The sequence below is a fragment of the Hippoglossus hippoglossus genome, chromosome 8, assembly GCF_009819705.1.
Source record: "Hippoglossus hippoglossus isolate fHipHip1 chromosome 8, fHipHip1.pri, whole genome shotgun sequence".
Lineage (NCBI taxonomy): Eukaryota > Metazoa > Chordata > Actinopteri > Pleuronectiformes > Pleuronectidae > Hippoglossus > Hippoglossus hippoglossus.
In genome coordinates this window covers 6,250,931-6,367,519 of record NC_047158.1, presented here as the reverse complement: position 1 = coordinate 6,367,519, position 116,589 = coordinate 6,250,931, and the positions used below count along the sequence as shown (strand labels likewise).

General features: G+C 42.7%; 8 protein-coding genes across 17 annotated transcripts; 5 read left to right on the top strand and 3 right to left on the bottom strand.

The window, feature by feature from the left end:
* Positions 1-2,490: 2,490 nt before the first annotated feature.
* On the top strand, positions 2,491-20,054 carry s1pr2 (sphingosine-1-phosphate receptor 2). 2 transcript variants are annotated; one of them, XR_004614712.1, is made up of 3 exons: positions 2,491-3,287; positions 16,826-18,150; positions 18,181-20,054. XR_004614712.1 is itself a non-coding variant. In XM_034593486.1 (2 exons), the coding sequence occupies exon 2, from the start codon at positions 16,953-16,955 to the stop codon at positions 18,066-18,068; it is 1,116 nt and encodes a 371-aa protein (XP_034449377.1). In that variant the 5' UTR covers positions 2,491-3,287; positions 16,826-16,952; the 3' UTR covers positions 18,069-20,054. The 2 variants fall into 2 exon arrangements, 1 of the variants encoding a protein (XP_034449377.1); XM_034593486.1 differs by having other exon boundaries at positions 16,826-20,054.
* Positions 20,055-22,938: 2,884 nt separating this feature from the next.
* On the top strand, positions 22,939-34,463 carry dnmt1 (DNA (cytosine-5-)-methyltransferase 1). 2 transcript variants are annotated; one of them, XM_034592291.1, is made up of 35 exons: positions 22,939-23,148; positions 23,620-23,656; positions 24,556-24,663; positions 24,762-25,002; positions 25,099-25,171; positions 25,288-25,369; positions 25,477-25,517; positions 25,601-25,655; positions 25,748-25,831; positions 25,922-26,031; positions 26,145-26,263; positions 26,360-26,452; positions 26,545-26,696; positions 27,132-27,319; positions 27,616-27,630; positions 28,436-28,616; positions 28,754-28,851; positions 29,041-29,188; positions 29,279-29,394; positions 29,475-29,676; positions 29,754-29,884; positions 29,967-30,146; positions 30,238-30,462; positions 30,545-30,737; positions 31,031-31,121; positions 31,206-31,346; positions 31,445-31,727; positions 31,838-31,979; positions 32,357-32,523; positions 32,631-32,808; positions 32,943-33,138; positions 33,243-33,406; positions 33,679-33,795; positions 33,979-34,072; positions 34,173-34,463. In XM_034592291.1, the coding sequence occupies exons 1-35, from the start codon at positions 23,102-23,104 to the stop codon at positions 34,208-34,210; spliced, it is 4,530 nt and encodes a 1,509-aa protein (XP_034448182.1). In that variant the 5' UTR covers positions 22,939-23,101; the 3' UTR covers positions 34,211-34,463. The 2 variants fall into 2 exon arrangements, with proteins under 2 accessions (XP_034448182.1, XP_034448183.1); XM_034592292.1 differs by lacking the exon at positions 27,616-27,630.
* A 641-nt stretch (positions 34,464-35,104) lies between these two features.
* Positions 35,105-38,092, bottom strand: eif3g (eukaryotic translation initiation factor 3, subunit G). Of its 2 annotated transcripts, none has more exons than XM_034592300.1 (10): positions 37,984-38,092; positions 37,844-37,890; positions 37,156-37,247; positions 36,584-36,643; positions 36,374-36,478; positions 36,046-36,241; positions 35,823-35,939; positions 35,585-35,721; positions 35,297-35,403; positions 35,105-35,216 (listed from the first exon to the last, which is right to left on the bottom strand). In XM_034592300.1, exons 1-10 carry the CDS (start codon positions 38,004-38,006, stop codon positions 35,201-35,203), a joined length of 900 nt encoding a protein of 299 aa, XP_034448191.1. In that variant the 5' UTR covers positions 38,007-38,092; the 3' UTR covers positions 35,105-35,200. The 2 variants fall into 2 exon arrangements, with proteins under 2 accessions (XP_034448191.1, XP_034448192.1); XM_034592301.1 differs by having other exon boundaries at positions 35,829-35,939.
* Positions 38,093-38,782: 690 nt separating this feature from the next.
* On the bottom strand, positions 38,783-42,436 carry p2ry11 (purinergic receptor P2Y11). Of its 2 annotated transcripts, none has more exons than XM_034592299.1 (2): positions 42,289-42,436; positions 38,783-39,945 (listed from the first exon to the last, which is right to left on the bottom strand). In XM_034592299.1, exon 2 carries the CDS (start codon positions 39,905-39,907, stop codon positions 38,966-38,968), a length of 942 nt encoding a protein of 313 aa, XP_034448190.1. In that variant the 5' UTR covers positions 39,908-39,945; positions 42,289-42,436; the 3' UTR covers positions 38,783-38,965. The 2 variants fall into 2 exon arrangements, with proteins under 2 accessions (XP_034448190.1, XP_034448189.1); XM_034592298.1 differs by lacking the exon at positions 42,289-42,436 and adding an exon at positions 40,121-40,270.
* On the bottom strand, positions 40,985-47,844 carry ppan (peter pan homolog). Its single transcript, XM_034592769.1, has 13 exons — positions 47,635-47,844; positions 47,161-47,331; positions 46,698-46,799; positions 46,556-46,606; positions 46,198-46,368; positions 45,914-45,990; positions 45,471-45,578; positions 45,209-45,332; positions 45,046-45,124; positions 44,722-44,851; positions 44,475-44,632; positions 43,953-44,383; positions 40,985-42,102 (listed from the first exon to the last, which is right to left on the bottom strand). The coding sequence occupies exons 1-13, from the start codon at positions 47,647-47,649 to the stop codon at positions 41,131-41,133; spliced, it is 2,589 nt and encodes an 862-aa protein (XP_034448660.1). The 5' UTR covers positions 47,650-47,844; the 3' UTR covers positions 40,985-41,130.
* Positions 47,845-49,206: 1,362 nt separating this feature from the next.
* angptl6 (angiopoietin-like 6) lies at positions 49,207-54,105 on the top strand. Its single transcript, XM_034592297.1, has 7 exons — positions 49,207-49,604; positions 50,173-50,668; positions 50,772-50,912; positions 51,011-51,212; positions 52,093-52,286; positions 53,182-53,452; positions 53,539-54,105. The coding sequence occupies exons 2-7, from the start codon at positions 50,198-50,200 to the stop codon at positions 53,721-53,723; spliced, it is 1,464 nt and encodes a 487-aa protein (XP_034448188.1). The 5' UTR covers positions 49,207-49,604; positions 50,173-50,197; the 3' UTR covers positions 53,724-54,105.
* A 76-nt stretch (positions 54,106-54,181) lies between these two features.
* On the top strand, positions 54,182-58,775 carry LOC117765796 (vascular cell adhesion protein 1-like). 3 transcript variants are annotated; one of them, XM_034592293.1, is made up of 10 exons: positions 54,184-54,396; positions 54,954-55,229; positions 55,335-55,649; positions 55,732-56,034; positions 56,151-56,405; positions 56,708-57,034; positions 57,117-57,353; positions 57,761-57,988; positions 58,080-58,347; positions 58,473-58,773. In XM_034592293.1, the coding sequence occupies exons 1-10, from the start codon at positions 54,345-54,347 to the stop codon at positions 58,654-58,656; spliced, it is 2,445 nt and encodes an 814-aa protein (XP_034448184.1). In that variant the 5' UTR covers positions 54,184-54,344; the 3' UTR covers positions 58,657-58,773. The 3 variants fall into 3 exon arrangements, with proteins under 3 accessions (XP_034448187.1, XP_034448186.1, XP_034448184.1); XM_034592295.1 differs by lacking the exon at positions 57,761-57,988 and having other exon boundaries at positions 54,183-54,396; positions 58,473-58,775; XM_034592296.1 differs by lacking the exons at positions 57,117-57,353; positions 57,761-57,988 and having other exon boundaries at positions 54,182-54,396; positions 58,473-58,775.
* Positions 58,776-59,824: 1,049 nt separating this feature from the next.
* On the top strand, positions 59,825-78,546 carry trip10a (thyroid hormone receptor interactor 10a). Of its 4 annotated transcripts, XM_034593467.1 has the most exons (16): positions 59,825-60,253; positions 65,673-65,788; positions 66,426-66,482; positions 67,965-68,112; positions 68,939-69,001; positions 69,807-69,911; positions 70,170-70,298; positions 70,808-70,954; positions 71,053-71,241; positions 73,944-74,108; positions 74,384-74,407; positions 75,015-75,124; positions 75,372-75,504; positions 76,339-76,427; positions 76,534-76,667; positions 76,989-78,546. In XM_034593467.1, the coding sequence occupies exons 1-16, from the start codon at positions 60,230-60,232 to the stop codon at positions 77,138-77,140; spliced, it is 1,785 nt and encodes a 594-aa protein (XP_034449358.1). In that variant the 5' UTR covers positions 59,825-60,229; the 3' UTR covers positions 77,141-78,546. The 4 variants fall into 4 exon arrangements, with proteins under 4 accessions (XP_034449358.1, XP_034449359.1, XP_034449360.1 ...); XM_034593468.1 differs by lacking the exon at positions 74,384-74,407 and having other exon boundaries at positions 59,828-60,253; XM_034593469.1 differs by lacking the exon at positions 73,944-74,108 and having other exon boundaries at positions 59,829-60,253.
* The last annotated feature ends 38,043 nt before the right edge of the window (positions 78,547-116,589 follow it).

The window sequence follows — 116,589 nt, the reverse complement described above, 5'->3', positions numbered from 1 at the left end:
GGTCTGTGGGGCCCACACCATCTGCTGAAGGACTGATTGTTCCTCTTGTCTCTAAAGATAGTTCCTCGTGACTCTGGCTGTATGTTTGGAGTGGCTGTCATGCTGCAACATGAATCAGGGTTGATCAGACACCTCGCTGATGGAATAGAAGAATCTCAACATCTTATCTTGAGTGTCTCAGTGTCAAATTCTTGCTTTACCGTTGCTTCTCAAGCTTTCTCTGAAATGGAGGCCAAATGTAGGGGCCTGTCCAGATAGAAAGACTTAAAAAACGGATTAAACTCAGTAATGCAAGAATAATTCACTCTCTATGCAAGTTGTGGCTTGTGAAAAAGTACCATCCCAGAGAGTTTATTTTGAGGTGCGTTCACATCCACCAGCACATGATGTCGTGGTGGTAGCGGCGGGGAGGTTTGTGCAGGAGGTTGCTAATAACAGCTGCCAGATGTGCAGAGTCCCCCGAGTCCATGCACATTCTCACAGACAATGGAATGCTTGTGAGGAGCCCCAACAGGAAGTGAGGTCAGGGCTCTTGACCGCTCCCCTTAAGGCTTAGTGCGGGACACAGCAGTGGGGCAGCTTTACTGGAGCAGCTCCTGAAAGTGTCCCATCATAAAGCTGCTGACAGTGAGGAGCGAGTCCATAAAGCCTGTCTGCCACACAGCCATTACACGCTGCTCCGTCAACCTGCCAGCATTTCAGCCGAGAGCACACAGTGTGAAAAACAAACGTTTCTGAAGCTGAACCGTTCAAAATTGTCTCCTTCTCCTGAGGTTGCAGGTTGACAGTTGACAGAAACCCACACAAACGTGTTGCAAACTTTTTGATTTTGCTCGTTTACCACAAGTTTGTTCTTCTTTTTATCCAAGCGGTGAGTAATTTCCACACAGCAGCGAGGATGAGTGTAGTGAGAGTGTGTTGCACAACCCCACCTCTCAGCCCCCACCCCACAGAAAACTATCAGCAGACGTGACATGAGTCAAAAGTCATTAAATGTGTTTGGTGGAGACCAGACACAGCAGGAGTCATTTCCCTCACCTCCATTAGGTCTATGATCAGCGAGGTGCCCCCCCCCCTCTGATGTCATTCATGTTCAGAACAACCTGTGTGTGTGTGTGTGTGTGTGTGTGTGTGTGTGTGTGTGTGTGTGTGTGTGTGTGTGTGTGTGTGTGTGTGCTGACAGACTGGTGGCATTTTAAGAGGAAAAAGTTAATCTCAGACTCAGCACACTGGAAAGTGTCCAGCCCCCTCAAGCAACGTCTTTAAATTTTCTGCCATTTTCCTCTGATTGACACATTTCAGAATTTTTTTTTTTTTACACTGTAGGAGTGCCAGAGTTTGCCAAATTTTACATTTGTGTATAATGTTTATCATATTTACGGCAGTCTTACAATATGTATGTATTTTATCGTGAATAAAAAAAAGGAAAAATGCTTAAAAAACTGACAATGAAAGGAAAGAAAAGATAAGAATAAAAGAAAAAGAATGAAGTCAGTATCTATCTATCTATCTATTTATCTATCTATCTATCTATCTATCTATCTATCTATCTATCTATCTATCTATCTATCTATCTATCTATCTATCTATCTATTTATCTATCTATCTATCTATTATACATTAACATGTTCTTCTGCCACAAAAGAAAACAAAAGCTAAACAAAACAACAAACTAACAAACAGACATAAATCTTCAGGGTTGAATTCTGACTTATTATTCAACCATAAAGAATACATATAATATATGGATACATATGTATGAACACTAAATAAATTGAAAATACAAAAGCAATCATACATAATTGAGAATTGAAACATTGCACAATAACAGATGAAATCAATGTCTCAAACTCAACTTGACTGGAATTTATTAAGCGTATTAACTGAAATCAGTTGTTCTAAATCAGCATACAGGGAATAACAATTTAATTGTGATCCCTATATTTGATCCATTTATTCCATTGTTTCAAATGTGCTGGATCCTTCTGGTTCTGTAGTATTCCTTCCATATGACCTCAAGCTGTTAAATGAAGGTGAGATACGGTGATCTAATCGTCCTCATTCAGCTCCAAATGTGTGTGTTAAGAAAACTAAAAGATACTCTCACAACATTTACGCAGCTCCCTCTTATTCATATCACAGACACATGACATCATGGCCTCTCGGGATGACTTTGGCTTTCAGCGTAATGACTGTGAGGAGATTATTATTACCTCCTCTGGGGTTGCACAGAGGCCCTTTTTCTACTGGGTCCAGCACCTGCCCTGCTGTATGTCTAGGCACAGCCCAGAGTGACTAACAAGCCCTGACTTACCTTCACCTCATTCTAATTACACATAGAGCCAGACTTGGGGGGGATGGCACATGGAAATTAGACCGATGACTCATCAGGCACAACAAATATAAAAGAATTTGTTTTGGGAAATAACCTAGAAAATGTTCCAGATCAGGGCTGAAACTACTGTCTTATAGAGATATATGCATGTGCTCTCAAGGGAAAACTGAGGCAGGATGAGTTGAGAAGTGTGGACTCTGGTTCATGCTGGGATCTGTTTGGAAAGAGGAAGTGAGGAGGTGGAACATCTGGACTTCATTTGTGCGCTGCAGAGTCGAAGAGCAGAGAAGGTCCAGAAATAGTCTTTTTTTTTTAAATATACTGTTTTCCATATTAATTGCTCGCCACAAATCCGCATCATGGTTATATGTCGACACTGAGACTCGATCGCGTCTCTTTATGGGCAAGTGACGTTTCCATACTCTTGTGTGTGTGTCTCCCTCCTCTGTGTTGGTGGGTGTGTGTTCGCGAGTGTGTGAGTGTGTGTGTGTGGGTGTGTGTGTGCGCCTCCCCGACGCTCCACAGCCCCGTGGAGCTGTTGTTTCCCAGAGAGCAGTCAGGACAATCGGACGAACTGCTGGATTAGCGCGACAAAAGAGAAAGCGCGATCTCTGCCTCCCACTCATCCCGGCGCTCCTCGTTGCTATCGGAACCCGTGTATACGCTGCGTCTTTCTGGGGCGAAGATCCTTTTTTTTGGGACCGGTTTTCGCGGTGGCGCACGCACGGACCGATATGGATTTACCGCTGTCTAGACGAGACTCGCCGCCTTGCCCTGCGCGAAAGTTTTGAGTGTCAGCGCTGCTCGCGGAGCCCCCGGAGCGCAGAGCAGAAAGAGACAAAGTGGGAGAAAGCGCACAAGTTTTTACGCACGCAGCCTTTGTGGGAACCGGTGGTCACATGTGAGGACGTTTGGAGACGTTTCGCCGCTCTGAATCTGAATCTCCCATGGGGTGAGCAATTGTCTGTAGTGTCACACAAAGAATCTAACGTATATCTCCCACTGTACTGTAAAAGGTTCCTCTCGGTTGAATAGCAAACCTCATTTACTCAGGTTAACTCAGGCTCATTAATCTTTTCTGTGACGTTCCTCCCATGACATCCACGGTCGGTTAATAATGAACTGAAAGTTGACTCACACACATCACTTGACAGCCGCGTGCACGGCCCCACAGCGCGCAACACCACAAAAGACGAGACTGTACTTGACTATACTGCACTTTTACTTCCAAGGAAGTAAAGCCCGCAGCCACAGCCAGTGTTTGGACTGCGTGTGACAGCTGCGTTTGTTGAACCGTGCGGGTTTGTGTGCGTGTGTGCGTGCGTGTGTGCGTGTTTAAATGAATAACATTGCGTGGTGTTACATATTAACACGAGGGCCTGCAGCTGTCGATCATGGGGATCAGTGCAGTCAGCGGCATCAAATGTAGGGTAACTGTTGGTGTGGGTTGACACACACGCACACACACACACGCATGCACGCACGCAAACACACACACATAGGGCTTTGAATTGACTTCCATTCATTTCTGGAGAACCTACAACCAAAACATTAATCCTAACCTCAACCTAAGTTTTGCCACAGTAGGACCTGGGCTCAAGTCCCCGCGAGGTCCACTGGTCAGTGTTTGTGCTGGAAAAGGTCCTGAAGAGGCAACAAAAACGATCACACAAAAACACACGCACACACACGCACACACACACACACACGCACTGTTTCTTGGAGCCGTTGCGCAGCCTGCTGTGCCCCCTCCCTCCACCCCCCACTCTGACCCCTCCGAGTGTTGTTGAGGCTTGTTCATCCGTCACCCTAAAGAAGGCATTGTATTGAGAGGATGTATTAATAAGACAAAAGCCCCCATTATCCCGCATGTACCGGAGTTAATCTCATGGGGGCTGGAGATGTGCTCAACCACGGGGTGACAAGCGCAGAGCTTCAATTTGCAATGTAACTGAGATTTTGCAGAATACACTGGTTTATATTGTTTTCAGAGATGTCAGATGAGTTAAAGATTTCACTAAAGTGGGACAAAAAACATTTTTTTTTTGGATAAGGGATGAGTTCCTTTTAGTTGCACATCAGAATGGAATTTAAAGCTGCCATCTTTAGAAAGCCTAGTAGCTAGATTTCCTTATCACCGCTCTGAGGCCACACTCACTTCACAGTCCACGGATTGTGTCCAAAAACAGTAAAGCCTCCAGAGAGAAGGATACATAGGTGTCAGCACTCCAGTGTTGGGGCATCCTGTTGTGGGAGAAACCTGAAATCTCAGTGAGATAAGATGATAAGGTGGAGGAACTAATGTTTATTGCCCAGATAAAAGGCCCCATCCATCACTCTTTATCCTGGGGTTGGTCTGGTTCAGCTGCACAGTGTGGTGCTCATTAGCAGGCCTGCCTGAAACTGCGAAAGCCTTGTGCTGACACTATCTCGAGCCCCAGTCGAGGTAATGGGGCGGGAAACCAAACTCTGAAATGCATGCGGATGCTACAAAGCCTGTTGAATTAAGACGAGCAAACATCTTACTGTGATAACATCAGGAGTGGAGGGTGAAGAGGAAGCACGGTCAGCAGTGTTAGGAGAAGACTATCAAGTGTCGAACGTCCTGTCAGCAGCTTCGTTGATGCTGGTTTTGTCTGCTTTGTTTGGGGGATGCATGCATGGTCACTTATACTCAGGTGCTTCACCCAGCATGCCTTGGAATGGCAGGAGATGAGGCATGATGCAGCCTGCCGGCCGTCTGTGTTTTAGCACATGTGACCACATGGCTCATTACACCAGAACAACACCCACAACTCCACCAGGCCTGACCACTGCAGGCTTCTTCACATAATCGTTCCCAACCATCCTTGGCCTTGGCGAAAGTAACCTCAGGGTTCTGTGAACTGCGTCAACTCATTGGTCAGATGCTCTGCTGCTCCAGGCTTAACGCAGCCTCTCCCAGACAGGGAGCAGACGTGGTATTACTCTAACCAGGCTATATAGAGGAACTTAAAGATGTTAGAGTGAGGGTGGACTGGTTCAGTCCAGCAGCACATGACATCATGCGTTGAGGATGTGTGTGTTGCTGACCCAGCTCACTGTGCACAGTGGCCCTGTTTTACTCCACAAGATGACTGCTGAAACCGGACCCCTCTCAATGGGGAGTGCCGAGGGTACCGTGAGAAATGAAGACAAATAGATGACTTCAATAAATAAATAGATGTATAAGTGCATGGATGGATAAATAAATGAATGTTAATGCAGCAGTGGGAAATGGATTTGTGGGCTTTTTATTTTTTTTATTTTTTTTTAATGGAACGGGTCACTAGGGGGTTGAGGGCGGAGATGGGTGGTGGGTGGGTGGTGTTCATCCCTGAAGGATGCTCGGGTTTCAGTTCAGGCCTGGGAGCGATCTGCTAATAGGAAGCAGCAAGATGGATTTTCTTTGGGCAGACTGACTTCTCTTTTGTTGTCTCTACTCACCACTTTATTCAGTCACACTGGAAGGGTAACAACACAACAAGATCAGAGAGAGCGATCTGCCAGAGGCACCTTGGCTTTTCTTCTTTTCTTCACCTGGTTAAATGAAACCCGTCCTGCAAGTGTAAATGTGCATGACTTTCATAACTTTTGGGCTTTTCTCTGTGATATTAATAGTGTTCTGTGGAAGGCCATCTGGGTTCTGCAGGCTCAGAGTTCGAGCTGGTACTCCCCCCTCTTTTCGACTGAAAAACACTTTCCTTGGGTGTGGCAGCTGGAGAAAAATAAACGCCTTCTGTTCGCAGGCTGCAGAAGCGCAAGTCACAACACACAGCTGACAGCATGTAGCTTTCTGATTCATAGCCAAGAGCTGGGAGTGTCTCAGATCGGAGAAATTAATATGGCGTCCACTGTCTTTTTAACCATTTTGTACACACGTTTGAAAATAGGATGTGGCCAAAGACGGTGTTTGGTAAAGACGTGCACACTTATTTCTTGCCCTGTTCGTTTCTCCTTTTCAAAACAACCCTCCTGAGAATAATATGCTGTCAGTGCTGTTCTGATTATATAAACATTTACATAAGCTGAAAAAGTGGATCTGACTATTTTAGGAAAGCGAAAGAATCCATTAGCTTTAGAGTCTCCTGTTACATTCCTTTTCCACTTGAGGGACAAGATGTAAGACCCCCCATGATCAGGCGCTGATGCTTGTAGCAGCATGCCAGGATTTCCTGACGATTTCAAGGGAGGGGATGAGGCTGCTCGTCTGTCACGTTTCAGGCTTTGACCAGTCCTTGTTCCAAAATGCTGTCAGTTGGAAGTAATGCAGAAAACGTTTTTTTCATTTCTCTGACTGGCATTTTGCTTTGTGCAAGGCCGCTCCACAGACAGGGACATTGTGCATCATGCGAAGACAATGACAAGTAGATTGAATGCAAGGTTTCTTGTTACTGCCGTGGCTTTGGTTGGAATCTGCACCACTTGCAACCTCTCTTTAGGCCATACCGTGTGATTTATGTTCCTGTGGCAGCCTTAATCAGTGTGGTCATGTCGTGGTTTCCCGATTTCTGGTCATTCTCAGCACTCTCTCCGCAGCGATCCTCGAGCAGGTACACATGAAGATGCTGTGGTTTGTGGAGTCCACCTCCTCCGCCTCTGTCTTCTTCCATCTTGGAAGCCTTTGTTATACAGTCCGCTTTGTTTGTGCAGCTGGAAAACTCAGCAGGAGGATTTACTTCAGCGCACGAGCTCCCTAGATCCAGAAGTAAGCCAGAGACCGTTTTCTTGGATTTCAAATCACCCCATGCAGCCAGTGAGGTCCCGTTGAAGCCATTCATTTAGTTTAGCCTCTCAGATTTTCTAATGCCTAACAGACTGTAAAACCTGCAATGGCCTGTTTTGTTTAGAAAGAGCTGTTTATACTGAAAAGGCCCGAGCTTCAGTCTTTCCAGCCTTGAAGACACGATGGAATTAACCTCCAGCCATACACAAGCCGGGTCATGATAGAGGCCAGACTGCTCCACTGCAATAGACAGATTGAGTGGAAGTGGATGCTGTTTACTTAATATGACGACAGTTCCAACATGTCCGTTTCAGAAGGCAAAGTCAAGTAGCTGTCATCTCGTACCCTCCGAAAGTTACACCAGAGCAACACTCACTTTCTGAACCTGTTCGGTATTTTTGCAAATGATTCCTTGGCAATCCACTCGACCCAGACCTTGCATCAGTCCCAGTAAAGCTGCATAAAAAAGCCAAGTTATTTACTGTGGTGCCTTTTCTTTAAAAAAAAAATGTACTTGTGCAATGTTGCCAGGAAATAAAACAGACATGGTGTCCCTCCAAGATTGTGTAACTTAAAATACCCTCAAGACTCTTTCCACGCACACATTCGCTGGCCTTTAAATGCAGGTTGTAACTTTGGCTTATATATAGTTTTTGAGATAGAGTGATGTCAGAGAGCGTAACTGATGCAGACATCACGAGAGTTTTTTTCTCAAGAAATAAATGTTCTCTTCTGTGAAATTGAAAGTAGTGAGGAACAACTGTGGACTGTGTGAGCACAACAATGTTCCCTCTCCAGGCAACCGTGTTTTTCTGTGACAACAGAGCCGCGTTTAATGGATCTGTGTTTGCCAGAGGAGTCTGAAGTTGTTTTCCTATGCTGGACCACAAGGAGAGATGGAGGGCCTCCATCAATTTATCATCTTATCAGTGGGCACTAGGCAGAAGCAATCAGGGTGGCTTTGTGGCCTGTGTGTTAGCCTGTGTAGATGCTATCGTTTCTCCCTTGTGCTGTGCTTTGCTTTGTCACCAGCAAATTCTCCTTCCCCGTGTCTGTGGTGTGGGGATGTTCACTGTGCTGGAAATCCCTGCGAACGTCAGTGGAACAAACATGACCGTCACAGCCTAAGCAACCCTCCTCCACACGTAGAATGGGTATAGTGGGTGTTGTCATGTCTCGTGTTCATTGGCACGCCAAGCAACAGGTAATCGCAAACCCTGTCAAGGCAACCACACTGTTTCCCAACGAGGAAGGGGGAACATGAGAAGGGGTGGAGTTCAAGGTCTAGCAGCAGAGTAGAATAGAAGCAGGGATCCAGGACAAAGGAGATCTAACAGAGGGTTCAAAGCCATTCATTAGGGGAGACCTCATTGTAAAGACAAGAACACTGGAAGGTGTGAGAGGGGCTTGAGTGGCTGAAACTCGAATCAAGCGCAACCCACCCCTCAGATCTGAGGTTTCTGCTGTTGATCAGCCAGACCTGACCTATCTGCTTTGTGGTGTTGACACTCCAGCCAGCGTGCACATGTCAAACATGTGAGCTAAAGGTGCTGTGTGGTTAACACTTACTTTTGCACTTACTTTTGCAAATCAGACAAATCCATCCCTGAGCATTTGTGTGCTTTACCACTGCTGCATTGCAAGCTTTAACTCATTACACATCCGGCACGCTGTAGTGTGCCGGATGTGTAATGAGCTAAAGCAAAAGAAATGTGTCTTCAAGAGTTAATGATGCGGATAATATCCTGAAAACTGTTATGAATAAATTCATGAATAATCACATGTATGTTCTGAAAAGAGGATTTGGGACACATACAGCTCTCAGAAACTATGTCCTTAGTGCCGAGCGTCAGTTTCTTGAATTGAGATTGCACAGTGTGTGCTGTAATGAAGTCTTTAATAGGGGGCTATAAGAACATGTCTGCTCCAGATGTGTGCTAAATAAATCCCTCTTGATGTGCATTTAATCACTTCTTTGTGCTCTCGTCTTTTGATCTCTGCGGTGAAGTTTGAAATATACGAGGAGGGGAGGGGGTGTTAGAGTGAGGACCACGTGGCTACACAAATCAGGAAGTGGTATTAAAAAGTAAATATGCAAAACAGAGCAATATTCAAAAAACATGAATAATTTTCGAAGCCGTTGGCCTAAGTTGACAGGAGCGGTACAAGGGTGAAGGTATTACACTAATTGCCTCTCAGGCGCCACCCTTGGAGATCCCCCACCCCCCCAGTGGGGCAGACGTGGGGGGGGGAGTGGGGGTCTCTCCATGCCGGTCATGCGGGTTATGGCTCCTGAGGCTGTATGATGTCCTTCTTTAGGCAGCTCTTTGTCTCCAGCTCAACTCGCTGCCACTCTGAGAGCCCCGCAGCACATGAACAGCTGCCATAAATAAAGCATTGAAAAGTTGTAGAGATGAACTGACTGAGAGGAGGGATGAAAAACAACACAAGCCCCTATGAAACATACAGTAAAAATAGATTTATACAAATATATATATATATATATGTATTCACTCTTGATTGAACCATGTTGACAGTCTGAACCCCTCACAAGAGGCTGCACCCAAACTGTCAAACTGTTTGACGAGCGAAAGGGTAATCCCTAATTATAAGATGTATTGGGGACACCCACATCCCTAATATCTTGCAGCTTATACATGTTTTTAATGAAGCATGACTGTGTATAGCAAAATAAAAGACAAAGAGACACCAACGTTTTCTCTCAGAGCTAAAATTAACCCTCGAACTCAGTGAAAAGACGGAAGCGATTCATCTCTCAGCAAAGAGGAAGAGTTTTGTTCTTCTTCTGTTTTTGTTCTCATCTGATGCCATGATGAACGTTATCATGACACTGACGCAAACTTGGAATAAACACATCTATATTTTTTGGGGATGTGATCTGTGTTTGTCTGCAGCATAGTTTGACAAGCTACAGATGTTCCTTTGCCAAGATTATTTTTGACGGTTTAGTTGAGTTCCTCTCCAAGCTAGAAACTGTGAGATACTGCAGGCCCCTTGTCTCGTATCTCTCATCAGTCTGCTCTGCCTCTCGACTGTGCAAGTTATGCTGCGACACCAAAATAGGCTCTTTTCTCTCTCTCTCTCTCTCTCTCTCTCTCTCTCTCTCTCTCTCTCTCGTTTGCATTTCCTATATAAAAACACTCTATTTTTCATTTGTCTGGTGATTTAATGAGCTGCTGCAGTTTCAAAACAACACACGGTCGACAAATTTGCCTCGGCCCACACTTCTCTTTAGTGGCCTACAGTGTGTGAAATAACTACCACAAAGAGCGTCTGTCTCTTGGGATTTTACTACTTTGATTTCTGGTGTTTAGGAAATATCAGTAAACTACTGCAGATATCTGTGGCCACGAGTTTAGCTTCAATATTGGCTGTTTAAGGGAATTGATTTTCTTTTTGGCCAACAGAACTATCCCTTTGTACAACGGTCAAAAGTTGTTGATGCTTCACTGCTCAGTTTGATGTTAAACACGTATGTTTGTGGACATTGTCTTCGTTTCAGCTGTGCTTCTTTGTCACTGTTTTTGGCATCGGTTTTATCAGCGAGCTTGTCTGCAGCGTGGCATGGGACAGAGATATGAGCGGCTTACGATAAGCACAGACAGTCATAACCAAAGAGAATTGTTCTTGTTTTCATTTTCACCTTGTAGAAAGCGACGCTGCTGAGAAAGAGCGTAAACTGTGCATGACTGTTTAGTCTGTGCCGTGACCAAGGTCGTCTGAAGGAGCGGGACATGGATTTTAGTCGCCTCGCAGCAGCAACATAAGTCCCTCCCATCCCGGTTGCAGTGATACTGGAAACATGGATGCTTTTTTCCCCGGAAAATGAGGGCGGACAATCAATAGTGTTGCTGTGCGAGTGTGAAAAGATTGCACTCACAGGGCCCTGGGGCTCATTGATAGATAGCTAGAGCTGCATGAGGGGCACTGCAACCACCTGCCAGCAGACACAGTCCATCCCTGTGTTTTCTGTGGTTACACAGGGAGCAGCTCCATGCCGGAAAAAAGGGGCCTGCCTTAATGGGCCCATGTGTGCAGCAGCCCCCAGCAGCTTAGAGGAGGCCTGAGCTATCAGTGTGGAGACGAGAACGTTCAGTATGTCATTGCTCATAATGTTTAAGAAACGGAAGCAAGTCGAGAAAGAGTGTGGGTGTTGAGCCGTCTCACATCTTTTGCTTTAGTCATTTCCTTAAAGCTGAATCTCCTGTGGTAGCAGTGGTGAAACCTTGTGGTGGTAAAAGCTGGGTTTTCTCCAGTGCGTGTCAACACTTGACTGGGGGAACTTTCTGACAACATCGCTACACTTTTTACATGGAATTTTCCTCCTCGGCTACTATTTCTCTGAAATGCTCATGTTTCTTTCTTAAAACAAGTACTGACAGGGATAACAATGATACTTTTTATTAATCACACACCCAAGGACATTTTACAAATCCCATAATTCGGTCAATAAAACAACATAAAACAATTGATAAAATGATACATAAAATATAGATACTGGTCATAATGGCACACAGGAGAGCGCATACCTCACAGAACAGCCTCCTTAAATTCAATCAAGTCGCACCAAATGTGACACACACATAGTTATCAGTCATCTACATGTGGCTGATTTGTATTTTCAGGATACACATGATGTACATCCATTTTTGAGAAGTCAACGAAATGTTGAAAAACACAATGTTAAAGAAAGTGAAAAACAAAATCTAGGATCCACCCCCTGATCCGGGTCCGTAACAAAATTGTATTAGTTCTTCCTTGTCAATCCCCACCCCTCCGCAAAATGTATTTGAATTCCTTCAAGTAGTTTTTTTGCGAACAAACAAAAAACGAAACAACAAAAATAGGCAAAAACATAACGTTGGCGGAGGTAGAGAGAAGTTCCTCACCGACACCAGCCGTTAATGGCTGTGAAACCGGAAAGAGCAAATCACAGCAGCAGATGCTCTTTGTGTGTCTGTGATGGATGACTTGTGACTGTTCTTAAATCTGGGGAGAGATAAGGTCTTTATTAAGAGAGAAAGGCCCACTGTGTTTTAGAGGGGGTGCAGGAAGTCATTAAACTTCCCTAAAATGGAAAATGTACATGATTAATGTTTTCATATTTCAGTCTGAACAAGTTATAGTTATAGTCTGTTATAGTCTGCTGCATTTGTGGAGAAGGTTCTGTGAATACATACAAGATGCTGAATTCGGTGCTGTGTTGCCATCACAGCGACTGGGGTGCAGGTAGTGTGAAGGGCAGATTGAAGGAGATGTGTTAGCGGATGTTTCAGACCACAAACAGCTCAGCTCAAAAGTGAACATTTTTCAGTGCAAACAATCGCTGCTCTGACCTCAACTGAAATGTTTGTGCAATGATACATTGTACGTGTGAGTGAAAATGCTCCTGTGCAGTTGTGCTTTGTCGAGGCTTAGGTTGCTTTTAAGTGCTTTTTGCTCAAGAGAAGCGGGGGGCGACAGGTAGAAGGTGGCGTCATGGGCCGGCGGTGCCTTTTTTTTTCCGGTGAGCAGACGGACGGTCGGCTAATTGGGGCTTATCAGGTGTTTCTTGGAAAAACACCTGAGGCTTTTGTGCAGCTGTCAGCCCCATGATGGAGAGGGAAACTCGGGCTTGTTAGGATTAGGAGAAAACCAGAGTCACCTTTCAACAGGGACCATCAGTCCATTTTGAATCAGCTATTGGATGTTAGAAAATAACTATGCTTCAAATGCAGCCATTTGCAGCAGTGGTCCAATGGTTGATTAAAGCAAATTCTCAAGTGAACGCTCCAAAAAATATTTAAGAGTGAAATAGTAGAATAAACCCAATGTGTTTATAAAGAATTTTAAATATGTTAATTTAAATCATCCTTATGATAGAACTGTGTAATCCAAATGGAGGCAAATCTTACAATACATAATTCTTCTAAAATGTTTTAGTGTATGTGCGGTTGCAAAAAATCCTGAACACAATTTGTTCGCATGCCTGTAGAATGTGTGAACGCCACAAGAGCATCGTTTCACAAATGAAGAGAAACGTGCTATATTTGTGGGCATAATAAGGATCAAAAAAACTTAAAGGATTTCCTGTCTGTTGTTTGTCTTCCTTTGTCTCGTTTTTTATTCCTCTGCCCGTTCTTTCTTCACCTTGTCTAACCGTGTCTGTGAAATACAGACAGGATATTGTGTTGAGCTTTCTGTCAGGTTTCTTCACTTTCACCTACAACGTAATGTTGGTTTATGAAACTCCTTGCCGTCTGTTCTCAAGAAGTTTAGTTTACAATTGAAAAATGTATGAATTCCTTGAGTATCGAACATCTACGTCCCACTCAATAAAACTTAAGTGTATTTATATAATTATTAAGTCACAGAGGAAGAACTTGAGAGCGAATTTTTTTTTTTTACCATGAATCCGTTTAAGTAGCCTTTGCTTGTGAATGAATACATTGGGAGTATACTGCTCGGTCTATTTTTACAATTTAGCAATGCAACCTAAATATCGATAAATTATAGTTGAGTTATATGGAAACATATCTTCTATGCAAACATGCATCGAATGCAAAATACACATTGATTGTAAGTGTAGACATGCAATTCAAAGACACAACAATCTCCAATTGTGTTAGTTAAGAAAGATGTTGGATACTGTTGCAACATTTTTGAACAATGTCTGATGTCCATTGTGAATATGTGACAGTTACGTCTCAGTCAAACATAGGTCACCACTCTGACGATTGGTCAGGAGGGCGGCGCTGCATAGCAGGGAGTCTCACTGGGACGTCTCCACTCCAGCCAATCACGGTGGAAACATCCGAGTGGCGCACGACAGGTGGAGGGGCAGGGCTGCTTTGCCTACAGAGATGGTGCTGTAGGCAAACCAGCCTGTCAGGTTTCCCACACACAGCGAAATCCCCTGATGACAGACGCCGAGGACTCCGCGTTGTCAGGAGGACCTCGAGTTGTCTACACAGCAGAGGGAGAGAGAAGTGTCTTGAGAAAACCTGGCAGAGCTGAGTGAAAGAAACCAGACGGGACTAGAGATCGTTGCTTGATGGGATCAGGAGCCTTGACGCCCGTCTACACGTGGCTGTTCCGGCCCATGAGCACTCACTCCTCATTACTACATCAATGCTTACCTACTCTGTATGCACGGGTTGAACCACACCCATCTTTGAACTCATTTTGATCTCAAACACTCACCTATAATGTTTTGTGTGTGTATCTTGCACAGTTGTGACACTGGTGCTGGAAAAATCTTTGCACAGACACTTGCTGAAGTACTGAAAACCACCTCTGTGACGGTTCCCGCTGCAGTCGGTGTCTCCAGGGCCACATTTTGCCGCAGTGGTTCCTAACAAAGGAAAACCAGCGCTTTTTCCTCTTAGTGGGCTTGAGGCGGTGGCGATACAGAGCTGGTCTATCTCAGCTGACTTTTCCATTAAACAAAATAGGCTGCTATAATGTGACCTAACGTAATTACAGCTGGCACACGTGCTCTGCCTCAGGTTTCTTATTCGTGTGTATTAATCGTGCTATAAAGGATTGGGGGGAGGAGGGGGAGGAGGGGGGGGGGCAAGCTGTTCTGCTGTAGAGGTTCTGACAAGGGGGTGCTCAACTGTAAATAAATTCCTGCTATGATACAGTTGCAGCAGCCAAATGGAAGTGTGCTGTCTCATTATTAAGGCTGAAGGGCAACGCTCTTCACATTGAAGGAGACTATTGTTCTTTGTTCCAGCTTGGGGAAACAGTGTGCTGGTTATTACTGGAAACCAATAGCAGCTGTGTGCAGAAAATGTCTGTTTTCGGGCGAAAAGCTTTGCAGCACCATAACGTGTTTTCTGTGCAAAGTTCTGTGGTGCAACACTTCCCACCGGCGACTTTGTGTGTCCATGTGCTCATCACAGTGACGTCTCGGATTCCTGCCTTTGTGTCCAGATGCCGTTCCACATGCATGCTCGCTGTCCGGCTTTGTCTCCATCCCCTCTCCATCTTTTCGCTCTCCCAGGTTTTGAGTTGAAGCCCAAAGCAGGACAGAGGAGAAAGAGCTCCAGCCCCACTTTCCACTCAAGGTTTCCAGTTATGAGCTTGCTGCAGCCACCCAGGCCGGTTGTGAAGTCAAGCATCGGTGTAGAATTACCTCTGGAGCTGGCCCTGCAAAAGGGATCCTGTTACTTTTGACAGGTTTAAGACACCAGCTCCACCTGTAATTAGATTTCCAGAGCCTTTAAGTTTTCTTCTCATCCCTATTACTGCAGCCTGTTTTATTTAAGTTTGGTTTATCGATAGGTTTTTCCTCATAGGAGCATTTTAAGTCACATTCGTGATTCCCTGTTTTTTGGGGTATAATTCATTATTGTAAATTTTTCTAAAATTTGACACGTGATTAGGTCAAGGTTTTCCTCATTGATTAAGCTTGTTTGTGCATTCTGATGTTGGATGCATGACAAAACAGCAACATAGTCCCATAAAGTACTGTACAACATAATGTCATTGTGTGTGTAGCGTAATTATTCAGACCAGGCATCGGGATATCACTCACACAACCATGCAACATCCACATTAAGTGTATAGAATAATAAACGGCAGCATGTCAGTCACTACTCAGGAAGCTTTAGAGTCGAGGAGGCTCCCTCCTCCACTTCTCGGGTATCTGTTTGATTTGCTGGCGGATTTTCTGAACTGGTTGGAAGGGGCCGGACAGGATGAAGAGGTCTGGCTGATGCACGAGCTATGCTGAAGTTTCAAGAGGTAGCTCACTGGAGTGGAATGGTTCGCTCCCCACAACAATGCCCTGTGTTGACAGCCGAGTGCTCGGACAGGGTTGGTGGAATGTCCCCTTCTGACTGCGAGCGTGGCCCTTTTGTCTCAGCGCCAGTGCTCGCAGAGCCTCACAGAGTAGTGTATTCCTCTACCTGAAGATGGTCTCTGCCCGCTCAGGTTCAACATCCCAAAAAAGAGAAGATCTTTGAGTGTTGTAATTTTTCAGAGCAAGTTGATATTCCCCTATCAGAGTCATTTTTGTAAAGCACATTTATAATCCCTGCCCGTTTGTATGTTACATACATGTTAAGATTACACATCTGAACGGATTTTTAGGAAACTTGGCATTTCTTGGTATTTTGTGAGCGTTTTTCAACATGTTCACTCATGACCCAGGGAATAAATAATGGATCTTGAGAGAAAAAACTTGGTGCAGCTTGAGTGAATTTAAGGGAGTGTTGGAGCTTGGTGGAGGTAATCGCTCTACTGAGTGTCATTCTGGTTTTAGACTGCAACAAGCTGCAACTGCGCCTTCATGGGCTTTCAGTGCAGGATGTAACAGATGGATACAGTGAGTGCAGTGTATTCGCTGAGCGGCCATTCATTTGTGTCATTTGATTGTAGGTATTTACACTAAATCAAAAATGCTCTCTCTTCATGTTGAATGTTTACGCCTGAAGGACATGACAATATATATATTTATTATTTCAAAGCTCTGCCCTTTTGCTGCTTCTTCTTACTTTGATGTTGAGTTACTACAATGACGTCTACTTAAAGTAAATTGAAGAAAATGTTTCCACTCTGGAGACTGAGGCACAGGTTGTTGCTTAGAGACTTTGTTTTGCTCAAAGAGTTTGACTTTGGCGAGTGCGTGACTTTTCCAAAAAATGTATGTTTGCTTTGCCACAGTTTATTTCATTAGTGCAACAAAAATGTCCCCTGTGAGTAACCCAGGCCTTCTCTCTCTTCCTGTGTCTGTGCAGGTGACCCACATCAAGCTTCTAAGACGCAACTGTGGGACAGGCAGTCTCCCTCGCGGCCTAGGCCTGCTTCCTGTCCTGAGAGGCGATGATAATCTGCGTAGACACTCTTCACGACTCCGCTGTGTGAATGAATCTTTGCCGTAAAGCCACCGTGCTCTGCCAGCCCGTCACCATGAGGAGCAAGTATTCCCAGTATTACAATGAGAGTCTCATCCGCGCCTACTATGCGTTCGCAAAGAACAAGACCACGCATGAGCTGAATGAGTACTATCGGAATAAAAAGCAGCTCAACACCCTCAACATCGTCATCGTGGTCCTCTGCACCATCATCATCCTGGAGAATCTGCTGGTCCTCCTCGCCGTCTGCCGCAACAAGAAGTTCCACTCCGCCATGTTTTTCTTCATCGGCAACCTGGCGTTCTCTGACCTGCTGGCAGGCTCGGCCTACATAGCCAACATTTTTCTATCAGGGTCGGCGACCTTTGACCTGGTGCCTGTGCAGTGGTTCATCCGGGAGGGCACCGCGTTCATCGCTCTGGCGGCTTCTGTTTTCAGCTTGCTGGCGATAGCTATAGAGCGCTACACAGCTATTACCAAGGTGAAGGTGTATGGCTCCACCAAAACGTGCCGCATGTTCCTCCTGATAGGAGCATGTTGGGTCACCTCCATCCTGCTCGGAGGACTACCCATCATCGGCTGGAACTGCATCAACAACCAGCCTGAATGCTCGGCCGTGTTGCCCCTCTACTCCAAGAAATACATTGTCTTTGTCGTGACCATTTTCAGCCTCATATTGCTCTCTATTGTCATCCTTTATGTGAAGATCTACTTGATTGTACGCTCCAGCCACCAGGAAGCAACCAACTCACCGGCCTATGCCCTTTTGAAAACAGTCACAATAGTGCTGGGTGTCTTCATCATGTGCTGGCTGCCAGCTTTTATCATCCTCCTCCTAGACTCATCCTGTGGCATACAGTTCTGCAATATCCTCTCCAAAGCAGACATCTTTTTTGGCTTTGCCACTCTGAACTCAGCTCTTAACCCAGTCATCTACACGCTGCGCAGCAAGGACATGAGGAAGGAGTTCCTGCGCGTGCTGTGCTGCTGGGGGGTGCTGCAGAGCGGGCGGCCCAATGACCGCTGTCTGGTCCCTCTAAAGAGCTCCAGCTCCCTGGAACACTGCACGAACAAACACGAACACCAGAGCATACCCATCATGCAAGATTGTACCACCTGTGTCTAATTTGGTGCAAACACATCAGTGTGCTTGTGTGTGCTTGTGTGTGTGTGTGTGTGTGCGTGTGTGTGCATGCGTGTGTGCGTGTGTGTGTGTGTGTGTGTGTGCGTGTGTGAGAGTGAGAGTGAATGTGTGTGTGTGAGTTAAAGCAGAGAGGCTGTGATGAGATATTATAGAGAGCAAGCCGTGGACTGACATGCGTGGCGAGGCCGGAGTGCGGCAGTGTGTAGTGACACATTCTCCAATGCAGACTTTCATTACATAAAACCTGTGTGAATTCACAATCATCATTCAAACAATTCACCCATTCACTGGGTGTAAAAACACAATGTTTCAAGAGGAAACTAATGTAAAAGGAGAGAACTTTCTGAAATGTGAAAATAGCTTTTTTTAAATATAGGTACTCCCATTAGTTAATATGGAGTGGCATACCATTTTAATGTATAAGCCTGTCATCTTGTTTTTCTTTCTACACATGTAAACCCCTATTAAAAGCCAAAAATGGAACCATAGCATGCATTATATCGTAGATATGGTGAGTTGTTATGGGCCTTTCAGGAACTGCATCAATGCAAAGCTTGCAAAATTGCACTTTGTAGATTACTTTCGTGATTGTTGTCCTTTGTGAGGTTTAACCACATTACTCTTCCTCTGTAATATGTGTTAACATTAGGCCTTTAGATTCATCGCTCGTTCTTGACTGAAGCGAAGGCATGATCAGCTCCGCTCAACACGGCGCTCCACAGAAGCCATACTAGCACGAGTCTCCCCCCACCAAACCAGGGCTATATATCCCCTATATAACCTTGCATCTGATAAATCTGCTTACATTTAATGCATGGAATCCTAACTCTTTTGTAAGCACTAATGTGTATGATATATTCCAGCTCCAGCCTCCATCATTAACACCCCCTTCCCTCGTTTGTCCTCATAATCTGCCCCTCTCGCTTTTACTGTTGTCTTTTGTATCTGAACAGTTTCCGTGGAGGAAGGCCTAATCAGAAAGCACGTTTCCTGAAGTGAGTTGGCACTGATGAATTTTACTCATTGACAGCTGTCCAGCAGCTTTGACTCATGGGACCGATGTCCTGACAGTGTTGTAGCAACGTAGCCGCGATGTGCTGTCTCTGTTTGCGCCTTCCTCTCTGGGATTGAGGCTGAATGTATGTATGAAGTGTTCGGGGCCGGCGCTCCGTTGTTGACAGTATTATTGATCATCATTTTTAAATAACCAAGTCACTGACGATCGGAGAGTGGGATGAATAGAGTAGATCACTCTCACTGTGAATTCTTAAATAGCACCATGAACAAAAATATTGTTGTGAACTTCCTGGTTTAATTTGCTAGCCATGTGTCGCGTGTAACTTTACGCGTCTCGTCTTTCCGAAGATCCCTCGCCTCCCCTACAAAATAAGAGAAGTTCTTGTTCCAAACGCACAGGGGAGTGTGTGTGTGGGGGGGTCGTCTTTAATTTCTGACATCCTACAACTCGTAACTTCCTTCAGCCATAGGAAGTCCGGTTTTTCATTGTCCGGTTCCTGTTGTTCAGGGTTACACTAACCTTCTTCCTGTAGACACACGTTTAAAATCCTCCTCACCCTCAGTTTTTGTTCATATTGACATTTAGATGGCCAAGTAGAAATGGTGAAAAGCACTTTGGCAGCTTCAGTGATGTTTGCGTTCCCCCAGGGTTTTGTTTTTCGATGGAGATTTGTTTTAATCTATGTACCTATCTCTTCATTGTGTTGCCTGATTCTATGATTTTTTTTGATAAATATATAAAAAAACTATGTATGTCTGTAAGTATGTATGTATTTTTGTACAGTATGTATGATTTGTGTTGTATGAAATGTCTCGTGTGCAATAGCCTTGTGTGTCCAGTAGCACGCTGCCTGTGTTAAACCGGTACAATCTGAAACACTAATGTTGGTACATAAACAATTTTTGTAATTGCATTCCCTTTTTATAAAATAAATGAAATACTGAAATAAACCAATTTTTGTTTCTTTCTTTCTTTGTTGTGTTGTCACGTTTAATACTCAGCTGAAAGAGGTGCAGCTGTAGCTTTTCTGCAGGTCCTGAGATGTTTCTCCCTTTCGTGCCCACAAAACAGCAGCATTTAATCCAAACATGCTCTGACAAGGTCAGGAAAACCCTAGCATCATCATGAAAGTACAACATTGCACACGCAAATGCTGCTTAGCCATTAATCACTGCTCTCTTACCTAATAACATTTTTTTCAATTGGTTAAAGGCGGAGGCAAGACAGGGCTATGATGGGAAGCTGGGCAGAGGGCAGGGAGGGTGAATACAGGGTTTGATATGGAAGAATGTCTATTTGTAAGATTGTTTGTCTGAGGGAAGCATAAAGAATGGCCCTGGGAGAGGTTTTCGGGTAAGGGGGAGACTTGGGGTGAGGGGAGAGGCTGACTTATAGTGGCCTTGAGAGAGTTGGGCCTGTTTCCTGTCAGACATCCAGGATTCCTGGGTGGGAACACTGGCTGAATCAGCCCCAGGAGGGTGCGCTGCTGGGAAGTCGGCCAAGTCTTTCCAGTGCCCTGCAGGATATAACATCAGCCTCAGAAGCCTAAAGGTGAAGTTGTGTAGACAAAAACATTGAAGTTGGCGCACAAGACTCATATGCGTTAAAAAGAAAGCCCTACTATTTCACAGATCATCTCTGTAGATTATGTAAATAAACATTTACATTGTCCCAAGTCACTTTGGGGAACATTACACTTTGGGGACTTGAACTAATTTCCTGGAAGCGAACCTTAACGTTACCCATACCCAACATTTGCTTGATAGTAACTTCACCCTAACTTTAACCACTGTCCAAAACATCAGCTTTTGTTCCCACTCTGAGAGCCGTCTATAGTAGGAAATTTGTCATGAAGATTCTCAGCCAAATTGAAAAGTCTCAGATGCCTATTTTCAAATTATCTAAGACATAGTGCCACCTTGTGGTGAAATAGGAACAAAGCCAAATATGAAGGCCGTTCCTCCATATCTTTTACTTATAAGTAAGTTGGACAGAGATTTATAGCCGTATCTACTTAACGACTGAAACTAATGATTATTATCATTATTGATTATCTTCTCAATCAGTGAATTTAGTGTGTTTTCGCTAAAATCACAGAAATTACAATGAAAAACCTAGTTTTATTCTCATATTCTTTGGTATCTTCTACAAATGTTTTGTTTTGTGCGACAGGCAGTCCAAGTCAAATAATATTTGTTCACTTTAAATTAAGTTAGAAAATCTTGACCATGTTCGACACCTTCCTTGGGAGACCATCCATATAAATCAAATTTTGAGAAGAATTAAACGATAGATTATCCGTCCCACTTTTTTATATACAGTCTATGGTCCCACTGTTAAGCTGGCTGTGTTAAACTGGTACAACCTGTAACACTAATGTTGGTACATAAACAATTTTTGTAATTGCATTCCCTTTTTATAAAATAAATGAAATACTGAAATAAACCAATTTTTGTTTCTTTCTTTCTTTGTTGTGTTGTCACTTTTAATACTCAGCTGAAAGAGATTTTTTAGGTGCAGCTGTAGCTTTTCTGCAGGTCCTGAGATGTTTATCCCTTTGGTGCCCACAAAACAGCAGCATTTAATCCAAACATGCTCTGACAAGGTCAGGAAAACACTAGCATCATCATGAAAGTACAACATTGCACATGCAAATGCTGCTCAGCCATTGAAATAAACCAATTTTTAGGTTTGTTTAGTCAGCTGTAATAGTCTTTGTCTTCTTCTCTAGATTTACTGGCTGATCGCAAACAGCTTAAGGTGCATACCACCACCTACTGTACAAGAGTGTGTACTCACCTCACCCTCCCCTTCCAAACATGAAAGAGAACCTGTGGAAACCTTCAGTTGTCATAAAAACTCAAAAGGTGTTTAGTTTGTCCAGTCTGGGCTACTGTAAAAAACATGGCGGCCTCTGTAGAGAGGGCCCACTCTCAATGTAAATATAAAGTATGTAAATATAAAGGGCTCATTCTAGGGTAAAGAAAACAACAATTCGTACAATTCAGATGAATCACACTAGTGAAAACATCAATCTGATTGTTTTATATTCAATTTCTGCAAATAGATCCCTTTCACCTAAATCTTACACACTGGATCTTTCACAAATTTCCTCAGATTCCACCCGTCAGCCTTGTGTCTTTTAAATAAGTAACGAGTGCCTTCCTGATGCATCTTATTCCCTCTCCTTCTGTCTCCCAAACTCCCATTAGATCACACTCCCGTCCAACTTTCTGGACTTTATCCTGGAAGCTTTGTCTTTCTGCCTCATACAGGAACTTACAATGGAAAATGAAATGTTCAGTCTTCAACCCCAAAATTACTAAATCTGGCACTGTCCCTCTTCCCCATTGTAAACAATGTAAGTCAATCAGACATGTATGATCTAATCTGTCTTAAATAAGGACTTCCTCCATTCTGTTCCTTCCTGTGAACTCCTTTGTTTTGACGGAGTTATGTATTTTATAGCTAAATAGGTCCAGAACTGCACAGTAATAAGCGGGCAAGACAAAACATATGTAATTGTTGCTCATTAGTAAACAATACTCGTATCGCTTCCGGTTGCTCAGTTGTCTACAACATCTGGCGAACAGCAGGGGTGAAGGGGGTAATGATAATCGGCCATTTCAAGGAAATCCTACATTTTAAATAACACAACCACGTGGCAATCGTGTCTGTGTTTGACATATGAGAAATGCGTGTTCACAACGCAAGTAACACACTGTCGAGGGAGTTATCACGTCCCACAGTGGAAGTGTCTACCCCCACGGACGAGTGCAGTGGTACCGTCCACGACACCCGGGTTTCCGCGCGAAAAACGGGCCCGCGCGCCCGAACTGTATATAGCATCCATTGCGGGAGCCAGCACGAGACTGACTGTCACGGTGGAGCTGCGCTGCCGTAACAACACTTGCGGATCCTAACGCAATTTTAACGCCGTTTTTAACGCCGTTTTTAACCCTCTCTCGTTTTAAAGTTTTTAAGCCCGCTGCGAACCATGCCAGCCAGGACCTCCCTGTCTCTGCCAGAGGATGTCAGGAAAAGGTAACGTCAGAAAAAGCCTGAATGCTAACAACACTCGCTGTCTCGGTGATGTAGCACGGATGCAAGCCCGTCGTCGTCTCGGTTCAGAGGCGGCGACGCTAATGACAGCTGCAGTGGCTGGTGAGCATCGCTGCTCCCTGCCTCTTGTCATGTTACCTTTTGTCCGTGCTAGCCGCTGCGGCTAGCGTTAGCTCGCCGTTGGCCGATGCAGCAAACACAGTTAGCCCCCCCCCCCCCTCCCTCTATCTGTAACGTTAGCCAGCTAGCATCTTGTAGCCTGTCAATGGATGGAGCAGCGTGAGAGATTTGGCGCCACTCAGGAAGTTTCGCTCCCTGTGTTCCATGCTAGCCCGCTGTCACACTGAGATTAACGGCACTCACGGATGGGGGGGGGGGGGGGGTTCTCTCCATGGTGATTCTTCCTCTGCTGCATATTCGCTAACGTTGTTTTGACGTGTTCTTTGTTCGCAGGCTGCAGGTGCTGGATGAGGATGGGGCTTCAGACGAGGTGGGTTGAGCACCTGAGAGCCTCCAAGCCTTTTTTCCCCCACTAGTGTTGCTCCAGCTGCCCACTCTCTGTTAATACGGTTACTTAAAGTCCATTGAACGTGGCGGCAGATTCACAGCACGGTGTCCCACTAAAGGGAAGCTCATCACGCCAATGGATTTCACTTATCTCAAATCTATAATGTTGTCATGTTCAATGACAACAATGGGAAGTCGAAAGTCTTTATAGCAAAGAGATGAACTGTGCGACGCCATGTGCTGCTCCATGGATTACATGCATGACATAAAGCCAATTTGAGTTTAATATCACAAATGCTTTTACTTCCCAAAGTGTGTGGAATAAATCAGTTTTTATATCGTCAACCTAAGGACAATTATGAACATAACACTCAAAAATCAAGTCATATATTCTCAATAACTTTATTTATATAGCACCTTTTGATATAAACTTACAATGTGCAATAAAACAATAAATTATATAACAATAAAACAGATGGCGCAAGTATAGTTTCAGCCATATCTATACTTAAGAGTATGCTTTACAATTCATTTGACTCCTAAGAGATTTTAAAGAAAATATGGAGTTTGCCTGCTTGAGATCTCCTGACAGGGAGTTTCACAGCTGAGGGGCTTGAACAGCAAATGCTCTTTGCCTTTACTCTCACAATTTTGCAACAATTGGAATAGGGCCCTGCTGGTGGGTCTTGGGCAGAGATCAGAATCATATGGGGTTAGCAGATTGCAGTTAAAGGCAGGAGCCGGACCATTCAAGGCTTTAAAAACGAGGTCTAAAATCTTAATTATGAGTTTACAGTACTTGACTATTATCTAAAATACACTATCCAAGAAAGTGTTTTTTGGTAGTTTATTTTTTGGCTTTTTCTTAAAATGCCGTTTCAGGAACATGTCAAAGAGAAGCTCAAGTTGGTGCAGGACTTCCTCCATGTTGATGCTCAGGACCAGCTGAGCAGCCTGGAGGAGAAAATGAAAAGTTCAGAGATCACAATGGTTGGTAACGTTTTCAGATATCTCAATCATTACCAATCCCAGAACCTTTCCCACTCATTATTTCACCTATGATGTGATTTATATTGTACTTTCCTCAGGATGTTTACATCTCTAAAGTAAAGGCCTTGCTGGGAAAAGAGCTCAATCTTGGAAATGGGTCACATGTTGATGGCGTGGAGCAGAAGGGGAAGACAAATGGTTTCACTAACGGTTCCCACAAAGATGAGGATGGTGAAGATGTTACCATGGATGTTCAGGAGGAAGAGGAGGCTGTCAAGTCACCAACTGCTTCTAAGGGGAAGGGTGGACGCAGGAGCAAGGCAAACTCTGACGCCAAAAGTGATTTTCAAATTTGTTATTTTTTAACTTGCATCTGCATTTTAAAAGGAAAATGGTTTAAAACAATGGTATATGATTTTTTTCTTTTCTTTGTAGAATCTCCTGCCAGCGCAAGGGTTACAAGAAATGGTGGAAAACAGCCAAGCATCTTGTCAATGTTCTCTAAAGTGTGCGTATAAGCTGGGTTTTGTGCTTTATACATTGTCATTCACATTTTTTGTAATTAAAGAAACTCTTTAAAACAGAAGTGTTTGCATTATGTTTCAAAGTAAATCTGTCTTGCAGTCAAAAGCGCAAGTCTGATGATTTGAATGGAGAATCTACTAATGGGCAAAATGAACTGAAGCAGGAAGATGATGTTGAGGAGGTAAAAGCACTTTTATGTTTCTGTGTTTTATTTTTTTTTTTTAAACATGAAGAGTTGGTGCAAGTCATGTCTTTTTAATTTAACACTGCACATTCTTTCAACTTCAGACTCGGGAGGAGAAACGTCTCAAAGTGGACACTAATGAAAAGTAAGTCTTTTCTCCTCTGAACATTACTGATGTTAATGGAGCCTCCTACAGATGAATTTTCTAACACTTCATACTTTTTGCAGAACTGCTCCAGAAGAATCAAAGAGCGAGATTGTCAAGACAGTAACTGCTGCAAAGGTAAATTTGCTCCTTCAGCTGTCATAGCTGCAAACATTTCGGTAAGCAGGAAATGAGCTGTGTAATGTTAACCTTATTTATTATTATTTTAGACACCACCACCAAAATGTCCAGACTGCAGACAATACTTGGATGATTCAGATCTTAAGTTTTTTCAAGGAGATCCTGATACTGCGGTGAGAAATATCAACTTTAAAGTCATTCAAGAAGATTTTTTTTAAATATTACTTGTACTGAGAACTAAAACAATTGTTCTGTTTCCTCAGCTGGATGAACCAGAAATGTTAACAGATGAGCGGCTCTCCTTGTTTGATTCAAATGAGGATGGATTTGAGAGTTATGAGGATCTGCCACAGCACAAGATTACAAACTTCAGGTAATTGATTGTTGACCTAGTTTAGTGCAGCAAATATGACTTTCTTCAATTTCATTAGATTGTAAAGTCTGTGTTTTTTGTCAGTTAAAGTAATACTTTGGTTTGTGTTGCAGTGTGTATGATAAGCGTGGCCACCTTTGTCCATTTGATGCTGGACTGATTGAGAAGAATGTAGAGCTCTACTTTAGCTGTGTTGTTAAACCAATCTATGATGACAACCCTTGCTTGGATGGTATGAAAATGCATATTTCAAGAATCCAAACGTTTTGTTAGTTTCTTTTTTTATTTTAGTACCTATAACAGTGAATACGTTTTTCTTCCTTCACAGGTGGTGTTCCTGCGAAGAAGCTTGGACCCGTCAATGCCTGGTGGATCACTGGTTTTGATGGAGGAGAAAAGGCTTTAATTGGATTCACTACAGGTAGCCAACTTTTTAGATTTCTGCTCTAAATTTAGCTTTCTCTCTTCATTCATGATGTACTAATGGTAGATGTTCGTATCTTTGTTTTCCAGCTTTTGCTGATTACATCCTAATGCATCCAAGTGAGGAGTACGCGCCAATCTTTGCACTGATGCAAGAGAAGATCTACATGAGCAAGATAGTTGTGGAATTCCTCCAGAAGAATCCTGACACTAGTTATGAAGACCTTCTCAACAAGATTGAGGTGAGGTCCTGTGCGACTGGAATAAACCCAACATCATAAATCTGGGCCATTCAAATGTGCTTATTGAGGAATTTTCTTTTTTCTTTTTAAAAGATTTTAGTCAACTTCAGGCCTTTCGCATTAAGGGTGAACATACTGAAACATACTAATTTTCAAGTAACAGTGTCGACAAGTTATGTCAGCAATTATTCAATTCAGTGACAAATCATAAATCAAATCTATTTTTGGTCAATATCCGAAGTACAAATGACAAACATCAACAATGACACATTTTTACACAATTAGCAATTGAGAACAAAGGCTGGTATTTTATGATTGGTATTTCCTTGCCTAAGTATTTACAGACAAAATCAGAAACTTTGCAAGAGAACGTAGCTCATGTTACTGCATCACAGAACCAGGACACTGATCATCTTCTCCTCCTGCGGCCCTCAGACAACCGTGCCTCCCGCAGGGCTGAACTTCAACTGCTTCACTGAGGACACTCTGCTGCGGCACGCTCAGTTTGTGGTGGAGCAGGTGGAGAGCTACGATGAGGCTGGCGACTCTGATGAGCAGCCAATCATTGTCACACCGTGTATGAGGGACCTGATCAAGCTTGCTGGAGTCACTCTCGGAAAGAGGTATGGCAAAAAGATAATTTTTAGCTTATGGTTTAATTTTATTTTATCATTCAGCAGACTCAGCTGAGATCCAGTTTATTGCAACCATCACAATATAATTGATGAAAACAAACTTAAGCATTGTCCGTGCTGTATATTTAATTTCAGTGAAAACTCTTCACCATTGCAGATTTGTAGCTGCAGCTAATTTCCCTAGCAAAAGTTTTCCAATTTTATTTTTGCTTCTATTCCTGTGTTTCTGCTCCTTTCTTTGTTCTCCCCGATATCTAACAATCCTTTGGCATTTCCTAATGCAGCATGCTGCTGTACTGGTAGGTAGGCCTTGTTATGAATGCATCCTTAGCTTGTATGGTGGTGTGTTAGTGTGAAGCATTTAGACGCTTTTACGAACAGAGCATTATACCAGAGTTCACGCTAGAACTGTATTTCCCGTTTAATTTTTTGGGAAATGTGTTGTAGGTTTTAATGGTAAATTGGTAAAGTGTCCCTGATTATTTTGACTGGTAGGATTAAAATAAAAAAAAAATCTTGATGTATACTGTCATGGAGTAAAATGGACTAATCCTAAGAAAATTAAACTACTTTTTTTTTCCTTTTTGAAAAATTTGCTGTGAAGATGTTGGTGCTAACTGATCCTCTGATGTGTATGCTCTTGAGCTTAATGCATTAAGTCATGTGTTAATTACACTAAATACAGTATATAATGGTATATAGAAGCTCTTCAGTGTAATTCAGTGAGGAACACAACAGTATTTAGAATAGAGGTTAGAGTTCAGCAGTTGGTGAAATAACTGAGAATCATCTTAAAGGAGCTATAACATCAAAGCTTATTCTTGGATGAAGAAGGAAAACTAATAGTTCGCTCATAGATTTATTTTATTTTTTTCCCCACTCGTTTTCTCTGCAGGACAGATTGTTTAGAAAACGTTTGTTGGCCAGTTGCATCTAACGGGAACTCTGCCTTGTACATCTTGTCTGTTTGGTTTTTGTTTGCTTGTTTCATATGTTGCATGGCCTGATGCTGTGTTGTGTTGAAGGCCAGGGGCTTCATAAGGCCATCGCTCGACATATACTCCAAGTGTTCTTCTCCTCTGAACACAAACTTTATCCTGACAGGAGAGCTGCCAGAAGACAGGCCATTCGTCACCCAACAAAAATAGAGAAGGACAGCAAGGGGCCGACGAAAGCGACTACCACTGAGCTGGTCTACCAGATCTTTGATACCTTCTTCTCTGACCAGATAGAGCAGAATGATAAAGAAAATGGAGCCAAAAGACAGCGCTGTGGTGTCTGTGAGGTAATTGGCCCAAAGGGAAACCCCGCTGTTTTATAATGGAGCTCGATTTCAACATTTAGTTAGTGTGATGTACAATTTCTTTCATTTCTCTTTGGTAAGGAGACGAAATCAATACATGTCTTCTTTTCTACCTGCAGGTTTGCCAGTCTCCTGATTGTGGCAAGTGTTTAGCTTGCAAGGACATGATCAAATTTGGAGGAAGTGGCAAAAGCAAGCAGGCTTGCAAGCAGAGGAGGTGAGCAAAAATATGTATTGCACTTAAAATGCATTTATACACTATACATATAGTTATTTCCTCTTTTGCTGCAGGAGTTACAAAAGAATAGAAAGTTTTTATTCTAATTTAAAAGCCACATGTGCAAGAACTTGCCCTGGCCTCTTTAAGTTCCTCCTGTTAATTCCTCTTTTGCATGCCTCTGTTTAGGTGCCCAAACCTTGCAGTGAAGGAGGCTGAAGACGATGAGACCATTGAAGAGGAAGATGTTCCAGTGGAGAAGGCCAAAAAGGTTTCTCAGGCTAAGAGAAAGAAGCAGAGTCAGTGCAAACTGACCTGGATTGGAGAGTCTGTTCAGGTATTTCTTTTTTTCCCCTCTTGGTTGTTGAAATGTAATTTTCCTATCCAGCAGTGAATGTATATGAAGTATTTCTCCAACCCTCTTCAGACCGAGGGAAAGAAGAAGTACTACAAGAAGGTCTCTGTGAATGATGAAGTGCTGGAGGTGGGAGACTGTGTCTCTGTTTCATCTGAGGATCCATCCACCCCTCTGTATCTGGCAAGGTGTGACATTTTTAAGACTCATTCCCTGATGACATTTTGTTAGTGGTTTGGTATGATCTTAATGAGGATTTCATTCTCAGGATCACATCCCTGTGGGAGGACGGCAGTGGAAAAATGTTCCACGCCCACTGGTTCCTTCGTGGGACTCAGACAGTGCTGGGAGAGTCTTCTGATCCATTGGAGCTTGTCCTTGTGGATGAGTGTGAAGACATGCAGCTCAATTATGTCCAAGGCAAAGTGAACATCATGTATAAGCCCCCATCTGACAATTGGTTTATGGAGGTAAGTTATCTTGACGGCAGGTTAATTTCCTTTTAAGTGATAATGTTTCTTTATCCCATTGTTGTGTTTGTTTTTAGGGTGGCATGGATGTTGACATTAAGGTGATTGACGATGACGGGAAGAGTTTTTTCTATCAGTTCTGGTACGACACAGATTTTGCACGTTTTGAGACCCCTCCCACTACCACTCCATCAGACTGCAAGTTCAGGTAAGCACCATGCATTTGTATTTTTATTGCAATGATCTGTTGTGTTATTCTGACCCTGTGGGTATGCTCTTGTTTCTTAAAGATTCTGTAGCAGCTGTGAAAGGACTAAAGAGAGAGCCGAACGGGAATGTCCTCGCGCTTTTGAGCCCCTAGGGAATGAAGCAAGCGACTCTAAGGCTCTGTTTGCGCTGGCCTCCTTTAAGGGGGAGCAGTTTAGGGTGGGAGACGGTGTCTATTTGCCTTCTGAGACTTTTCATTTCAGGTGACTAGAGTGATTTACAAAAAATGTATGTACTAAAACCTTTATGATAAAAATGTTTATGGGACTAACTGCCTCTGTTCCTGGCCCTCAGTGTTAAACCAGCTAGTCCAGTGAAGCGCTCCCACAGAAAAGAGGATGTGGATGAGGAGTTGTATCCAGAGTATTACAGAAAGTCCTCTGACTACATCAAGGGCTCAAACCAGGATGCTCCAGAGCCCTTCCGCATCGGGCGCATCAAGGAGATCTTCTGTCACAGGCGTAGCAACGGAAAATCTGACATGTCTGAGGTCAAACTGCGACTTCACAAGTTCTACAGGTATGAGGAGTGGTAGTCTTTCAAGGTTTAGTCTTTAACTCATGGCTGTTTGTTATTAACTGGCTTTTATCTCATCTCCCAGGCCTGAGAACACTCACAAAGGCGTCAAATCCAGTTACCACACAGATATCAATCAGCTATACTGGAGTGATGAAGAAGTTACCGTCAGCATGGCCGAGGTGCTCGGCCACTGTCATGTAGAATATTCAGAAGACCTGAATGAGTCTGTCCAGGACTATTCCAGTGGTGGACCTGACCGCTTCTACTTCCTGGAGGTACAGTGTGTTAGGGTGAAATCTGCTGATCAAATCAATAATGGACAATTCAACAAAGTAGCATATCTTTGCACACTGCTAAAATGTTGGTATTGTTTGAAATATCTGCACAAAGTTCATAACACTGCATGGGGGGATGTGCCACTTTTATGCTGAATAGAATTTGTAAGTCTCAATTTTGGCACGATAATTAATTATTATGGAAATTTTAAAATCTCTATGATCAAAAACATTGATCATGTGCTTAATGGAGTGTGTGTGCATTTGATCTTATACGTATTCCCCTCTCACAGGCCTATAATGCAAAATCTAAAAGTTTTGAAGACCCTCCAAATCATGCTCGCTCAGCTGTGCAAAAAGGCAAAGGAAAGGGCAAAGGGAAAGGTAAAAAGATTCTGAGATGAATACACAAATGTATTCTTTATTTTGCTCATTAGAATTTTAAACAATGTTCCTATTCTCTACAAGGTAAAGGCAAAGGAAAATCATCAGCTGCTCAGGAACAGCAGGACTCTCAGAATGAACCACAGGCACCTAAATTGTCTAAATATCGCACACTGGATGTGTTCTCTGGTTGTGGTGGACTCTCTGAAGGCTTCCACCAGGCTGGTAAATGCTTGTTCTTTGTTACTAATGAAATTCATATAAGTAGCTGCAGATTTTCTTTTCAGTGTGGTGGTGAAAATGTGATTGTGGATTATCTTCAGGTATCTCTGAGACGCTGTGGGCCATTGAGATGTGGGAGCCTGCAGCACAGGCCTTCAGGCTCAACAACCCCGGCACCACAGTGTTCACTGAGGACTGCAACGTCTTGCTGAAGCTGGTCATGTCTGGAGAGAAGACTAATTCTCTGGGCCAGAAGCTGCCTCAGAAGGGTGATGTGGAGATGCTGTGTGGAGGACCTCCCTGCCAAGGGTTCAGTGGGATGAACCGCTTCAACTCTCGCACTTATTCCAAATTCAAGAACTCTCTTGTAGTCTCCTATCTCAGGTCAGTGTCTCAGAGCAGATTCTCATTTTTGCTCAGACTATATATTATGGTTGTATTGTCCATATGATCCCTTGGTGCACATTCAAAACCTTTTTTCCTTTTTGTTGCAGTTACTGTGATTACTACAGACCCAAGTTTTTCCTGCTTGAGAATGTGAGGAACTTTGTGTCGTTCAAAAAATCCATGATCCTAAAGCTGACCCTGCGCTGTCTTGTTCGCATGGGTTACCAGTGCACCTTTGGTGTCCTTCAGGTGAGTCTAACAAAACTGACTTTTGTATTTCTAGTTGGGAGGAAATAATGATTCAAAATTTAGCCCTTTGAGGAGACGCGTGGCTACAAAGGGTGTCCAGATTCACCTGTAGCTCATGGCAGTAAGAGGGATCCCAACATCAAATTGAACCAGATATTTTTAACTTAGGAGAAAAAGGGGGAAAAGCAAAAACTTGGCCTAATAGTTATTAAATTGCACGTCTTCCTGGATAATAAAAAATGTGAGGAAGTCTGATGAAAATAAGGTTGTCTCATTTCTTTACCACATGAGCCAAATAGTAATGCATGCCGGTGTTTTTATGACTGAGCATGTTGGTTGTGTAGTAGATTTGACCTCAGCGCTTCCTTCCTCAACAGGCTGGTCAGTATGGTGTCGCTCAGACCCGTCGCAGGGCCATCATCATTGCTGCGGCTCCTGGAGAGAAGCTGCCTCGCTATCCCGAGCCTCTGCATGTGTTTGCTCCCAGAGCTTGCTCTCTGAGCGTAGTGGTGGATGAAAAGAAATACGTCAGTAATGTCACACGGTAATGTAAAACGCGTTCTATTGATTTGTAATTGTACATCTTAAATGGATCATAACAATGCCGTGGTGTGACATGTCATTAGACTAAATTTCTCTGTCTGACCACAGAGGTAATGGAGGAATCTACAGAACCATCACTGTCCGTGACACCATGTCTGACCTGCCAGAGATTCGCAATGGTGCAGCTTCACTGGAGATTTCCTACAATGGAGAACCTCAGTCTTGGTTCCAGAGGCAGATCAGAGGAACACAGTATCAGCCTATCCTCAAAGATCATATCTGCAAGGTGAGCTGTCTCACACTTGTGTACTTTGACACTTGTGTACTTTGACATTAACATAATGTATTTGTCCTGTAGTATCTCTTCCCCTCTGTTAAACAGATGTAGCTTGATAACAAAAGTTGCATCTTTGTTCTCAGGACATGAGTGCTCTGGTTGAGGCTCGGATGCGTCACATCCCCTTGGCTCCAGGCTCTGACTGGAGGGATCTGCCCAACATTGAAGTTAGGCTGAAAGACGGAACCATGACCAAGAAACTGCGCTACTCGCACCCTGATAAAAAGAATGGCCGCAGCAGCACTGGCGCACTCAGAGGTGTCTGTACTTGTTCAGGAGGTACGCCGGTTTTGTTTGTTTTTTTTTACTTGACTTAAGGGCTTTACAAAGCTTACAATTCCCTGAGTGGAGGCATTTCTAATTTACGTTTCTGCATTGTGTAGGGACGCCATGTGACCCTGCAGACAGGCAGTTTAACACTCTGATCCCCTGGTGTCTGCCCCACACTGGTAACCGTCACAATCACTGGGCTGGACTCTACGGGAGACTGGAGTGGGATGGCTTCTTCAGCACAACTGTTACCAACCCTGAACCTATGGGCAAGCAGGTACAACAGCTTTTTGAAAATGAGTGTGAATAAAACCAACAAATGTGTTTAGAGCCCATTCCTTGTACCATACTGTGAAACGGCCCTCATCTCATTTACATCGAAGACTTAACTGAACGAATCAAGAGGATTATCTCACATGCGGACTTGATTTTGTTAGAAAGATCCACTGGCTAAAATTCTGCTAACCCCCAAAATAAAATCATCCTAAAAATTAATAGCTGCCTTTTTTTTTTTTAAGGCCTGTAACCGTTTTCCTATCATAATTCCAGGGCCGTGTTCTGCATGCTGAGCAGCACAGAGTGGTTAGTGTGAGGGAATGTGCTCGCTCTCAGGGATTCCCCGACACCTACCGCTTCTTTGGAAACATCCTGGACAAACACAGACAGGTAAAACCATGACTTCTTCCAGAACTTAATTGAAACTTAAGTGTCATACAGCCCAAGATGTATAATCGCTGTCAGTTTTGTTGGTAAAAAATATGTACCACTGGGAATGCTATGGAATCTATTTGTGTCAAAGTCTGAACAATATTTGTAAGACTAATATGAAGCTTTGTTGCTGCCTCCTAGGTTGGAAATGCTGTGCCCCCTCCACTCTCCAGGGCCATAGGCATGGAGCTTAAGAAGTGTGTGTTGGAGAGAATGAAGGAAGAACACGCAACGGGTAACTAATCTCTCTCAATTCTGTTTGTTTTTCCTGATGGCGTCACCATTTTAAATATGCTGAAATCCCTGTACAAATGTATATTTATTTCCCTCCCCAGAGAATATTAAACAGGAGAAGATGGAGGTCACTGATTAGTCCCTTGTCAACTCCCAGCAAGAATCGGTTCCACAAATCCTGATGCTGTTGTGTCGGGCAATGATTTCTTTTAAATAAGCTGGCTTTTATCTGTCACTAAGTGGCCACCGTTGGCATTCTGTTCAGTGCCCTTTCAATGTTGTTTTAAAATGTGCTTTTGATCATGTTGTTGGGGAAATGATCACCTAACATGGATTAAATTGTATGTAGTTTTTATATGTAATATTTCAAATAAAGCTCTTATGAAATCAAATGCTTGTGATTTTTAATTGAGTAAAATAGGAAGTGATAACTTGTTTCTTCTCAGCCATGTTCAGTCCTACAGGGGCAGGAAAAAAATACCATGAACCCTGTGAAATTCTCCGTTAATGTAGAACCTATGGTCTGATCTTTGCTTACTGAATTTGGATTGACCCTTATTCTAGCCCATGTGATTTCTTCAAGTTCCCTAGCAAGTGTCTGGTGCTGTTGTCATGTTGGCCCTGATTGATGTTAATAGGACCCCTGACTTGTCAAAAATACCATGTACCCTGTCAAATGTCTGATTTGAATCAGTCATAAAATGCAATCTTTTAAATATTTAGACAAACTAATCTACAATTCTTTTCTTGGCTCAAACATGTTTGTGTAAAGACCCTAATAACTACACTGTAATGTGAGACCAGAAAGACTTGTCAAACAAAACCTTATAGAAAAAAGATGCTACAAATCGTAAGAGTGGATCAAATCGATAAATGACAGCATGTGAAAACTAGCACATAAGTGGTTTGATTGGAATTTGAACGCTCATCTTCCACTTACATCTCTACATGAAATGCTGTGTTTCGGATTCAAGGTCATAACTTCAATTAAATGTAAGAACTGAGTTTTAGTCTGAGCAAAATAACGAAGAAATTGTGATCACAATTACTCTTTATTCTCTTTTGGTAACAGCCATATTTTACCACAACAATCAAATCTGGCATCTCGGAATATATCCCGCCAGATTCCTTAGTTGTTTGACGGCCTGCAAAGAGAAGCTAAAGGTTAGCAGCAAGAATAAATAACAGACTTACAGTTACTTGACAAAACTGAAAATGAACTTACTTGGCCCATTCAACATTGAGAATAAGATGATCATATCCAAATCCTGACACTCCTGCAATAGCTCTGGCTGCATCCTCCCGACGATGGAAACTGATGAAGGCAAAGCCCTGCGAGAAGCAAAGCAGTTGATGGATCAGAGAGCCGGACCATGTTTATTTTCATTGCCAATTACAATGGGGAAAAACCCCTCACTAAAGTTGATGTATTTAAAACTCTTGTTCTTGGTGGCCTTCTACTCGTTTTAACATTAAATGTGCACGTCTTTGCATTCTTAACATGGACACTGACCTTCGACTGTCCAGTATTCTTGTCCTTGGCCAGATAAATCCTGGAGATGGAGCCAAACGGCCTGAAAAGCTCCTGCAAGTCAGTCTCGCGGGTGTCCTCAGACAGATTGGTCACACGGATGGTGGCGTTGTCATCAGCTGTCAGGCAATACACAGTTATTAGCTTTGAGCAATAACTTGCTGCTGTATAATGATTAAGTATGGAGTTGGTTCATGGATAAAACGGGAGCAGTAATTACCCCCACCTCTGCGATTAGGCTGCATAGACTCCCCTCTTCGCGTGCCTCCATCCCTCAGGCTCGGGGGGACATACTTCCCAGTCTTACTCCCCAGCGCCGGCTGTGCAGGCTCTGGTTCTGTTGGTTCCACAGAGGGAAACAGAACGCATTCATAAAAAACTGAGTCTTAACCGCAGAACACAAAAAACAAATACAATTTTTCGAAAAGTAAAGGTTATGGTACCAGATCCAGCAGGCTTGGTCGGGTCTCCGGTGGAAAGCCCAAGCTGTTCAGCCAACTCCTTCTGCATGGGGCCCAGGGTGTCCTTGTACGGACAGCGGGTGGTCCAATGGTCACCTTTACAGATTCGGCAAGACACAATCTTCTGTCCCTTCAGTTTGTTCATGGGATCCTCCTCTTGGTCTTGGGAGTTCAAGTCCTGCAAGTTTCAAGACACTGTACTCAGTCACAGTAAATTACAGAGGAAACTGCACGTTTGTTGGCATTGTGTGGACGGTGGCACGTCAGTAAGCAGCAGGACGAAACCCGAGAGCCCACATTGCATCCTCACCTCCTTGCTGGAGATGAACGTCATATAGACATCGTCACTGACTGTGGTGGTGGCCACATTAGGACCAGGTGAATCAAACTCGGAGGTACCGAATTTCTTCCAGTTCTGAAATGAGAGAACAACCAAAATATATCAACAGCGGACTTCAGTCAGAGTCGTGTTTATTTCCAAGTAAATTCAGTTTCAACTACGTTCAGTTCGGAAACCAACCTTTCTCCGGGCCACAGCTTTTGAGGCTTTTCTATTCTCGATCTTGAAGGTCCGCACAATCTAAAAGATAAAGACAGCAAATACATATTTGTTTTATTTCTTTTACTGTGGTCAAAATGGCCAAATACTTATCACCCTTACAAACCAACTGTGAGGCCAACTAACACAAATGTGATGATGCATACAGTTTATCCAAACTCTAGTGAGAGAAATTGTTAGGACCATTAAAAATGTATTTTAAAGCTAGAAAATAAACTCTACTTCAAGAGTGGCGGAAAACCTGTTGCATAATAACCAATGAACGATTAAATCTGCTGCTTTTCCAAGTCAAATCACACAGGATATTAGAATGTAAATCAACAATAAAACCTGCATTATGTAACAGTTACAACTAGAATATTGAAATGTGAAAGATACGCTAATAAATACCTCTGTACCACAATCTCATAGCGAAAGTGTATGTACCATAAAACTATTTTGTTGACGCTGCAACCATGAAACGTAGTCCTATAGAAACAAACCCTGATTAACATTGACAGATGTAACATATAAAACAAATGAGTCCCATTTACCTTGAACTTCTTTCCCTCATCCTCGTCTATTTTATAGTCGGTGGTGGTTTTAATGTTTCCTTTTATGGTTTCCTTAGGAGGTGGTAGTGTGCCTGTGAAAGGAGCATCAAGTTCAGCCAGATGTTAGACAAGCGAGACGATGTCTCTCACCTCTTCCCTTTGGGTTGAGCTGATTCACAATGAACATACACAGATGTTGTTGCACCAGATATGACAGTGGGGACAACAGGGGACATGAGATCTGACAACTAGAGTTTAAAGTTACTTTATGGAGTCATCACTCCCCGACTTGTACATACTTCTGAAATGGATCAGTGTCAAGATATATTTCAATTTCCAACTGCCAGCTCAAATCACATTAACTTTAAAATCTAACAAAAGCCAGGAATATAGATAGCATGCTAGCGCTAGGCTCGCTAACTCCTAGCAGCCTGTTACTGGGTGACAGCCTGCGCCACTGTCCACAGGACGATCACCCGGTAGGTCGAAGAATCGTCGGTTAATGTCAGTCACTCTAAAGTCTTTTTTAAGTTGATAATGAAAACATCCGATGATGAGTATATTTAAGATGGAGTTTAATGCCGGGCAGCCACGTGGAAGTCGAAGCCGCCTCGCCGGCCTCCTCCTTTGGGCTCCGGACTGTAACAGATAAGCTAACAGCGGCTAACAAAGCTAACCAGCACGTTACCTTCATCTCCTTCCTCCTCGACCTGGTCCGCCCAGCTGGGCTTGGAGCTGAGGGAGAGAGGGTGATATGGACATTTAGATCTGTGGATACAAACACCCGGTGGCAGCAGATATTATTAAAACGTTTCTGATAACACTCACTCGTCGTATTCCATCGACGGCATCCTCTTCGCTAGCTTAGCTTCAGGACCGGAAGGAGCGCAGGAAGCGAGCGGAGGCGCCACCACACGCTTCCGGTACTTTAACTTCGCAATAAAAGTAGAAATTTCTGTTTAACTTCCAGCTTCACAATAAGAGTCGTACATTATGTCGCTCTTGTTTTGTGTTTCAAACAGCATTTTATTATATTAGTTTTATGTGGTGATGAAACAATCATTCCCCTCTATCCTCTGCCTCATGACTCCTGTCTTGAAGAGGGCATCTGTCTGAAAATATAGTGTTTATTATTGTAGTTTACATTACAAACAAAAAAAATCTCATTATCAATACATCTGACAATTTTTGATTGATTAATTATCGGTCCGACCAGCAAATGAAATATGTTGAGTTCACCATCATAAAAAACAAGCGGGAAATAGTTAGTGAGTTTTATTTATAGGGAGGAATTTTCCTTTATTTCCCTTTTCAACCTCTGAAAAACCAAACTGAGAATGATTAAGTTGGTTTATTGCCACACTTCACTGTTCAGGGAGAAAAAGAAAAAGGATTGAAATTGAAAATAATTGATTGCACAAGACTTTTCACATTTTAGTTTTTTTGTTGTTGTTCATGGCCAAATACTTGCCCCAACTTTTGGCCTCTTAAATATATTAAAATCAACTTATCTTACATCCCCTTTTTTTTCATTTTCTAAGAATATAATTATATATACTGGGTAAGACAGGAAGTGCATGAGGAAGATGATAATAACAGATTTATCAAACTGAAATGAGCACATTACAGCAACGAAGATGTTTTATTACAGATTGTTATGTGTCAAAGTTGATAATACAGACAAAATAATATGGCAAAGATCCATGTCTTCAAAGTGAGATATCCTGTGGAAATAATTCCTGTGTAAACATTATTATATTTAAAAATAGAAGAAGGCCGTGCATCACAGAAAAGCCGTCAGGCAGCAGCTTTACTTTCTGGCCACTGCTCTGAAGTTGCCCTCTGAGCTCTTCCCACAACACGCTACTCTCATACTGTCAAACAAAGCCATGTAAAGGACTGGGTGCAGACACATGTTCAGGCTTGCCAGGCCCTTGGACACTTGGTACATCTCGTAACCCCAGCACACAGTGTTGTTGGGATACTTAATTCTCATATACAGGTGGTAGGTCTGAAAGAAGTGGTACGGCACAAAGGAAACAGCATACAGCACAACCACCGATCCGACCAACAGAGCGACCTTGCGTTTCTCCAGTGTTGTTATATTGACATTTTTCCACACCACAGAAATCACCACACAGTAAGAAGTGAAAGTCACCATAAAGGGAACGAGGCACCCAAACACAGCCAGAAATACTTTGTAAGTGAAGTGAGGGATTTTATCTGCATGATTCTGATTACCAAAGGACACACACAGAGTCGTACTGTTGTTGTGCTCATTTGTGCTAACGGTGGCAAATTTCCACACAGGGGAGGAAATGGCTCCCACGACAACCCAGATGACCACACTGACGGCTTTGGCGTGGGCAGGCAGCACGTAGGAACGGGTGAAGAAGGGAAACACGAGGGCAACGCAGCGGTTCACACTTATTGCCATGATGAAGAAGATGCTCACATAGAGGTTGCAGGTGAAGAGGAACCTCTCGATCTTACATGCGGCTTCACCAAAAATCCAGTGTTTCCCCAGTGAGTAGTAAACAATCAGCAGAGGCAGGGTGAGGATGTAGAGCAGGTCACTGATGGCCAGGTTACAAGACAAGACAACGCCGGTGTGCCAGTTCCTTCTCTCTCTGACCACCAGCAGCCACAGGGCAAAGAGGTTTCCTGTCAGGGCCACGATGAACTCAACCCCGTACATCCAGGGCAGCAGGTTTGTTTGAAACTTCTCACAATCGGAGAAACTGTGCGCCATCTTGCTCTCGTGCTGAAGTTTATTAAGTTGTCATATATCTAGAAATGGAAGTATTTGACACACGTTTAATAATAGCTCATATCTGATTTGTATGTTTCCTTATAGGAAGTTAGAACACTTTTTAAAACAGGATCTGGAATGAAATTAACTGTTTATTGAATGTTACATTCAGAAAGAAGATTTAACAATTATAAAATGTCAATTTCTACTTACTGAAAGGCAGATTTTGCAGTACACTGTGGCGTGATGGAGAAAGTGTTCATCTCCGAAGTAAGAAAACGTGTCAAAAACACAGCAGCAGAGAAATGTGAGTGAGCTGCGGTGAGCTGCTGCATATGAACATGAAAGATCCTCTTACGCTCTGCAAGAGTTTCGCAATTTGAAGAAGCAAAACTGTAAGGTCAGCTGTGCATTTGAAAACACACTGGTGATAAAGAGCAGGCAGTTGTGACAGGATGCATGAGACAGATGACACGATTGAGTGCCGCACAGTGTTGCAACAGCATCTCAATCAGACGTCTGAATCACAAGGTGTGAAAAGGCTGCTAACGTCATGGCTGCTTGTTCTACTCCGTATTTGCACGAACATCCCAAACCTACACTTCTTCATAATTTCCTACGCCAAGGAGTAGTTTGAATGATGTGTTACGGGTCAGGGAGGAGCTCAATAAATTGTGGTGTGAATGCAGATCAGGGAGTGGACCCAGGAATTGTTTATCACTTTTTTTTAACATTGCGAAATATGGCGTTCTCAAATATTTTCACTGATTTTCCAGGAAATAATGAATGAACCTTGATGAAAAACAATCAGACATATTTAGGGAACTAATATCTCCAAGTGTGTGTAAGTAGTTACAGCTTGATTGAAGGTAAAGGGATGGTTTGGTCTTGGCCTCCTATGCACTGTACTGAGTGCCATTCTACCTAATGTATATATTATGAACTATCAAAATACAAACGCGTACAGGGGTTTACCCCATTTCTGTGTAATCACTCAGATTTTATGCAGTTTTGTTGGAAATCTTTTTTCACAGATTTTAAGTCAAGCAATAGAAAAACAAATGATTGCTATGTGTCAAAGTTGATAATACAGACAAAATAATATGGCAAAGATCCATGTCTTCAAAGTGAGATATCCTGTGGAAATAATTCCTGTGTAAACGTTATTATATTTAAAAATAGAAGAAGGCCGTGCGTCGCAGAAAAGCCGTCAGGCAGCAGCTTTACTCTCTGGCCACTGCGCGGAAGTTGTCCTCTGAGCTCTTCCCACAACACGCTACTCTCATACTGTCAAACAAAGCCATGTAAAGGACTGGGTGCAGACACATGTTCAGGCTTGCCAGGCCCTTGGACACTTGGTACATCTCGTAAACCCAGCACACAGTGTTGGTGTGATCCTTCTTTCTCATATACAGGTTGTAGGTCTGAAAGAAGTGGTACGGCACAAAGGAAACAGCATACAGCACAACCACCGATCCGACCAACAGAGCGACCTTGCGTTTCTCCAGTGTTGTTATACTGACATTTTTCCACACCACTGAAATCACCACACAGTAAGAAGTGAAAGTCACTATAAATGGAACGAGGCACCCAAACACAGCCAGAAATACTTTGTACGTGAAGTGAGAGATTTCATCTGCACGATTCTGACGAGCATAGGACACACACAGAGACTTATTGTGGTTGTTGTGCTCATTTCGGCTAACGGTGGCAAATTTCCACACAGGGGAGGAAATGGCTCCCACGACAACCCAGATGACCACACTGACGGCTTTGGCGTGGGCAGGCAGCACGTAGGAATGGGTGAAGAAGGGAAACACGAGGGCAACGCACCGGTTCACACTTATTGCCATGATGAAGAAGATGGTCCCATAGAGGTTGCAGGTGAAGAGGAACCTCTCGATCTTACATGCGGCTTCACCAAAAATCCAGTGTTTCTCCAGTGAGTAGTAGACAATCAGCAGAGGCAGGGTGAGGATGTAGAGCAGGTCACTGATGGCCAGGTTACAAGACAAGACAACGCCGGTGTGCCAGTTCCTTCTCTCTCTGACCACCAGCAGCCACAGGGCAAAGAGGTTTCCTGTCAGGGCCACGATGAACTCAACCCCGTACATCCAGGGCAGCAGGTCTATTTGAAACCTCTCACAGACGGCGAAACTGTGCGCCATCTTGCTCTCATGCTGAAGTTTATTAAGTTGTCATATATCTAGAAATGGAAGTATTTGACACACGTTTAATAATAGCTCATATCTGATTCATATGTTTCCTTATAGGAAGTTAGAAAACTTTTAAAAACATGATCTGGAATGAAATTAACTGTTAATTGAATGTTACATTCAGAAAGAAGATTTAACAATTATAAAATGTCAATTTCTACTTACTGAAAGGCAGATTTTGCAGTGCACTGTGGCGTGATGGAGAAAGTGTTCATCTCTGAAGTAAGAAAACGTGTCACAAAACACAGCAGCAGAGAAATGTGAGTGAGCTGCGGTGAGCTGCTGCATATGAACATGAAAGATCCTCTTACGCTCTGCAAGAGTTTCGCAATTTGAAGAAGCAAAACTGTAAGGTCAGCTGTGCATTTGAAAACACACTGGTGATAAAGAGCAGGCAGTTGTGGCAGGATGCATGAGACAGATGACACGATTGAGTGCCGCACAGTGTTGCAACAGCATCTCAATCAGACGTCTGAATCACAAGGTGTGAAAAGGCTGCTAACGTCATGGCTGCTTGTTCTACTCCGTATTTGCACAAACATCCCAAACCTACACTTCTTCATAATTTCCTACGCCAAGGAGTAGTTTGAATGATGTGTTACGGGTCAGGGAGGAGCTCAATAAATTGTGGTGTGAATGCAGATCAGGGAGTGGACCCAGGAATTGTTTATCACTTTTTTTTAACTTTGCGAAATATGGCGCTCTCAAATATATTCCGGAAATAATTAACCTTGATGAAAAACAATCCGACATATTTAGGGAACTAATATCTGAGTGTGTGTAACTAGGTGCAGCTTGATTGGTCTTGGCCTCCTATGCACTGTACTGAGTGCCATTCTACCTAATGTATATATTATGAACTATCAAAATACAAACACGTACAGGGGTTTACCCCATTTCTGTGTAATCACTCAGATTTTATTGGAAATCTTTTTTCACTGATTTTAAGTCAAGCAATCAAAAAACTAATTGTATATTCTGTACAGTTATATTTATAACAGTTCAGACCTGCTATTCTGAATGTCCGTCAACCGCTGCATAGTCAAAATCAGAGAGAAGTGCTAGAGTAATTCATTACCTGTCATTTAACATTATTTGCCTCTGAATATCTGCACTTTATCAAAGCATTCTAGTTTTAATTTCATTCTTTAATACAGAAACCCAATTACTGATTTGAACCTTTTCCCCCCTTCATCTCTACTTCCATCACTTCTAGACAGAAAACGTTTTTGGATTAATTTTGTGTTAGGGGCTGGCTCAGGTTTGTCTTTGACCATCCCCAGGTTATGGTGCTCTTGGGCCAACACTGAAGATGTTCCTCTCCTTTTCATATCCCATTGCTGCATGTTACTAACTCAGCACAGTCTCTGTCCCATCATGCTTTGTGCTTTACCATCTCGCTGCAGTCTGAATGTGATGCTGATCCACTACTGCCCCCATGGTCCTGCTCAGCACACACAATCACTTACTGTTAATAGTTTCATCATCAGTCCCATCACTAGTCTTATTATTGGATGTCTAATTATGATACAACTTGATGTGCAACCTGCATTTTGCCGTGTTCTTTTTCCTCAACCGCTCCCATGCACCAAGTCAGAAAGATATATTTTAAACAATTTATTGAACAAGTACATTTTCAATATTATTTCGTACAGTGTGAAAATATACAACTTTCATCTTCACTTCTGTCCCCCTGCTGACGCTCAGCAACAAACAAACAGTCTGTCAAAACAACCTTTCACTGATGGCAAAATGGATACGTGCTGCCACCTGGTGCTTCAAAATAATTACACATTCAATGTCCCGAGTCTGGGAAGTAGGTTGGTTCAACCTTTTCCCTTCCTCTGTTTGAATCCTTGCTTCGCTCCCATACCTTTCTTCTTGAAGCCATCTCTGCTTTTCTGACCTTTAGATTTAAACGAGCTGTCCTTGTTTTTCTTTCCAAACGTTTTTTTCCCTTCAAATTTCTTCTTTCCACCAAATTTACTTTCTCTGTCACCAAATTTGCTTTCTCTGTCACCAAATTTCTTAGCTCCGAATGCCTTTCCTCCAGGCTTCATTTTGTTTCCAAACGGTTTCTCCCTGTCCCCGAATTTCTTAAAACCTTTTCCCGTTTTGTCTCTTTGCGAGCCTTCTGGACCCCCTCTCTTTGGTGATTTAGATTGTCCGTCATGTCTCCCGGATTTACCAGCGAACGGCGTCCTCCGCCTGTCAGGTCCATGTTCTGAGCTCCGCCTCTTTTTTTTGACTGGGAACATGTCTGCAAACAGAGAAAAAAAAAATCTTGCTCAATAACTAAATATTATCAAAACAAGATTTAAGCTCTAACATTTTAGTACATCATTACACACCTTCATCTGGCTCCTGTCCGACAGCCTGTCTGTAGTACTCCTCCTCGTCGTCTGACACATGAGGAGCCGTGTGACCGTCCTGCCTCCCAGGATCCTCCACCTCACTGTCGTCTTCTTCCTCATCGCGTTTCCGCTTAATGCCCTCCAGACTCTTCTTTCTGTTAATGATAAAAAAAAAATTACACTCAGGCCAAATGTAAAATAAATTACAGACAGAAGATTTAAATAATCTTCAGGGTCAACTTACTTGTTCTCTTCTCGCATCTCTTTTTTCTGAGCAACGTTCTGCGCCTGCTTCTTCCTCCGAGCCGCCTTCTCCTTTAACTGGGCCTCCTTCCTGTTCAGGATCTCCTGTATTTCCTCCTCTGTTTTGGAGACTGTAAAAAACATAGTTCCAAACAAAATATCTGGTGAGGAACAGTTTGTGCTGGGTGTAGATCACATGAAGTAAGCAGTAGATGTATCAGTAAGCGTTTACTTTTAGAGAGAGATCATGGAATTCATACTGTTTTTTTTCATCATGTACACCTGAACAGCGAGCAGAGAGATGACTGAATGCAAAATGACTCACTCATGGTATGATAGAGGACATTTCCTTCTCCCATGCCTTCTTGGATCTTCGTCAGCTGCAGAGTCATGCGAGGACCAATCTGTGGCAAAACAAAACACAAAATTTAGCTTCCATCCCAGCAGCATCTTAACGTTTTCTAAACAAACTCCCTCTGCGTACTCGCCTCGGTCAAACGGACAGCACTCTGTTGGGATGGCATGTTGCCTCTTCCAGAGTAGACCTGCGGCAGCTCGGTGATGTTGTGATCCCCGTCTTGTTCCGCTTCACTTTCTGAAAGGTTCGCCCCCCTGAGAGAAAAAGCACAAAACTGTTTAGACACAACTCCATGTCAACAATTCTGCAGATAATAATGCAGCTGCAGAGGGGATGTAGTTCCCTGTGGCCTCAGGAGGACTATACGAGTTAAACTTTCACTAGAACCTTACTTCATCAGCAGCTCACTGATGTCCTCGAACTTGTTCATGTTGGGAAACCTCTCCTGCATCAGCTTCTTGACTCCGCGGCTCATGCCGACAGGGACAACCTTCAGGCTGCTGCAGGGTGGGAACAAGATCATTTGGGTCACTTTGACATCTCATCAATAAATGGCAGTAAATACAGTTAATGTCACGAGGCCCATCAGTGCGTTTACTTTGAACATGCATCACTGGACAGTCAAGTCCTGATTTGTCATCATCTGAGCCCAGGCGTCATTTCAGGATTTGTTACATGAAAATTCATTTTTTTAGTTTTTCCTTTAAAAACTATGAAATACTGTGACATAATTCTAACATTTGAAAGCACTTCGCGTTTTTCTTACAGACACGGATAAAAACGGAGAAAACAATGACTTCCACTTTAGTATTAATGACAAAACAGTTTTACTTACTAATGCCGAAACTCTATTTCCTGAGTCTCCGGGTTGTAATTCAGCAACACACACCTCTTTATGTTGTTGAGGCTTACCTGAAAAAATAAACTCCACATTTATCACTTGAATTCAGACTCAACTTTGAAGGCAAAGAATCACTTAAGCCTTAAAAGGTCAGATAGCGTTTACTTTTGATGAATCGTCAGGGGAAATCAGAAGACTATACTTTCATCATACCGACAAGGCTTTAAACCACTAGGTCTCACGCGCTCTAATGCAACGGTTCAGTTGGCCAAACGTACCTTGTGCACATTAATGGAAGGAAACATGTTTTGGAACATGGTGGCCATGAGTTTAATGTGCATGCCATCAGTTCCAAAGTTATTGAGGATGAGTAGTGGATGATGTGAGAACTGCTGCTCGTGCATCCGGTGCTTCTTCAGAGTTGAAATCACATCTTTGATGAGAGAGTACTGAAAGAAAACAAGTTTGGGTGTATTTAAAAACAGGGGGGGAAAGGAAATGGTTTAAAATGACGGTCAGTTTGGGCACATCAGTGCGTTTACTTTGAAAAACATCACTCAACAGTCAAAATATTAAATCTTCATCATCTGGGCCCCTGTGTCTATTCTTATTCATGATTTCAAACACAGTGTTTACCTTGAGCACTCTGAAATGAAGCGTGGGGCCTTTGGGAAGTCGAGCAAGTCTCTGGGAGGACGAGAAAATCTTTGTTAGAGTAAAGACTTAACAAGGGGGGGGGGGGGGTGGATCTGAGTCCTCAAGGATGATGTGATCTCACCATGTTGATACTGCTGGGGGTCTTGCTAAAGATCATGAAGTGTGTCACTCCCAGGGGTCCTGCGATGGACACGAAATCTTTCAGCACGTTCTTTTTCCTGACCTGGTGGAAAATAAAAAAATAAGAAAACAGATCAGGCAATGAGACTGTGACCACCTGATGAGACAAATCCTGTTGTATAATACAATTTCTCAGGAAAAACATAGCTTTGCATTCAAAACTTAAAATCAAGCCTGTCCCACACACACTTCTACTTTGCTGGTATCATTTAAAAGAACTGCAGCAGTTCTTAGATGAATCTTCCTGCAGCTAGGATAAGATTATATAATCCTTTATTAGTCCCATTAAGGGGGAATTAGCAATATTACAGCAGCAAGAGTCAAAAGTAAGTAATAACAAGTAGCATGCAATACTTAAATATAAGGAAAGATTTAAAACATGAGTGCAATAAAAGCTAAGAGACCTTCAGAGACTCGGCGGTGTAGGGCTCCAGGACTTTCCGCACGTCCAGGATGAGCTGACCCACGTTTTTCCCGACCTGACCCCGATGGAAGACGAAGGAGTGGGGCACAGCTCCGTAGGTGTGCTCGGCCACATGGTTCGCTGCGACTCGGGATTTCTTCTGGTTCTTGGTCTGACAAAAACACCCACGAACAAATGACACGGACGTAAGACATTGAAGTAACGCTGGGAGAATTGAATTGTAAGAGTTTGAGGAAAAGGCGATTTAAACGCACGTTGACTCGGCTAAAGAAATGTGGCTAATGCCGATGTCAAGTGGCTTTGCTAACGCTATCACACATCCACCAACAAACACAGCTCAACCAGGATTTCCTTATTTAACTCAAGCTACACTTTTTCAGTTAAGAACAGTTGTTTTACAGTCTCTTTAGTACGATCAGCTAATGCTAACCTGTTAGCATAGGCCGTTACCTACCTTTGATTTCCCCATAATTCAGCGACACGCGGAGCAAAGGCACACTAAACGCGACACAGTGGATTTGTACTACAAAAACAAACCACGATCATAATGACAGCAAACACCTGTAGACAACTATTCAACTGTGGACCCGACACGACGTGTGGCACATGGCTCCAGCACTGTGTGTCACACTAAACAGGTCCGGTGTTTCTCGCGTGTCTGGTTCCTAGTTCCGAGCTGAACCGGATATATAGGCAGTTACAAGCATAGTGCCGCGGGCTAGCACGCCCCCTGCCGGCAAGCCACGGTCTGGAAGGCCCTTTCATTCAATGAGGTGTCTTCACAAAAGCAGAGACTGTGTCCACTGAATGGTGTCTTCTTCTTTTACTGATTCATTCCCTAAAGACATGTCCCTAACATCCCATAACATCAACTGGTGGCAGGCATTGATTAGTGCGGTAGAACATACAGCTGATATTCTCTATCTTGTCCTATGTTCTCAAATGAGGTGACCAAGACACTGTGACCTACATGAAACAGAGATGTAGTCAATTGTTATTATTGGCCCTCAGTCTAATTTGTTTTTTTATTTATTTCACACATTTGCCTAAATCTGATTTATAAAGCTCTTGCAGTGTTGCTGCAGTTCCTAATTGTGACCAGCAGAAACCAGCAAACACACGTAATTCAAAGCAGGCGCTCCCCTCACATCCGACTACCGTTAACAGCCAGCTCGTATATATTCACACTAGCCACAGCGAAGAAGGCAGCAGTGATGGGGATGTGGTCAAAAGCTGTACAAAAAACAGGGTTGGTGACAAGTTCCACTTCCATCTTATCAGTAGAATAGTACAACTGCTTCACCAGCAAATTTAAAACCACAGGCAGTTTCGGTGTGACTGTAATCAAGTGCAACAATAATGATAATAATAATATTTTCCACCTCACAACACTGAATGCAGCCCTGCATGCAGCACAAACAACTCCACTGGGTGAAGACTTCAAGCTCTCTAACATGAAAGTTGAAACACATACAGTATTTTACTTCTGCTTCACTATATTTAAAGAAAGAAGGATTGTACTCCACCTTCTTTATTTGACAATCACAGTATTAAGTTCCTTTGCAAATGTACATGTTCAAATATTAAAAATGTAGATGGATTAAAGCACCAAGCAGTACCGATTTCATCTGTGACATTCAAATATTGTATCTTTTATAATACAAACTCTTTAAATACTTATTTTATGATGTACTTTTATACTTTTAATCAATTAAGATTTTAAATGCAGTTCTTTATTATATTGCTACTTTTAGTTAAATAAAAACTAGACTTCTTCCACCACTGCTCAAGTCAGATAGAAGATAAAGCTGTGAATAGTCAAGAGGAGCCTGCAGAATATAAGCTCCAATGTATGTAAGCTGATGTAAAATTGACAATTAAACATAATTTGTCAACATTTTTGTAAAACTGTCTCTCACATTGAACAGAGACGGCATGCTTTCTGCACACGGGAAGACAAAGGCTATGCATCTAACCAAAGATGTTTCAACAATGAGGTTAAAGTGGAAGAAACTGCATTGGTGCAGTTGAGCTCTGTAGAGTTTGTGTCAGGGCAGCAGGTCAATGATGGCAGAGGGAGGAGGAGACTCCTGCACTGAACACCCAGCTAAACAACCAGCACTGGGAGGCGGTGCCATTTGGACAATGTGTAATTAGTTGTCTCCTTCTTGAGAGATCCTGGGACAGAATCCCCCGGGAAGACGAGCTGGTCTGACCACTGACAAATCTTACTGCATCTGCTTCACTTTAACATTAGAGAGGACCACAGATGTCTCTTTATTTGGAAGAAGCGGCTCATTTATGTGACTCTTAAAGATGTGATTTCTAAAATGTCTTTGCCTTAACTTTACATCAGCGGCTTGCTGGAAGTTTTTCCTACTGGAAAAGAGCAAAGACTTCTCAAAACACTTTCCAGCTGCTACAGTAAGTAATGAATGGTCTTTTTTCTAATACAATCTATTTTTAGGTAGACTTACATGTATTTACAATGGCATTGAGGTCAGATCATTGTACTCTATATTGTGATTTATCTACTGGGAATTTTTTTTTATTTTCCTGGTGGTTTGTTTCAGATTTCTACTGGTGGGTCTTATGATGCTTTTCATTGAGATAGAGAAGATGCTTGTTTGAGATGTCGGTATTGATTCATGTGTTTATGGTGTTGACCGTGGTGGTTGTGGTTGGATGTAGAGCCGAGCTGTCTGTTGACTGTGAGATGGAGGTGTGTTGATTCTGGCTGGTCTGTGTTGAGTGTTCACCCATAAGTGTTGACCTGCTAATAAATTCCAGCCAGGGGGAATTGGGTGTACTTTGACGTTTGAGGAAACATCTGGCAGACAGTGAGAACCCACAACACTCAGTTTTCCTGGAAGTCAAAGTTGACGTCTTTTTTTTTCAAAGTGTCAGAATGATAAAGGCTCATTCAAACATTATGAGGTGATATTTAGGTGCTGGTGGTGATTCTCATTATGTCCTCTCCTCCACTTCCAAGGTGGCACCTGAAGCTGAACACATTCATGGAGAAGACACTGACGATAGGCCTGACTCTTTTTCTAACCCTTTGTGTGGACATACCAGAAGCTGGTGGACGGAGGGAAGGGGCCAATGGAAATAACACTCAGAAACGTTCATCACGGTCCTCAGATACAAACGGAGGCCGGTGCTCCTACACCTTCATTGTCCCCCAGCAAAAACTGACAGGGGCGCTGTGTTTGAACACACAGTCTGCTGCCGCCAACCAGTCTGAGGTGGCAGCGCTGCGGGCGGAGCTCAGGCGACAGCAGGAAGAGATGGAGAAATTCAGGGGCCAACTGAACCAGGAGGGGACCCTTGCCATGGAGGTAAGAGCCCTGCGCAAAGAGAGTAACAGCATGAATTCACGCATCACCCAGCTCTACGCCCAGCTGCTGCATGAAGTCATCAACCAAAAGGACCAGGCTTCGGAGCAGCGAAGGGCGGAGAACCTGCTGCTCAATGCTACAACACAGGTGAGCAGAGCACTGCAGTCCTCGTTGAAGTTTGATTCATGTCACAGCGAAGCTACATGGTCAAACTCATACTGTGTCTGTTCTGGGGGTTGGGACATCTCAGGCCCTGCAGGTGTCCAGCAATTACAGGGAGCTGGAGAAGAAATATGGAGCCATCACTTCCATGTTGAGCTCCCAGAACCAGTTTATTGCTCGTCTGGAAAAGCAGTGCCAGTGCAGGGACTCCACCCACCAGCCCTCCGTGGTAGGAAACCATCTGTGGTCTGCATGTTGCAAATTTGTGCTCGATTTGTACACAGGAACTGAGGTTGCGCTGTGTTATTTTTGTCTTTGTCCGACCAGGTGATGACTGAACCACCAAAAATCCAGTCTAACGTGCATCCTAATTACAGCTCTGAAGCCAGCGAAATGACCAATGACGTTCAAAGGGACCAAAGTGCTCCTCCGCCACAGCAGGAAAAAAATGAGCGAGTTCATAACCTCCCCAGCACCAACACTCCTACAGCCCCCCCTTTCATTAGTTCCCCTGTCACAAAGACTCCAGGTACACACAAGTCAAACGTGTCTTTAAGCAGAAGTGCTTGATGAGACTCAAACCTGTGTGTATAAAGTGCGCCAATCTTCTGTCAGAGTTATTTAACTGCCCAGATAAGCAGCAGAGGCTGATGGAGTCAGTGACCTGCTGGTAGGAGCCCTATCTCACTGGGAATGCCTAAACAATGTCAAAAACAACTCTTATCCGAGCAGAGGGGGATTTATAATAAGAACACATGCATGGAGCACAGCACTTGTTGGAGCTATAGACGACACTGCGAACGTAAACTTGCACAACTGGAATGTTTGAAATGACAAAGTAGAGGATTCGAGCCCTCCCTCCGACAAGTCAGAAGAGACAAAGTGTGTGACTCAACGTCTCCCAACAGGTCTGTTGAAAGACGTTTCGCGTTGCCACATCTCGCTTATGTGAGAGTGGAGCAAAAGCACTTTCAGGCATTATCACTTCAGGCTTTCCTCTATGTATACATTTTCTCTGTGCAAATTCCCATGTGCATTTCATCACTGTGACATGAGACATTGAACATGAGCTGGGAAAAAATTCCTCAGCAGGGAACAGATAAGCTGAAGGCACAGTGACGATGGGACACAACAACAGACCAAATTCTGAAACTCCCTGTAACTGGCACTTCTTTGTTTCCAAATTACAGCTACTGGTTTTGGTCTGTGTGAAAGTAATGAATAGTCGGAGCCACTGACTTCATTTCAGAAGTTTTCAGGGAAGAATTAAAGAAGAAAATCAGTTGTGTCTCTATTTGACTACTAACTATTCATAATAGTATTACTTACTAGTAAAAATTGAAATGATTATATATATTAATGTCACATATTTGCATATTATTTTTCTTATTCTTATCCTCTCGACTCAGGGCCATGGCGGGACTGCCAGCATGTGCTGGAATCGGGCGAGACCACCAGTGGGATATACCTGCTCCGCCCGCAGAGCGCTAACCGCCTGATGCAGGCTTGGTGTGAGCAGAGTCAGGCTCAGGGAGGGTGGACGGTCATCCAGAGACGACAGGATGGGTCGGTCAACTTCTTCAGGACTTGGGAGCAGTATAAGGTGATTTTGTGCAACTTTAAAAATAACGCTGTGGTTCATTATTCTTTTAATTGTAAAGAGCCTACAGTATTTTGGCCTTGTATGTTAGCATGGTAAGTACGGCTGAGGCTGATGGGAATGGCCTTTATTTTGAAAGTTTGAAATACATTGAAATTCTGATTACAGTTCATCGTAAAAGTCACATGAATGTTCACCAAATTTCTTGGCAATCCATATGATAGTTGTCAAGACAGTTCCTTGAAATACACACATGTCAACTAAGACACCTTTCTCACCCACAAATCCCTCCATGCCCTGCAAACCTTTAGAGACAGAGCCTTTTGTGTCACCCACCCTCTGGAACTCTGTGCCCGATGAAATCCCCAATGCTGCATCTCTGGACACCTTAAAAAAAACTCCTCAAACACCACCTGTTCACCGAGGCCTTTGACGCCATTAGTGCTGTTTATTTCTGTCCTGTTTTGTGTGGAAACTTTTCTTTTTTCTCTCGTCTCTAGTGACACATGTAAAGCGTCGCTTCAAAGGCTCTATATAAGTTCAAGTTATTGTTATTTTAAGAGGAAGAGTCAGAGAATCACTCAAGTCGGGAGGATTCATCTTCTGGGGACCATGAATGTCTGTACATGAGTTTGTGCCAATACATCCAATTGATTTTGTAAAAGTAAAAACAGGTTAACAGCTTTTTGTATTGGAGGAAAACACAGGATACACCAAAATTATGATTTATCACCCAGGGACCATGAATGTCTATAAATGGAATGCATCCATTGGTTGTTGATATAATTGAGTCTGGACATAAGTAGTGGAAAAAACTGACACTGACACTGCTAAAAAATATAGGAAAAAATGCAAACGGGCAACACAATAAACTGTAAATAACTTCTGTATATTACAGCAAGGCTTTGGGAACCTAGATGGAGAGTACTGGCTCGGCTTGGAGCACCTCTACTGGCTGACCAAACAGGCTGATTATAAGCTACGTGTGGCTCTGGAGGACTGGCAGGGCCGGCAGGTGTATGCCGAGTATGACAGCTTCCACCTGGAACCGGAGAGTGACTGGTACCGACTGCGGTTGGGCCAATACCAGGGCAATGCAGGGGACTCGCTCTCGTGGCACAACAACAAGGCCTTCACCACTCTGGATCGAGACAAGGACAGCTACACAGGTTTGCTTTTCTCCCACTGGTCCTGTTTGTTTTCTCAGTGACTTTTCATGTGAGTAACTTCTTCTGACCTGCTGTTGTGTTATCAGGTAACTGTGCCCATTACCAGAAAGGAGGCTGGTGGTACCACATGTGTGCCCACTCCAATCTGAATGGAGTGTGGTATCGGGGTGGACACTATCGCAGCCGCTACCAGGATGGGGTCTACTGGGCGGAATTCCACGGAGGGTCCTACTCCCTGAAACGAGTTTCCATGATGATCAAACCCACGTAACATAGTTGTGATGACAACATGTGAGAAAGAAATGTGATCAACTGATGTGAATGATTCTCAGACGTGTGTGAAGGGGAATCAAACTGTGTCTGTAAAATAAAAGATGTCTTTAGATGCTTATTAGAGGCCTTTCAGTGACATGTGTGTAGACCGTGAGTCATTGGATGATGACCACCATGTATCGAGTTCTCTGTGTTGCAATTTCCTGACAAAATTGATGTTTTTTTCAATTTGCTATGAACTTTTCAATAAAACGGTGCCAAATTAGAGCCTGTATGTACTTTTGTGAAGAAGATGCACTGAATGATTTCACTAAATGTGGGAGGAGGGAAGCATATCACCAACGGTTGCCCCACGCAGACCTGTGGTTGTGATGTTATATTTCCGCTTCACAGGCGGTTTCCTGTCAACTAGGGCGTTGAACTTCCCCTCGTTTTCCTTTTTTTTTCTCCTCCTCAAACTGGTTCAACTGTCAGCCGAAAGTCATCATCATCATTCCCGGAGCCAGGTCTGGGCCAGAATTGATCTAGTCCAGGTCCTGAAGCTGGACATCCTCTGGACCATCTTGAAACGTCCTTCCCTTCTTCCATCCACCTCTTTCCTCCCGCGTGCTGATCTAACATGCCGCCTCTCAGGATGCTGCATCTCCTAATGCTCATGGTTTTGCTATGTGGTGAGTGATAGTGATGCTCTGCATGACATGATGATATACACATAATGTAAGTGTTATTTTAGAGAGCGATAAAACATTTTTAGATGTAAAACATATTGAAAACAGGGTGGGTCTTGCTTGCGTATAGTTTTGGTCGCGGCACATGTGACCAGTGATGGCAACTACAAAAATAAGCTAAAAAAACATACTAGATACAAATTTAAGTTTTCCTTTGGTGAGGCTCTGTTTGGGATCATTTGGAGGAAATCAGAAACTGTCATTTATTTAGTCATTGGCTATTTGACAAAATGAACAAATATTTTTTTTAAATAATTAATTGAGATTTTAGTGGGAGCTGTAGATGTGATAATGTTTTTGGTGAAGATATCCACGTTACTATCTGTGAAATTTGACTTACTCGTGCTAACTTCAGAGGATGAGTGAAGGTTAGACTCTATGAGCTAGAATTAAGCCTCACACAGTTCACAGTGACATGCATTGGTGACATGAGCCAGCAGACAGCAGCAAAGTAAACCTGTTAAGTCCAAATAGAACATCACTGTTTGGTCTATTTACAGATGCGGACGGCACATGCCCCACAGAACACAACCCTCTCGTCCTGGATCCCTCTGAGGTGATATCAGAATATGGAAGCGAGGTCTTTCTAAACTGCAGCAGCTCACATGAGGATCATGATGGGATGTACTGGTCAAACGCAGAGTCTGAAATGACAGTAGATGACACGTTTATCCCTTGGACAGTGACACTGTCAGACTGGAACGTAACGGCTAAGTGCATCATAAAGATGAATGCCTCATTTGACTGCAGTAAAGACCTCGAGATTACTTTATACAGTGAGTGTAATTTCAAATAAATATCATGCAGTGTGTGTGTGTGTGTGTGTGTGTGTGGGGGGGGGGGATATAACTCCTCTAATCAATTTTCTTTTGTTTTGACAGAGAATCCAGACATGGTTTCCCTGTTTCCTTTGAGTTATAGTGTGGAGGAGACACAGTATGTTCTGCAGTGTGATGTCCACGATGTTGCTCCTGTTCAGAACCTGACTGTGAAGTGGTACAAAGACAACGAGATGATCAGGACAGAGTCTTTCCCCAACAGATCCAAAACGCCAGTGACCGAATCCCCTCAATTGATTGCCAACGTCAGCAGAGGAGACACCGGAGCCAAGTTTCGATGTGAGGCTCAGCTGGACTTCGGGCCAAATGGGCCAAAACTTCCCATTATTTCTGCCACAGTAGTTATCTTCGCGCAATGTGAGTAAACGCTCTGGTGTCATTTTTTATTCTAAACTTACATCCTGTATTTGAATGATTCAAAAGGCATGTTCCTCTTCAGATGCTCCTGAGTTAAGCGACAACACCACTGATGTCTACATGTCTTTGACGGAGGGTGATAATGTCACCCTGAGCTGTGATGCTGAGGGTAACCCTCCTCCCCACTTTCACTGGACCCGTGATGGAGTGAATATGATGGAGAACACAATGAATCTCAGTGTTACTCAAGTAAACGTCAGCGCAAATTACACCTGCACAGCCTCCAATCATCTGGGAAGAACAAATAAGTCCATTTTTATCCATGTGATAAAAGATGTCATGGGAGTACCTGCTGTGGTCGTGACCACCCCTGTGCCACGAAAGGGTATACTTCTCTCAAATATGCATCATTTATATCTTTGTTTATCAACCTGTAGATACTTTTGATAACTTCATATTTATCAAACGCTGATGGAATATGATTTTCTTTCTGAATGGCAGTTTGCCCCCTGACGCTGACACCTGGTGAAGTTGTGGTGAGATTTGGCGACAGAGCTTCAGTTAACTGCAGCACATCAGCCACAGATGTTTCAGGAATTAGTTGGGAGGCTTCAGTCGGAGGCACAGGGTCTGAAAACCCTCCATCTTTCACCTGGACGGTTGAAAAACTTCAAGACTGGTCCTTAAAACCTAAATGCTACATTACTCTGAGAAATAATCACCGGTGTTTTGTAGAGCCAAACATCAAGCTCTATAGTGAGTATACAGACTGCACTATACACAATCTCCTCTTTATCTCGAGGGGATTATCATCCAAAATGTTTGACATAATAATGTGAAGTAATGTCGTCTTGCTTGCGTAAACTCTTCATAGTACCTGTACCATGTCACTTTAAAAGAAAAGTATATAGGGAGAATACAATAATATTCAGCAGTTTGAAATAGCACACACTAAAAATGTTGGCATTGACACCTCTTATACAATTGTGTTTGCAATGTCAGGATTATCATCACCTTTCTTTGTTCTTACCACATATTTTCCTTTGTGTTATTCACAGAGACTCCAGACGTCGTGTCGGTCTCAGCGGGGACTCAAGGTCCCATGGTGGAGGGCGTCCAGTACCTGCTGAGATGTGACATCATCAGTGTGGCTCCTGTGCTGAACCTCAGGGTGATGTGGTCCATGGGCGAGGAAAACTATGACGAGGAGATGTTCAACGACACCAGCGTGACCCCAGTCAACAAGACCTCTCTTTTGAGAGTGACACCTACGAGAGATCACAACGGAGCACTTTTCAGATGCCACGCTGAGCTGCTCCTGGGACCAAAGGGACCAAACACCATTCCCACAATATCCTCAGAGCCTTACACCGCTGTTGTGCACTGTGAGTTTTCCACATATTAGAGATAAAGGTATCTATCTCTCTGCTAATATTAATTGTGATCTATGCTCATGTTTACATGCAGATAAGCCAATGATGCAAGATTGTCCGACCCATTTCAATGGAGTGGAGCATTACTTCAAGCTGGAAATGTTGCCCTGTAAAGCTGATGGGAACCCTCCACCCACTGTTCACTGGTACTATGAGGGAAAACGGATCAATCCGTCTGAGCCTCTCTCCAGGGCTCATTCAGGAAAATACACAGCAGCAGTCTCTAATGAGCTCTCCTCGACCAACACGTCTGTTAATATCACATTTGAATGTGAGTACACCCGACTCTACCGTACCAAAGATTCATTAAGTTTATATTTTTAAAGGTCTAAGATTTAGGTGAAAGGGATCTATTGGCAGAAATTGAATACAAAATAATCCTAGAGACGTTTTCACTAGTGTGTTTCATCTAAATTGCACAAATTGTGGTTTTCTTTACCCTAGAAAGGGCCCTTTATATTTAAACACTTTATATTTACATCCTCTCTACGGAGGCCGCCATGTTTTTTACAGTAGTCCAAACTGAACAAACTAAACACCTTTTAAACACAACTGAAGGATACCACAGGTTCTCTCTCATGTTTGTGGTGCAAATGGTGCAAATCCACCACTAGATGTCACTAGATTCTGCACACTGACCCTTTAATTCTGAAAACTATCCTAACACTATATTCACAGATGGCCCTTCATTTACCTGTGATGATCGCTATGAGGTCAGAGAGAATGGAAAGGTCAGAATGGAGTGCGAACCCGAGGGAAAACCTGCACCCATCATCACCTGGCTTAAAGATGGAGAAGTGATGGTTTTCCCACAACGCTGGACAAAGCGCGATAGTGGAAAATACGTCCTCAGAGCAGCCAACCCACACGGAACAGCCAACCGCACACTATATCTTGATGTTTTGTGTGAGTTTTAATGTTTGGCGTCACAGAAAGAGCCTTTTTTATGTTGTGGTGATGTCTTCTTCTCAAATCTGCCTTCTTTTTTGCTCCACAGTTGCCCCTGAGTTCAGGGAGGGGAACTACAGTCAGGAGGTGACCCCGGGACAAAATGTGACTTTTGCCTGCAGCGCTGAGGGAAACCCTGTCCCTGAGATCCAGTGGAACTTCCCCGCTGTCGAGAATGTGAGGGAGACCACTGGAGGGCGCCAGAAGAACGTCAGTGTCACAGGAGCCACGTCTACCAATGCTGGTGTTTACATCTGCGTTGCCACGAATAAAGTTGGGAGCGTGTCAAGATCTGTCACACTGAGGATGAGAGGTCATTAATTCTGATTCTGCAAATGACACTTGTGGAAATGTGGAGCAAGAAGTTGTTGCTGATGCAGATGTTGTGGAGAAAGAAAAGTAATAATATTATTTTCTTGTTTACAGGTAGAGGGGACCTACTCAGAGGACGCTCGCTGTCAATCCTTTGGTGGTTGCTGATTCTGTGCTTCCTCACCCTCCTCCTCATCGTCATGATCACTCTCTGCAAACGTCGTAAGAAACATGGACAATATAGCTTTATTTCTCCAGCCGAGGAAGGTTCAGGTATTCCTTTGACTGAAACGTCTGGTGGGGACAAAGCTTAGGATATTTACTCATTGCTGAATATTGTGAGAAATCAGGTTGGGGGCAAGAATGGCATGTAAATACTGTACTTTAATGTTTACCCCTGTATGGTACTGACCTGCATCAGCTTACACCTCTAATGTCATTTGGAGGTTTCCAAATCATGCTACTGACAGTGTTTTGTGAGTTTTTTTTAATTTTTTTCAAATTTTCTGTAAAGCTGTGCTTCTGTCTTCCAATGTGTTGTGCTTCTATTTCTCATATCTTCCTTTTAGTGAGAGCAAAACCTTTTCCATCCTTGCGGTTTCACTTTTTCTTGCTTTCACAATTCAGCCTCTGCAATTTTGAATCTTGAAAACAATAAAACAGATTTTTGGTTTGTTTTGAACATGTTGAGAAGTGATTACACGGTTTCCCTGATTTTATCATTTCAGAAGTCAGTTCACATGAAATGCTGGGGGAGGAAAATTCTTAAAGGGATAGTTCACCCAAAAATGAATATTCACTAAATATCTACTCACCACTATGCCGATGGAGGGGTGGGTAAAGTGTTTGAGTCCACGAAGCACTTTTGGAGTTTCAGGGGGAAACAGCGAATCCAAAACAATTGATTAAAATGCCTCCATGCTGCTCCTGTGGTGTCAACCAACTGTCCGTAAGCCCCGGCATTCAAATTCGACTCGAAACTGCATCATTTACACCATGTTTTTAACCTAAATGTCCATGATATCCTCCCCCGGAGCCACGTTCACACGTATATCACAGCGGATATTTAGGCTAACAGTGGAAATTAACTTGTTTCTGGTCGAATTTGAATGTCGGTGCTTTGGAGACAATTGGATTGCACCACAGGAGCAGTATGGAGGCATTTCATGTTTATTTTCTGTTGTTCTTTTTGCGTTTGAAAAATCGGTCACCATTTACTTCAATTGTATTGTGTTTGACTGCAACGCTGTTTACCCCTGAGACCCCCAAAAGGGCTTTGTGGACTCGAACACTTCACCCACCCCTGCATCGGCATAGTGGTGAGTAGAAAATGAGGTTTTGGGTGAACGATCCCTTTAACTGGGAGTCAGCGGTGACATGAGTAGCTCCTGGTGAATGTGGCAGCATCAGTCAGCCCCGTCAGGGCAGCAGAGCTGGATGAAGGGCCTCTCAGCAGGGTGGTGTTATAACAAAAAACAACACCTAACTTTATGGGTTAGGACAGAACGCATCGTGTGGCTCTGATCCCTGGCCTTGTCTCCCCTCTGGATTCAGCGCACTGGCCCTTTAAGATTTAGGATTTGGGAGTGACGCGGATGTGGGAGTTTATCCTTCTCTGCTGCGCGGAGAGAAACACTCGAACACAATCGGAGCAGCGACCGTCAGCCATAATTAATTAGCTCATTATGGTGCTGCTGCACATTAGTCGTTGAATGAAGCAGCAGCGGGATGTGTTGAGGTTACGACTGGTTTAGCGCGTCGGGATTCTCGGTGCCAGGGCCTCCTCCTCCTCCTCCTCCCCCTCCTCCTCTTCCTCTGAGCTGCGGGGATAAACTTCGGAGAACTTCTTTGTATCCTCGGACTCTCAGCTCGGCCAACAGGCTGAACATGGACTGGGGCACGGAGCTTTGGGTGAGTCCCTCGTCTTCCTCCCTTCGATGATAAAAGTGACATTATTCGTGGAAAGGAGTGTGTGACGCTTTAAAGTTGTGCATGTGTGGATTAAATGTAGGAGGGTAAAAAAACAACAACGACGGTTTTTCGCTCCGTAGCCGCTCGGTTGTGTTTGCAAAACGGTGCGTTCACGGACGCGGTTCCATTTTCGGACAATTTTCTTAAGAGCGAAACAAAAGAGTTGGGTTTTTTTTTTTACATATCCTCTCATATGAACGTGTTGCATTCACTGAAAGCGAATATGAGTTTATTTGTAATTTAGATTCTTATTCACTGTGTGACACTTCACTGACTTGTACTGGACAGATGTAAAGTTATGTAGTGTGCAGGCTATTTACGTCTCTCACCCACTGGGAACAAACAAGTACTAAATCAAAAGTAACTTGAATATTAAGTCGAATTAATCCAATATTTCACGTCAGACTCTTTTAAACTCTATTAATTATAATAATAATAATGTCCTAAAGTCCTTATATAGCACTTCTCAAAACATAGTTACAAGTTGCTTCATAACCCCAAAAAAACACAAGTAGAATAGATAAACAAATAAAAACACAGTCATAGAATAATGAATACACTTAACATGTAACAGCAACGTAAGCATGACCTTCCATTACAATAATAAAAAGTAGAATCAGGTAAAATCGGGGATTGCGCTACGATAAAAGTACATTTTAGGCTTTTGAATCAAAGTAGGATTGTGTCAGTGTCAGAGTATTATTTATTCTACAGCCTATACACAAATTTACACACAAACAAATGTAATTGTGCTGAGGTGTGTTGTAGTGAGATGATTGATTGTTTACACTGGCACACCTTCCATAGAGAGGACACCAGATGCTGCCTGGATGAAACGCATTGTGTGTCCTCCTCAGTGACATGATCGTTTATTAAAAAAACAAAAACAAACAGTGCACAGATTTCATTCATATTCATTTTCCAATGAGCTGCAAAGGAGTCAAGTGTTGGATGTAAACAGATGGGTTATATTTCTATTAGGCTTAGCTGACATTCCCAGTTACTAAATATTAGCTGGTGTGACTGGGGGCTGTTAAAAACAAATCAAGGTTCTACAGCTAAAGCGGTAATCTTGGATGCGATGTTGACAGCACCGTCCAGAATCTAAACTAATCCTGTTTAAAAATCTCTCCGTGCACCACACTGCCTTGGTGACTGCCACAGTTTACGATCCAGCGCACTGTACTGAGGAGATGAAGCCACACGTTTTGCAAACATGCACATTTGCAGGGAACCTGAATATGTAAAATGGAGCACTGTGAGGATGAGGACAGGGAGGTTGTGACCTCATTACAGACGCTCCCCCTAGGCCTCTTCCCCCCTGTCCCTTTTCCATCGTTCATGCCGGTGCAACAGCCTAATTAGTTTTGCCCTACTTTGATTGAGGCAGAGAAACGCCCGCACCCCCAGTATTAATCAGAATCTCTATATCTGAACAGAAGTCTCACATTCATCGCTGTGTTCGTTTCCCTTGTTTCAGAGGAAACTCTCCTGACAAAGGATTCTGCCTTCAGTCAGTGTGAAACACAAATTATCCAGCTCTTAGTTTCTGTACTGAAGCCTCACCTGTCTAGTTAGACAAAGCCCTGCAGGCATAATTGGTTGTGTTTATGTTTGGCCAAAGAGTCATCCCGTGAGCCAAGTCAGCTCTATGGCATCTGTCTCCTGATTGTTGTTAATCCATACGCTATTTTAAGGCATAGTTTTGCAGAGTGGAAGATCAGTGGCATTAGCTGTGATAGTGAGCGCTACCAGGCCACTCCTGAGAACTATTGTGACAGATTTTGGCCAGGGCCGGGCCCCTAGTTTTTCTACAAGACGGGACGAGTCAGGGCTCAAACATCCACCTAAGCCCTGCAGGACGGTGACTAACTTTTAAAGTTATGTGGCACTCGCTGGATGCCAGTTTTCTCTCCTGTATTTCTAGAAGGACTGGAAGATAACATCTTTGAAATCCCAGTTTCGAAGCATGATGAAGCCTATCTGTCTTTTATTGCACCCTTTTGGCTAAATCTGTGCCATAAAACGTAAATTATGACTTTATGATAAGTTCTATAATCTATTGGACATACTGTAAATACAACATTTAGTGTGCCCATCTAAAAGGGTGAAGTAAGTGGGGGAGAGAAAGATGCAACCGATGCTACCGCAGCTCCAGTAATGTGTCACAGTTTTTAAAAACTTAAGCGGTCTAAACTCTATGTTAGGACACGGGAGGAGGCTGAATTTATAATGAAATAACCAGGATACAAGCCACAAGTATCAGTGAAATTTACTGCTCAAACAAAGGCACGACCAACCACAGTTGTCAGGAGCAGTTTCATATCCAGCCGTTAATGATTTATGAAAATCAGCTCAGTACTCACCCTGTCTCTCTGGGGTCCTATGACGGTTATTTTGACTGGTGATGAAGTGCAGCTGACATGTCTGAGAGCCACTGGTGTTTGCCGACATGCTGACTATGGCCTGTAAAATCTATTTTTATGTATTTGATGACAGTTTTAACGACATGGGATTTTTCTAATTGCAGCACTTTAGCTTTGAATCAAGAAGTTATACAGTTAATATATATAATCAGATTTTACCTCTGTATAAGCTCAGAGTTCACCCAATGGGCTGTTGTTCTGCACCCAACCTGAAAAATATGTGATGCATTTATGTACAGGGAGAAAACAGTCAATATACATATAGGGTTGATTCTACAGTATTGAATTATCTAGCGTTTCTCTCCTGAATCTGATAAATGTTGCCAACATGAACAAGTTTGCTCTCTGCAGCTGTGTTGTGTATGGTTGTGTAAATCCTGGATTGTTGGTAGTCACTTCCTGGTGGGATCACTCTGAGTGGGAGACAGAATAATGTTTCGCGGACCCACTGCCCAGCCAACGCAGAGACTACACCCAACACATCTTATCTGCTCGTTTGTGGCCTTCCCATTAATCGGTGTCCACAGACGTTGACCTGGCACAAGACTGACAGGCAGTTCAGAAACTGAATATGCAAACGATTGGACGTGTGTATGCAAACGGTCTGAATCAAGAGCTGCCAAAAATAAATATATTTCTCCATTTCTGCTATCAAAGTCTTTCCATAATATGATGCATAAACTGCTCATAGTGATGTAATTTGAAAATCAACATTTAAGATTCCAAAGAAATTCAGATATGTCAGCCCTCCTCCTCGTTTCCTTGATGGTCATTACAGGAGTTGATGTGATGGCACTGCACTTCCACATTTCACACCGTAACTCCCCAGTTGTTCAGTGTAAACATGGCCAGTATTTCAAAAGTTTCCATCTGTCATATTCCTCATATTTCATAACTCGCCCTCTTACAGTGGCCTTTAAAACCTTGATTCAGGCCTGGTCATGTATGTGACCGGTCGTGCTTCTCGATTCTTACGTAGTTAGTCATCTCCTTACCAGTTCAATTGGATTTTGTCTCCTGGTGGCTTCAGTGCTTCAGTGCTGAGTTATTATGTGTTCATAGGTTGCTGAAATAGTTTCTTGGTAAGTGGCAGCGTGTCAACTTTTTACCCCCCCTGTCTGCTTTTTTGCTGGTTGGTTTGTGTGTTTTGTTTTTAAGCAAGATTACACAAAAACAACCGGAGGGATTACTGCCAAACTCTGTGGAAGGATGCGGTATGTGTCACTGAAGAAACAATCACATGTTTGTAAGGATCTGGATGAGGGTGCGGATCCAGGATTGTTTTCTTGAACATTGCAAGATTTATCCAAATTTTCACTGTTACCCCACAGGAAGTAATTTGTTGATTTTGATGAAAAGAAGAAAATAAAATCTGGTATTTTTGCAGAACTGATCCAAGACAATCCAAGAGTGTGTGAAATTTGGTGCAGCTTCATTGTATACAAGGGGACTGTTAGGCCTTGGTGGAGGTATGCGCTCAACTATGTGCCCCTCTAGTTTCCCCTGTAATGAATCCAACGTGTTTTATGGTCAGCATAGATAACTGCAGCCTTAGTTTTCTGTTCGATTGAATGTGGTGATATTGAAATGGATTCAGCCAGTTGCTGTTCTAAATCATTCACAACATAAATAATCTGTCACGAGGAAGATAATCTGTTGTTAACACAGGCATCTTTGGAAATGGGAAAATCCATAGTTGTAAGTCATCTGTAGCGACTATCGTTACTTGAGCTCTGTAATTAATGACAGTGAATTAAACCCCCGGTGCTGCCTATTGGTTAGGTGTTACTGCGGTGATGGATTGCAGGCCTCTATTTGAACCTTTTTTTTAACTGTGTCCTGTAATTAGTCTAAATGTTGTCTCATTCATTTGAGTTTTGTCTCTTTTGTTTTTACCTGAAGGGGAGGAGGGGTACAGCAGAACATGGCCTAACTTGTTAGGAATCCCTCTTTTCAAATTGCAACCCCCCCTTCCCCCCCCTCAATACTTAAAGTCAGCAGCAAGAAAAAACGTGAGGGAAATGGTTCCGGGTGTAGAGTGAGAGAAAGATTGGCTTAGATATCATCTCCCTCTATTAGTGGACCTGCCTCGGCTTGTAGGTGCCATAGAGTGCACGTGCAAACAAGAGAAACATGATGTACCTCCTTCATGCTGAAAAATGGAAAAAGGAAATGTCAGCGGATTCAGTTGTACGGGAACAGACAAAAGAAATAGGTCATAGATTTGCATTATAAAGAACTCATCTGATGTAAGTGAACACATGACACAGTACAGAATGTCAGATCAGCTTAGGGCTGTGCAATAAAACAATATCAAGAATGATCACAATATAATTTTCATCAAAAGCAATATGACAAAAGCCCAATATTAATATTGCTTATGCACATAAACATGAGGATGTATTACATATAATTGAATTGTAAAATGTTTTGCTGTTTATCTAGTGTTTGTCATCCTCTGCTCATAAAGAATAAATAATCATTTATTGTGACAATTATCGTGAAGATAATTTTTTGGCCGTAGTACCCGTGGCCCTAGAGGAGTCTGAATCCACCTTTTTCCCTCCTGAGAGTCTTGACTCCTGTCGTGACCCAGTTCTCTCTCTCTCTCTCTCTCTCTCTCTCTCTCTCTCTCTCTCTCTCTCTCTCTCTCTCTCTCTCTCTCTCTCTCTCTCTCTCTCTCTCTCTCTCACAACACGAGTGCCCCATGATTTACAGCGAAGCGGAAGTTTGGAGACCGTTCACATGTGGAGAGCATCCGTGGAATCCAACAAACCTTGATGTGTTTAGTTTATCCCCCTCCATTCATGATTCTTCTCGCTGACCTCAAACTCAACCAGTGGAACATCCCAGTTATTTTCTCCCCCACAGAAGTTCACACATGCCTTAATGTCGTTTTCCTTATTGGTCTCTCGTGCTCCCCTTTCCTCCAGGACCAATATGACATCATCGAGAAGCACACGCAGTCCGGCCTGGAGCTGGTGGAGAAGTATGTGAAGTTTGTGAAGGAGAGGACGGAGATCGAGCAAAACTATGCCAAACAACTGAGGTAGGAGCCGCTCTTGATGTGGTTCAACTGTGCTTGTCTGCCTCAAATGCCTGTGTGCAAGTGTGTCGCCCAAAGCAGCTCATACTGTGTGTGTGTGTGTGTGTGTGTGTGAGATTGTGTGTGTGTGTGAGATTGTGTTTGCATGGGTGTATTTTAGAAGGCTGTTTATAAAATGTTTGTGGGGTCTTATGACTACTTTGGGACAGAATCTAACTTGTCTCTGGAACACTGGCCTCATTCTCCAGCTGCAGTGTGTGCCCTCTCTCTCCTTCTCTCTCTCTCTCTCTCTCTCTCTCTTTCTCTCTGTCTCTCCATCCGTGGAGCTCTCTCTCCCATGCAGTTGTCTTCCAGCGTGCAGGCCGACATCTGTTGTTGTGCTGAGCTTTGCTGGAGAGGAGAGGAAGTGGGAGCAGACTGGCACATGATAGACAGGATGTGGTCAGAGGGAGAGAGAAAGAACAGCTATTTTAATTAGTTTACAAGTGGACTGTTGTTTTTTAAAAACTGTTGTATAAAAAGGTGCCAGGGGGGTGCCTAAGAATATATTTTTTGGTCCTTGTTTTCAGCCGCTTCCCAGTGAGAATTTGTTCGTTTGTATTTGTTGACTAATTGTGTGATGAACTTTCGCTGTTTGCAGGAACCTCTCAAAGAAATATAACCTAAAGAGAAGCAGCAAAGATGAACCCGAGTGCAGGTGAGCTGCTATTCTCCTTAAGAAAACTTAGAAACACGTGTGAATTCAATATTTTTATTGTATGTATAAGTATAAAATCAAATGACAAATTATATGACATGAAATAGTCTAATAGAAGTGATTAACTCGCACAGAATAACCACCCAAATCTGAAGCTCTTCACACACTACACCCTCCCTGCTCCACATTTAGAGACTAGTTGATGAACATATTGGAGCATTTAACAGCCGGAAACCAATTTTCCCCTCAGGAGTTTGGAGAAAACAAAACGGAACTAAGAGGCTGAATAAAGACTTGCTTTCACCAAGTTGACACAAACTTTGTTGTTGCCAAGGTTGTAAAAGGTGATTTTATACATCACTGTTGCATTCACAACTTGTTTCCCCTGCTAAAAGGGATTGTTTTTTCAGGTTTAACGTTTCACACTCTCTGAGCACTTAGAAATTCCACTCTCATACTTGATTCCGCATGATGTTGGAAACATTCCTCTGAGATTCTGCTCCGTGCTGAGATGATTGCGTCACATGATTTCTGCAGATCTGTCAGCTGCACATTTATGCTGAAAATTCTCAATGCTCATTCTACCACATCCTAAATGGCCTCTAGTGGTTTTAGATCTGCTGACTCTGGACAGCGTTGAACTTCACTAAACTCGTCGTCATGTTCTTGAAACTGGTTTGAGACAGTTAGCTTTGAGACACGTGTGTCATCATACTGGAAGTTGCCATTGGAAGATGGTAAATTGTGGCCATAAAAGGATGCATGTTGTCATCAACAATACTCAGAGAGGATGTAGCATTTAGATCATGATTGATTGGTATCAAGGGGCTGTCAAGAAATCCCCTGACTAATACACCACCACCAGTCTGAACCGTGGACACAGAGCTGCTGTGTTTCAGGTTGTTCATCAGACTGTCCCATTCTTCTGAATATCACAGGAAAAACAGAATTAACTGATTTGATTTTGGTGAAAGGTCAAAAGTCACTGTGATGCTTACAAAGCATGTTTTTGGCAGTTAGTCTAATAATCACATGCTCATCATGACACAATTTAACACAATTGTGTGATGGTATTCAATGATAAAGTCATGACTTTCTATATCCAAACGGTCAAAGGTCAACTTTGAACACTTCTCCGGCCACTGTTCACCATAACTCAGGAAGAGATGGGGAGATTGTGACCATATTTCCTTCAACAGTTTGTTAAATACTCAATGAGGGAACTAACAAGTAAAAACAGAACTCAAATCAAGCTTCAAACTGTGAGGGATCGTTGTGTCATGTGTGTTATCCATGCTGTTGTAGCCATTTAAATGCCCCTAGAAGGAAACAGGAATGAGGGAGTGATGAGCCTCTTATGAATTGGCCCAATGTTGACTTTCTCTGTGTATTTATCATCATATCAGTGCCCCCATCACCGTGTCATTATTTATCCACCCTTTCCTCTCTCCTCCTCCTCCTCCTCCTCCTCCTCAATGGCAGATTATCCAGCTACCAGTCTTTTTTGGAGATCCTGAATGAGATGAATGACTACGCCGGGCAGAGGGAGCTGATTGCTGAAAACATGATGATGAACATTTGCATCGATCTCACCAAGTACCTACAAGAGCTGAAGCAGGAGCGGAAGACGGTGAGTTATGGAGAGATATAGAGAGAACTGGGAGTGCACTGGTATTAGCAGGGAAAGGTCCATCTCTTTAGTCAGTATACTCCAAATAAGTGTGTTTCTATCACTTACATGGTGCATTTGAAACTAAATATTGTGATCCCTTGGAATAACATGTCAAAATGTACTCACAACCTTTCGATCGTTTAGTGTTTCAACTATGTTGTGTTGTGGTGTTTGGGGCCGTATTGTCTTTACTTTTAATAGAGTTTTACTTTTTTTACATCTTGATTTGAGCCTGATCCCATTTCAAACTCTTTCATCTGCCGTGGAAGAGCTAAACAGAAACACCTAGATTTTATTCGAGTGTATGCACTTGTACACTGGTATGTGTCTGCAGCATCACATTCAACAGCAGCCTGAGAACATGCTTGATGGGAATTTAATCTCGAGTATACAGCCCAAGTGGAGTGTAAAGCGCGAGAGGAGAGAAATGGCAGACGAGGGGTGGAGATGCAGGGATCTCACTGTTGTGGCAGGAAGGAAGTGTCTCCTAAGGAAAATATGGTTCGGGCGGTACTGTGTAATTTCTGTTAGAGGAATGCTTCGGCTTTGTCTCGCTGGATTGCAAAATGTTGCAGCCATGTAAAAGCTTGTGCTGCAGACGTGACGTCTCGAACAGACACACTGGTATTTGTTTTCTTCTCTGACATATTGAGTGAGTTTGGGAGGCCATTGTTTATTCTGTGTCTGGCCGTACATGTGGGTCTCTCTCCCTCTCTCCCTCTCTCCCTCTCTCGCTGTCATCTGACCCTCCTCACACCCTGGCTATTTTTATGAATGTCTGCAGTATCTGATGGAGGCCAAGAAGGCCCAGCAGAGTTTGGAGAGCACCTACAAGCAACTCGACGGTGTAAGTCAAACATTTTCTGAAATACTTTTTTCTTGAAAAGGCATCCAATAAGCTTTGAAACAGCATTTTATATTGCAAAAGCAAAGACTAATACTACAATGGCACTTAGTAGATTGCATACCTCTGCCAAGGCCCAGCACCCCCCTTGGATTGAATCAAGCTGCACCAAAATTCACACACTCATAGAAATCAGTTCCCTAAATGTGCCAAAAAAAAAACAATCCTCAAGACCTAGGAATTATTCCCTAGCAAATCAGTGAAAAATTGGAAAAATGCCTCCATCTCGTAATGTTAAAGAAAAGGGGGATGAAACACTCCTGGATCTGCAACAAATTTAAAAGGTTCTTCCTTGACCTATACCGAATCCTTCCACCAAGTTTCGAGGAAATCTGTGAAGTTGTTTTTGTGTAATCTGGCTTGCAAACAAACAAACCAACAAACAAATGGACAGGGGTGAAATATAACCTCCTTGGTGGAGGTAATAGGCTCATTTATTTCTCTCATTTTCCTCTGTGTTGTTTTGTTTCGGAAAAAACAAAAATATTCTCTGTGAAAGAAAAGGTTCAGTGCGGTCTGTCAGATAGCTTAATTTGTTTAATGGCCGTTAAGCAGTTCCTAATTTTAGACGAGTATCATCAATCCAAGATTTCTTTCTAGTGATGATTGGAATTTTTGAAAGACCGTAAAAAAAGATTCTTCTGCTCCAAAAAGTCAAACCTTTAAATTTTTCATTGAGGCAATGGCTTCACTTACCCTGATGAAATGAACGTGGTCTTTTCTTTTTCATTTTCTCTCTGCACACCAGAGTAAAAAGCGCTTTGAGAGGGAGTGGAGAGAAGCGGAGCGTGCAGCACAGTATGCAGAGAAGACCGATCAAGACATCAACGCCACGAAAGCAGACGTTGAAAAGGTAACAAGGTGGGGGGGATAAATCTGTATTATAAGGACTATTTCACACAATTTAAAGTCAAATCAGATTCTGCTGGTTAACCTGTCTTCTCCGTGTGTGTGTGTGTGTGTGTGTGTGTGTGTGTGTGTGTGTGTGTGTGTGTGTGTGTGTGTGTGTGTGTGTGTGTGTGTGTGTGTGTGTGTGTGTGTGTGTGTGTGTGTGTGTGTGTGTGTGTGTGTGTGTGTGTGTGTGTGTGTGTGTGTGTGTGGGTGGTTCTAGGCCAAACAGCAGGCTCATTTGAGGGCACATGTAGCCGAGGAGTGTAAGAACGACTACGCTGCTCAGCTCCAGAAGTACAACAAGGAGCAGAGCCAGTTCTACTTTAATGACATGCCACTAATATTCAACGTAGGTGAATAGAATACTGCAACAGGACAATTTTACTGCCTTCAACATTAAAGGGAGTTGTTACAATAAGCCTGAAAAGTGAATTTCTTGATTCCACATGATAAAGGACATGAATGGCATATTGCAATTTGAGCATATATCAGTTTTTCTAAATTTAAATGCACACTGTACAGTTTGTCGCCACTTTATGCTGCCATGTGTATATCACTGCACACTTTGTACCAGTAATAAAAGCTGCACTCACTGATTTAAAATCCAAAGATTAACTCTTCAGTTAAATTTGTTAATTTTGGCTATATTGGCATTAGCACATATACAGTATAATAGAATCATAAATTACTTGACTTGTTCAGTTTCTATATATTGTATTTCATCCCAAAGGAGATCCTGTACTACAGAAGTAACATGTTGTGACCTTGATATTGACATACTCGTTGATGTATGGGCTCTGTATTATCTGAACCCTAATATTGACAGTTTCTGAGCAACTGTTGTTGTGTTTTCTCTAGAATCTGCAGGATCTGGATGAGAGGCGAGTACGGAAGATGGCCCAAGGTTACATTTTGTTCTCGGACACAGAGAGGCATGTGATGCCTATCATTGGCAAGTGCCTGGAAGGCATTACTAAAGCCGGCACTAACATTAATGAGAAGAATGTGAGTTGGTTTCCAAAAATGCTAAATGGATTTTAATGTGTTGCATGGCTTTATGCTGCACATTGAGAATGACTCATTGATAATTACATCAACTTCAGGACTCCATGGTTGTAATAGAGCAGAACAAGTCGGGCTTTGAGCGTCCTGGAGATGTGGAGTTTGAGGACTACAGTCAGGGCATCAACCGGGCCTCATCTGACAGCAGCCTGGGCACGCCCAAGGGCCCCCTGGACCTCCTGGGAAAGAACAAGAGCAAAAACTTTTGGCTTTTCAGCAAAAGGAGCAAGGTAGGACGTTTCACACTAGCAGAGCACAGTTTATCCTAATGACATGGCCTCGCTCTTTGCTTTGTGGAAATTCTGCAACGAATGAGTTTGCATCAACGATCAGCAACGGCAGATCTGAAAGTCTACTGGGCGGCAGCCAGGCAGATTAGTGGGTGACTTCTTGCATGGCAAAGTTACTGTTTGAGCCAAAGAGCCAGCAGGCAGAGTCAAGAAATCCCCTCCACAGAGAGCACTCATGATGGACCTGTGGTTGTGGCTACACACACACACACGCACACACACACACACAACCCTCTCATCTCCAAAATTCAGTATAATGCATGAACCTCTTTCATTATGCTACACATGAACTCACACGTGCGCCGACCGACACCTCTAGAAAAGGTCCTTTGCATGACTCTGTCCCTGGCTGTGAGTGAATAAAACCTTGCCCCCACACGCACCCTCTCTCTGCAACGTGGTTTCCAATAGGTCAACAGGCAGTCAGCATTCTGCTGTGCTTGTGCTTTCATCAGCACAGAGCCCAAACAACATTGAATTTTCCTCTACAGGGATACGCAAACACACTGCTCCCATTATACTGGCCAGAACCTAGCATTATGTCTGTCATCACAATAAAATCTTTGGACCAACACCAGGATGACACCAGCTCAGAGAAACTGGATCACACACATTCATGCTATAAAAATTTAATGCTGACATTTTTCTGTTTGCTCTCGAGTATCGACTTCAGTCTAGTGAGCTTCCATACGTTGTAAATCTTTGAGCTTTCTTGCTGAGGTCCCAAATTAAAGTGGTGATACGAGTGGCTGACCACTAACCAGCTAATGGTTCCCCCCTCCTCCAGTCCCAGCACTAAACGATCCCTTCTTTCAGTGTTTGCTTGTTCAGCGCCTCTCCTCTCTGCATGTCGTACTGGCTGTGCTTTGCCGTGCACTCTTCCTGTTCTGTGTATGTGTGTGGCACACTGCTCTGTGTCATCAGTCATGCTCTCCCAATTAGGCCTGTTGCTGTATGAAAAGGAGGCACACTATACTGGCTCGAGTGAGCGTTTGGTTTATCCCTGGCCCCCCTAAACATTTCCATTCTCAGCTGCCCTCCTGTATTTAGAGCCCCATAACTCTCAGGAAAACTAGCACCTACCCTGTAGATGTTCACGTAATAATAGTGTTGCACTTAAAACTCTCTGTATTTACACAAGGAGCCTTTTTGTAGAGCAGTTATAGACATTCACTGTATAGACTCGACTGGAAGGTATCAGCTTCCTATGTAATTCAACTAATAGAGCCCACCCCCACCTCTCCACATAGACATAAAGCTGAGACAGTTTTTTTTTAATGGAGTTCACTCCAGGCATGTTTTCAAGTTGACCTCATTGTAAGAGTTCACACAGGGTATTTATTAAGCTCCGAAAAATCTATAAGCACTATTCCACTGTGTTAATTAAGCCGCGTGCACTGATATATGGACTAATATTTCATCTGCATAGGTCAGACTGGGAGATCTCATCGATTTTACCGTGAACACTATGTTTCACTTATGTTCTTCTTGACTCTGTCAGGTTTTTATTACATGGGTCTGATTTTCACAGTTTGAGTCATTGTGCTCATCATTCTTTTTTTTAAAAAAGTTTTTCGAATCTTTTTCTCCGCGAATGCATAGGACACCGTTACTGTATCCAAACCCCAAAACAGTGTGTGTGCATTCTGACTCGTTTGTCATAAGTTAACCAAGAAGCAGCACCTGAAGTGTTTATGTTTTCAGTAAACAGTTTGGGTAAAACTTAACTTTGATTGTATCTCAGTAGAGCTTCTTTGGATCATGTCCCATCCCTCAACAAAATTTCATGAAAATTTCATGGATGTTTTTGCATAATTCTGCTCACTAACGAACAAACAAGGCCCAACAGTCCCCTTATGAAACCACATTTAAATGTATTTGATCTGGAATTTATTTGGAATTGTAGACACTCATAACATTGGCCCCCTAAACATGCTTGATTTAGTTTTTTTTCTTCAAGATCCAAAAGAAAAAACCATCCAGAAATGATCCAGATCTGCACCAAATTTCCTGGAACCGGTCAAATGTATTTTTTTTTGCGTAATCCTGCTGACAAACAAACAAACAAACAAACAAACAAGTAGTGATGTCCTATTAAACAATATTGTCGTTTCACCACAGCTCTTCAATGTGGCTGATGAGTAAAACAGCATCTAGCTAACCCACAACCCAGCTTCCTTCCTGTGGCTCACTCCTTCAACCTGAAGCGAGGTTGAGCTACAGGCACCGAGAGCTGTGGGTGGTGGCTTTCGCCGTGGTTTTTGAGTTGTTGTTTTTTTTTTTTTTTCATGTGTGTGTCAATGAGAGCCAAAGAGACAGATGTATGTTTGTGCTTTTCATGCTCTCTGGGCTCGTGTGCTGGGTTTGCTCCAGTGTTGTCTTCCTGGCTTCGTGGTGCGCTTCAAGGTGTTGACTGTGTCTTTTTCTTTCCCTTGTCACCTTTTTGTCTTCCCCGTCTCCCCCCACCTCTCTCTCTCTTTCTCTCTTTCTCTCTTTCTTTCTTTCTTTCTTTTCTTTCTTTTCTTTCCATCCTTCCCATCCTTCCAACCCCTCCCCCATGTCTCCCCTTATCCTGAACACCGCCCTCCGCCTGCATATCTCATGCTCGGGTGCTGGTACTTTGGTGGCGCTCCCCTCTCCAGCTCTCTCCCTCCACGCTCCCACCTTTCTCCACACCCCCCGCCCCCTCGCCTGCTAACGGACCCCCCTCCCCCAAGTTTGGCCGGGACCCCCTGTCGTACTGTTTGAAGGAGATCAATAAGACAGTCAAACCCAGAATCTCTTCCTTCCGGACGCTCAGGAGATCGGTGAGTCACCAGGGGAGAAGGTTTCGGGTGCCAGGAGACCTCCACCCCATCAGGGCTCGCAGACCACCACCATGTGTTCCTGCCGCTGCGACAGTGACCGATGATTCACACACATGTGGCATAGCTCTTACTACTCATACCCACTATTTTCAATATTTGTGTGCTATATATAAACATGTAAGGGACACTTTGTAGGGCTGTGGAAAACGAAAAACCACTTTTAAGGATACTGTGAGATATTTTTCTATACACATCCTGTTTCTGTTTTTCCTCAGAGGATTACTCCAGAGAGGATCATGGTAATATTGACAACAAAGCTGGTGTGGGTGGGGGTCTCAGCCGTGTGACACATAAAAGTGGCCACCTTTCCATTACAACACCTCAACTCATTGTAATAACTTTCCCTTCACAAAGCTCTGCTCAGACTTTCTGTGCTCAGATGACTCAACATGCAGCATCCAGCAGTGTTACGTGGCTCGGTTGTATTGAAGAGGTGGCCACCTGGTGGTGGAGTGAGGGACGAATACTTGGTAGCACGGGAGGAAACAGAGCAATAACCTGATTTATAAAATAGCTGTTTCTGCATGCTCGTTTATCACAGCTTTATTTCTTGATCATGTAGCCAAAAAGAAAATAGGACAAATTTATAAAAGTTTACTCCATTGTATTTGTTTGTCCATGGGTGGTGGCTTTCAGTTCAGCTCACTTTTGTACTTTTCCATTCATCTGAAGCCCAACACGTGTAACTAAGGCATTCGAAACTCATGTTTAGTCAGTGAGACAAATTGAGCTGAACTCAAACCGCAGGCTGGTTGTTTGTTTCTGTTCTCATGGTAACTGCCATTATGAAACTGCTGCTGTAGCGTAAGTGCGGTGTTAACCCACCCTTCCTGTGACCTTTTGCAGCCGACAGTGACTGAGGACTTTTCACATCTTCCTCCAGAGCAGCGCAGGAAGAGATTGCAACAGAAGCTGGAGGAAATTTGCAAAGAACTGCAAAAGGAAGTAGATCAGAGGTGTGTGTTTCTGTCTCCTCCTGTGTGGTGATAACTGTGTGTTGGAACCTCTCTGGCGGAGGTGGGGGTAAAATAATTCATGCTGTGCACATCAGCGTGTTTAACTTCTGTGGCGCCTGTGTGAGTGTTTGAATCGCGTACCCAGCCCTCAGCTCTGCCGGGAACCAATTTCTACTGAAAGTCACTCCTCCTTCTTCCCTTTTCCCCCCCACTCACTGTCTCTGTCCTCTCTCTCTCCTCTCTCTAGCGAGGCTCTGGGGAAGATGAAAGATGTTTATGAGAAAAATCCTCAAATGGGAGACCCCGCTAGTCTGGCATCCCAAATCAGCCAGACATCCCAGAATATAGAGCGACTGAGGGGAGAGCTCAATAAGTATGAGGTAATCATGAACTCTGCCCTTTTTAGTCTTATTATGAGGTAATCATTTACCACAATGAGGTCATACGGCTCTCAGCAGCTATTCTAACTTTAATGTTAATTAAGGGTCAGTTAGTTATTATGATGTCATAAGGTCCTAATTTTTTTCCTTCACACATTATGCGGTAATCATGCCCTCTGCTCTTAATTACAACTTATTACATTTTAAAATATTTATTCATTTTTCCTCAGATCTATTCTTTCAAGGAAGGGTCAGACAGAGGGCCGGTAAAGATAATACACAATGTGAAAAGGAAAGGTGAATGCCATTTTTATAAAAATAGAGGAGGCAATTAAAAGACCTACCTCCCGAAAACCCTGAATTGTAATATTTGTCCTCCTCTGGGTCATAAGTCAGTAAAATTGGACACACACCCACATAAGGATCATATTTTTGGATTCACTGTAATTTCCACTCTCTGAGGATGTCATTAATTCTAATGTCCATCACTAATGAACGTCCTTAAATCTGCTTAGAAGTCATAGAAAAGAAGAAACTTTTTTCATAAACCAGAACTTGCCTGAGAATCTTGTTATTTTTAATGATCTTTCAGTATCAAAGGGATTCTGTGATGTGTCCGGAAATTCGTATACACTGCAAACACCAACCGCATAAGAGCTAATCTGGCATCTGTTTAATGGTGCCAGAACGCCCAGATGTAAAGTGTTTGCCCACCTAGATGATGACAGGAGGTGTTGGGGTGTGAAGTACTCTGCGTCAGACTTTGAACAGGACTTTTTTACCAGCAAACTAATTATCTAACAATAAACATATCTGCTGCTCTTTCTCTTGTAGACCTGGGTGGCTGAAGCAGGAGGTCGAGGGGAAACGTTGCGCTACAAACCTCACACGTTCAACAATAACGGAGCTCATGATTTACAAAGGTAGCACTGCTAACAAGGCATAATGCATAATGTCTGACTCCATGTGTTTTTGTCTGTTCTGTACAGAAAAACTGTGTGATTTTCTTTTTTTTTCCCTTCTTTCCAGCCCCGATGGAGCTCAGTCAGATGAAAGCACTCCTGATCCCTCCCAAGCCATCTACGCAGAGTTCGACGATGACTTTGAAGATGACGAACTAACTGCTGCTATTGGGAATTGCACGGCCATGTACAACTTCCCTGGTATGTAACCCGACCTATTGAGAGGTTACAACAATTTCGGTTTCAACTTAAAAGAGATACTGCACACTTCATTGTGTTGATGAAATACATTAATGCTCTTTTCAAAATCACATTTCTTACCAAATTTATAAAGAACAACATCTATAGGTTGAACAGTGTCTCTTAGCAACGCCTCCCAGCAAGGCTTTTTTTTATTATTTCCAGGGGGAGACACTTCATTCAAAATTTATGGGTGGAGTTCCCCTTTATTAATGTTTGCGTTGCATCTTTAAAATGCCACAGAGTTATTCCCTTCCATCCAGTCTCTCTTCTCCTTTTCAGGCGCGAGTGAAGGGACCATCTCAATGTCGGAGGGGGAGGTGCTGGCTGTGGTGGAGGAGGACAAGGGCGACGGCTGGACCCGTGTCCGCAGGAACAACGGGGACGAAGGCTACATTCCTACGTCTTACGTCACGCTCTCCCTGAGCAAATGACGCACGCATGCGCGTGGGGAACAACAGAAGTAGAGATTAACACTTTGTAGAACTGTATGCAGTTTTTCCCCATGGGACCGATCATAAAGACGCCACATCACGCTGGGCAGGACCCCTTGTGAGTCCAGGGAGGGATCCAAACAACGTGCTTTGATTTCTTGAGAGCGGGGCCCCATGTGAGCAGAGGAATGGTGCTGAGAGTATGTTCCTCATGGCTGTCGTTACATTATTGTACCTAAACCACCCAAACCACAAGGATATTTAAATTTTGATTGCATGTCACAATGTTTTTCATTTTGGTTTTGGTTTATAAGTGTTGCATGGATCTGAGGCACCATCCTGGTCGCTCCACAGCCGAAGAAGACGCTAGCTTTCTGAATTTGAGAGGAGGAAGAGGAGGAAGACAAGTGCTGCTGCCATCTTTACACTGAGTGTTAATATCAGTAATGCATAGGAGGACGTTACGTCACCTGTTTACCTATTTCAGATCAAAACTGACCGGCTCTGACCCATGACACTCCACGGCCGAACGGAGAACACGATCTGTTGCAGTTTTTTGTCTCAAGCGTGACACTTTCTACTTTAAATAGCACTTGTGAAGTTGCATGGCACCGTCACTTTGCTCACGGTCGGAGATCTCGAGCGTCCCCAGGGGATGAGCGAGGCTCCGGGGGAAAGTGCTTCACTTGTGCTCGCTTCAGTTTGTGAGACCACATGTGAGGACGGCTCCCTCGTCATGGTAAATCACATGCACACAACAGAATAAACACTCCACGTTCTGACAATCACAGCCATATCATCATCATGTCACTTCAGTCTAAAGCAGTAACAAGGATATACACTAGCTATTTTCTAAAAGTTACAACCTGAAAATTGTACTAAAAATAATTTATTACAAATGTGTATGTTTCATAAATAATATTTTTAAGTTGGACAGAAGTTGTACTTTGTATTAAGGATGTTCTCACATTGTTTTTTTCCCCCTTTGCACACTTAGTGGACAGATTGTAGCCACAAAAGGGAGTAAAAATGCACACGTAGAATGTGCTACATTAAGAATATTGTATATATGTAATAAATAATATATATTTTAGTTATCACAACACCACTATTGTCTTATTAGCTTTTTAAGCTTTCAAATAAAGATAGTTACATTGTGAGAGAAAACTAAAAAGCTCTTATTGTGTTGCTAGTATTGTTTTATTATTATTATTTACTTATCACATTTTCAAGCTGATCCACATCCTGTTTTTTTCATCGTTATTGAGCCAGCAAGAAGCAATAACTGCTCTCGTGTCTTTGGTGCCTTTCTGGTTAAAAGCATTGTGTATATACCTTTTTTTTTGCATATTAAATATTTTGCTTTTTTTCAAGATTTAATAAATGCAAAGCACATTTCAAAGTTACAAATGGTTACGTCATTTCTGGACTTGGATAATAAATGTTGGGGAAAACCAGTGTCTGTTGGTCCGGCAAACTGGTGAATGATTATGTGAATTTGAGGTGTGTCAAGTTATTTAATGTTGAAATACTTTTTTCCTTTTCCTGGAACGGTTGATTTAGTGTTTGTGAACATTCATCCCTTTAAACTGAAGCTGGAAACTGGAGAAGTTGAATTTAAATGTGACCTAATTTACTATAAAGTTAATGAGGCAGTGGCTGGATGCAAGATTTGAGGTTTTGCAGGTAAAACAAGTTTCCTGTATATTCTGTTTTCACACTAGCTTGTTAAGGATGAATTCCATGTTAAAAATCTGTATTTTCTTAATCGTATCAATGTAACATTTGTTGGATTTCTGTTATTTTGAATTTGTGTTACAGTCTCAACCAATTGATACTGTAGCAATACAGTCTTAATGTAATGGCAAAAGTTATTATTCATGTTTTATGTTAACTGACCTACAAGCCCTAACATAATCTTTATTTTTACTTTATATTTATTCATTTATTTTTTTGTTCGATAAAAATAGGACCCAGAATTCATTGCGTACTTGTTGCCATCAACTGATCACAGTGTGTGCGGCTCATGCACAGTAGGTGGCACTGTTGCATCATTTCTTTGGGACGTGACACAGATCTGCCATCTACTTCCCCCTCAGCATAATTATGTTTTCAATATAGGCCATGCCTTTGCATACCTGATTAAATTGCACTGGCTTTAAAACACCGCTGTTTATGATGACTAATTAATAATATCCAAATTGGCATGCGCCCCACCTTCGTATTCACCTTGTTCACAAATGCAGACAAGTGAAGACAATGGCCCGTGAACGTGGTAAAATAAACAAAACAACATTTAGACTGAATTATTCTGCCATGATTGTGGAACGCCAAAAACCACTGGGGACAAATGATGAAGCTCCATTCAGCTGATGGAGAATCCAGCAGTGGCGTTGACAGGCAGATCATCTGACCGCCCAGGTTACTGAGGAAATGGATCATCATTTGTATGCAAAGCCTCAAGTCTCAAGATGCGTTAAAGGTCAGCTTTTCAATAAGGCAACTGGATCCAGCCAACATCCTGCACCTGTCTACAGATGAAGGGGGGGGGGGGGCATTAAGGGGGACATCTACACTCAATGGCACAAAGCAGAGAATAAAGCATCTGCTCTAGTACCTGCTGTGTTCATGCATTACACATGTTACACTCCTGACCACTCCCCAACACGCTGCGTCTACACCTGCTGTACCATCTTCTGTTGTAGGGAGAGGAGCAACGTGTTGGGAGGTTTGAATCCACACAGAGAGGTGCGACTGCAGTTTGGTGTCCTTTGTGAATCATTAAAGATTTACCCTTCTAAAAACAGACAACTGCGATGGTGTAATTTCACCTCGCCAGTCCCTGTTCACCATGACTGTTAACAACATCTACTATCTCTCACCCGGTGACAGGGATTAGACTGGAGCTGCTCCAGTGGTTTGGAACGAGTGTACATCCGGAAGAAATATCAGAGGGAAGATGCTTTGGCAAGACGACACATTCACCACGGCTGTGCAAGGGAGCATTTGCAAGATAACATCTCTCTCACTGTAGCTCATATCATTTTCAGCAGCTCTTAACAAGATGTTAAACACGGCCGGAGCGTTAATGTGGGTTTCACTTATTAATCTGACGAGCCCGTTCACATTTAATTTCACTTTCTTCTTCTAAAAAAAGAGAAAGAATATATATGCTATATTTATGTGCTTGTGTCTTTGCGGAAACAGCATGACAACTCAAAAAGAGGATAGAGGGGTTTCTTCAACCGACGATACTCTAAGTCACAATTTTGACAAATCCCAAACAGCAGTGGATATAGGTGACTGTTTCTGCAACCTTGCATTAAAGGGTTGAGTCAGAGGTTGTGATTTCACATTAGAAACACGAGGATGAGCTGACTGACTCATTGGTTGCTGGTGGTTTCACTTTGACATGTTTCTAGTACCAAATAAAGAAAATGGCCATCGGACCCGACAGGTTGTTGAGCTGCGTGTGTTGCAGTGATTTCAGGAAACGTCTGTGAGCTTAGTATTTGTTTCATACAAATCTTATGGTGCTCCCACTCCCTGCTTCACAGATCTGATTCAAAGGCTCCTCAAATTGTCACTATTGCTGATCTACTTTGCAACAACCTGACGATCATTAGGAATCCTTTCAGGTCAAGTGTAATAAGCTGCAATGTAAACAACCATCTTCTGCTAAAATGTCTGTATCTGTATTGTGCGTCAGCCCCCGTAAGAGTGTAAGTGAGCCTCTGTACCATATCCCTCATGATTATAGTGGGTGCCGTTACAAAATAAGCAATTATTTCTCTGCCTGCTGCACCACAGGTGATTAAAGATTTAAGAAGTCGATCTTCCAGTAGTTGCTGGAGGAAAACAGACAGAGATGGAGGGAAACCTTTAAGCTTTTCAGCAGCTACATGTGGTCTAATAGTGTATGATCCCACTATCTCGCTACACCACGAAACCTTTCCAAAAGACAGTTTAGTATAGTAGGACAATAACTGAATAATTAATAGTTTAGGTTTAGACTTTGTGTAGCATGCACCGCACTACTTTGCTATGTATATATATATAATTGAATTCATAAATAAACAACAAACTTTAGCAAATGCTTTGTACAGGCTTTTACTGTAGATTTATAAATAAAAGTCCCTCAGATTAATCACTGCCTCGTGTTCACTCCTGCGGCACAGCTTAAGGCCAGTGTTCTCTCCATTTACTACCTCTGTCTTCTCACAGCCATTCTGCTGGAGCTTGTTCCCACCACAATGTAAGAATCTGCATATATGAATCCAAAGGGTCTGCAATAAGCTGCACCAATCACAAGTATTTAGATACCACAGTTAAGCCTCTTTCCAGCACCAGTGGAGCCAGAGGTAATGCTCATCCTCATCACATCACACATAGAACATTAACATGAGAGTAGATCCAATATCACCACTAAATAATAATCAGTGCAATACTGAGTCATCTAATTATTTCCTCCATAAAATCCAGTTTGAATTTTTCAGATTATTGTCAAAATGAAAAACGATCCATAAAGATGTGATTCACTCTCTTTCTAAGCATTAAATATACATATTCTCAGCAGCAATCCATTCCTCGGTTGATATTTGACTTAGCAGGCAAGATGTAAAATTAAAAGATCTCATCTGTGTCATGTTTCTCCTTTGTGAAACATAAAACTGCAAGAAAACAAATGGAAAGGAAACCGGATTAGACAGGTCCCATAAAAATGAAACAGAGGAGCTGGTTCTAGGCAGGTGTTTAAAAAAGTGGGTTTTCTTTCTCAAGGTCTTGTCAAACAACAAAGAATCAAAAAATATATCATTTTTACTATTTACTAAAGCAAATATGTTTTAGTTCAAGTAATACCTGTATGTCGGACTTCAGTACCACAAGGAACAATACTCGGTGCCCAATAATTTTACGACTGTTATGTTTTATTTTGTTCTTTTCATGGAGATAATAGTATTTTGAAAGCAGTTCATCACAAACCAGGCCTTCTCCAGGTTATTGACCCTATTTTGACTTGCAACCTAAAATTCTGATTATTTTTCTCATACAGAAAACAGTGGGAAAAAAAGGCAAATCTTAATGAAATCAAAACATGAATTGTTATTGCTCATGGTGATGTATGGTGTGTTTATATTCTGCTGCAGTTATACCCAGGAGCTTGTTATTCATTACTGGAGATAGCTCTGACAGTAACCATTGGGAGTTGCATGAAAAGGTTGGATGATCATCAAGATCTCGAAGGCAGCAGCATATCTGTATAATGCCACAGCTATATTCCCATTATATATATACCATCCTTTGTTGAAGACAATGGCACATGATCACAGCATTTGCTTTAAATTCTATAAACCAGCAATAAACTGTATATTTTTCCAGGCCTCTAATTGAAAAAAAATATGTTGGTTTCGGAAGGAATGCTGAATAAATACACATGAACAAAATGATGTTAATTCTGAGAAGATTTCACTTGAACTGACAAAGAAAAGCTGAATTTCAGACAAGTTAATGAACTTTTGTTTTTCAAACCGTGTATTTGGATGGTAACGCTTCATCGTACGCATTTCTAACTTACAAACTGAAAGCAAATAATAGACATTCTGTGATTTGTGTGATTTCTGTGCGTCCCTTGAAAAGTAGAAGAACAAAGCTGGAGAGTAAACGAGACTCAAACATTCATTCCATTCGTATATAATGCTCTCTCTCTCACACACACACACACACACACACACACACACACACACACACACACACACACACACACACAACACTCTGTTAATGTATCTGCAGCATCAATCATTGTTATCACTCCGTCAATTAAACATCTCTCACATTATATGCATGTAAGGTAATCACATAATATAATTCCAGATCTGCAGAATACAGAATCTATTATCTACTTCACATAATTACCATTAATTAGATTCTAAAAACAGAAAACTGAGGAAAACAAGTAAATATACAAAATAAATATACACAGAATAAATCTAAATTGAAATCACCATACATGTCTATGGTTCGTTCATCCCAAGACTCTAATGCAGGGGTTGGAGGAGGGCCATTGCTCGAATACAAAACAAGCAACAATACAAATGAAACAACAAGAACAATACTAATAATGATAACAATAAAAATAATGGCAACAACAACAATAATAAACAAATATTGAAAGTAACATACTCCAACCTGTTTTCCGGTTGGAACCTTCCGGTTGCATACCTGTCAGGTAACTTTCAGGGTAAAATAAAGCTCATGTGGAGCTGCCGTCACGAGCATCATGGCGACTGTCATTCTAAAAAGTGAAGTAGATGATAATCGCGCTTTTTAGGAGTGTGTCAAGTTTGTAGTGACGGCGGTCGAGAGGGCGAGGGTCCAGCGTCTTTACAGCCGGGAAACATGCAGCGGAACCTGGGCGAGCTGCAGTGACACACGTGGTGGGATCGAGTCAACGCTGTTCGGTGGAGCTCGAGCCTCCACACGACCCCATTCTGACAGAGACTGTGTTTTGTGAGTAAAGTTGTTGAGAAGAAAAGTTGCTTGAAAGTGACGTTGTTTGAAAAGTGTAGATTTCCCCCAGAAGGATCGTTTCAGAGTGGATTATACGGATATGGCACAAGATACTGAAGAAAACCCCAAACACTGGAGGAAACCCCAAACAAATGTTCGGAACTACCAAAGATGTGCATGAACAAGTTGTTATGGCTAAATTCAGCTGTGACCATCAACATCATCATCATCATCTTCATCATCTTCATCGTCATCAGACGTCTCGCCAAAGAGAAGCAGTGCGAGACATCACATCAGAGAGGTTAGTGTAATATACATGTTCAATTGTTTAGTATGGCATCATGCTACGGATTGTTATTAAAATGTAAATGGTCCTTGATAGGACTATCCATCTATCCATCTATCTATCTGTGGTGCCCTTGGGCTTACCTCCCGCTAAGGGGCAGGAGGAAACCTTAAAACCCTTACTCCTTATCAGTTAATCATGTGGCAGTGCTCTGTGGCTTCCCCAAACAGGAATGATTGTTAACGAGGCGAACTGTGATTAATTAACTTTATTCTAGCAGCATCAAAATGATTTAAAATACCAGAGGCATGAGGTAAATAACAATACAACAGACATTTGTATTCATTGGAGTTTGCCTTCTTCCTTGTGATAAGGTCGGGTTTGCTGGGGCACACCGTCCCCTGTGGGAGACAGAGAGGGGGAGACAGCGAGCCTACTACAACAACATGTACTATCACGTCACGTGAACCACGTCACAGGAGCCAGACATCTAGATTCCCACATATCTATCTATCTATCTATCTATCTATCTATCTGTCTATATTCTTATGTTATAAGGAATTTGAGTTCTGCTTTAGCTTGAATTCAAATTCAACTTGCCAGAAAGTAGCTACTCATGGTGATAATTTTGTGTAAAAATTTCCATTTTCTTAACTTTCCGCATACGAGCACTGAATAATGCAAAAATGTTAGTGATGGCTGACAACACTTGTTTTCCAGATGATTTGCCAATGAAAAAAAAGGGCAGAGCTCTAAACAGGCACGTATTGTCTGTAGTTTTATATCTTCTCCTCCAGCACTTGGCACAGCAACATGGGGCTGGACATCAGAACAGGAAGGACCTTTTTTTAGATATTGCTGTTTTAAAATGGAGTTGAGCATCTCCCAAGAAGTTTGTGATTACTCCCTATGGAGAGTAAATCAGGTCATGGGATTTCTTGTTTTTAATGGAGTGACAGAACGGGGGGCCAGAGAGGTCGTCTGATTTGGCATATTTGTAATGAATTTGTGATGCTGTTTAATCGTCCCTCAGTCACATTGATGGGTAAGTTCACATTATCCATGTAAAAACGGGTGATGTATTGAGGGGGGGGCAATTTGGCTTCCAGGACAGGCATTGTTGTGCAGACGCTTGGTGTTTTATCGACTTTAAAGCTGGAGTTTCTGTTCGGTACTTTCTGCTTGTGTATGCTGGCGGCACGGTTAGCAAACGCCAGCAGCATTCCTAACCCAAACATTATAGAGACTTTCACTATGGTATTCACTGTCAAATTTGTCCTCGTGTGGACCCCTGTGTGATTTGCTGCACTGGTATAATAACTCTCAGAGCAAAAAGGTCATCCCTTAAAAACTTTTTCCTCTGGCTGAGCTTGCATGTTGTCGTTTGTAAAGCAAAATCTGCAGCAGCAGGAGTTTCTGACCTGTGAGATATTGCACAAACTCCCATTGGGAGATGTTTTGGTGTCAACCGGCTTTGTAGGCCAATAAACGGGGAAAAAAACCCATTTTCATTTCGACCTAATGTTTCTTTGCTGAATTAATCCCCTTAGGTAGGATATCCCCTGGCCATACGCTGCCCCACCCCTCCCTCTCTTCAAAGTTCAGCTAATTAACTGGTTTTATTTGACTTACGGTTTGAGACTGCAGTGGTTTGGGGTGGGGTGTTCCAGTCGTGGGGAAGGACGTGGGCATTCAACTCGAGAGGAGAGTCTGAGAGGCACAAAGGCGGGCAAGAGAAGCTAATGAGCTCCTTTTTTACAGTGAGAAAATGCAGGCTGCCAAAAAGGGTTCCCTCCCTCGACTGTATATTCTGGAAAGTTCGGACGCGCTCATGGCTTCAGGATTGTGACAGAGATCCTGCATTCAGGTCTGTACATGGTGGGATCGCACACATTTGTAACAACTCATGATCTCATCATTTTTTCCCGCCTGTTGCTTCACATTATTACTGGTTATTTCACCTTCCTGTGATGCAGAGAGCTGAAAATAAAACGTGAACCACACACATGAGTCAACATAACCAGTGAACAGTACAGTACAGTACAGAACACATGTATAATATAAGCAAGTAGATAAATAGAAAGGACTATTTTTGAGCATCTGATGATATCGGTGGTGTATTACTTTGAAAAGAAACTGTACTCTCCATTGTTATTAATAGAGTATATCATATATTTATTCACAGGCATAAAATATGGATATATTATGATAAATGTATCTGTAATTTTGTGTAACCAGGTGTCTAATCTGATATATTGCATTGTTTTCATCAGTGTATGTAATATAAAGTATATTAATAATTAAAATTTACTTTGTTAGATCTGTTAATGTGAAGGGTAATCTGCCCAATTACTTGCATACACTTTGTTTATTTCACATTAATTTGTGTCATGACACATTCGTCTGTTCAACTAAATATAAATAGGACAGAAAATACTGTATATACCACGAGGAAAAATGTACATTCTTCAGTACCCGTCACGTGCTCTTATTCTTCATGTTATAATTGTGACAGCTGTGTACTGTAGCTGCAGAGCGAAAGCAGCGATGCCGAAGGGCAGCCGAGAGGAAAGGTAAATCGGAGCAAAGACGAGCGGTTTATCTTTTTCTCCTTTCGTAGGCGTGCTTCCCGCCATCAGCGATGAATGGGGCTTCTTTAAATAGCTCTGATTAATTAGAGGTTTTAATTGCAAGGGTGGGGGTTGCAGCCGCCGTCCCCCTCCCCTCAAGCCGCCGGGTGAGTGGTGCCCATGTCAAAAGGACACCTGGCACCCGGTCGACTCAATGCGCAATCCTCTGCTACGACGTAGATTTGACAAAAGCCTCAACCATCGCCGGGCAGGTGTCTGATGTGCAGTGCTATTTGCCTTAGGTGCCTGCTCCCCATCTCCAGCTCTTCTTTTCATCCCCCTTTCTCCCCCGTTATCTTACTCTTTCTACTCGGTTGCATCACCTCCCCCTTTCCTCTATAGAGTGAGTTATTAATGCCTCCCCTGTTATATTCTCAACGCTCGTGGGTCCATTGTTTCTTGCATTGTTTTGCGTCACTGTGGGCTGTGTAGTAATATTATCAGGTGGAGATGCACTAAACCTTTGTATTTGAATAGTAAGAGATGACACTGGTGATGTTTCAGCCCAGGCTCCTCTCAAGTAATCAATACGATTATTTCACTCAAGATTCCAGATTCGTGTGTGTGTTTCTCAAATGAAATACAAATGTTTCGTTGTCATTTCCCAGAGTGGTTTTCAAGTAGACATGTTTTTTATCATTGTGAAAGTACATATACTTGGCCCGGTGAGTGACATTGCTTGGCCTTTTCCTACCATCAATAGACCTGCTTAGGTATTCACAGTAGCCCCTGGTGATTGATGAGCGGGCACGGGGAGAGGAAATCTATCCCCAGGTTACTGCATGGCCCTGGTGATGGATGGCCCTTTGGAGGTCTTAGCAGAAGTGATGGGTCATGGGCCTCGGTGAGCCCAGCGCTGGGAGTAAAGGAGGCAGAGCAGGGAGGGGAGGAGGAGGATGGAGACAGAGATCGGAGTGTGTTGGGGGGAAAAAGCTAAATATATGACAACATAACAATATATAATATATATGATATATAACAACAACCTGTATTTTTGTCTGCGAATACAGTGAGATAAACAATTTTTTTCCCCCCATCCTGTTATTATGCGCTATGTGGGAATCACTGTGAACTTATCAGGTTTATGGCTCATTCCACATACATTAGTAACACACCGAACAAAAATAGCTGTATCTCATTCTTGGGTGACTTATTTTTCAGGTTTTCCAGGCGAAACTTTCTCTCAAGCTGGAGACAAATACTCTTCCTCTTCAAGGGTTTGCTGAAAATAAGGTTCGGCCAGGGTCTTTCTGTGCAGAGTTTGGTGGTTTGGTTAGGTTAACTGGAGACTCTAAATTAACCGTAGAGTGTAAATGGTTTAGTCTCTGTGACACACTATAGCAACCTGTCCAGGATGTATTCCCCCGCCTCTCGCCCAACGTCAGCTGGAATTGGCTCCAGCGAGACCCTCAAAGTATTTAAAGCGGTATAGGAAAATGGACGGATGGAAGGATGGATGGTCCAATTCAACCATTTTATGGCCGTCATTGGTGGAGATGCACTACGCAGATCGAGGGATTCCTGGGAGGCTCAACTCGGGGCAAACCTTGAAATATCGACCGTAAAAACATTACAGTCAAACATGAATGATGTTCTCTATTTGGGAGAGAATCAAGTGCCACGTCAACATGTGATGGAGACAAACTGATGGGTCGGCTTCCACTTTTGTTCCTCCTCATTGTTTTGCATTCTCCCCTGTTGACCTCACATCATTGAAAATAAAGTCAATATGCTTTTTTCTTTCCTCTGACAGCTTACACGTCAACATCACCCTGGAAAAAAAGGGGTTTTGTATGGGAAACAGACTGCCACTCTTATGATCTGTTGGTGTTCCACCTTTCTGGGACACATATTTGATCATCTTCCTGCAGCGAATTAACTGAAAATCAATCAAGATGATGCACAGGGAGCGTGGAGAAACTGACAGAAAATAATATAATCTGTGTTTTTATTATCGCAGGAGACGCTCCTGAGGGCTGGTGATGATTGGGGGAAAATATCATGTCTGACAGGTTTAGCCCTGTAAACATGGACAGCTCATATTAGGCTCGGCTCCTTGACGTGCACATATTTCATAAACAAGTAATGAATACTTCTACATTGGCCTTATGCACTTAAAGCAAAAGTGATCATCAATTATTCTCTCAGTGTAGCAAATATGGTAATGAATCTCTCAAGAAATTTTGCGATGCTCTTTTGCTCCCAGGGCCATTGTGGAGATTCATTATTGTATCACTGCACAACGGCAAACTTGGCCAGCTTCCATGCAAACATAAAAGTTGCAAACAATGGCTTTCTTTGACTATGTGAACAAGGCCATCTCATAACCCTATGCAACACATTCCGCCCCTCCAGACACACACACACACACACACACACACTTACACACTTACACACATGAATACACACATGAATACACACACACACTTACACACCTACACTAAAACACCTGTCATTTACTCTAAGTCAGTGCCAGAGGTCCACTCTGTGGCAATATGCCACCCAGAAGTATCCAGCAGGGTGGGCTGCAGTAGTGATAAATTGGCATGGATTAAATGTCAACCCTGGAGCAGATTTGCTATCACTGGAGCTATATGAGATCAAGTCAGATAACTCAGCACATCATCTTAATATATGTGAATTCAATTGTACCGAGGGGCCAATGAACAGGAGCACAAGTTATTACAGCCTGACCGATGTGAATTTTTCGGGGGTCAATACCAAAATCGGGGAGTAAAACATTTCTGTTTATATAGATATATAGACCAATATACGAAATGTTATTGAGACTTGATATTTTGCAGTTTAATCATTTTTGTTTTTTAAATAAATAATTGTTAATAAAAAGAATAGAAAAATACAACCAAATATGTAGAACTTGAGTTAAGAAAATAAACATTTTCAAGTAAAATGTAAACATAAAGGCACATATTTTATGCCTTTTTTATCGTCAAACAAAAGTTAACGTCAACAAACATAAATTGTGTTTCTGATGTTTGTGGCAGCAGCAGCTGCCAGGTTCCGGCTCTTGTCTCCCCGCTCTCTGCTATTGCTTGGACATTTTAACGTCCCACTGTCAGAATCATTTCACGTGAAATAGAGCCTTTCGACTGTTTAGCTTTAAGCAATTGTTGTCGTGTTGACTTCAGTTTGAGGTATAGCTACCAGCTAACTGTAGGCTAACGTGCTGCCAGAGCCACGTAGAGAGTGTGTTGACTGTAATGTTAACAAGACACGTGTGGGGATGTTTATGTTGCCTGTAAGCAAGGCAACTATTGCAGTACATAGCTCAGGCACCAAAATCTGTGTTATGTTTCGATCCAGTAGGAACCTGGTGTATAGGAACTGGTGCCTGATTGACACCAGATATTGGTTCCCAACCCTACTATCGTGTGACAGCAGCTCTAGTTCTCTAACAATTTCACACACTTTGAGTGTGAGCTGAGTTTTGGGGAAATATGACTGCCTGAGATCTTTAAAAATAGATGCACCACTGTCTTTAAAATAGCACCAAGATGATAAACTTTCCGTTAACAAGTATAATCCCAGTTGGGAATTTTACCTATTTCAGCGCTAAGAGACATGAAGTTGCCGAGAGTATAACAACACTCGACATTCAAGCACAACATTGTGGAGAATGCAGTTCAGACCTCTGCTGTCAGCCTCTTGTTTTCCTCTTAATCTCGGCCTGCTCTCGGACACTAGGACATCTTCCTCCACTGTCGCAGTGTCTCAATCATGTTGTCAGACTTGCATGGAGTGCAGTGCAGCAGTGGCATCCAGGAAATAAAGAACAATTAGACAATTAAACAGTGTTTGGATTACAGGTATGCCTTTCCTCCTGGGCTATGTTTCAACCAAATCAGAGTGCTGAGTGAGAGCTCCCCAGTAGGAGCACGAGGGTGTGAATGTGTGTGTGTGTGCAGAATTTTGAGTGCACTGTTCCTGTTCATTCGCCCAAGGGCTGAGTGATTTCCCATGTGAACAGCAATTAAACAAGTCTCTGGTGAAGGAGTCAGACAAACCCCACCACGTGAGAGAACCTAAATCATGCTGTTATAACCTTAGGCTGGCTCTGTACAGTAGGTGTCTCTGGAGGTGTCTCCTTCTTCCTCTCTATGACACTTTTTAAACGCTTCTTGTCGTCAGTCTCATCTCTAAAAGAGGCTGTGATATGATTTACAAACACTCCGGCCCCCTTTTGGCAAGTTTGTGTCTTAATTTAGCCAGAGCCCTCTGCACCACGCCGCTCCAACAAGCAACTGCTGAAATAGCTAATTGGCTTGCCTTGCTCCCCCAGCTCGAGTCAGACCCTCAGACATGCTGCTCCTCCATTATCATGCTCGTGCATGGGCATGCGGGGACGCAAGATACATACAGAAAGCGCAAGATGTGTGGTTGCCCAGAGGCCCGAAGAACCATTATTGTTCTGTTCAAAGAACATTAAAACCAACTTAGCATAAATATGTGAGCAGTGAGCCATCAATCATTTACCTCCCTGCGCAGTTCCAACTGTCTCATACGTTCCAGATTTGTTTTTGAAATATCTTCAACCTTTCTTATGGATTCCATCAGAGCTTGTGGCAGCAGCAGCAGCAGCAGCAGCAGCAGACATTTCCTAATGCAGATGTAGGGTGGAGCAGTGATGAAAAAGAAAACGGGGTGAAGACGTTTCTGATCGCTGAAGAGGACAGACCTGCACGCGTCTGGGGATTGTCGGTTTGCCTGGCAGCCAACCAGAGATGAAGGCTTGGGATGTGGCAAGCTGGACAAAATGGGTTGCTGCCTCTCTCTGTGCTTGGACGTTGATGGACGACTGCCCAGAACTAAGTTGTTTCTAGGAATCGGGGAGGGGGGGGGGGAGTAAGAGTGCAACACTTGTCCAGGGTGCCTATTTTTTTTTTCTAATGAGCACCGAGAGCAATCATAAAACACGCACTTCTTGGCAAGCCGGGCACTGAAATGCCTGAAACCCTAATCATTACTTGTAGAAGGCACAGTGTGAAATCTTTGAGCTGCGTCACACTCCGGTTCGCAGACCTTTTTGTCAGCTCTCTCTCTCTCTCTCTCTCTCTCTCTCTCGCTACATGAGAAGCCACCGGCACCTGTCAGCAGCTACTTAGTTCCTTTGGATGGGCAGCAGATTCATAACACACCTGCCTCCCCAGTATTGCCCGCTTGACTTCTGAGATGAGAACTACGCGCAGGAGTCATTTGGCGGTAAACCAGAGAAAGGTACTGCGGTGGCAGAGATGTTCCATTGAGGTGGCTGGTAATTGATGTATGGCTTCAGCCATGTTAGGGCTGTGTAGCGGTGAAGAGGGAAGCAATTTGTGACTCGGCTAGGGGCCCTCTCAGCAGCTTCAGTAAGCACTCCAATTTCCCTTTCATTCTGCCCAGGCTTTTGTCTGAGGATAAACGACAAGCTGTGAATTTCCACTGATCACATGGGCTCTCTGTTACTCACACACTCGGGGATGGATTGGGGCGTCTTGGATGGGCTGGCATCTTTAAAAGAATGTTTTCAAGGCAGAGTGAATTTGAGCGGATTCCTTACTACTGATGTGTGAGCGGCACACAGAACACACAGCCGAGGCAGAAAAGGGTCTGTTTGGGTTTGTAGCAGAGAATTGATTGAGGGGCTGTTTGGGCCGACGGAAGAAGGGAGGAGAATTGTTTGGTTGCATCTTTTGGGGGGGGGGGTTTCAGCTGCACAGTGAAGTGTTCCCATGTGTTCCTCTATATAAATATTCATCTTTCTCAGTGTTCCGCGTCAACAGCTGATACACTTTCATCTATCTGCGTTTGCAGTTTCAAAAAATAGATCTGTCTAGCAGGATTGACTTTGTAAGGATCAACTCTGAAGTGGTTATTATGCATTCAAGGAGTCAGACACTATCTGTGGGAAGAAAATCTACAGATGACAAGTTTTAACATGTAATGATGTGTTTGCTGTACAGGAAATAAACTTTCTTCAATATCATTCAACAGACAGTTCTAATAAAATGCAGTTTTGTTTCTCATACACAGCCTGTGCACATAACGTGTGAAAACATTCAAATTAGAATAAGAATTCAGTGGCCTCATTTTGTTATCTTCATTAAATATATCTTAAAATGCAGCCAAATAGAGCCCTAAATGAAATGGAAGTGTCTGCTCGTGCTTTTAGCTGCTTATTTTGCAGCCAGGGACTCTCTCGGAGGTTAATGCAACAGGACCAGTTCGCCTTGAGGTGACAAATTAGTATAATGGGTTTGGTGGGGATGGTGGAGGAACACTTTGAAGTCTCCCTGCAGGAGTGCAGCTTTTCCACATATTGGTACACATGTTGGAATCACGCTCGGTGGGAAGCGACTGACTGAGGATTGTTTGCCAAAAAGAAAAAACGATCAAGATAAATATGTAAAACTGAAAACAAAAAAACATAAACATAAAAATAATAAAATATTTATTGTTACATACATATAAACACAATAAAATGTTTGATATTTGATATTAAATATTCATTTTTATATATATATTCTACACATTTAAGTATATACTGTCGAGAATTGTTGCATGCAACATCCAACTTATAGGCTAATGTTTTAACTGCATGTGATGTCTCATCATAAGCACTTAACTATTGATGAAAAGCCTTGTCGGTGTTCATCTACTACATTCAATTTTCAGTTATTGCAGGGGAAATTAAACACGCCTGTCAGATTCTGTTTCCAATGAGCTCCATCATGTTAAAACAAACAGGGTGGGACATTTTTCTCTCCCCTGCTCGGTGTTTATCTCGCTCACACACACATACAAACAACCACAGTCCTACACACATACACGCAGTATATTCCAGTTTCTGCTGCTCCTGCCTTTACATACATCATTATTCTTTGGCTTATGCGTGTCAAAAAAAGATTAGTAATCACAGTAATGATCGTAAATTGAATCACTGAAATACTCAAAAACATGCCTAGAACTCAAGTCGTAGCAATTCTTAACTTTCTGCAATTTCTTGCATATGTAATCCTCTGCCGAATTATTTTGTGTTTTTTTGCTCCTGTGGTTATTTGTGCCCCTCCCAGGTGATTGTGGTTTCCGTGGTGATGCCACTCTTGCCTGTGCTTGCCCAGAAATTCGTCGGCTAATGTTGAGTTTAGTAAGGAAAGGAGCCCTGGAGCCCTGGGGGAGTGTGACCGCTGTCCAAACAGTGCAACGGAAATTACGTGAATTATTGTAGCACATCTGAAAATTCTCTTGACATTAATTAAACATCCCTCCGCTGAAAGTAACTCCTGATTGTCCCATAAATTAATCCATAAACCCGTATGCAAATGAATCTCCCCATGCCTTCAGTTTCTTAGCTGTTCCAGCCTTTGCAGATGGTTGAGCGAGCCAGTCGCCCTCCTCTACATCATTCATTATGCATGAGACAGATCATATCGGGTGGTGATCAAAATTCCTATTTTTCCTCTTTCTTCAAGGTCCATATTTCCTTCTATCATTCTCATTTATTCTCCAAAGGAACACGGACACAAGCCTTTTCCTTTGGACAGATTAAATATAGCATATGTTTTTGAATTATTAGTAATTTTGTCAGTGAGCGTGCCCTTTTCAAACTCGGTTATTGTGCCAGTCTAGTATTAAATTTGACATGCACTGACAGGATATGCATTCATGAAGGACTGCAAAGATAGAAAACAGACAAGTCTCATTCTTTAATAGATTTATGGTTTTATTGCTATTTTCTTTGCCAGAAATCATATGTTGATGCTTACTTACTATTTAAAATTTATAGTTATAATAGGGAGTCGTACATAACATGCACATTCATTAAAAATAATGGATGTTACTGTAATGATGTTGAAATATGCCAGTGGACTCACTTTAAACATTATTTTAATTGTTTTTGTCAAATCTTATATATTTTCACATAAGCAACTAATGAGTTTAGATAAACTCCACATTGCAGGAGTTTTTGTGCAGGTTTCAAATCAGCTTTGTTGAATTAAATTGAATTGTCATGAAATGATAATGTACCTTTTTGAGAAAATAAATGAATACAAGCCGGTGGTTAAGTGGATTACTTATCTCAAGCAAGGCTGGTGTCTCTGCAGTGCATGTTGACATCAGTTTTAATGAATGGAAACCAGTGCCTGTCTGCAATGAAAGTAGAGCGCGAAGAAAAATGCCTCGAAGAATTGCCAACAGCAATGTGGAGTATAACTGTAGCTAAATGGACAAAACATGTTAAAACACTGGTACGGTCCTTTTTTAAAAAAAATTGTATTTATGATGTGACTCAGTTAACGGAGACTCTGAGCGATAGTTTCTGTATTTTAATTGTAAAAGCTCATTTATGCTGCCTTCACATATGAAAAGAGATGCTTCAGTGTTCAAATGATGTAACCGTCATTGCCCACATACTTCAACGCGTCCTTGGAATGGTTGTTGAGCACCACATCCACGAGAGGGCAGCGCTGAGTGGAGGGTTTCTCACAACAAACGTGGCGACAGTGGCGGAGGTTGTGATAATTGTTGAAAGTTGTTTTCATTTCCTATGGTCATCTCGGTCGAACTATCGGCTACACTGCCCCCAAACAATTTCTGGTGGTAGTGCTCCGTTTTGTCTGTTTGTCCATAAGCTTTCAGAAGACGTGCTCAAACATGGACGAAATGAACACAGAGTACGGACAGAAGGCTCCGTCCGCACCTGTGTACATATCCAACGTTGAGCCCAGCTCTCGCCATGTCGAAATAGAGTTGATGTCAGATTTGCCCACCCACTGTCTGATTGCCTTTGGCCCTCCTTTATTATGGCTGTTCTGAATATGCATAGGCTGTTAAGAAGACATATACCTATTGTAACCACACAGCCCAAGAGCTGCTCTGGGAGTCATAAAGGACCAAGCGGGAGGAGGCGCTGAATAGCAATGGATGAGCAAGTGCAGGACAGGGACCTGTGAGCTCGCCTGTATGTGTGTGTGTTAGTGTGTGTGTGTGTGTGTGTGTGTGGACTATTGTGATGTGAATAATAACTCTTTCTGTTCACCAGTGGCCCTGAGTGCCTGAGCAGTCGCCGCAAATCCTCATTTTTGCAGACAAAGCACAATGCCAAGGGGGAAGAAATGAGTTTTATTTTAAAGCTTTGTCTCATTCAACAGATTACATTCCTCTCCATCTTAGGTGCCTGCCCACAGCCTGGTTATCTGGCCACACTGACAATATGTGGAGACTGTCCCCCAGTTTTTTACAGTCTGACTTATAATGCAGCGTTGTTACTGTGGCAGTTTACTCAGGGTTATTGTGTACATATTGCCTGGTGGCTCTGTGGCTTCTATTCTATCCAGATACACTTTGAAATGGCATTGCGATTTGCCTCCATACAATATCTTATTTTCACAACACTAAATCCCACCATTTCTCCCTCATGTTGTCTTCCACAAGCCAGTGCTGCTTGGAGCTGGTGCTAATTGAGATTTTCTAGGTTGCTGTTTACAATTTCAAACATGGCAGCGGTTAAAATATGTATTTATATGCGTGCACAGTCTTGTTTCCCTTGCAGTTATAGAATCATTACGGAACGGAGTACTGGAGTTCATGCATTTCCTCTAGGACCGAACAGCGGTTTCTCCCGCTGTTCAAATTGTCCCTGTAGAGAATTTCTCAGTCTGTTCCTTCTCTTTACATTTCAGTACTGGTCCTTAAATCAACTCCTTTTTCGAATAAGAGTATATGAGGTCTGTGGTATAGTTGCCACACATTCTACAGATGGGAGCTGGTTGGAAACGTAGACTGTATATAAAGATGGACGACCTGAGTGCTCCCCAAAAGTGAAGCCAAATTGTCTTGGCTGCAGTATAGGTTATAAATCCAGACTCCTCCATGTTAGTGGACTCACGGGACATGCATGTACTTGCCAAATATTTTTTATCTCAAAAAATGGTTTCTGTCTTCAGATAGAACTTTTAAACAAACTTAATGTATGTTTGAGTATTTTTTTTACGCTAAGTTTGGTTTTGATTAGTTTTTTGATAGTATAAAAAAGGGGTTAAACGTGACGATTGACGGCTGAGACTGACGCATGATTGGTCGATGGGACCTCCATGCGCCAATCGCCCAAAATGCGCAAGATGGCAGTGCTCATATCCAGGATATTTTGGCTTCTGGATAGTGGGAGTAAGTGGAGACGCATTTATGGTCGTTAGTTGCTTTAGGAATGAGAACACAACAAAACCCCTGAAAATAACAAATAGCTGTGAACAGCCTCAGCAGCAGCTCAATCACAGGGGGGTTGTCAGGCGCTCCTGAGGTGCAACCGGAGCCGCCGCACATGAGTCAGCAATTTGACTGCTGCACAATTTACAGCTCTTCTTCTCTGCTGGCCGTCACTCTCTTCCTCTCCCCTCCCTCCTCCCCCTCTCTTTCTCCATGCACATGTATGAACACCTGCTAACCAATGCACACTGACACAAACACACACACATACACGCACATACAGTATGTCACGTACACAAACTTACCGAGCACACACACTCACAATTCCCATTAGGAAATTGTTTACTTTAGTTGTTTTTTTTTCTGTCACCCGCCTCCATAATGGCATGACTCACATCCGTCGAGAAATAAATAAACCTTCCTTCTTCCCCCTTCATCCTTTTAAGACAAACTTTGTAGCAGCGGAGCTTCGTCAGCTCCGGGGAGCCAATCTTTTTGTTGCCTTTCCATCCTGTGTTTACCTTTTAGGTATGTTCACATTATGCTCACGACAGACTGAAAGGACAGCAGCTGACTTTATAGGCTTCGAAATAACTTTGACAGCTCTTGTGTGAAATCCAAATTGCCTCAGTTGGCGCCTTTTTTATGTGCCCACAGGTCACGAGCTGTCATTTCCGTGTTCCGCGATCAGTCATGCAATCCTGGCCCTCGCGACACACTCCAACAGTTTGGGACTGCGTTGAAATCCCAGCAGAGTGTCCTTCTTGGTTGCTTACTTTTCTACAAACCAACATAAATGAGAAGCGTACGTTTGCGCTTTCTGAATCAGAATTTAGCAGTTGAAACTGAGTGCAAATGAGACGGTAGACCATTAATCTTGCAGTCTCGTATGATAAGGGTTGGTACCTTTCTCGCCGAGGCTTTTGGGTGAACAGTTTATTCATTGTCTGCTCTCCTGATGTGGTGTAAAGCGAAATGAATCGATACTTGCTCTGCTTCAGAGCGAATAGTTAAAGAATAATTGAATGAGTGCCCCTCAGACTGAGACAAATGACTCATCTATGAGTGATTGGACTTGTTGCTGCCTTGCCCTTCGATGCCTTACACTTACCCCTCCCGTCTCCTTATTGCCTCGCTCCACGGCAAATTGAAATTCAAATGAGCCTCAGTGGCTCGACGACAAACAATATTTGTTCGCCAAATCACGCCGCGGACACTTCTGAAACAAACATAACAGTTAAGATGAGATAAAATGAAAGTTTAACATCACACGTCCGTACTGGCTGCCGGAGGTTCTTGTTTGAGCACGCAGGTTTATTTCTGCGTCATTATAAGTCTTAGTCCCTGTTGACATCACAGATGATGCCGGCACAAATTGCTTCAGCGAGAGTCTGGTGTTGTACAACAGAGAGAGAAATGGATTCAGAGCCCAATTATAGATATAAATGTCTTTTTTTCTTTTAACAGTGTACCTTGAAAACTGGATAAGTGGTTATTGCTAGACTTCATGGCCAAGAATGTTTCTTATAGTTCTCATTCTGCACTGACAGAACACCTTTATTTCCATTCTATATCAGTGTCTGCTCTGCTTTTATTGCCAAAAAGGAACAACAGTGTAAGAGGTATAACTTGTTGTCAGGCGTGAAGAGCCTTATTTCACAGTTATTTGTATTCATTCCAGTTACATCAAGTATCTCACAAAAGCAGAATTTCAAAGTTCTGTTTCATCTATTATTCATGACAACATTTAATTAAAAGTCGCCTGAGTGTGTGTGTGTGTGTGTGTGTGTGTGTAATGGTATGACCTTGCGCTTGTTTTTCTAATTACTGTCGCCACACCTCTCCCTTTCTTTCTGATGTGGTGTTCTTTCTGCCTTTTATTATTTGAGCCGGAAACCTGTTTGGAGTAATGACAAAGAAAAAACATTTAAAAAACTGATTAAATGTTCAGTTAATGTTTTTATCAGTGACATGATCAGACCAAAGTGTCTGGAAGAGATTGTGTTCTGTTGGCAAGTATCTGTGATAAATGTTTGGACTGACCCGAGGTGCGTGAGGGAAAGGGGGCAGCTGGGAAGGTAATTAAATGTCTCCTTCTCTGGACCCTGCTACATCTGGATGTATATGCATGTATGCATACTAAGAAACCGTATACATACAGAAAGTGGGACAAAACCTATTTAAAGAGGCCATGTTAATCAAAAGTGCAGTCTATAATTAGAGATCTGAGTTTGCGGTGGTGCACTCACACGGCTTCTGCTGGATGCTGTTGGTGAATTGTTATGTGAGTGGTGGAGTGCAGCTCCCGGCGCTGTGACGAGAAGCACGGGGGAAGTTAAATTAAATAAATTATGGCAAAAATAGGAAAAGTCTTCACATTAACTTCAACCTTTTTGCTGTCCTTCTGGAACAACATGTGTTTGTAGCTGCGGATTTAGAAGTTCAGAGGAAGTAATTCGCAGCCCCCCCCCCCCCCCCCCCCGTTACCGACCTCATCCATATGCTGTCTGGTGTCCTGAGTTATGGAAATAGGATTAGAGTCGTAAGGCAATACACATTTTAGTGAGAAAACTTCCTTAATGATGAATGATGATATCCTGAGATCAAATAACAGATTTTCTTCTTTTTTTCTCCGCCTCATTGTGCTTTATGGGATTATTCAAGTACCTCTTTCTTTTCAGTGATGTCTGCCCCAATAATGTCACCTCTTTTCAAATAGGTGTGGGAGATGGAGTGGTGATTAAACAGCGAGCTTCACTTTATGAAGTGGCAGCCTTTGGAAAGACCTCCACCATCACGAACAAAGATCAGAATGCAGGATGACCTAAATCTCTCACTCAACGTAGCAGCTCCCCATTCACATTTCACTTTTGCACATGTGCGCTCGCGTCCCACGTGTACGTGATGCTTTCTCCCATATACATAACGTGCACATGTATAACTTTGATAGTCGTCCCGCCTCTCGTGATTTTCTTAACATGCACACACATGAACACGCAATCTCAAGCTACCACGTCGGTTCAAAATGATGTCAAACGAAACTTAATGCAAATTATGTCTTAACGGCAGCAGCAGTTTAATTATGCATCACGTGTATAACACTGTTTCATGCATGGAAGTGCAGCTGCAAGACATATGTACAGAAAACATGTGGCTGCGTGTGCTCCTCTGCACCGCCTCCTGCTGTAGAAGCTGTCAGCTGCTGTCAGGTGCTGCGTTTTTAGTGCGATGGCAGATTGTGGAAAGAGTGGGGGACCTGCTGTGGCTGTGTATGAGTGTTCTCCATACTGGCTGTCTCTCTTTTCTGTCTGTGAAGACCTCAGAATTGCAAGCCTCCCGTTAGACGCACGGCTCCTCTCCCCCCGCCTCTGCCCCCCCTGTCTCTGTCTTTCCTCCCCGTTGGGCATGAAAGAGCCACGTTTCCTTCTCCACCTCCCTTTTTGGCTTTCTGTCTCCCTCTGTCAGGCAGGGAGGTTCAGCCCTCAAAGCGGTGACCCGCAGAAGGGTTGCTGCATTCGGGAAAACATTAGAGAGCAAATAAGGCAGTCAGTCAGAGGGCTGGCCAAGCAGGGGTGAGGTTTGGTGTCATGAGTCACATATATGGGAGAGGACAAGAGAGAGCGGGGAGGATGGAGGACTGGGGTGAAAGAGAGGCAGAGGAGGAAAACCTGTGCGGCATGTTTGCTTCCACGCGGTTGAAGTCTGGCAATAAAGCTCCAGAGATGCTCTCCAAAGTATGTGGCTGCCTCCCATCGTCCTCGTCTGCCTCCCTCTTTCTGCGTTTCCCCCTAAGAAGAACCAGGAACGTACAGCTTTACATAATCGCTTGGTGTCCCACATTCCTCAGAGCAGCGTTATCACTATGTGAAAGGAACAGTGGACCAATAGGAAGTATAACAAAAGCCAAACTTTGACCTCTGTGAGTCTATATAGCCATCTGTGCAGTAACTGCCGGCCTTGAGCTCCCCTCTGCTCCCCCCCCTGACACCGGTGTTAGCAGCTGCATTCACATGTGAGCTAAAAAAAAAAAAAAATGTGTCAGAGACGGAGAGAAGGACACAGAATGGGAAGCCCAGGATAAAGGGAAAATGTTCAGAGAAACGTCCTTGCAGATTTCCACCACTAGAGGCTGAGTGTTTGAATCAGTATAAATAAGCAGACGCACTGTATGACTGCCTTTGATTGCGAGTGCATATCCCGCCTTTCTCCATTTCTAAACACTCTAATCATTTCATCAGCCGCTCTTCTTTCGCTCCGCTGCTCATCACAACCCTTTTATCCCCTCTCATCTCTGACTCTGCATTTCAAGTGCCGACGAATGTGCCGCTGCGACAAAGAGCGTGTTTACATTTCGCCTCGGCATCTGCTTTCTTTACCGCAACTTCACTTTCTGCCGCCCACGTGTAGGAACGTCTCGTCTGAGAAAGTCACACAAACTTTTTATCTGCCAACCACAGAATCGGCAGTAGCTAACTTAGTAGATTGTTGATTAGATCCTTCTCAAATCGCACCAGACACGTATACTGACACATGCTGTATATAACCACTTGTTTATAGCTAAAGACCCTTGAATAACAACCAAAGCAACATAAGCCTTCAGAAAGTACATGATTATAAAGGGCTCATTTATTCAGTATTTTTGTCTTATAGTTGTATGAACCCTTTCTAATGTTTATTCTCTGAACTAGTCGTGCAGCCGTACTATATGCATTCTTCATTGTGTGGTTTGAGTCACCCTAACGTGCTCGTAGGGTCCTTTTGAAGTGGTGTTGGACAGTGATTCACACTGGATGGTGTGTGATGAACTTATCAGCCTGTATGTGTAACGGATGACAGTCAACCTTTATAATAATGTCTCTTACAGTCCAGTCTATCTAAACTACCTAAACTAAAACATTTTAATGTATTACCCATCAAATTTTGGTGCAGATCCGAATCAGGGGCCGGATCCAGGAATATTTTTCACTTACCTTGAGAAATAGCGCAATTTTCAACATTTTCCTTGATTTCTCAGAAATCTTTCATTTCCTCATGGACCTTTTTTTTAAAAAAAAAATCAAAAAAATCAGGCATGTTTAGAGTCTCATGTAACTGAGATTATTTTGGTCACATATGCACAAGTAAAAATAACTGAGGTGACGCAGTCTCCACACATTTCTCATTGGCCTTGTCCAGAATACTGACAATTCATGTTTCTTGCAAAATGTGTCATCATGGCATTGTCATCCATAGTAGACATCAAATACCTGAATATTTCATCATAAATAACATTTTGTGTAAATGTGAATCATTTTTGCAATTCATCTTTAACCGCTGTAATTTTTTTAAGTTGACAATAAGATACTGGATTACTAACGATATGAGAACCATTTCAATATAATGAATATCTCAACCTCTGTGGTGAAATACGATGGGTCTTTGTTTACAATAAATCCAGAGCCTTACATATGGTGTAAGTGATAAATTATAGATCCATTCAACAAAATCAGGGCCACAATCTGAATAACAGGGTTTCATCATTTTAATCTGGTTATTGTTACGTGGAACTGCTGCTGCTAAAACTTTGTCACAACTCTGACAATCATCTCATCTGAAAGACGACTGCAAGGATCAACTCGGGGTGAAGGGTCTGACCTTCATTAAGAATTCAAGTGAGGTTGGTCTAAAATTAGGATTTGCAAAAATAAGAACACATCGTGACTGTTTTGGTCGAGGCCTGCAGAGGATGCAAACTTTAAATCTTTTATATTGTTCCAGGTCTGCGGGTGTCCACAGGCGGCCCTTAGTCTCCAGTCAATTCTAGATTGCGGCTTTTGTATACTTTGTCCTTCCTACGTCCCCCCCCGATTCATCCCCTACTTTCTTTCTCTGCATCAGAGGGTAGCTCTGTGTCTTTGTCGCTATACCCTCTGTTGCAGCCGGCGTGGTGTTTAATCCACTGGGTGGCCCGTGTGTGTGTGTGTGTGTGTACCGCTCCCCTCTCCTCTGAAAGTCAAGCACACACTGATATGAATAATTAAAGCGCTGGGGAGAGGCTGATTCCTCTCTTTTACACAGCCCGGCATCCGACAGAGTTGGGCTGTTTGTCTGAGAGCGAAAGCGTTACTGAATCTGTTTGTGAACGTGCTCTCTGATGTTCCTCCCCTCGTTTCCTCTGGAGATCAGTTGGAGCCTAATCAGTGGTTACAACAACGCAGCGCGGAAATTAAGATTTTCTGGGCCGTTTGCAGTAACCTCCAAAGTTCGCGCCGCTCTCTCACTTTGCTTTCGCGCCATTCCTGTACACCTCGCTCCCTTTCTCCTCCGATGAGATTGGGGAAAAGGGCAAGAGGAGCCCGACTGTGATATGAAATGTTCTGATTGCGGTGTGGACTCCTGTGTCCTTAAGGAAATTGAATTGACCGGCGGTTATGTCTCAACACAGTGAGCTCAGTGACCTCCTCCACCTCGCTCTTATCAGCCGAGCCCCAGACTCCGGCTGACCGTGTCGCCGGGCCCGCTCGTCTCCGCTCCTATCTGCCAGTGTGGGCAGCTATACGATGGGGACGCGGAGCCATTCGAAATTCATGCCTCCGAGGACCGAGATGCTGTATTAGAAATGCGAGTTATCACCGTGGCAGGAAAAATGCATGCTCTGGAGACTTGAGAAGAGCTGTTGGCTATTTTGTTCTTCCACTTTTCCCTCACTTGTGTTCACTCAGTAACACTTACAAATCCACTTCTCTGCCATTGAAAATTCTCTCCGTTCTCTTATCCTCTCTCAATCCTGACTTCCTCCTGCCCCCGCTCATATTCTCACCTGCTCTTTCTTTTGTCTGCTCTCCTCTCGCTCCACTTTCTCCTGCTTTTGATGTCTGCTCCTCTTCACCTCTTCACCCATCTCTCTTCTATAAACGCCAAGCACATAATTGCTCCCTGTGGCCTCGTGATTTCCTCGATGCTCGCTGGTTTGCTAATGTCCTCGCTCTTCAGTTTTTGCCTAGGGTCACTTCAGATACAAATACAAGAAGCCAAGTAGAACAAACAGTCCAAACAGTTCCCACGCAGCACCCAGGAGGAAACCTTCATTTGGCCTGCTCTCCGCTCCTCTTTGTTGATTTGACTGTTGCAAGGCGGCTGTTTTGTTATTGAGGAATGCTGATGTGATGGTTGACCGTGTGTGGATGGAGGAGCTGTGAATTTGTCAGAAGAAACAACACAATACAACAGCAGCCTGCCATTTCTATTTTCCTTTGCAGTGTCACTGTCAGTGGGGCTTCTTTTCCCGTGTGTGTGTGTGTGTGTGTGTGTTTGTGTGTGTGCGCGTACTTCACACTGAATTGCAGTCTGCTCCCCTCGCCAGCGAGCTCGATGGTTTGACAGTGCCGCTCCTCAGAGACTGCAGCATTTTGGCGGCTGTGTGACATCACCTGTTGCTCTCACTGCAACAACTTGATCATGCCACCCCTGCAAGGAGCTGTGCATGCAGCAGCAGAGCGATGACACTGGGCCAGACGAGACAGAGATCCAGCCTCCCCCTGTGTCCCTGGGTTGCTCCGGTGATGGACGACCCTGCGAAGGGCTGTGACTGCAGAGCGAGGCGGCCTGCCACAGGGCTGGTTGGTGCCAGCATCCTCTGTCCCCTCCATCTCCCCGCTGTGATGAATGCAAAATTGATAAAGGCTCATTAATATGCCCCGATAGAGGGGAAAAGCCATTGACTACCTCAGCAGCTCCTGCTGCTTGCTTTGTGGAAATTAATTTAATAACTGGATCAGTAAAGCGCCGTGATCACAGCCCTAGCTCCAATTTGCATATTAATGTAGCATGGTGCGTGTAGTATGCAATGTTTATGGACGGGTGGGGCTGAAGCGACTGTTTGTAATTACCTTTACTTTGTGTTACTCTGGAGGTGACAGGGGTGGGGCCCTCTTGCAAAGCAGTGGAGGCGAAGAAAAGGGAGCATTTCCCTGGTGGGAAGTTCCTAATGCCTCTGCATATTTATTAAAAAGGTACTTTGGTGTCCCTACGCACACAAAAGACCGGTGCTGGGATTTGTCTTCCTAATGCAAGTTGAGGAAAAATAATCACACCAATATGAATCCAGCCTCACAGATTTGTTTCTTCAGCGATTTCACTTCAGGGCATTTATGCTTTGCTATATAAATGCCTAAACCCACTCTTAAATAAATGTTTTTAATGCATGTGTGAGGTATTGTGAAATAATTCGACAAATGTACTGTGGACATGACGAAGATTCATGTGTCATTTAAAAAGGAATATATATCCTATAGGCATGAATTATACAACAGCAGCACTGTGGGAGCAATGAGCACGCATCTCTCAACCTGGAGCAAAATTCCCCACACACTGTAGGCGGAGAGAGACAGTAACAGTAAGTGAGGACAAGAGGTACAGTATTTAAAGATGCCTCAAAAGATACCTGCGCCCACAAAAACACTGCAGAAAGGTTAATTAATTGACCTTACATTTTACTAACAATAAAAGATACAAGATTAAAAAATTTAGCAAATTCTTGATCTATATTTTGAGTTCAGCACCACAAGTGGCTGCAGATGCATGAATAGACATTCAGTGGTGCTGAATACATTTAAAAAGAACAGAAAACATTATTTCTAATGGGGAAAATATGCACAAGACAAAATATGCATACACCCACACGATCAATAAGTCATTCCAGAGGTTCAGAATGTTTATAGAGCGTAATAAAAAAACACAACAAAATGCCCTCCCCCCAAACCCCCCCCCCCCCCCCCCCCCCCCCCCCCCGCCCCAGAAAACAAAAAAACTTGGTTTGCATTACATTTGGGTCAATCCATGTCATATCAGCACACTTTGGCGTCGCACCCTCACAGATATTAATAAAATTTGGCATTCTAATTGGTCACAAGAGAAACCCGTGCAAATGTAATTATGTGTCTCGAAGATTAATAAGCTTTATTTGTGTAACACTAAAAGAAATGCAGCTCAATTTTCTTTACATCTCTTTTAAAATGGGTCTCAGAGAAATGGTTCTCATATCGTTGGTGATCCAGTATGTTATCCTCAACATCGGAGGAAAAGATGTTAAAGATGAATTGCAAAAAAAACACCTATTCTTTTTTTCAATCAGTCACATTTTCACAAAATTTTATTTATGATGTAATCAACACCTCCTGAAAAGATGGTCTTTGTGTCGTTTGCAGAGATGTTATGATTAAATCTGAATTGGTTATCACGTCACAAACTCCTCACAGTGGTTAGTGACCAGACACATGCAAATTACAAATGCACTTCTCTGTAGATGGGCTCCCAGGCCACTGGATATTATGATAAAAGAATTGTGAAGCTTAATGTTAATTCCAATGTCTTTACCTCATGTTTCCATATTCCCGAACATGCTGGCTGTTAAAATATTCAACATGTCTCCAGAGAAGAGACGATCAAAAGTTTTGGTTTAAAATAACATTAAAAAAAAGTCATTCTGTAAGGCGATAAACTCTGCTTGTTAAAACTATTTATATCCTTTGCTGTATTTTCTCAGTTGCCATAATTCTAAGCTTTAATTGTGGCCTTTGAAAAATCATTGTGCTGGTTTTCTTATGCGGCTCCTTAAATGCACATTAACTCCTGACAATAATGCATATTGGATAGGTCATATAGTTTTATTCTGTGTGTGTGTGTAACTTTTGTGTTATTTTGATACAAAGATCAGCAGGCCGCTCTCAGGTGCAGTCATCCGCGATCATGCGTTGAGGCAGGTGTGAATTAGCAGCTGCAGGTTGTGTTAACAGTTTGGATTATTTCACAGTGTGTGGATGTGCTCACACTCTCCGGTAGAGCAGCTGTCGTCTTTAGCTCCGGACGTGATGGCGTCCTCGTGAACGTGATAAGCTGTGATCAGTTCTGAATGCAACATAAGAATATCCACATTACCAAAACCATGTGCAGCTCACCCTCACCGGAATGAGTAATTTGAAGTAGAGGGTGTCCTCCGAGATTTGGTCCATTGGTCTCGGTGCAATTAGCTCTGTCTTTTAGTCACATAGCACTTCAGCTCTGTGAAACCGCTCCCTCCTGTTGCCAATCCCGTGGTCACCGCCCCTGGTGTAGTCTAACAGAGTAGCTTCTTTTTTTCTTTTTTTTTCTCCTCTTTTGAAATCCGCCTCATTTGTCGCAGAACGGAGAGAGGACAGAGGAGGAGGGAAGCCTTCTCTCTCTTCGGAGAGGCGCCTTCATCTCTTTTGATCTCGGAGAAGAGCTGCTTGACTGAATGAGATACAGAAGAGAGGGTCTGTGATCTGACAGTCTTCTCACCTCAACCTGGATTTCACTTTGTCTCTCACTAGCCGTCTCCTTCTCAACTCATCGGTTCTCTTGTCTGAACTAGCCCCATATGAATACGCTTGTATTCCACCGCTGCTCATGAGCCGCTCTGCATTTCGAGTACTTGGAATATACATCAGAATCACATTAATTGCCAAGTAGGCTTTCAATATACAAGATTCCGCTTTGGTGCATGCACTGTGGCTCAAGGAGAAAAACAAGGACGAATATACACAATATATGAGATGGATCCAGTTTTGATGCACCTACAAACTGCCTGAAAACAAAATATTCTCATCAACATTTCCATCATGGTCTATAAACTTTGAATATTAGCCTGAAATTTACAACAGCTCTATTTCATCAATACTGCCTGGTACAAAAGCTGGTCTACAATCAGCATTTATTTAAATCCATTATGTTTGTTGCTTTGAAGTCATTGTCCCCGTCTCTGAAGCTTCTCAATTTCAGCAGGTTAAGCAGAGCTTAACCCCTGTGATGAAAAAGAAGAAGAAAATATATAAAATATGTAAGTGATTCATCTGTTTCTAATAGTTCCCAGTTCCCAGTCTGTGCTGGAGCCTTAATAAGCTATTTATTTTGTTCATTTGTGCTTCGTTTGGAGCCAATTTCCTCTACTGTTCAAAATGAAGTCCATTGGTACATCCGACGCAGAGAGTCACCAAGTGTGTTTTCACATTGTTGCTGCATTATACCTATAATATCAACTCTGTATATACTACTAATAAGCCATATTAATAACCCATTGCATGCAAATTGCCTGGCTAAACTGTTGAAGGTAGGTGTTTTGATATAAAATAAAGTAATTTCACAAAATATCCTGACAAAAAATCAATTCTACAGCGAGTCTATCCCATTGCTGCAGGCACAGTGTCAGCAGGCTGTTGTGAAACCAACTTGAGAATAATGAAAGCATACAGTGCATCACCGTCCAGACTTACTATTACTTTACAGTAGTAAGTCCAGCAGTAAGGAAATACATAGTCAGCTTGTGTAGAGAATAAACGTACTGTTGCATTCACTGATATTATGTTAGGCTACATCCACACCACTGGGTTTTCCATTGAAAACAGACCAACCGCTCACAACCGCTTGCTGATTGGGTCTTTTCTGGTTATGACGTAGCCTTCGCTGAATCGTCAGGCTCCTATCACATGACCCTCTTTCGGAAGAAAACAGCCGACATTAGCCTTGTTGTCTTTGCTAACAGCTGTTGTGCAGTTAAATACTGCATTTTTACAATCATACAGTACAACTGCTTACATGCGTAGGAGACAAGCTATTTTTCGAGCAATCTGCCACATTTCTTGTATTCAGAGGGACGCACATGCCTGTTTACGCTCAGTGTATGTGGGTGGTCATGTGATATGCGTTTTCAGGTGTGTTAGTATGGACGAGGATTAAAACTGATACCGAGCCAGATAGAGAGATCGGACAGATGGTTTGAAAATGCTGTTTTTAAAGCCTAAAGGGAGGGAAACTTTTTAGAAAGAGCAGCTGTGGATCTCGGGTCAACAGACTCAACGGACAACACTGTAGATTTGCTCTGCTCTGTTGCCAATACCCGACTGCAGACTGAAATCTGGATGCGTAGCTGGTCTCTAGTGTCAAAGTCCTGCGTTGTTTTCATCTTCTGACCTTCACCCCAATCACCTCCTTATGACTCCAGTGCAGTTTTATAAATATAGCGCTTCATTCGCTCAAGAAAACTGGCCCAGAGCTTAAATACTCTTAAGTCTACAAAAAGTGGAGCTATCTGCTGGCACTGGGAAGTTCCGCTTAACATCCATCAAATTTCCAACTCAACACAACGGTGTCACACAGATTTAGTGGGTGCCGTGAGCAAATTAACTGTTTGTGATGATTCCTATTCAAATAGTTTGAACTTGGGGGCGGGTGGGGTGTAAGGAGGGGGGGGGGGGGGGGGGGGGGGGGGTTGAACTGTCTTAACAACCTCCAATGCAGAGCTGATTCTTGAGTGTCTGCCTTTAGTAGGAGCCTGATTGTCCCCATCATCAGCATCGTATCTGGCTTGTAAAATCAGCTGAAGGGGCACGATAACAGCTCATGTCTCACACCATCTGTTTCACTTGGTATATTTAGTTTGAAATACAGACTTTCAAGGGGACAGGGCTGCTGTCATGTTTTACTTTTACAATAAATGACATATAGTGCAATCTGTCTATCACAGCCATGTTTTTGCTGAATCGAGCAGCTGCCGCTTTGGGTGGAGCGACATTGAAAGCAAGAAACAAACACAATCCACAATCTCGTACGCTGATAAAGGACAACTGAACCGTGATACAGCTGAAGGTGCAACATGTATTTTTTTATTTCACAATCACCACTTCTCCAAATCCCTAACAATAATACAATATAAAGTTAGGAAAAGCTGTTCTAACTGCATGCTTCATGTGAATATTTAGGTCCAATCACGCCCGTGTTAAAAGTTGGACCAGTTTAATTAGCTGTCCCTGCAGGCACATTCAAGTCAGCAATGTATGAGCATTCTTTTTCCCCCCTAGCCTATGAAATATTTTTTTCTTACAAAAATAAATGAGGAACAGTGGCTCAGAAAACAAGGTCTGAACCGAACCGTGGATTTGGATGATCGTTTCTCTTCGTTTGGAGGTTTTGGTTGATGTTCTGCTTGTTTTCAGTTATTTCTTGCTGCATGGATGGACACCGGGATTCTAGAACATTGAAAATCTTTTATACATGACTGGGGTGGTTTATGCAAATGGGGTAATTAACCCTGAAGAAAGTGGTCCTTGGCTGAAATGCAGTAAGAACCAGGACAGAGGACAAATCATTAAGCAGCAGGGATGGAGGAAATGTGACTGTCAACTTAAATCTTGCTCGCCTTTTGTTTTTTTTCTTGGCAAGTGAATGCTTTTACTTTGCAAAAAGATGTGAGTCACTTCAACAGGAAACACTAAATGAAGTTTGAGTGGGGAGGATCACAAATGCAGCCTCTTAAAGAGGAATGATTCATTTATTTGTTATAAAATTTCCATTAACACCAACTCACAACTTTCATTTAGAGTTTTTCTCCCCTCTGTCGTTACTGCTGCGCCTTCGGAGACTCTAAAAAACAGTTCCCTCGCTAATTTAACTAAAACATTTGTTGTACTCTTTTTGTCTGGGGGAGTGCTGTGATAATTCACTTTTCATTTTGGTCTGTAACCCCTGAATACTTAGTCTTCATGAAATCTTGTACAGAGAGCACTGCCATAACTCCTGAGTGTTTAAGATTTAATATTTACTACCAAATAAACATCAAATGATTTACTGGCCAATATTTAACACTCTGTCTTTACAGGGTCACCATCACAAATGGATTCCTAATGAAATATTAAGCCAAAAACTTTTTTTTCCCTTTTCCTTCTCTGGTTCTACCACAAAACATTCACCCCATTTGTCTCTCAACACATCTGCCGCTAACTTAAATTATGTTTTATATTCTGTACTAACGTGTTCATTAGAAATTGCTTTTCCTCCTGAACACGTTGTGGGAACGGTTTCTCTGTAATGTAAAATGCCTTGAGATAATGTTATGACTATTACAATATGAAAGGTAGGATTTGGTGCAATACTAATACAATTTAATTGAATTGTTATATGAAACTGCTGCTCATTAACTTTGTATGGGCGATGTCATGTGTTGCAGATCTACATTATGGTTCCACTGAATCACTTTGCTCGCCTTGCACGCGGCAAACGTCGACCAGAGCGCAACGTTTCATGCGGCAACGGCGGCACCAGATTATAGCCAATCAAATCAAGTTAATGTGAGAGAGGAGGCCGTGGCAGCTGCTGAACCTTGTGTGTGTTCATCTGGTTGTGGATTATATTTCTCGTGAGTTTCTCTTTTGAAATTGCATTACCACACGTTAGCTTGAAAGCCGGCTGTGTTGTGTGTCCCAAGCCTCGGGCACAACCACCTTCATGAATAAACACAACACAAACGTGCGAGTCCACTGTTAAACACACACGTGCAACAATGAAAACAAACGTTTATTCTACTTATTATTTTGATTAATAATTAAGACTGATTGATATTAACTCAAAAAGTCATTCAAACCTTTGTTCTTTGAAAGTTACTTATGTCAGTAAGGCTTTTCTACTTCCAAGTTATTTACTACATATCCAATCTTGCAGCACTGTTGTTTCTTTTCCTCAGTATTGTTTTTCTAAAAGCCATTCCCAGTGATACACACTTATTGAACGTATTGGACTCTTACTGCTTATGTCTGCTTGTGGCTATATTGCGATGGTTACATTTTCTATTCGGACGCCGTCAGCACTTCAGATATAAACCAGCAGCTACATGGCGCGGTGATTACTGACAGAGAAACAGGCATCCAGGAGAAGCTGCGGCTCAATCTTTCATGGTACATTTTTACTGCCTCAGTGAGGTGTGCGATGTTAGGACATCAGGGTTATAAAACGGAATCACCCATGGTTTCAGGCCAGAATGGCTCTACTTTACTGTCCTTCACATTAGGGATGTGAGTGCTGAATCCATGAAAGCTCAAAACACAATTAAAGAGACAATTAATGAGAAGGGTTCTCTGAGGAGTTAAGTGGAGTAAAATTACCTCCTGTCTCGCTTCGCATCTCCACGCCCCGGCATCCTCAGACCGCGTGCGAGTTCAAACATGAATGTGAAAACTGTTGGGGAGAAATAAGGAAACCAAGTGCGGGTTCTGTTTAATCAGAGCTTCTGTGTCACCGCTTGTGATGGTGGTGTGTTTGTTTATTGGGAATGTGGAGGGAAGGAGGTGTTGTTCCAAGTGCGGCTGAGGGTACAACGAGTGAGGACGCTGGTGAGGAACGGTTCTGTGAAAGAAACTGTGAATTAGCAGACATGAAACCAGCGTGGGACTATTTGTGAGGCTTTCTGTCAGGGGATGAAGATAGTTCGCAACCAATATCGACCATATGAGCTGCAGGGACAGAAAATAAATGCACTCGGCTTGTATCCTGCTATTTAATCAAAGAGGAGCATCTCAGGAGGAGCTGCACACACACACAGATGATTGTGTTTCCATTGAAATAGACCTATCCTCCTGCATGATTTAAGTGGGAACTGGGCTTCTTCTTAATTCTGGAATTGAGGTTTCTGTCTCTGTTGCTGCCTGTGAACCTCCTGCCTGTGCACTCTATCAAACCGCTGCTTTCTCTGCCGTACCTGCATTCAATCAGTTCGAGTGCATGTGAGAATGCATGCTTATAGCCACTTTAAGTAAATCAAACCGCCCGTGCTGGTGTGCGGTCCTTTGTTCGTGTTGGATATGTGCTCTGCATTAATGCAGGCTGCTCATACGGACAGTTTTTTTTCTCTTTTTGAAGATTAATACATCCTCCTCGAATAAAGTCTGCGTTGGTTATTTATTATTCAGGCCAACTTTTATTTTAAAGTTAGTTCTTTTGTGTTCTGGCAAAGTCACTGCTGACCCCCACACTAGTGCTGAATTAAGCGGAGGGTCTTTCAAGGTAAAGAATATGCAGTTTCCTTTTTATGTGCGACCATGCACGACGAATAGTTCAGCTCCAGAATTTTACTCGTGTGTTTTATATGATGTAATACAGAGCTATCTTATATGCACATCAGAGTTTGCTAACAGCAGATATTTACTATTTATCAACTGTTCCCTGCATTTGTGGGGGAACTAAGCAATAAAGATTACTGATGTCTGCGCAACAAGACCTTGGCTATGCAAAGTCTAAATTATTAATTGCACTATTAAATTGACCTGCTTTACTGTACTGAGTGTGCAGTACTGTCTCCAGATGCCAAATTCATTATGATATTCTCCTTTGGCGTCAAGGAAAGTAATTGTACCCTGACATATTTTAAGAATAATGAACTTGGTTATAATCTGAGTTGTCTTTCTGCACCATTTAGAGCTCTCATGTGATTATGTTTATAAATGATCCTCCTGGATTTTTTCAAAAGCGTTTCCCTCAGTCACCGTCTGGCTGCAAACTATGCAAATCGTGCATTTCTCATGAGTAAACTGGATTCACTTTCACTTCACCTCACAATGCAGATTCAAGGGTTTTTTTGTTTGTTTATTGTTCAAGGTCAGTGAAAACATCATGTAAAACTTGAAGCTTCACATTTAGATCCAGACTTTCCCCAATTGACTTTCTCCAGTTTAGTATTGAGCATAAATCAGGTGCTTGGTGACACAAAACCAATAACTAATCATTGCTATCTTGTATTTGCAACTTTTTTCTCGCACCACAGTTTTCATTCATCCTCTCAGTTGACACTGCTGACTCATACTCCACGGCTCCTTTGTAGTTATTTAAAGGTTACTACACAAATTTACCATTAATCTTGTGAAAATTGTCTCCATGCACATCTCCAGCTAAATGTGATATGCACAATTATCTAAAGGGAGATACTGCACACTCATGTGTTTTTTGAGCTGTAAACTAAACTATATGACTGTTCTTTGAATATGTTGGATTTAATATCACATTTATTACCAAATGTATGAAAAGAACATGGATCAGAAACGCCACCTAGTGTCTCAAACCAACTTAGACCCTGCATGGCTGATGCTTACGTAGGATCAACCGTTTGGGATGTCTCCACGTCATGACATTTATATACATGTATGAAAAAAGTTAGCGCCCTCCGGTCAAATGTCGAGCGAGAAAGTCTCGGGACCACCGCGCTCCTCGGACGCTCTTGCTTCAGCGCCCCGCTGTCTCAGCACCGGCCATCTGTTCTTTGAATCAACGTAAATATAGCTGTTGTATTTCAGGGAAACTCTAGATCTGTGATAAACAGACAAGCTTGACATTTGTTGTGTTGCACAGTGTTACAGATAAACCATCTCTATATGTAAATCTCGGCTTTCAGAGATTTACACACTGAATCACAACCTTCAGCGTTTTTTCTTTCACCTTTTCTTTTAACCCTGAAGAAGTCCCCCATGAGTAAAGATAACATGCAAGTGCTGATGCTCCTCGTCATGTGTTGTGCACCTAGATGATCTATCCTGACTCAGATGCAGTGATACAATGCTGAAATGGGGCCAACCGTAATCATAATACCCCTGATCTTTATGGTTATTATGACAACAGTTACTGGCTCTTGGCTCTGAGCTTTAGTTAGCACAACACCTCCCTCACTCGTGCTTATGGAGCTAATGTTTGCCTCTCAAATGCTTCGGGCCATGCTTATACTGCTTAGCAGCAGACACTCACAGTAATTGATTTTTTGATGAAAAAAGTTGTCAACAAACTTTTTCTTTCGTGCTCTACTTTCTTTCCGTTTCCCTCGCAGCAACATTCGAATTTATAATACAAAATAATCAAAGAGGGAAAAGGTGAAGAGACAATATTGCTTAAGAAAGATAAGTGGGAGAGTGGCAATAACTCTTTCTTTATTTCTTTTTTATTCTAACTAAAAGCATCAGAGTGTTTAGTTTAAATGGATGACACTTTTTTTTGTTCTGTATTTTTAGTTCTGTATTTTTTGTTTCAATTGTGAATTTCGTTGGAGGTCTTTCGTGAGCAGAATTAGACGAGAATGGATCGATGTTCCTTCTGTATTCCTTAAACGAGTGCATCTTTTTGGTTCTGCTGACTTTTATTTTTCAGCTTGTTTGATGGCAGAGATTTCATTATCTGTGTGCAGTCAAAGTTTCCTCCTCTTCTCTCTCTTCCGGGGAAAATTTTCTTGGCTGTATAAAGAGTAAGGCCTGTTTTAACCGTTCATGCCTGACGTTAAATAACTGTGTGTATTGGTGAAACTGTCATTTCCACACTTGATGACGTGCAAAACACTTCTTTTGTTTTTTACAATGAGTTACCACCATGACCGGCCAGTGGAGTCACCTCTTTATTTTTTGATTTAGAAAAGAAGTGGGAGCGCTGATGTCAGGATGGCAAAATCACAGTCTCCCACTCAGTTGTATATATTCATGTGTAACTGCAGATTAATGTCAGCCATTTTAACCATTTAAAAATCTCTTTATTAACCAGTTACATCAATACCCACATTTCCGTAGATGTATCTCTATAACATTTATTTTTCTTCACACTGTGGAGTTCATCCACTGTATTTAGCTGAGACTGTAGGATGCTGTGTATTGTTGTGTGTTGCAGTTGTGCTTTAAATGTCAGCCCCCACTGTGTATGAACTCATCAGGGTCCTCTCCAGCACAGCTCTCTTATTGACGGAAAGGTCACCCCTGGATGAATGGGATCACCATGGTTCCACAGGAGAAGAAAAGAAACGTGGAACCTTCTATTTTATTTTCCGTCTTCTTTGTCCACCGCAGCCTCTACAAAGAACGGATGCATCCTCACAAGCCTTTTTTTAAATGATATGAATAAAATGACACAACTGTGGGCTGTTGGCTTTTTCCAGAGTGTCCCCTACAGACAGCAGAGAGTGCCAGTCAGGCTTTGGGATTATTTTAAGTAACAAATAGTTAAAAGAAAAGTTTCAATGAAGGGTCTGCAGCTTGAGACTTTCACGTGTCCCACTGCGTGCCTTGTGTTGGAACGTTTCTCCGCAGATCGCACCTGAGACGAGCTGTGCGACTAACAGGATTAAAGCAGATTGGAGCTTGACAAGCAACAATAAGTGTGAAGGCTCGTTTCTCAGCTCCGATGTTAATGCCCTTAGATTTCCCTTTTACATTTGATCTCCTTCCCTGTTTGTGCCTCTCGACCGTTCGCACTCTTTACTTGATGTTTTCTTTCAGTTCACCTTGGAACAACACACATATGTAAATGTATGGAAGCGTGCTGTTTTATTACACAGGACCACAAGCTCTGCAGGCTCTTGTAGAGGGGAAAAAATGTATGAATAGTCTTCAGAGGTATGGATTAATGCAGCGAGATTGCCTTATGCTGTCACCTCAGTATTTTATGCCTCGGCTGTAATAGCTACTCAATATCAGCAAGATATGATTCCAGGATTATAGTTTTTTTGAAACTGTACTATTCAGCAAATTTAAACAATTATATATTTACCCCCTACAAGGACGTTATGTTTTGAATTGTGTTTTTTGTGAAGGGGGTGGGACATGGCCCAAGAAGGAAGCCGTTAAATTGATCCGAATACATGATCCAGGAATTTTGTTTGACTTTCTTTGCCAGGTTTTCCTCAGACTTAATTAATCTATGGTGCAAGCTGGGGTGCACATGAAGGTTCCAGCAACAGATTCCAAGTGAGCGGTACACAGACTAAAGAGTGAAAGAGAAGTTCTCTACGGGAGAGAGAGAACTCTATGCCTTTCCTGGGTAAGCACACAACTGCGGCTGAAAAAGGTCTGAGTGTCTGCGTGGACGGTAACAACTTTATGGACGATAGCAAAACACCAAGTTAGAGATCTCTTGTGTTATTATGAACACTGTAAAAATGTATCTTGCTTACATCTGAAACTATGGCGGGACTAATTCGAATATGGCGGCTGCCACAGTTTAGATTATGAATAGAAAGTCGGAAGTAAACACTTTCAAAG

Excerpts from the sequence above, each read along its gene's own strand:
- s1pr2 (XM_034593486.1), top strand. The coding sequence starts at position 16,953 with ATGAATCTTTGCCGTAAAGCCACCGTGCTCTGCCAGCCCGTCACCATG.
- dnmt1 (XM_034592291.1), top strand. The coding sequence starts at position 23,102 with ATGCCAGCCAGGACCTCCCTGTCTCTGCCAGAGGATGTCAGGAAAAG. Across the intron at positions 25,656-25,747 it reads AGACAGTAACTGCTGCAAAG|ACACCACCACCAAAATGTCC; the intron begins GTAAATTTGCTC and ends TTATTATTTTAG. Across the intron at positions 25,832-25,921 it reads AAGGAGATCCTGATACTGCG|CTGGATGAACCAGAAATGTT; the intron begins GTGAGAAATATC and ends CTGTTTCCTCAG.
- eif3g (XM_034592300.1), bottom strand. The coding sequence starts at position 38,006 with ATGCCGTCGATGGAATACGACGA. Across the intron at positions 37,891-37,983 it reads CCGTCGATGGAATACGACGA|CTCCAAGCCCAGCTGGGCGG; the intron begins GTGAGTGTTATC and ends TCTCTCCCTCAG. Across the intron at positions 35,940-36,045 it reads GACCAAGCCTGCTGGATCTG|AACCAGAGCCTGCACAGCCG; the intron begins GTACCATAACCT and ends TGGAACCAACAG.
- p2ry11 (XM_034592299.1), bottom strand. The coding sequence starts at position 39,907 with ATGGCGCACAGTTTCTCCGATTGTGAGAAGTTTCAAACAAACCTGCTG.
- ppan (XM_034592769.1), bottom strand. Across the intron at positions 45,333-45,470 it reads ATCAGTGAGCTGCTGATGAA|GGGGGCGAACCTTTCAGAAA; the intron begins GTAAGGTTCTAG and ends TTTTTCTCTCAG. Across the intron at positions 44,384-44,474 it reads CGGACAGGAGCCAGATGAAG|ACATGTTCCCAGTCAAAAAA; the intron begins GTGTGTAATGAT and ends CTCTGTTTGCAG.
- angptl6 (XM_034592297.1), top strand. The coding sequence starts at position 50,198 with ATGGAGAAGACACTGACGATAGGCCTGACTCTTTTTCTAACCCTTTGT. Across the intron at positions 50,669-50,771 it reads TGCTCAATGCTACAACACAG|GCCCTGCAGGTGTCCAGCAA; the intron begins GTGAGCAGAGCA and ends GGGACATCTCAG. Across the intron at positions 52,287-53,181 it reads GGACTTGGGAGCAGTATAAG|CAAGGCTTTGGGAACCTAGA; the intron begins GTGATTTTGTGC and ends TGTATATTACAG.
- LOC117765796 (XM_034592293.1), top strand. The coding sequence starts at position 54,345 with ATGCCGCCTCTCAGGATGCTGCATCTCCTAATGCTCATGGTTTTGCTA. Across the intron at positions 55,230-55,334 it reads CCTCGAGATTACTTTATACA|AGAATCCAGACATGGTTTCC; the intron begins GTGAGTGTAATT and ends TTGTTTTGACAG. Across the intron at positions 57,354-57,760 it reads TGTTAATATCACATTTGAAT|ATGGCCCTTCATTTACCTGT; the intron begins GTGAGTACACCC and ends CTATATTCACAG.
- trip10a (XM_034593467.1), top strand. The coding sequence starts at position 60,230 with ATGGACTGGGGCACGGAGCTTTGG. Across the intron at positions 74,408-75,014 it reads TTACTCCAGAGAGGATCATG|CCGACAGTGACTGAGGACTT; the intron begins GTAATATTGACA and ends GACCTTTTGCAG. Across the intron at positions 76,668-76,988 it reads GGCCATGTACAACTTCCCTG|GCGCGAGTGAAGGGACCATC; the intron begins GTATGTAACCCG and ends TCTCCTTTTCAG.